The 126,814-nt window shown below is 45.0% G+C and overlaps 3 protein-coding genes and 1 non-coding gene across 5 annotated transcripts; 2 read left to right on the top strand and 2 right to left on the bottom strand.

Annotated features, from left to right (window-relative positions):
• Window positions 1–3,657: 3,657 nt before the first annotated feature.
• NDUFA13 (NADH:ubiquinone oxidoreductase subunit A13) lies at window positions 3,658–12,576 on the top strand. Its single transcript, XM_060785160.2, has 5 exons — window positions 3,658–3,940; window positions 5,692–5,770; window positions 6,858–6,929; window positions 10,233–10,302; window positions 12,383–12,576. Exons 1-5 carry the CDS (start codon window positions 3,673–3,675, stop codon window positions 12,500–12,502), a joined length of 609 nt encoding a protein of 202 aa, XP_060641143.2. The 5' UTR covers window positions 3,658–3,672; the 3' UTR covers window positions 12,503–12,576.
• Window positions 12,577–19,594: 7,018 nt separating this feature from the next.
• Window positions 19,595–19,701, bottom strand: LOC132782208 (U6 spliceosomal RNA). Its single transcript, XR_009632045.2, has one exon. It is a non-coding gene; the product is annotated as a U6 spliceosomal RNA (small nuclear RNA).
• A 3,019-nt stretch (window positions 19,702–22,720) lies between these two features.
• On the top strand, window positions 22,721–47,110 carry LOC132781155 (membralin). Of its 2 annotated transcripts, none has more exons than XM_060785158.2 (11): window positions 22,721–25,307; window positions 25,934–26,209; window positions 26,848–27,019; window positions 30,904–31,014; window positions 32,813–32,935; window positions 35,092–35,192; window positions 35,377–35,434; window positions 35,568–35,651; window positions 37,249–37,381; window positions 37,513–37,612; window positions 43,474–47,110. In XM_060785158.2, exons 1-11 carry the CDS (start codon window positions 25,089–25,091, stop codon window positions 44,107–44,109), a joined length of 2,013 nt encoding a protein of 670 aa, XP_060641141.2. In that variant the 5' UTR covers window positions 22,721–25,088; the 3' UTR covers window positions 44,110–47,110. The 2 variants fall into 2 exon arrangements, with proteins under 2 accessions (XP_060641141.2, XP_060641142.2); XM_060785159.2 differs by having other exon boundaries at window positions 22,722–25,307; window positions 26,848–26,965.
• Window positions 47,111–47,993: 883 nt separating this feature from the next.
• GRIN3B (glutamate ionotropic receptor NMDA type subunit 3B) lies at window positions 47,994–95,859 on the bottom strand. Its single transcript, XM_060785157.2, has 10 exons — window positions 95,111–95,859; window positions 63,708–64,306; window positions 60,122–60,410; window positions 57,309–58,070; window positions 55,180–55,325; window positions 54,863–54,978; window positions 51,714–51,865; window positions 51,144–51,308; window positions 50,924–50,991; window positions 47,994–50,582 (listed from the first exon to the last, which is right to left on the bottom strand). The coding sequence occupies exons 1-10, from the start codon at window positions 95,639–95,641 to the stop codon at window positions 50,183–50,185; spliced, it is 3,228 nt and encodes a 1,075-aa protein (XP_060641140.2). The 5' UTR covers window positions 95,642–95,859; the 3' UTR covers window positions 47,994–50,182.
• Between the last annotated feature and the right edge of the window lie 30,955 nt (window positions 95,860–126,814).

The following is a 126,814-nucleotide window of genomic DNA, read 5'->3' on the forward strand; positions in this document are numbered from 1 at the left end:
TAGATATATATATATTAGATCAGGGGTCCTCAAACTTTTTAAACAGTGGGCCAGGTCAAAGCCCCTCAAACTGTTGGAGGGCCGGATTATAATTTGAAAAAAAAAGAATGAATTTCTATGCACACTGCACATATCTTATTTGTAGTACAAAAGATACTTAAAAACAATACAATAATTAAAATGAAGAACAATTTAAACAAATATGAACTTATTAGTATTTCAATGGGAAGTGTGGGCCTGCGTTCGGCTGATAAGATGGGATTGTTGTTGTGTGCTTTCAAGTCATTTCAGGCCTAGGTTGACCCTGAGTGAGGGCCAGGTAAATGACCTTGGAGGGCCGTATCCAGCCCCCAGGCCTTAGTTTGAGGACCCCTGTATTAGATAGATAGAGACACTTGAAGTAGCCCAAAAAAGAAGGAAAGCAAAAGGAAACAGTGATAGGGGGAGATATGCCCAATTAAATGCACAATTCCAGAGGCTAGCCAGAAGAGATAAGGAACGATTATTAAACAAGCAATGCATGGAAGTGGAAGAAGACAACATAATAGGAAGGACAAGAGACCTCTCCAGAAAATTAGAAACATCGGAGGTAAATTTCAGGCAAAAAATGGCATGATAAAAAACAAAGATGGCAGAAGCTGAAGAGATCAAGAGGTGGCAAGACTATACAGAAGATCTGTATAGGAAGGATAATAATATCAAGGATAGTTTTGACGGTGTGGTGAGTGAATTAGAACCAGATATCCTGAGGAGTGAAGTTGAATGGGCCTTAAGAAGCATTGCTAACAACAAGGCAGCAGGAGACGACGAGATCCCAGCTGAACTGTTTAAAATCCTGAAAGATGATGTGATGCATGCCATATGCCAGCAAATATGGAAAACATGAGAATGGCCATCAGACTGGAAAAAAATCAACTTATATCCCCATACCAAAAAAGGGAAATGCTAAAGAATGCTCATACTTTCGTACGGTGGCCCTTATTTCTCATGCCAGTAAGGAAATGCTCAAGATTCTGCAAGAAAGACTCCAGCAATACATGGAGCGAGAGTTGCCAGATGTTCAAGCTGGGTTTAGAAAAGTCAGAGGAACGAGAGACCAAATTGCCAATATCCGCTGGATAATGGAGGAAGGCAGGGAGTTTCAGAAAAACATCTATTTCTGTTTCATTGACTATTCTAAAGCCTTTGACTGTGTGGATCTTAATAAATAGTGGCAAGTTCTTGGTGGTCTGGGCATACCAAGCCACCTTGTCTCTCTCCTGAGGAATCTGTACAAGGACCAAGTCGCAACAGTAAGAACAGACCAGGGAACAACCGACTGGTTCAAGATTGGGAAAGGCGTGCGTCAGGACTGTCTACTCTCACCCAACATATTCAATTTGTATGCTGAACACATCATGCGATGTGTGGGGCTTGACGAATGCAAGGCTGGGGTAAAAATTGCTGGAAGAAACATTAACAACCTTAGATATGCAGATGATACCACTTTGATGGCTGAAAGCAAAGAGGAGCTGAGGAGCCTTCTAACCAAGGTGAAGGAGAAAGTGCAAAAGCTGGGTTGCAGTTAAACATTAAAAAAACCAAGATTTTGGCAACCGCACTGACTGATAACTGGCAAATAGAGGGAGAAAACGTGGAGGCCATGACAGACTTTGTATGTCTAGGTGCAAAGATTACTGCAGATGCAGACTGCAGCCAAGCAATGAGAAGACACTTCTTGGGAGGAGAGCAAGGGCCAATCTCGATAAAATAGTGAAGAGTAGAGACATCACACTGGCAACAAAGATCCGCATAGTTAAAACAATGGTATTCCCCGTAGTCACCTACAGATGTGAGAGCTGGACCATAAAGAAGGCTGAGCGAAGGAAGATAGATGCTTTTGAACTGTGGTGTTGGAGGAAATTTCTGAGAGTGCCTTGGACTGCGAGAAGATCCAACCAGTCCATCCTCCAGGAAATAAAGCCTGGAGGATATTAGAGGCCAAGATGAAGCAGGGTTAGTCAAAATGCATAGGCCAATAAGCCATTCAATTGAATGGCTTATTGGCCTATGCATTTTGACTAACCCTGTACTTTGGCCACATCATGAGAAGAAGGGAAAGCTTAGAGAAGACAATGATGCTGGGGAAAATGGAAAGAAAAAGGAAGAGGGGCCGACCAAGGGCAAGATGGATGGATGGCATCCTTGAAGTGACTGGCTTGACCTTGAAGGAGCTGGGGGTGGTGACGGCCGACAGGGAGCTCTGGCGTGGGCTGGTCCAGGACGTCGCAAAGAGTCAGAAGCAACTGAATGAATAAACAACAAAAGATAGATAGATGTAACTTTCTTTCTTTTATATTCTGTTGGAAGAGAGACCCTTTCCTTTTTGTAAGCAACCCGACTGCATCTTTTATAATATCTATATATACACACATATACCTACATATATATATAACTTTAATATATTATAACTAATACATATTCATCATTATATTATTATAAATACATATTATAAATTAGATATATATTAATATAACTATTCATATATAAAATAGATTATACATATATTTTACTATATTATCAAGCATGTTTATAATATATTACAAATATTGATTATAAATTATATGTATTAATACAAATAACAGAAAATAATTATATATTGTAAGATATATATATATATATATATATATATATAATATTGTAAATAATAGATATAAATTATACATTAAATATAAAATATAATTTTAATATACATAATGCATATTTATATATATTATAAATGGATATAAATATATATGTAATATAAATCTATTATATATTAATGTATTATAAACATTTTTATATAAAATAAATATAAATTATATAGAGAGAGACATATTTTATTTTAATATATGATAAATAAAACATTTATAACACCTTTGGGGAGGTGACAAATGCAAGATACTCCACTTTGGCAGAAAAAATGAAATGCAAAGATACAGAATGGGGGACGCCTGGCTCGAGAGCAGTACATGTGAAAAAGATCTTGGAGTCCTCGTGGACAACAAGTTAAACATGAGCCAACAATGTGATGTGGCGGCAAAAAAAGCCAATGGGATTTTGGCCTGCATCAATAGGAGCATAGTGTCTAGATCTAAGGAAGTAATGCTACCCCTCTATTCTGCTTTGGTTAGACCACACCTGGAATATTGTGTCCAATTCTGGGCACCACAATTCAAGAGAGATATTGACAAGCTGGAATGTGTCCAGAGGAAGGCGACTAAAATGATCAAGGGTCTGGAGAACAAGCCCTATGAGGAGCGGCTTAGGGAACTGGGCATGTTTAGCCTGAAGAAGAGAAGGCTGAGAGGAGATATGATAGCCATGTATAAATATGTGAGAGGAAGCCACAGGGAGGAAGGAGCAAGCTTGTTTTCTGCTTCCTTGGAGACTAGGACGCGGAACAATGGCTTCAAACTACAAGAGAGGAGATTCCATCTGAACATGAGGAAGAACTTCCTGACTGTGAGAGCCGTTCAGCAGTGGAACTCTCTGCCCCGGAGTGTGGTGGAGGCTCCTTCTTTGGAAGCTTTTAAACAGAGGCTGGATGGCCATCTGTCAGGGGTGATTTGAATGCAATATTCCTGCTTCTTGGCAGGGGGTTGGACTGGATGGCCCATGAGGTCTCTTCCAACTCTAGGATTCTATGATTCTATGAGGGTGGACAAACGAGTGCGCCTCCAATCTGGCATTTACGGTAGCCAGATTGTGGCTCCAGTCGGGGGCGGGGCTTTGAGGGAGGCCCGGCAGCAGGCCGTGTGCGCTGACGTCAGAGGGAAGAGGTGGCGCTTGCGCAGTGGGAGCCTACGGCCGGTGTCCAAGATGGCGACGGGAGGAGGGAAGGTGAAGCAGGACATGCCTCCTCCGGGAGGATACGGGCCCATCGACTACAAGCGGAACCTGCCCCGGAGGGGGCTCTCTGGTGAGAGGGAAGGGAAGGCGGGGACCCTTGGGCTTTGTCGTACAGCCCTAGAAGGCTTTCGTGGCCCTTTCTGTATGGCCTGGCTGTTGTTGTAGAGGATGCCTCCAAGCAACAGAGGCCAGGCTATTTCTATGCAGATGCCCTCACTGATTGATTGACTTTGCAGCTTCATGGCTACTCAGTGCTATTCAGGCTTGCTAATTGCAACATTCACACTTGCTTCAAACAGACAAGGTTTTTTTTTCATTCCACAGGGATATAGACACTTCACTTGCCTCACATCCCAACAGACCTCTGAAAATAGCATTAGCCAGAGATGCAGGCGAAACAAGAGTTGGAAGAGACCTCATGGGCCATCCCTCCAGTCCAACCCCATTTTGCCAAGAAGCAGGAAAATCTCATTCAAAGCACCCCCGACAGATGGCCATCCAGCCTTTGTTTTAAATCCTCCTAAAGAAGGAGCCTCTACCACACTCCCGGGCAGAGAGAGAGTTCCACTGCCGAACACTCTCACAGTGAGGAAGTTCTTCCTCATGTTCAGGTGGAATCTCCTTTGTTTCCTGTGTTGTTCATTCGTTCAGTCTCCGACTCTTCGTGACTTCATGGACCAGCCCACACCAGAGCTCCCTGTCGGCCGTCACCACCCCCAGCTCCTTCAAGGTCAGTCCAGTCACTTCAGGGATGCCATCCATCCATCTTGCCCTTGGTCGGCCCCTCTTCCTTTTGCCTTCCACTTTCCCCAGCATAATTGTCTTCTCTAGGCTTTGCTGTCTCCTCATGATGTGGCCAAAGTACTTCAACTTTGTCTCTAGTATCCTTCCCTCCAATGAGCAGCCGGGCTTTGTTTCCTGGAGGATGGACTGGTTGGATCTTCTCGCAGTCCAAGGCACTCTCAGCACTTTCCTCCAACACCACAGCTCAAAAGCATCTATCTTCCTTCGCTCAGCCTTCCCTAAGGTCCAGCTCTCACATCCGTAGGTGACTACAGGGAATACCATGGCTTTGACTATGCGGATCTTTGTTGCCAGTCTGATGTCTCTGCTCTTGTTTCCTGTAGTGTGAAGCTAGTGTTCCATTGTGTCCTAGTCTCCAGGGCAGCAGAAAACAAGCCTGCTCCCTCCTCCCTATGACTTCCCCTCACATCTTTATCCATGGCCCTTATCATGTCTCCTCTTAGCCTTCTTTTCTGCAGGCTAAACATGCCCAGCTCTTTAAGTCGCTCTTCATAGGGTTCTCCAGACCCTTGATCCTTTCAGTCGTCCTTCTCTGGAGACATTCCAGCTTAGAGTCAACATCTCCCTTCAATTGCGTTGCCCAGAATTGGACACAGTGTGATTTCAGGTATCGTGGTCTGACCAAGGCACAATAGAGGAGTAGCATGACTTCCCTGGATCTAGGCACTTGACTCGTGTTGATACAGCCAAAATCCCATTGGTGTGTCCTTTCAAGAGAAGACTAATCCACAGCAACACAGTTGGAGCTAAGAACCCCTACACATTTAGACCCAGATCAGAAGAGGGAATTTACATGGTTGGGGGATTGTATTTCCCATCATCCTTCATTTGCTGTGAGGAATAAGGGCTGCTGGGATTTGTAGTCCCGGGTCGAGCTGCACCATGGCTTTCTGGCCTGAAGAGGGAATCCCATGTCTGGGTGGCATTTCCCGTCATTTGTCATGAGCTTTAAGGAGGAAATGGCATCCAAATAAATGTCCTGCAGAAGATTTGAACCCGGCTCTTCTTCCTTTCCAGGCTACAGCCTCTTTGCCATAGGCATTGGGACCCTCCTGTTTGGATACTACAACCTCATGAAGTGGAACCGGGAGCGGAGGTGAGGTTTCTGTATGGCGAATGAAACTGCCTTTCTGTCTAATAATAATAATAATAATAATAATAATAATAATAGCAACAACAAGCCAGTAAAGCTGGTCCCAGTGGTGTTCGGCACACTGTGTGCACTGCCTAAAGACCTTGGCCTGCATTTAAAAACAATCGGCATTGACAAGATTACCATCTTGTCTGGATTTAGTGTCAAGCTATTCACCATCATCCAGTTCGTTACAGATGACAGGCACCAGTTCAAGACCAGAATAGGATCCTTGGTTTTTGGTGGAAAGGAGTAATAGAGTTGGGTGTCATCTGCATACACATATCACCAGACTCCAAAACTCCAGATGATCTCTCCCAGCCGTTTCATGTAAATGTTCAACAGCATGGGGGGCAGAATAGATCCCTGAGGGACCCCACAGGCCACCAACCAGAGAGTTGAACAGGAGTCCCCCAGCACCACCTTTTGGTTTCGGTCCTCTAGGAAAGAACGGAGTTACTATCAAACAGTGCCTTCCAATCCCATCCCAGCAGATGACCAAGAAGGATACCACGGTTGATGGTATCAAAAGCTGCTGAGAGGTCCAGGAGAACTAGTAGGGACACAATCCCCCTGTCTAGCTCACTTCATAGTTCATCCACCAAGGTGACCAATGCCGTCTCAGTTCCAAAACCAGGTCTGAAACCAGATTGAAATGGAGCCAGATAATCTGTTTCTTCCAAAAAATCTTTGGAGCTGAGAGGCCACCACCCTCTCCAGAACCTTACCCAAAAAGGGAAGAGTTGAAACTGGCCAGTAAGTGTTGGATTGAGTGGGGTCCAGTGCCGGTAATAACAACATTAAAACCAAGATAAAAACCCAGAGCTTCCATTACCATTTGTTTGGCTTAATTCAATGCTTTCTCGAACAGGAACGTCTTTGCAGCCTTAATGCGATGGAGCCCTGGGAGTTGTAGTCTTTGGCTTTACTATCATTGAGTCCGTCTGTTGGAGCTATGGCATTGAAAGTGGTGCCAATCTGCATTAATTCCCCAATGTAGACACATCTTGAGGCTTCTCTTTGTTTGCTAACTCTGCCTTCTCTTCCTCAGGCGCCTGACTATTGAGGATTTGGAAACTCGGGTGGCTCTTATGCCTCTCTTGATGGCTGAAGACGACCGAAGGTACATACATCATTGTATTATCATCATCATAGGTGTAATGTCCTTAATTCCTGTGGCACTTTTGGCTTCATAGAGTCTTCCTTTTTATTTTTAAAATATTTTTAATGATAAATCAAACCATACAATTCACAAGGTGGACACAAAGTAGCAGGAAAGGTATAACAAATGCATATACAATGACCCTCCCCCCCCCCCCCCCCCAACTAAGGCTGAAATATCCACTAACTTGAACACCAAGGTCAAGTTATTGCATGAATTATAATTGAGTTTTTACTGGGACCAATAGTTAAGTAATATTACAGTTATTTATTTATTTATTTATTTATTTGCAGTATTTGTATACTGCCCTTCTCAACCCCGAAGGGGACTCAGGGCGGTATTACAGAGACCTCCATGAGTTTCGTCATCCGTTCTTCCACTGTGGATGTTGTCTGTTGTCTCGAGTATTTTGCAAACAGTATCCTAGTTGCTGATACCACATAATGAAAGATTATCTCATGTTTCTTTTGGGATTCATTTGTGGATGAGACCTAATAAGAACATTTCTGGCTCATAAATTATCAATGTTTAGTGTGTTTCCCAATATTTTTGTCCAATATTTTTTAGTTTGTGGGCATTGCCATCATATATGATAGAAGGAGCCAACTGCTTTATTACATTGCCAACAAGTATTTTTTTTCCTCTTATCTCTCTTTTCTGTTTATATTTCTACCTACCTTTCTGTCTATGTTTCTGTCTATCTTTCTATCTACCTTTCTATCCTTATATATCTATCTAACTTTTTATTTATATTTCTGTCTATCTATATTTCAATCTATCTTTCTATCTATTTAGATTTCTATCTTTCTGTCTATCTGTCCATCTATCTATCATTTTATATTTATATCTTTTTGTCTAGCTATATTTCTGTCTATTTCAATCTAACTTTCTATCTGTCTATTTATATTTCTATCTAGTTATCTTTCTAGCTGTCTATTTTTCTATCTATCTGTATTTCTATCTATTTATATTTCTATCTTTCTATCTATCTTTCTATTTATATTTCTGTCTATCTTTCTATCTATCTATCTTTCTAACTGTCTTTCTATTTATATTTCTATCTATCTTTCTATCTACCTTTCTATTTATATTTCTGTCTATCTTTCTATCTATCTTTCTATCTACCTTTCTATCTTTATATATCTGTCAATTTACTGTCTATTGGGAGTTCATAGGGCACCTGCTTAGGACCCCACCAGCAAAATTTGGGCCCCAGAGTTGTGGAGCCCAATGGGGTGGATCCCCAAATAGCAACCCCCATGGACCGGGTCCTGCTGAGTGCTTTGGTGCAGCTGCCTTCTGGTTCCTGGGATGTTACTAAGAGCCATGGGCAGGATACAACTTTGAAATCCCCAACAGAGGTCACCTTCAGGCACACAGAGGGATCCATAGAGGGATCCTCTGCTTTTGGCAACTGGATAATCTACCTGTTTCCTGTGGGAGCCATCTTTGTGGTCCTGGCCAGCCTCAGCCTTCTCTGCTTCTCCTCCAAAGTCTGCAAGTGGACTCAATCCTGCACGTGTGATGCAAATCTGGATGACCTGGAGGAAGATGGTTTCGGCATCCCTTGGAATATCTCCGTCATCGACCGGCCGGAGACCTACAGCCCCTGCGTGAGCGCTCCACAGCCGGTGCCTCACATCCAGAGGCCCAAACAGGCCAGGAAAGCCCCTGCCTACTTGCCATATGCACCCAAGGAGTTGGGGATTCGGACTCATCGCTCTTCCCAGACCAGTGCAGATGGAGTGAGCCAGGGCTCCCCTTCAAAGATGGATGGGTCTGGCTGTGACTCCTCTTTGGAGGGCATCTTTAAGATTGAAGACTTGGACTGAACCCTTGGAGTATTGGGCCCGACTCACAGTTGGAGGGTGCCTTTGTCTTTGCAGAAATAAATTACGTATCAATGGTATTTTAACTCCAATGTATTGACCAGACTGGTTCTTTTTAGTCTTTTCTTTCTCCAAGTTGCTCTAACTCTTATCATTGCAGCTTTTGGCTTTCACATCTGTATTTCTCAACCTTTTACCAGGAGCGGATGATGGGTTCCACGTCAGGAGGTGTTGGATCCATTCCAGGTTTAAAACCAGGCCTTTTGTTACAATTTTCAGCACCTTGGATAGTGTCAAAAATGAGCCAAAAACCTGGAATGGATCCACTGGCAATCACTGCTTTTCCAGAGTTTTTGAATATCAATTCCCAGTATCCCTGGACATCAGCCATGCTGACTGGGGATTCTGGGAGATGATGTCCAAATATATATATATATTTATATCTTTTTATTTATATTTCTATCTATTTAGATTTCTATCTGTCTATCCATCTATCATTCTATATTTCTATCTTTTTTCTACCTATAATTCTATCTATTTCAATCTATCTATCTTTCTGTTTATGTTTCTATCTTTCTATCTATCATTCTATCTAGCTATCTTTCTTTCTAGCTATCGATTTTTCTATCTATTTTCTAACTATTTATCTATCTTACTTTCTATCTAGCTATCTTTCTTTCTAGCTACCTATTTTTCTAGCTTTCTATCTAGCTTTCTATCTAGCTTTCTTTCTTTCTAGCTATCTATTTTTCTATCTATCTTTCTATCTGTATTTCTATCTCTCTATCTATCTATCTATCTATCATCTATTTATTTAGTGGACTTTGCCACCACATATGATAAAAGGAGCTAACCGGTATTTTTTCTCTTAGGTTGGATTTTTGCTAGTTGTTCTGTGGTTAAATACCAATAGTACATTATCATCATCATCATCATCATCATTTAATTACTTATTAATCGCTCTCCATCCGAGAATGCTCTAGGCGATTTACAGCTAAATTGTAAAAGATAAAATACATACATACAAAAATTAACAGGGATCGAATGCTCTAGTAAAAAGCCAGGTCTTAAGTGCTTGAGTAAAAGGCCCTAAGTCATGCATGGCTTTAAGAGAACTTCTACATTATCTTGTAGAAGTTCTCTTGGAGGCAATAGTTGTGGGTGAATTGTATCCCTCTTTCCCACAGGTGTTCCCACGTACTCATTTCAATATTGTGTCTGATATTTTGTGCCATTTGATCATGTGGTCTTTAACTTGATCTTTCTCTGTATAGTTTTAGTAGCACTTTAGAGAGTCCAGCAATCAACTTATCACGTCATTATAGATGTAGATCTAATTCTGTATCTACTTCTTGTACACCCATTTTTAATCATCTTTTCAAATACATCAGAGATGGCAAGATGATCACCGTCTTCCTTTCATCTCTCATGACAGGACTCTTCGCCTCCTGCGGCAGAATCTCGACGAAGAAGCCAAGATCATGAAGGACGTTCCCGGTTGGCAGGTTCGTGGCCCACTTTGGGGTTCAGTGGGCACGCAGGGATCTCTTACAGCACATCTACACTATCAAATTAACACAGTTTGGTCCTATTTTAATTACTGCAGTTCAATGCAACGGAATCCTGGGGGTTTGGGAAGTTGTGGCTCCCTCTGGCTGAAAAAACCGAGAGAACTCATCATTTTTTTTTATTAAATTCATTTTTGAAATTAAATGTTTTTATTTATATCCTGCTTTATCTCTCCATACGGAGACTCAAAGTGGATCACAATAAAAAAACATTACAGCTTAACATATACCAATATACAATAATGAAACAGTATGTCATAATATTTATTTATTTATTTACAGTATTTATATTCTGCCCCTCTCACCCCGCAGGGGACTCAGGGCGGATTACAATGTACACATATATGGCAAACATTCAATGCCAAAGACACACAACAGATATAGATAGACAGTCAGAGGCTATTTAACTTTTCTGGCTGCCAGGGGAGCTGTCGCTTTCATTGTCTATCTGCAACACTGATGAAGTACTTCCGCATTCCCAGCATGCTTTGCTGGAGTCTTTTTTATGGCCTCATAAATTAGTTAAATTAGCCTCCCCACACATAGGTGGTACCTAATTTTCCTACTTGACAGATGCAACTGTCTTTCGGGTTGCAAAGTTCGACAACAAACTACACAATTGGTCGGAAGCTCACTCCGACCTAGGCTGGCTTCAAACTCATGACCTTTTGGTAAGAAGTGATCTTAATGCAGCTGACATTCAGCTAGCTGCCCCACAGTCCCGGTGCTTGTTATATATTATATTGTTATATATTAGTATTATTATATTACAATATTATTACTATATAAAATTACTATACTGTATTGTATGATATTGTATTACATTATATTATCAATATATGTATATACAATATATTATATTATTGTACTATACCACTATATTGCATTATTATTAGTAATATTACATGTAATATATAATACACAATTATTATATTCTTATATATTATTATATTGTACTATATTATTGTACCACAATATATATAATATACTACCATATGCTACCATCCTCAAAGGTTGTGAGGTCTGTTGGAAACTGGGCAAGTGAGGTTTATATATCTGTGGAATGATGTCCAGGGTGGGAGAAATAACTCTTGTCTGCTTGAGGCAAGTGTGAATGTTGCAATTAGAAAGCTTGAATGAGTAGCCATGAAGTTTGCAGTCAATAAGTGGGGGTCTCTGCATAGACATAGTGAAGCAAGTCTGTTAGAGGCAAGTGTGAATGTTGCAATTGGCCACCTTGATTAGCATTTAATAGCCTTGCAGCTTCAAAGCCTGGCTGCTTTCTGCCTGGGGAATCCTTTGTTAAAATGAGGACAGTAAATGGCTACAAGGCCAATCAGTGCTAATCAAGGTGGCCAATTGCAACATTCACACGTGCCTCAAGCAGACAAGAGTTCTTTCTCCCACCCTGGACATTCCACAGATATATAAACCTCACTTGTCTAGTTTTCAACAGACCTCACAACCTCTGAGGATGCCTGCCATAGACGTGAGAGAAACGTCAGGAGAGAATGCTTCTGGAACATGACCAGACAGTCTGAAAAGCTCACAACAACCCAGTAGTATTATAATTAATATATTCATTAGGAAGTTTGAATTGGCTTGATAGTAACATTGAAATATGGGGTCCAAATAATGCAATAATATAATAATCCAGTGGACTCTCGACCCATTGACATCCATGGGGATTGGTACATGCCAGATCAAAGCAGGAAAATAATTATAGTAATCTATCTATATACATAATAAAAGTGAAAATGTGTATGTGTGTATGTGGCAGAGGTGTCCACTTACACAGACAGCCTCCTGCCTCCACAAACAGCTATAGAACCAGAAACATAAGTTTTTCAAATTTTGTTTGTTATTCTCTTCTTTAACCTCTGTTTGAGTTATCCTCTTTTCAAATGTCATATGTTCCTTTCTTCCATTATACTTTTCCCTTAGATCACTTGACCATTTGTGCAATTGTATGCATTTATACCACTCTAAATCTCTGCCAAAATCCCTCTTTTTCCAGGTAGGTGAGTCTCGCTACCATACCACACGCTGGGTGCCCCCCGTTTCCGATGAGCTCTTCTACCTCCACCCTATGAGCGAGCAGGACAACGCCAAGTTTGGGTGCCAGTTTTACGTTTGAAGGGGGCAGAACGACACCCCATTTTGCGATCAATATATGTGCATACATTTCCAAATAAAACAACTTCCAGGTTCTCTACTGTTTTCTGGGCATTTCATTCTAAGATGCACGCTAACATCAGTACCGTCAACCAGAAACAAAACCTTACATATATATCTTAAGTCAAAGTATGTAAGAATGTTTATTTGTTTGCATGTATGTTTGAACCACACTTGGCTTGATGCGGTGGGACCACACTTGGCACACAGATCCCCCCACTCTCTCTCTATATATATATTTATTAATATTTTTATTATTTTATCATGGTTCAATATATTTATTATACATTGTTTATTTTACAGCAGATACATATCATTCAATTCAACCTACCATACTTTAACTTTTGGCATCTAGTGTTATTTTTCTGCTTATACATATTATCTATCCTTCACCGCTGTGCTTCCCCCCCCCCCCAAAGCCACATATCATCTGTCCAAAATTTCAATTCTTCTTTGCATGTGTTTCTTCCTCCACAGACATCCCGGTGTTTCTGACTCTCTTCATTGGTGTGGAATTTGCATGACCCCGCCCACTGCCTCTCCCTTAACCCTTTCCTATTCTATGGCACACAGCAAAGAGAGGAATTGATCAGCAATGGAACATGCTGAAGCGGTTTGGGGAGAATTCACCATGATTTGCAGGAGTTGTAGGTCCTGGGATGTATAGTTCACCTGCAATCTAAGAGCACCGAACTCCACCAACAATGGACATGGAATATCACTTGGCACACAGAATCCCCATGACCTACAAAACATACTGGAGATCTTGGGAGGGATTTATAGGAGCTGCAATTCACAACAACTCCAAAGCACACTATGAACCCAAACAATGTTGGATCTGGACCAAACTTGGCATGTATACCCAATATGCCCAAATTTGAATACTGGTGGGTTTGGAGGGGAATTGGCTTGGACATTTTGGAGTTGTAGGTACTGGGATTTATACTTCACCTGCAATCAATGAGATAGAATTGGACCAAACTTGGCACACACAGCCACCATGACCAGCAAAAATACTGGGAATCTTTGAGGAAAATTGATCTTGATTTTGGGGAGTTACAGTTTACCTACATCCAGAGAGCACTGTGAACCCAAATACCGATGGATCTGGACCAAACTTGGCATACATTCCTGGTATGCCGAAATTTGACTTCTGGAGGGGTTTGGGGGGAACGGACCTTCCTTTCTGGGGGTTGTAGTTCACTCACAAACAGAGAAACGGTGACCTCCACCAATGATGGACCTGGACCAAACTTGGCACACAGAACTCTCATGACTAACTCAACCTGCTAGAGGTCTTTGGGGAAAATTTATCTTGATTTGGGGGAGTTGTAATTCACATACATCCAGAGAGCACTATCAACCCAAACATCGATGGATCTGGACCACACTTGGCACACATACATGATATGCCCAAATTTGATTACTGGAAGGGTTTGGAGGGAACTGATCTTCCTTTCTGAGAAACAGTGACCAAACTTCATATTTGTTGTGAACCGCTGTGAGTCGCCTTCGGGCTGAGAACAGCGGTATATAAGTAAGGTAAATAAATAAACTTGGCACACAGAATCCCCATTACTAACTCAACCTACTAGAGGCATTTGAGGGGACTAACTCACCATAGTGGGAGTTATAGTTTACCCTGAAGCCAGAGAGCACATTGAACCCCACTGATGATCCATCCAGAGCAAACTTGCCCAACAGAACAAACTTTAAGTACTGATGGAGTTTCAGGGGGTTAACTTGGCATAATGGGAGTTGTAGTTCACCCACAACCTTTCACATTTTGTACAATTAAAAATTTGACTTTTTCAAATAACCTGGGCAACGCCAGGTCCCCAAGCTAGTAATATGCCAGCACACACACACATACATACATATATACTACATACATACACACACAGAAAGATATATATATACACACATACCTAGACAGACACACACACTTTGCAATTCTAAGATGCACCCCACTTTTAGAGATGTTTATATGGGGGAATGAAAAAATGTGGTTACTTTAATTCAGAAAATAATTCAGAAAATACCCACACAAAACCACAATCAGATTTTCCTAACATAGAAGACTAACACAACTAAAGCAGTGGCCTTAACCTAAAACATGTCTAATAAACAAACGTGAAACACAGCTACTGCTTTTGTCCCTTAGAAGGTCTATGACTCCCAAGGAGAGCTTTGGGAGCCACTCAGAGGTCTGGGAGTTCTTCATGGAAAGACTGGTAGTGCTTCCAGGGGAATGTATTGATGCGTCTGTTCCTGGCTTTCAAAGTGGGCTGGATCCGCGGAAGCTCAGGGAAACAAATTGGCTTCTCCCTAGCAAGAACATGGGGGGAAAAGAGAGCAATCTAAGGACATATTCACAATATACCTCTTTTTCTGGAGAGTTGTAGTTTCGGTTTGTCGAACGACAGCTCCCAGGGTTCCATAGCCTTGAGCCATAGCAGTGAAAGTAATACTGAACTGCATTAACACTACAGTGTAGACCAGGGGTCCTCAAACTTTTAAACAGAGGGACATGTCACAGTCCCTCAAACTGTTGGAGGGCCGGATTATAATTTGAAAAAAACATGAATGAATTCCTATGCACACTGCACATATCTTATTTGTAGTGCAAATACACTTAAAACAATACAATAATTAAAAATGAAGAACAATTTTAACCAATATAAACGTATTAGCATTTCTATGGGAAGTGTGGGCCTGCTTTTGGCTGATGAGATAGGAATGTTGATGTTGTTGTTGTTGTGTGCTTTCAGGTAAATGACCTTGGAGGGCCGTACCCGGCCCCCAGGCCTTAGTTTGAGACCCCTGGTGTAGACACACGACCACTGTCTCCTTACCTTTCGTCCAGCAAAAGTTCATCCCGCAACAGATTCAGTGTTTGTGTGATGAGAAGGTGGCTGTCGCTGGTTGTTGTCTCCTCCAGTCTCCGAAGGAGAAGATGTGTGGGAAGTTCGAAATCCGGAGATGGGGCCGTAGTCTGCAGATTAGACAGAAAAAATGAAGTATTGCTGTCTTTTGGGTATGCCAACTCACCATTTTGGCTCTGCTTTGCAACCGAGCCTGCAGTATTCAGAGGAAGCTTGCCTTTCCCTGAGAGAGTGGGACTTTGCTCACTCCCAAAAATTTGAGAAGTTTCTCACCCGTTCGGTTGAGATTTCTGTCTCCAGCTTTGTCACAATCTTGGGGAGGAACGATGGAGGACTGAGCTTTGGTTCAAGCATCACCGCGGATGGCATGGTGGTTTTCCGAAGCTCTGTGGACTCTCTCTTCTTTGGTTGGCTTTCCTTCAGGGCCTTGATATTGCTGAAAGGTTTCAAGGGGTTCTCTACTCTGGAAGGCGGTGGAATTTCCAGATGGAGGGCTTCTTCCTTGGATCCAAACATTGTGTTATGAAGACATTCTCCGCCTTTGGGGCCAAGCATTGTGCCATTGAGTCGTTCCCCACTGTTGGATCCAAGCATTGTGCCATCAAGATGTTTTCTGTCATTGCCAAGATGTTGTCCACCATTGGATCCAAGCAGTGTGCCGTCAAGATGTTCTCCACCATTGGATCCAAGCATTGTGCTGTCAAGACATCTGCCATTGGATCCAAGCACTGTGCCATTGAGATGTTCTCCACCATTGGTTTCAAACACTGACCCATCAAAACGTTCACCACAGGATCTAAGCATTTTGCCGTCAAGTCGTTCTCCGCCGTTGGACCCAAGCATTGTGCCGTTGAGTTGCTCTTCACCGTTGGATCGAAGCATTGTGCCATCGAGACATTCTCCGCTGCTGGATCCAATCACTGTGCCATCGAAACATCTGCCATTGGATCCAAGCATTGTGCCATTGAGTTGTTCTCCACTGTTGAATCCAAGCATTGTGCCACTGAAACGTCTGCCATTGGATTCAAGCATTGTGCCATCGAGATATTCTCCGCCATTGGATCCAAGCATTGTGCCATTGAGACATTGTCTGCCATTGTCAAGACGTTCTCCACAATTGGATCCAAGCATGGTGCCATCAATATCTCTGCTGTTGGATCCAAACATTGTGCCATCGAGACATTCCCCACCATCGGCGAGGTCATCATCCATCTCCGCCTCTTCCTCCTGCCCCAGAGACGAGGCCTCCATGACCTTCTCCAAGATGGGTCTCAGGTCAACCAGGATGGTTTTCACCACTGGCTTTTCTGGAGCTGAGGAGCGATTCTCCAGAGGGTTATCAGGAAAAGCGGGTGCCCACGTTTCTTCCAAATCATCCTCCCGAATCCCATCAACCTCCAAACGGGATGCTTCTGCCGCCATCATTGTGGCGCCTCTCCTTACACGGGGTCGTTGTTGTTTTCCTGCCGACGGATCGAAGGAAAGAGCAACGCGATGGAAGCGAGGATACATATCGGTATTCAATATGGGAAACACGAAGTTACTAAGCAATGAGTACTCTGATGCATAAACTGCAGGCACAGAAGCTTGTTTGGATTGGCAAGGCGGGGCCAAATAACACATGAGGGAGAGCCAAGTTTACTTTCTTGCCAATGAGACATATTTGGTCAGACATGGATGTACGGCCCAATAAATAAATCTATACACACAATAAAAGTTAAAATATGTATGTGTGGCTGGAGTGTCCACTTACACAGACAAGCTCCCACTTCCACAAACAGCTCTAGCTCCCACTACTCAAGAGACACTAAAGGCCCTCCCTTCAATGGCATTGCAAGTTATAGTGAGCGCCATGAACATGTCCAAGAGCCCTGCCAATGTCCTCCACAACACCATACTGCCCACCAACCAAGTTAAGGCTTTCATATGAGGACTATTTCATCCTAGATTTCATGTGTTCCCTCCACCACAAACATCCCAGTGTTCATTTCTCTCTCTCCATTGGTGTGGAATTTGCATGACCCCACCCACTGCCTCCCCCATCACTCTTTGGGAGGAGGATGGATCATGGATGATGGGACTTGCAGTATCTTCACTCACTTTCTGAAACCACTTTGACACCCACCAATGATGGACCTGGACCAAAATTGGCACACATACCCCCCTATGACCCACCTTACATCCTGGTGAGAGTTGCGGGAGGATGGACCAAGGATGATAGGTTTTGTAGTACCTTCACGCACTTCCTGAGACTACTGCGATGCCCACCAATGACGGACCTGGACCTAACTTGGGACACAGACCCCCCATGACCTACTTTACATGAGCTGGGGGAGGATGGACCAAGGACAGAGGCGGCCCTAGGTAATTTTCAACGGTAAGCAAACAGTATTTTGCCCCCCCCCCAAACCAATTATTGATATATATTTTCTGTTCGTCGTGGGAGTTCTGTGTGCCATATTTGGTTCAATTCCATCATTGGTGGAGTTCAGAATGCTCTTTGATTGTAGGTGAACTATACATCCCAGTATTGGAACCTCCAATACCAAGTCCTAGAAGCACTTTATAGAACTAAGATCACTGCACACCGCACTTACTTTATAATCCTACATACCTCCTCCCACATCAGCACTTTTAATCTTGTACCCATTTTCTGGCCTGGTCCAGTTTTATATTGTCTTGATGTTTTGATGTATTGTTATTGCTGTTGTTTATTTCTGCTTAACTGTTTTAATTTGCGCTAGGTATTGTACTGTTGTATTGTGTTTTGAGGCCTTGGCCTATGTAAGCCGCATCGAGTCCTGCGGGAGATGCTAGCGGGGTACAAATAAAGTAATAATAATAATAATAATAATAATAATAATAATAATAACTACACTTGCCGCACTTGCTCCCTTGCCTGGCCCGCTTTGGGTCCGGAGGCGTGCCTGAAGACCCCGGCGTGTGCACCAAAAGTCACCTCTTCTCCTGACTTTCTCCTCAGCCATTGGGACCAAGAGAGAGAGAGAGAGGTGGAGAAGCCCACCTTTTCTGAAGGTAGGCGCAAAAACAAAGGAGGGAGCGGAGGTGGGAGATACCTCCAGCCGGAGGGGCTCTCTCTCTCTCTCTCTCTCTCTCTCTCTCTCTTGGTCCCAATGGCTGAAGAGAAAGTCAGGAGAAGAGGCGACTTTTGGTGTGCACGCTGGGGTCTTCAGACACGCCTCTGGACCCGAAGCGGGCCAGGCGTGGCGGCTCTGCCCCTTGGACCACCTGTGGATTGGGGAGAGGAGAGGAGGCGGGTGGAGCGCCGGGGGATCGGGAAAGGGAGCCGGTCATGGGGAAGGGATCGAACACGGAGAACGATTGAGTGCCGGCTCTGCTCGCACACCCGGTGGCCGGGTGGAGCAGGAACGAGAGGGGATAGGCGAGGCTCAAGGGCCCGGCCCCTTGGGAAGAGGATCACCTGGCAGCGAAGCAAGAAAGCCGAGGCTCCCCCCGGACTGCTAGGGCTGTTGTGAGCTGAGGGGGCGCTCCTCAAGTGGTGGTCGAGGGGCATTTACAGAGGAGCCTCTGCGCCCCTGGCAAAAAAAAAAAAGTGTTCTGCGACCGCTTACTTCGCATAATGGACGAGCCGCCCCTGACTAAGGATGATGGGATTTTCAGTACCTTCACTTGCTTTCACAGACGACTGCGACCCCTACAAGTGACGGATCTGGACCAAACATGGCACACAGACCCCAAATGACCAACAGAACATAATGGAGGGGTGGGTGTGATGACGACAGACCCACTCACATGGGAGTTGTGGTTCACTGTGCATCCAGAGCGCATTCTGAAACCCACCAATGATGGACCTGGACCAAACTTGGCACACAGATCCCCCTCCCAGTGACCAACATACTGGAGGGGTTTGGGGAACTGACCCACCCACATGAGAGTTATAGTTCACCCTGTATCCACAGCACATTCCCAATAAATAGAATAATAGATTATTAATAAGAAATACCATTAAATCATATAATATAATATATAAATAGAATAATATATAAATAATAATGATAATACATTAATAATAATGATAATAATTATTAAAAATAGGGTGAATACAAGGGCAATTTTGCAGATTTACGTGTATAATAACAATAATGGCCTGTGCAGCATTCATTCAACCCATAAATGTACAAAAGTGAAAAAATATGGAACGCTTCACGAATTTGCGTGTCATCCTTGCGCAGGGGCCATGCTAATCTTCTCTGTATCGTTCCAATTTTAGTATATGTGCTGCCGAAGCAAGCACAAATACTACTTTTCACACATCCATATATAAACGCTTATCCTGCAGAAACATTTAGGTGATAGTGACCATATCTAGGCATTTATTCTTTGATTAGACGTAGATTTCTCACACTTTGGAGCAATCCATATATGCTTCCTCTATTTAAAAATGACGTTTTAGAATAAAATAGTATGCAAAATTAACCAGGAAAGTTCATAAGACTACCGGGGTTGGGGGGGGGGGAAATAGTGCATCATGGGAAGCCTGCTTTTGGAAGTAAGGGCCTTTCGTGGATGTCAAAGAGGTAAGACAAAAGTGTCCTATCATTACTTCCGGTTCCCAATCGCAGCCCCCAAGCATTCTTTTTAAAGATTCCAAAACCATTCCTGAGGATGCTTGCCATAGATGTAGGCGAAACGTCAGGAGACAATGCCTCTAGAACATGGCCATATAGCCTGAAAAAACCAACAACCCAGAGATTCCAGCCATCAAAGCTTTCCACAATACATAAATAGTATTATTATAATTTTAAAATATACAAGCCGTTCCCTGCCACACGTTGCTGTGGCCCACCTGGGGGTTCTGTGTGGGAGGTTTGGCCCACTTCTATCGTTGGTGGGGTTCAGAATACTCTGTGATTTTAGGTGAACTATAAATCCCAGCAACTACAACTCCCAAATGTCAAGATTCTATTTTTCCCAAACTCGACCAGTGTTCACATTTGGGCATATGGAGTATTCATATAGAGTTTGGTCCAGGTCCATCATTGTATGAGTCCACAGTGCCCTCTGGATGTAGGTGAACTACAACTCCCAAACCAAAGGACACTGCCCACCAAACCCTTCCAGTATTTTCTGTTGGTCATGGGAGTTCTGTGTACCACGTTTGGTTCAATTCCATCATTGGTGAAGTTCAGAATGCTCTTTATTTATTTATTTATTTACTTTATTTCTATACCGCTTTTCTCAGCCCTCAGGCAACTCAAAGCGGTGAACAACATCGATACAAAACATCACAAGACAAGTATAGGGCAGTTAAAAACAATTGTAACATAAATCATTAACATCAGAATAACAATAATTAGTGCCTCAACAGTAAAATCAGAATCCAGTCTCATCATCCATTATTCCGTATTCCTATGTTCAATTACACTGTTTAATCAAATGCTTGTTCGAACAGCCAGGTCTTCACTTTCCTCCGGAACGCCAGCAGGGAGGGAGCCGATCTGATATCTGCAGGCAGGGCGTTCCACAGCCGAGGGGCCACCACTGAGAAGGCCCTGTCTCTCGTCCCCGCCAAGCGTGCCTGTGATGCAGGTGGGACAGAGAGCAGGGCCTCCCCAGATGATCTTAGTGTTCTAGCCAGTTCATAGGAGGAGATCCGTTCTGAGAGGTAAGTAGGGTCAGAACCGTTTGATTATAGGTGAACTATAAATCCCAGCAACTACAACTCCCAAATGACAAAAACCAATTTTTTGAATGAAGGACATACATTGGGTTGTTAGGTTTATTTTATTTATTTATTTATTTAGAAGTTTTATATACCGGTCTTCTCACCTCTGAGGAGGAACTCAGGCCAGTTCACAACATGTGTTCATATACAGTAATATACAAAACAGCACAATGCATCATCATCATACATTAAAATATAAGTACAATAAAAACATTGTTATCATCACATTACACAAGCCAAGTTGTCAATACAGTCACAATTCATCACCATCCTTCCATGTGGACAAGGGTTATTGACTCAATCCTCAAAAACCATATTCCAAAGCCAGGTTTTTATTAGTTTTCTAAAGGTCAGGAGGGAGGGCGCAGATCTAATCTCTGGTGGAAGGGAATTCCAAAGCCGAGGAGCCACCACCGAGAAGGCCCGGTCCCTCGTTCCCACCAAACGCGATTGCGAAGGTGGTGGGACTGAGAGCAGGGCCCCTCCAGACGATCTTAACAACCTAGATGGTTCATAGGGGAGAATCCGTTCGGACAGGTAAATTGGGCCAGAGTCGTTTAGGGCATTATAGATTACTGCAACGCGCTCTACGTGGGGTTGCCCTTGAAGACTGCTCGGAAGCTTCAGATGGTCCAGCGCTCGGCAGCCAGGTTGCTAACGGGAGCGGCACTCAGGGAGCATACCACTCCTCTGTTGAGCCAGCTCCACTGGCTGCCAATCTGCTACCGGGCACAATTCAAGGTGCTGGCGTTAGCCTATAAAGCCCTAAACGGTTCCGGCCCCACCTACCTCTCCAAACGCATCTCCACCTATGAACCGACTAGGACATTAAGATCGTCTGGGGAGGCCCTGCTCTCGGTCCCGCCTGCGTCACAGGCGCGTTTGGTGGGGACGAGGGACAGGGCCTTCTCGGTGGTGGCCCCTCGGCTATGGAATGCCTTACCTGTAGACATCAGACAGGCCCCTTCGCTGCTGGCGTTCCGGAGGAAGGATAAAACTTGGCTTTATGAACAAGCGTTTGGTTAAACAGTGCAACTGAACTCAGGAAGACGGTAAAATCGAACATAGGAATGGCACAAGGATTATGAGAACGGATCTGATTTCATTGAGACGTTATGATATGATTTGATAATAATTGTTGTTGATTTTGTCTGCTGTATATGATGTGTTTTAATTGCTTATGACTTTGTTGTGATAACTTGTATCGTGTAAACCGCATTGAGTCGCCTGATTGAGCTGAAAAATGCGGTATAGAAATAAAGGAAATAAAATAAATAGGTCAAAACCAGCACTTTGAATTGTGCTCGGAAGCTAATCGGCAGCCAGTGGAGCTGGCGTAACAGAGGGGTCGTATGTTAGGTGTCTTGTGTCCAAATTTGGCGGCAATTCGTCCAGTGGTTTTTGAGTTCTGTTAATCCCACAAACATTACATTTTTATTTATATAGATTTTCAAAGTGTCGATTGAGGACCGGAAGTAACACTCTGCTGCCAACCTCGACCGCAGCCCCTTTGGCCACAGGCCTTGCTGGAGTTCCCTTCTCCTCCCAGAAGCCCGTTCGCGTGTCTCCGCCCTTTATTTCACGTAGGCCCCGCCCGCCCTCTGCTGACGTCACCGCCGCGGCTCTTAGGAGGAGGCCGGAGCCGAACAAAATGGCGGCCGCTTTGCCGGACGCGAAGGGGGATTGAGAGGCCACTGGGCAGAAGACGGGGTGGCTCGGGGGGCGCCCCCAAAACGCAGACAGACCCCCCGGAGGTGGGAGGCGGAGGAGAGGAGGCCTCGGGGGCCTTTTGCGAACCCCGTCCTTTCCCTTCGCCCCTTTTTTCAAACCCTGACTCTGTGGGCCTCTTTTCCCATTGACTACTTTAGCTCAGGCTCCAGGCCTCCCAGGGATGCTAGGTCGCGTTTGGGGGGCTCTTTACCCATTGACTACTTTAGGGAAGGCTTCAGGCCTTCCTTTGACATGCTACGCCTTCGCTTCTTCTTTTCCTTTTGTGTGTGTTTTTCTCTGCCTAATATCCTTTACAAACCAAGGCCTTTGAGGGGGGAAAGGCCCATTTTCCACTAGGCCCCATCGATTCCTTTTGGAAAAGGGAAAGAAAGCGGTCTATTCCCCCCCCCCCCAAATCTCTTGACTTCCCTTTTAGGCCCCCCAGCTTCATTCCTCAGCTTCTTGTTTATTTCCAGGGTTGGGCCTCACCTTACTGCCTCCTTGCTGTAAAAGTGAGAAGGAAAAAGCCTTCCCCTTCACTCAGACGCCTCTGTTGTCATTTTTTTCTCCATTTAAGGGAAGGCTTTGAGGTCCTTGCTTCCATTGAGGCCTTTAAAGCCCTTTCTTTGCACGTCTTTTTCTTTTCTAGCAGTTCACACCGCTTTCTTCTGACTTTATTCCTTTCTCAGTCTGTATTCTCTTCAGATAATTCTATCTTCCCACTTTATTCCTTTCCAAATCCACATTCTCCTCTTTGGATATTCTGAGATCGCTGTTCCTTTCTTCTCACTTTATTCCTTTCTCAATCTATATTCTTCTCTTCGGGTAATTCTGAGGTTGTAGTTCTTTTCTTCCCACTTTATTCCTTTCCAAATCTATATTCTCTTTGGATATTCTGAGATAGCTGTTCCTTTCTCAAGCTATATTCTCCTCTTATTCTGAAGTTGCTGTTCTTTTCTTTTCACTGTATGTATTCTTTTCTCAATCTATAGCCTCCTCTTCAGTCTCTAAATCTATATTCTCTTCTTCAGATAATTCTGAGGTTGCCATTCTTTTCTTCCCATCTTGTTTATGCTATTTAAATCTATATTTAAATAGATATTCTGAGTTATCTGTTCCTTTCCTCGCACTTTATTCCTTTCTCTGTCTACATTTTCCTCTTCAGATAATTCTGAGGTTGCCATTCTTTTCTTCCCACTTTGTATAGTCCTTTCTCAATCTATATTCTCTAAGGTTGTCTTTTCTTTTCACTTGATTTAAAATAACTATTGCTTTCCTCTCACTTTATTTATTCCTTTCTCAATCTATTTTCTTCTCTTCTGAAGTTGCTGTTATTTTATTTTCACTTTATGTATTCCTTTCTCAATTTATATTCTTTTTGATATTCTGAGATAGCTATTCCTTTTCACTTTATTCTATTTAAATCTATATTTAAATAGATATTCTGAGGTAGCTATTTCTTTCTTCCCACTTTATTTATTCCCTACTCTTTGGATATTCTGAAATAGCTATTACTTTTCTCTCACTTTATCCTTTTTGAAATCTCTGTTCCCCTTCTTCGGCTTCTTTGAGCTATTCCTTCACTTTTATTTATTCTTTTTCAAATCTGATTCCTTATTTTGCTTTCAATTCACACACCATTTGAATGTCTTCTGAATATCTAATTTCCCCCCTCAAAAAAACAAAACAAAAGGGCAATTTTCTGTTTCTTCTCACATTGGATTCCCTTTCATTCAGTTTGACATCCTGGGAGTAATTTCATCTAAAAAACAGGTGCTTCCAAATATTCCCACACTCTTTCTTTCCTTCTAGCGAGTCATATTTCCATCTCATCCTTTTCTGTTTTGCGTTTTAGGACATCCCAGGCCCTAAAAGTTTCGTTTAATCCATATTTATGATGCTCAACATCTAAACGACTTAAATTACTGCATTCTTTTGGGCTTCCATCCTAATGTTATCAAGGCAATTCCCCCAACTTTCTATTTTAATGAAACGTTGCTTTGTCTATTACTCAGTTTCTAGGACATTCATTCCTAGCTAGTATTTTTATTTTTGAGGGGTTTCCTGAGAGCAATACCCTGTACTCTCCGTTGAGAAGCAATTCCCTGTACTCTTGTTTTTTAAAGTTTCTTTATTGAGTGCCTTTCTGATTGCTCTGTGCTTGCGGACTGGCATTTGCACAGGCCAAAACTGGATATTTAAAGCTTGGAAATACTCGGAAGCAAGTCTGCAGGAAGCCATCAAGGATGTCGGACAATCAGGCCAACAATCCCCATCATCCCACCAACAATAATGTCGGAGGACCCCCAGGGAACAACCGAGGGGTCCGCAACCTCAACCAGAACCCACTTATCAATGTTCGGGACCGCCTTTTCCATGCACTCTTCTTCAAGATGGCCGTGACCTATGCCCGCCTTTTCCCACCATCCTTTCGACGCGTATTTGAGTTCTTTGTTCTCCTCAAGGTAAGGCAGATAGGGAGGGACATAACAGAATATTACAGTGAGTTGTTGCAAGTTTTCTGGGCTGTCCCCGAACTTTCTGATCCAGAAGCATTATCTCCTGGTGTTTCGCCCATATCAATGGCAGGCATCCTCAGAGGTTGTGAGGTCTGTGAGAAACTAGGCAAGTGGGGTTTATATATCTGTGGAATGTCTAGGGTGGAAAAAAGAACTCTCGTCTGTTGGAGGCAAGTGGGAATGTTGCAGTTGGCCACATTAATTAACATTGAATGACCTTGCATGTCTGCTTCCTGCCTGTGGGGATCGTTTGTTAAGAGTTGTTAGGTGGCCTAGATTGTTTCCTGTCTGGAATTCTGTTTTTAGAGTGATTCCGGCCATGAAAGCCTTCGACAACACATTAAATCATATCTATGCCTGGATGGCCCATCGGGGTTGGATTGGATGGCCCTTTGGGGTCTCTTCCAACTCTGTCATTCTGTGCAACAGGGCTGCTTGGGTTGTCAACATCCTCCAAGCTGCCCAGAATCATTGAATTGGAAGAGACCACATGGGCCATCTAGTCCAACCCCCTGCCATGCTGATGGCCATCTAGCTTCTGTTTAAAAGCCTCCTTGGTCTGTGTCCTGCAGGCTCTGTTTGTGCTCTTCATCCTGGCCTACATTCACATCGCCTTCTCCCGCTCCCCCATAAACTGCCTGGAACACGTTCGGGACAAGTGGCCCCGGGACGGCATCCTGAGGGTTGAGATCCAGCGCAACTCCAGCCGCGCTCCCATCTTCCTCCAGTTTTGTGAGGACGACCGGTTCCCTGGAATGGCAGTGGAGCCAGCGACGGCAATGGAGGAAGAAGAGGAGGAGGAGGAAGAAGAGATGACCGTGGAGATGTTCCAGAACAGCTCCATCAAGGTATTGGGATGCCCTTTCCCCCTGTTCCTTCTGGTGGACCTTTTCACGTGGGTGTTACCACTTGACTTTCTATTATTGTGTGTTGAGTGTCCCCTACCCTAAAGGAGCTCTATCCTATCTGATCTTGTAGGAGAAGCAAGGCCACCTATAGTTAGTCCTCGAATGGGAAACCCGCAACAAATCCCAGGCGATATTTCAGAGGAAAGAACTGGCTCATGCAAATTTGCTGGGCTCACCTTGGACTAAAAACTTTTCACGTTTGCGCAGGAATTCACCATTTAAAAATTATTCCCTCCCCATGTTCTCGTTCCACACGAGCAAACAGGAGCGAAGTCCAGATTAGTGTGAGAAATCCCCTCCAGATTTAACTCACTCTATTTGCTTCTTAATTTCACTTAATTCTCTCCATACGCCTTCCCATTCTATCCCTTCCGACGAGGGGATTAAAGCACTGGAGCAATCAAACTAGCCTAATAATGGCTATCCTTGGTAATAGGACCCCAAAGAAGCACTGTTTGGAAGAAGCTGCTGGCTGGGGAAGGCTTGGTTTGTGTCAAGAGAGGGTTGAGCTGGATGGCCCTTGGGGTCTCTTTTGACTTTGGGGTTTCTATAATGCGTTTCTCCTTTCCTGTTTCCAGTTTGAGCTGGACATTGAACCGAAGGTCTACCTCAAGCCCTCGCGGCTGAACGGCGCCAAAGTGCTGGCCCCCAACGAAAGCCAGGAGTTCTCTTTCACTGACGAGACGGCTTCTAAAGGTATGGAGCCCCTCAGCGAGACTGTGTCCGAGTTTGAGATGCTAGCCAAAGCAGGTAAAGGCACTTATATGGCTCCCCTTCCTCTCCCCCACCCCCTTTCGGGCTCATTTGCATCTTTCCCTTATCTTCTCATCTTTTCCATCCCTTTAGAATTCCCATTCCACCTCTCTCCATCTCTTCGTTATCTCCCAGTGAAATCTCAACCATGCTCATGAACGAGACTCTACCTCAACGTTTCTCAATCTGGGGGTCAGGACCCCTGCGGGGGTCGCAAAGGGATTTTAGAGAAGCTGCCAAAGACCATCAAAAAACATTATTTCTGATGGTCTTTGACAGAGAAGGTCATCAGAAAAGAGAAGGTTGAAGATCTCTCTGCCTGTCCTTCCCTTCCTTTTTGGAAACAGATGGTGAATCCTCCCACAAAATCCCTCTCTGCTATGTTTGTCCGGCGTCTCGGCTGCCTCTAAGTCAAGAGGGCTGTGTCTGAGACTCCAAGCAGGCAGGGGAGAGCAGGTGTACTCGGTGCATGGCAGCGTGGTGTGCATGTGTGGGTGAGGGAGAATGTGTGAGGCTGGAGGGAGGTTTGCGTTAGTTAGACCCTTCAAGGCATGGGCATTCTGTATGGGAAGTTTGGCCCAATTCTATTATTGATGGGGTTCAGAATGCTCTTTGATTGTAGGTGAACTATAAATCCCAGCAACTACAACTCCCAAATGTCAAGGTCTATTTTCCCCAACCTCCACCAGTGTTCATATTTGGGCATATTGAGTATTCGTGCTAAGTTTGATCCAGATCCATCATTGTTTGAATCCACAGTGTTCTCTGGATGTAGGTGAACTACAACTCCTAAGCTCAAAGTCAATACCCACCAAACCCTTCCAGTATTTTCTGTTGGTCATGGGAGTTCTGTGTGCCAAGTTTGGTTCAGTTCCATTGTTGGTTGAGTTCAGAATGCTCTTTGATTGTAGGTGAACTATAAATCCCAGCAACGACAACTCCCAAATTAGCAATGAAAATAATTTTATGGTTGGTATCACCACAACATGAACTGTTGCGGCATTAGGAAGGTTGAGAAACAATGTTCTTCCTAAAACAGACACTTCTTGGGATGCTGTAGAATTAATGCAGTTTGACACTGCGTGAACTGCGATGGGTCACTGCTATGGAGTCCTGGGATTGTAGTTTGCCAGAGCACTGGACCTCTTGGGTAAAGAAGGCAAAACACCTTGCAAAACTACAATCTTTCATAGCATGCAATCCAAAGCCATCAAATGGCAATAAGAACAACAACAACAACAACAACAACAACAACACTTTATATTCCCCCCCCCCCCTTCTCATTTAATGCCTTGTTACAAATGGAAGTACAGTAAATCAAAAATAGACAGACAAAGGCTGCCCCTTTCATTTCCGGCTTCTGGAAGCGGTGCTCATTTCTGGCTCTGGGGAAGGTGCTTTTCTTTGTTTCCAAGCCAAGGAGCTTGTATTGTCATAGGCACTTTCTGGTCATGTGGCAGGCAAGATTGCTTGGAGTGTATCTTTGCCTTTTCCCAGTGAAGCAGTACCTTTGATCTACTCACATTTGCATGTATTCAAACTGCTAGGTTGGCAGGAGCTGGGGCTGACAGTGGGAGCTCACCCTGTCTCACAGATTTGAACTGCCAAACTTCAGATGAACAGTTCAGCAGCACTAGGGTTTAACCCATTGTGCCACCGCGGTCCCTAATTCGATCATTTAGATCAGGCCTCTTCCAACCTTTGACCCTCCAGGTGTTTGGAACTGCAATTCCCAAAACCCCTTGCCAGCTTATCCAATGGAAAGGAATTCTGGGAGCTGAAGACCAAAACACCTGAAGGGGCACAGGTTGGAAGAGTTCTGGTTTAGATGAAAAGATTTAGAATCGGGGGTTCTGCAAAGAATTGGGGACCGGTCGTCATCTCTATGCCTCTTTGAGGAATTTATCACACTGTCTTTTAATGAATTTCTTGTAATTTGTCAAATAATTACTGTGACACAACCATTTTATTTTGAACAAACAAAGGAAGAACTCGCTCTTGAAATAAGGACTTCTGCTGTTTATATGGAAGTTCTATTTTAAGAACAAATGTGTCATTTGTTCATGATTTGAGCAGTGTGCTCTGACTCTAGAGCAGTGGTTCCCAAGTTTTTTTTTGGTCAGGGACTACTTTGATTTTTTTTTCTTGTTAGCAGGGTCCACAAGTTTCAACAGTAATAGTAGTACTTATTTATATCCCGCCACCATCTCCCAATAAGAGACACGGGGTGGCCTACACAACTGCACATATCGTGTCATAACACATAAGTACACCAATATCCATAATAATCATTACAATTACAAAGTCAATGAACATAATTAATACAAAACATTGGGGTTTTTTTTTACACCAAAACTCAAGAGAATCAGATTCAATAAAAGGTTGGGAACCACTGCTCCAAACCCACTAAACCCTAGATGGGGGGAACAGGGTTGGAGAGGGTCCTCCTAATCCTCAAGTGGCAGGAGGAGGCTGGCTAAGGAAAGACAAAAGAAAGCAAAAGAAAAGAAGAGAAAAAGGAAGGAGGAAGGAAGGACAGGAGAAAAGAAGGCAAAGGAAGGGAAGAGAAGAGAAAAGGTAAGAGAAGGAGGGCAAGGGAAAAGGAGGCAAAGGAAAGGGTGGGAAGAGAAGAGAAAAAGGAAGGAAAGAAGGAAGGGTGAGAGAAAAGGCAAAGAGAAGGAAGGGAAGAGAAGATTAAAGAAAGGAAAGAAAGAAGGGCAAGAGAAAAGGCAACAGGAAGGAACTAGAGAAAAGGGAAGGATTGGCAAGAGAAAAGGAAGGAAAGAAGGAAGAGCAAGAGAAAAGGCAAAGTGAAGGAAGGGAAGAGAAAAGGAAGAAAGGGCAAGAGAAAAGGAAGGGAAGAAGGACAAGTAAAAGAAAAGGAAGGGAAGAAGGACAAGTAAAAGAAAAGGCAAGGGGAAGGAAGAGAAAAGAAAGGAAAGAAGGGAAGAGAAAAAGGAAGGGAAGAAAGAAAAGGGAAGGAAGGGCAAGAGAAGGGAAGAAGGAAGGAAGGAAGGAAGGAAAGCAAGAGAAAAGGGAAAGAAGAGAAACGGGAAGGAAGGAAAGGCAAGAGAAACGGCAAAGGGAAGAGAAGAGAAAAGAAATGAAAGAAGGGCAAGAGAAAGAAGTCAAAGGAACTGCTGATGAGCAGGGAAAGGAAGAGAAGAGAAGGAAAGAAGGCAGGCAAGGGAGGAGAAGAGAAAGAAAAAGCAAAGGAAGAGAGGAGAAAGAGGGAAGGAGACCCCAATGCACTCCAGGCAGCAGAACATGCCACTCTTACCATTTCAGATAAAAGGCCCCTATCTGACCAGGGTACTGTGGGAAATGGGGCTTGGTTAGGGTATCTATGGGGGGAGGAGCGGGAGTAGTCCAGGCTACTTTCATAAAAAGAATGCAGTGGGGAAGAGGTTGTTGTTGGCATTGTTGGCATCGTCATTATTGTTCTTGCCATCGTTATTGTTGTCTCTTATCCTTTTATCCAAAAGTGGGGACTCAAGGCAGCTTCTAAGTTAAAACTATGACAATATATAAATGTATTGTCATCTTTCTCTGTTGTGTGACACAAAGGAGCCAATTGTCTTTTCATCTTTCTATTCATATTTCAACGCATTTGCTTGGTTTTTATTGCGTTTGCCGCCTTGAATTCCTATAGCGGGAGAAAGGCGGGATACAAATGGATTAGTAGGTTGTATATTATACTGCCTGTTTTAACATATTGTTCATTATACTGTCTATTTGGTACATAACGTAACCAAGAAAAAGGCCCTCGTTTGCGATCTCTTTGCCGACTTGAAACACTGAGCTTGGATGGATGCGAACGAAAGCTGGCCCATGGTGCAGCCCTCCTTTTAACACTGCTTTGCTTCCCTTTCGTTTCCCAGTCTGGCCCCAAGAGGAGTACATTGTGGAGTATTCCTTCGAATACGGCTTCTTGCGCTTGTCCCAAAGCACCCGCCAGCGCCTCAGCATTCCCGTCATGGTGGTGACGTTAGGTGAGTGTCCTTTTTGGGCTTCTCAGACAATTGTGAGATGTAGCTGCTCTGAACAGCTCCTTGAGCCAGGAAGACATACTTCGTGTTTGAAGAGCTCTGTTCCCCATTGAGATTGTAATATTTGGATATTGGACTCTGGAGAGCAAAGTTCGAATCTCCACTTAGCTGTTGAAACTCCCCGAGTGACTTTGAGCAAGTCTCGCTCTCAGGGGAAGGCCATGGCAAAACAGTAAAAAGTTTCTTGGGCAGATTCTAAACAAATCTTACCAAGAAACTCTACAGTAACCTTTCATATGTCTATTTTCCTGGCCATAGAAAGAGCACATTTATTATTATTATTTCCTGGCCATAAAAAGAACAGATGATGATGATGATGATGATGATGATGATGATGATGATGATTTAATAATAATAAATAAAAGAGCACATTATTATTTCCTGATCATAAAAAGAGCATATTATGATGATGGATGGAAATGAAATTGATATGACACTCCACCTTGGCTGGCTTTTAATGGTTATTATTTAATACTAGCTTGGGTACCCCGTGTTGCCTGGGTTATTAGAAGAAGTCATTTTTTTATTTTACAAAATGCATAAGGTTGTGGATGAACTACAACTCACATCATGCCAGTTTAACCCCCTGAAACTCCATCAATACTTAATGTTTGTCATGTTGGGCAAGTTTACTCTAGATGCTGCATTGGTGGAGTTCAGTATGCTCTCCAGCTGCAGGATGAAATTACAACTTCCACCATGGTGGGTCAGTTTCATCAAATCCCTCCAGTACGTTCAGTTGGCCATGGGGGTTCTGTGTCCCAAGTTAGGTCCAGGTCCATCATCGGTGAGGTTCGGAGTGCTCTTTGGTTGCAGGTGAACTATAAATCCCAGTACCTACAACTAGCAAATATCAAGGCCAATTCCACCCCAAACCCACCAGTATTCAAATTTTGGCATATTGGGTATCCGTGCCAAATTTGGTGCAGATCCATCCATGTTTGTGTTCACAGTGCTCTCTGGATGTAAGTGAACTATAGTTCCTATAAATCAAGGTGAATTTTCACCAAAGCCCTCCTGTATCTTTTGTTGTTCATAGGGCTTCTGTATGCCAAGTTTGATCCAATTCCCTTTTTGGTGAGGTTCAGAGTGCTCTTTGATTGCAGGCGAACTATAAATCCCAGTACCTACAAATCCTATAACTCAAGGTGAATTCCTCCCAAACCTCTCCAGTATTTTTTTTTTGTTGGTCATGTGCCATATGTGCCATATGTGGCCCAGGTTCATTGTGAAAGGGGATCACAGTGCTCTGTCTTGATGCAGAGTGAACTACAACTTCCATCATGTTGAGTCAGTTCCCCAAACCCCCTCCAGTATGTTCAGTTGCTGATCAATTCCTCTCTGTTTGCTGTGTGCCATAGGAAAGGGTTAAGGTAGAGGCAGTCTTCACACCAATGGAGAGAGAAGGAAACACAGGGCTGTCTGCGGTGGAGGAAAAAAAAGAAAATCTATGAATTGTCCACGTATGAAAGCCCTCACTTGGGTGGTGGGCAGGGTGGTGTTTGTGAGGGACGTTGGCAGGGCTCTTGGACATGTTCATGGTGCTTGCTCTAACCTGCAATGTCACTGGAGGGAGGGCCATTGGTGTCCCCTGAGTCGTGGGAGCTATGTCTGTTTGTGGAGGCAGAAGCTTGTCTATGTAAGTGGGCACCCCAGCCACATACACATATACATATTTTCACTTTTGTTATGTGTATATATTAAGATTATTATTATTATTATTATTATTCTCTGTCTCCAGATCCTACCCGAGACCAGTGCTTTGGCGACCGGTTCAGCCGGCTTTTGCTGGATGAATTCCTAGGCTACGATGACATCCTCATGTCCAGTGTCAAGGCTTTAGCTGAAAATGAAGAGAATAAAGGTAACTGGAAAGAGGGGCTACTCTACCTTTTTAAGGGGTTTTCCCTGCAATGATCTGCAGTCATTTGGGCGGGGGGATGCTGGGAGTTTCCATCTGGAGAAAATGTGAGAGACAATACGAGAGGAAAATATCTGAAAGGGCGCCATCTTGTTTTCTGAGAGGCTAGACTAGAATCTGGAAAGAAATGGCAAAGGATTCCATTGAAATATTAAAACTCTCCTCCTTTGCTTTTGTGATTGCAGTTTCAACTGTGTTTTAATATGTAACATGGCAATGAGGTTCCATTAAAAATAAACTTTGTTTTTATCTATGCTTTTATGATTGCAGTTATTACTATGTTGAAATATGTGGATTTATAGCTATATTTAACTATACGAGCTGAAAGGAGAGGCGTGTGATAAATAAAGTTATTATTCTTTGGAGATATTAATACAGCAATTGAGCAGATTGGTATGTATTATTTATCATGTCAGAAGTGAATTGAGGATACAGTTATAATGTATTTAAAACCACAAACAAAGTTAAAAATGTGGCATTATACTAAATGTCCTTTGACCAGAAGCTGGCCACTTGGAGTGCCTCTGGTGTGGCTGTGGGAAGGTCCTCCATTGTACATATGGCAGGACTCAGACTGCATGGCAGTATGTAGTCTGTGATTTGGCTCCGCACTTGCATGTGATAGACTCCACTTTGTAACCCCATCTCTTAAGGTTGACTCTGCATCTCATGGTGCCAGAGCACAGCCTGTTCAGCACCCTCGAGGTTGTCCACTCTTCTGTGTGTCCAGGAGGGAGTCTCTCATCCGGTGTCAGCCACTAATTGAGGTTCTGGGTTGTAACCTGCCACTTTTGAACTCTCGCTTTCTGAGGTGTTCCTGCAAGTATCTCTGTAGACCTTTGGCAGCTATTTCTTGATTTAAGACGTTGGCTTGCTGGCTGAAACCTGAACAGGGGATGGGCCGGAGATGTGCATGCCTTGTTCCTTTCATTACAGGCTGCTACTTCCCGATGGATGTCAGGTGGTGCAATACCGGCTAAACAGTATAATTTCTCCAGCGGTGTTGGGCATAGACATCCTGTGATAGTGCGGCATGTCTCATTAAGAGCCACACCCACTGTTTTAACATGGTGAGATGTATTCCACACTGGGCATGCATATTCAGCAGTAGAGAAGCAAAGCGCAAGGGCAGATGTCTTCACTGTTTCTGGTTGTGATCTCCAGGTTGTGCCAGTCAGCTTTTGTATGATATTATTTCTAGTACCCACTTTTTGCTTGATATTCAAGCAGTGCTTCTTGTGAATCAGAGCACGGTCCAGAGTGACTCCCTGGTATTTTGGTGAGTTGCAATGCTCCAGTGGGATTCCTTCCCAGATAATCCTCAGAGCTCGAGATGCTTGTCTGTTCTTAAGGTGAAAAGCACACGTCTACGTTTTAGATGGATGAGGAATCAGCTGGTTTTTCCTGTAATAGGCCGTAAGAGCATGGATGGAGCAAGCATGCTCCCCTCAGGCAGGCCATTCTTCTGTCTTCACCATCTGTTTCTCTGACTCTAGAACCCAACAAAAAAGCTTCTGTTTTGTAGCAGATTTGCTGTGAAGAGGGTGAGGTAGTAGTCCTTTGTGATATTACACATTTTTTCTCAGGAGAAGGCAATGATTTGCAGTATCAAAGGCTGCTGACAGGTCTATGAAGACAGCTCCAGTCATCTGCTGCTTTTCAAAACCATCTTCTATGTGTTGAGTCAGGCTCAGCACTTGTGATTTCCAGCTTTTCCCTTTCCTGAAACCAGCTTGCTGTGGGATCATAAATGGGTCTATTTTTTCCATAATTCTGTGCAGGATAAATCTCTCCAGAACTTTGTTGTGTGTGTGATGAAAAACAAGGCCTTTAATATCCTCCAGGGTTTGGTTTTAGGAATCCTTTTGGATACCCAAATCCATGAACACTGAAGTCCTATTAGTTATAATAGTGTAAGGAAATGGCATCTGTTGTACCAAGAGGCAAATTCAAGCTTTACTTTTGGGTGTTTTGGGGGGATATTTTAAAGCATGGACAATTGAATCCATAGGTGCAAAATGAATGGCTTTCCAGCCAACTCATGAGACAAATTGCAGAGGTCCTTTTTGAACAACTTCTCCTTTCTCACTGGCATCCAGGGTTCCTTCGCAATGTGGTGTCTGGGGAGCACTACCGCTTCATCAGCATGTGGATGGCCAGGACTTCCTACTTGGCTGCTTTCGTCATCATGGTGATTTTTGTGAGTATTTGGTTTCATTGTTGAGAGTCGACTTGATGACTTTTGCAGGCGTTGGTTCCCAAGACTGCTTTTGAGAGTTGATAAAAGTGATCCAGACAGAAATCTTATGGAGAGAAGAAACAGGGTTATTATTATTATAAGACATTAATAATAATAATAAGTTTTGCTGCCCTTCTCTTTCCAGACCCTCTCAGTCTCCATGCTGTTGCGATACTCGCATCACCAAATCTTCGTTTTTATCGGTAAGCCTCTTGCTATTTCTGCCTGTCTGCTAGTCAGCTGATGGGTTTCGGAGTTCTTTCACCAGGTCGTGGGCTTCCCCTTTGGCTCGTAGTCCCCAGCCAGATATTTCTGACTCCTTTTCTTCTTCCACAGTGGACCTGCTGCAAATGCTGGAAATGAACATGACCATTGCTTTCCCAGCAGCCCCTTTGCTGACGGTCATTTTGGCCCTCGTAGGTAAGATGGCGACCTTTGAACCCTCGTCTGCTCTGGTTGACAGGAAGAAGATACCTGCTATCTTTAATCTGTATTTGTTTCGATAGGGAGAGCTTCCTGATCTTTACACAGTTGTCATTTGGTTAGCAAAACCCCTGGGCATGACGCTTTCCTTTGCCAAGACTTTTTCAACGTCTCCCCCCCCCCCCCCAACTATTTTCATACTCTGTCTAGCTGGAGGCTTTTTAGCAGCATCCACATTACAGGATGGGAAATGAAGACTGAACAAACATAGGGTTTCAGGAATATGTCAACTGGAAAAAGACCAGATTGTGTTTTATGAAATTATGTTGTAGCTGTATGTGTTGGCTTTTAATGGGTGAGGTAAATAGCTACCCACAGAATCCTTACTGAGCATGTGCAAAGAGCAAAACAAAGGGGAAAATCCCTTTGGCATATTAAAAGCATTATTATTATTATTATTATTATTATTATTATTATTATTATTATTCATCTCCAGAATCCCTTACTGAATATTTGTGAAAAGTAAAACAAAGGAAGAAAGCTATTGGCATATTAAAATGTATAATAATAACAATTATTATTATTATTATTATTATTATTATTGTTATTATTGTTATCTGCCTCTTCTCAAGGAGGAGCACAACATAGTTACAACACTTCATCATCAAACATTTATGTAAAACACATGCTGTATATGCTTGAGTTTTTTAGCCTTTTTTTAGTCTGGAAAAGCCCCCCTCAGCTTATACTTGAGTCAACGTTCTTTATCATTTTACTCTGTTGTTGTTATCATTACATTTATTATTGTACTCTATTATTATTACGTTTATTATTTTACTCTATTCTCATTATTACATTTATTTTACTCTTACAGTTATTACATTTCCATTATTTTACTCTATTATTATTTTTCTTACATTTATTATTTTATTTATTATTGGAAGGATATGTAAGCACATTTACATTGAAGAAGGTTAGAACAATGGTTCAATCAGAGTTGGACAGTCTTATCTTAAATTACAGTTCTTTATAAATATTCAAAAACATTTAACCCACTGATGCCTCAATTAATGTAATTGTATTGGTATCTCTTTTTATTGTGAAATTTCCCAGTAGCTGCTGCATTTCCCACCCTCGGCTTACAGTTGAATCAATAAGTTTTCCCAGTTTTTTGTGGGAAAATTAGTGTGCCTTGGCTTATATTCGGGTCGGCTTCAACTCGAGTATATACAGTATATGAAATACGTACAGAGCAAAGTTTAAAATGCCATAAACACAGGCCATGGGCTTAAAATTCCTAGTTAAAAATGGACTGTGAGAGTTTGGCAGCTGAAACGGAAATGGTGTACGAAAAATGGAAAATGGTGAAAGGAATAAATATATGTATCAGCTATTTTGGGAGAGGGACAGCAGCTTGACGGCAGAGAAACATATTGAGAACTCTGCAAATCCCAGGATTCCCCAGTTAAATGGAGTCATGGTGCTATTCTTGCTTCCTGCGGTCCGAAGTAATGCCATTTCAGCATCATTGGGAATGCTTTCTTGGATTGGAGAAGTTGGAAAAGTTGATGTTTCTTTCCTCCTCTTCTGCCAGGCATGGAAGCCATAATGTCAGAGTTCTTCAATGACACCACCACGGCCTTCTACATCATCTTAATTGTGTGGCTGGCCGACCAGTACGATGCCATTTGCTGCCACACCAACACCAGCAAGAGACACTGGCTGAGGTATGGATGTAGGGGGCCTGTCTGTTTTGAATAGAGAGAGAGACCACTCTTTGAATCAGGAGGGGAAATACTCTAATTTAGGCACCAATGCCATTGTTTCTCACAAGCCCTCCTCTTCTCCTCCCCTCCAGGTTTTTCTACCTCTACCATTTTGCCTTCTATGCTTACCATTACCGCTTCAATGGGCAATACAGCAGTCTTGCGCTGGTCACCTCCTGGCTTTTCATACAGGTAAGGCACCTTTTTCTACCTTCAGGGTGTGCCAACCTTCACTCTGTTGGATCAGACACCATCTCAACATTCAAGATCAACCTTTCCTATCTTCCTTGGGGTTGGGTTGGATGCTGGGAGCTGTCGTCTCGTATGTCTGAAGGGCGTTGAGAGACTTTCCTAGCCTAAAAGGGATGTGTTGTTGAGCTTGGCCTCATGTAAGCCGCTCCGAGTCCCTTGGGGAGATGGTGGCAGGGTATAAATAAAGATGATGATGATTATTATTATTAAAGGCTCAACGTCAGCTTTAAAGGAGAAGGAATTGTGTAATGCAATTCTTAAACTATATCCCCAGTGCCTGGATGCCATTCTTTCTTGCTTTTTGTCGCCTCCAAACCACTCTTTGGCTCTTGTAGACAGAGCAGCCATGGCTTCCTTGGTAGAGTTTATCCATTTTTCTTTTTTGTTTCCCCTGCTGCCTTCAGCATTACAGTCTGGTTGTTTTCTCATTATAATCTTAGCTTTCTGCTTTCTGTTTTGCCCCAGAACAGGGCCTCTCAGAGCACTTCTGTTGCATCTTGCTTCATAGAATCATAGAGTTGGAAGAGACCAATTGGATGGTGGGCCATCCAATCCAACCCCATTGTGCCAAGAAACAGGAAAATCACATTCAAAGCACCCCCAACAGATGGCCATCCAGCCTCTGTTTCAAATACTCCAAAGAAGGAGCCTCCACCACAGTTGAGGCAGAGAGAGAGTTCCACTGCTGAGCAGCTCCATCTCATTGTTCGGAAGTTCTTCCTCATGTTCATGTAGCATCTCCTTTCTTTCTTGTAGTGTGAAGCCATTGTTCCATTGCGTCCTAGTCTCCAAGGCAGTAGAAAACAAGCTTGCTCCCTCCTCCTTATGACTTCCCCATGACTCTTGATACCTGGCTCTCATCATATCTCCTCTCAGCCTTCTCTTTTGCAGGCTAAACATGTCCAGATTTTTGAAGCCACTCCTCATAGGGATTGTTCTCCAGACCCTTGATCCTTTGAGCTGCTCTCCTCTGGACACATTCTGGCTTGTCAACATCTTCCTTCAATTGTGGTGCCCAGAATTGGACACAGTGTGATTCCAGGTAAAGGCTGAATATAGGGGTAGCATGACTTCCCTGGATCTGGACACTAGACTCCTATTGATGCAGGCCAAAATCTCATTGACTTTTTGAGCTGCCGCATCACACTGCTTATGTTCACCTTCCTGTCCTAGAGTACTCCAAGATCTTTTTCACACGCCCTACTATTGAGCCAGGCATCATTCCCCAGTCTGTCTCTGTGCATTTCCTTTTTTCTGCCTCAGTGGAGTATCTTGCATTTTCCCCTGTTGAACTTCATTGTGTAAGTTTTGGCCAATCGTTTCTCTAATCTGTGAAGATCGTTTTGAATTCTGCTCCTGACGTCTGGAGTTTTGGCTCTCCCAGTTTGGTCCCATCTGCAAACTTGATGATCTTACCTTCTATTATTCTTGTTGTTGTTATTACTATTATTATTTACTACATTTATATCTGATCCCTCTCAGCCCAAAGGGGATGCGGAGTGGATCACAGAATACATACACGGCAAACATTCAATGCCATTAAACACACAGGACAGACAACAGATAGAGGCATTTTCCTCCAACTTTGGTGTCCTGGAGGTTGTGCTCAATTCCGGCCACAGGGGGGGGGGGTGCTGTTGCTCCATCCTCTATTACAGTGGTTCTCAAACTTCCTAATGCCGTGACCCCTTAATACAGTTCCTCGTGTTGTGGTGACACCCAAACATAAAAGTATTTTAGTTGCTACTTCATAACTGTAATTTTGCTACTGTTATGAATCGTCATGTAAATATCTGATAGGCAAAATGTATTTTCATTCACTAAACCCAATTTGGCGCAAATACCCAAATTTGAATACTGGTGGGGTTAGGGGGGGATTGATTTTATCATTTGGGAGCTGTAGTTGCTGGGATTTATAGTTCACCTACAATCAAAGAGCATTCTGAACTCCACCAATAATGGAATTGAACCAAACTTGGTTCACAGAAATCCCATGACCAGCAGAAAATACGAAGGTTCTGGTGGGCATTGACCTAGAGTTTGAGAGTTGTAGTTCACCTACCTCTAGAAAGCACTATGAACTCAAGCAATGATGGATCTGGACCAATATGCCCAAATGTGAACACGGGTGGAGTTTGTGAAAAATAGACCTTGACATTTGGGAGTTGTAGTTACTGGGATTTATAGTTCACCTACAATCAAAGAGCATTCTGAACCCCATCAACGATAGAATTGGGCCAGATTTCCCACACAGAACCCCCATGACCATGTTTTCCGATGGCCCTCTGACACTTCGTGACCCACCCCCCAGGGGTCCAGACCCCCAGGTTGAGAAACACTGCTCTATGACAAAGAGCCTTGATCACAGACTTCCTCCTTCTTTTGATCATCAGCATTTTCCTGGTATTACCTTTATGGTGCTGTAAAATATCTCCCCACTTAAGGGTGCCTAATTTCTCCACTCGCAGCTCACAGCTGTTTTCAAACTCCTTAAGTGGACAGTGAGCTGGGCTGAAGGTCGGGTGCTTACCCCGACCTAGGCTTCTAACCCTTCATTTAAGTCATGAATAAAGAGGTTGAACAGAACCGGGGCCAGGACAGAACCCTGCTTATGGCACTCCTCACTTCTTTCCAGGATGAAGAGGAAACATTGGGGAGAATCACCCTCTGGGTTCATTCGCTTAACCAATTACATTCAGATCTGCCTATTTCTCATTGGACTACTTTCCTTGCCAGAAAGTCATGGGGGACCTTGTCAAAGGAAGGCCTTCTTGAAATCCAGATATGCTCCATTCACGGTGTGCCCTGCATCTACCCAGCTTGTAACTATCTAAAAAAGTGGTCCGATGAGCCTGGCATGACTTGTTTTTGATCAATCCATTTGGACTATTAGCGATGACCACATTCCTTTCTAAGTGTTTGCAGACCACTTCCTTAACGATCTTTTCCAGAATCTTGCCTGGTGTCAACATGAAGCTGACCAGACATTGGTAATGATTTGGGATTGTCCTTTTTTCCCTTCTTGAAGATAGATAGGGGACCACATTTGTCCTCCTCCAATCTGCTGGGACTTGTCTCGTTCTCCAAGAACTCTCAAAGATGGTTCCGAGATTACTTCTGCTTTTTCCTTCAATATTCTTGGATGCAGTTGATACAGCCCTGTGGACTTGAATCCGTTTAGATCGGCCAGGTATTCCTGGACAACTTGTTTCCCTCTTTGGGGTTGGATTTCCCCCCATCCTTCATCCATTCCATGTTGCTGAGGTTGAGGACGACTTTCTTTTTGTGAGAAGACTGAAGCAAAGAAGGCATTGAGTAGTTCTGCCTTTTCCCGATCTCATGTCAGCATTTCCTCATCTTCTCCTCCAGAAGCCCTATTGCCTCCTTATTCTTCCTTTTTCTTCCGATGTAAACAAAGGAGCCCTTTTGAGCGTTTTAATGTCCCTGGCAAGCCTGGGCCCATTTTGCGCTTTAGCCTTGCGAACCTTTCCCTACAGGAGTTGGCCTCATCTATGTTCCATGCCCAGTCTTCCCTCTTTATAAAGAGAGGAACTTGGATGCCTCTCATTCTTTTCTCCGCTGGCAGAGCGGAGAACGTCCTTTGGGGTCCATTCTTGCTAATCTCACCATGACCTTTGTGCGAGGTCTTGCAGTGGAGCATAGGGAGACTACCTTAACTGTATGGTACTACACTCAGGCAATAAAAACGACATGCCTGGCTTAAAAGCAGTCCATATGGAATGAATCTAGGAGTCTTAATAAGCGAAGTCAAATGCAAGTCAGGAATGTAATGCAGCAACTAAAACAGCCAATGCGATTCCAGGCTGCATCAAGAGGAGTCTAGTGTGCTGATCGATTGAAGTCTTCGTCCCATTCTCTTCTGCTTTGGTCAGACCTCACCTCGAATAACCCTGTGTCGAGTTCGGGACCACACAATTTAAGAAGGATATTGACAAGTTAGAACGTGTCCAGAGAAGGTCCATCAAAATGAAGAATGGCTTAGGAAGCGAGGAATATTTAGCTTGGAGAAGAAAAGGCTGAAAGAAGGGAACATGAGAGCCATCTATCTATACACATAATAAAAGTGAAAATATAGATGTGTGTGTGTGGTTGGGGTGTCCACTTACACAGACAAGCTCCTGCCTCCACAAACAGCTATAGCTCTTACTACTCAGGAGACACCAAAAGTCCTCCCTCCAATGACATTGCAGGTTATAGTGAGCACTCTGAACATGTCCAAGAGCCCTGCCAATGTCCTCCACAAACACCATAGTGCTCACCGCCCAAGTGAAGGCTTTCATGCGGGGACCATTTCATCTAGACTTTATGCTTTTCCTCCACCACAGATGTCCCAGTGTTTCTGATTCTCTCCATTGGTGTGGAATTTGCATGCTCCCACCCACTGGCTCTCCCTTCACCCTTTCCTTTTTTTATGCCACACAGCAAACAGATGAATTGATCAGCAGGTGAACATACTGGAGAGGTTTGGGAAGAATTCATCTTGATTAAAAGAGTTGTAGGGACTGGGATGTATAGTTCACCTGCAATCCAAGAGCACTCTGAACCTCACCAACGATGGACCTGAAACTCACTTGTCACACAGAACCCTCATGACCAACAAAAATTACTGGAGGTCTTTGGAGGGATTTAGAGGAGTTGTAGTTCACCTACATCCAGAGCACACTATGAACCCAAATAATGATAGTTCCGGACCAAACTTGGCATGCATACCCGATATGTCCACATTTGAGTACTGGTGGGTTTTGAGGGCAATTGGCCTGGACATTTTGGAGTTGTAGGTACTGGGATGTATAGTTCACCTGCAATCAGTGAGCACTCCGAACTCCACATAAATGGAATTGGATCAAACTTGGCAAACAGAGCCCCCATGACCAGCCAAAAATACTGGACGTCTTTTTGGGAGAAATTCACCTAGATTTGGGAGAGATGTAGTTCACCTACATCCAGTGTTCACTATGAACCCAGACAATGAGGAATATGGACCAAACTTGGCATGCATACTTGATATGCCCAAATTTGATTACTGGAGGGGTTTGGGAGGAACTGACCTTCTTTTCTGGGAGTTGTAGTTCACCTACAACCAGAGAAATGGTGACCTCCACTGATGATGGACCTGGACCAAACGTGGCACACAGAACCTCCATGACTCACTCAACCTACTGGAGGAGTTTGAGGGGACTGACTCACTATAGTGGGAGTTGTAGTTTACCCTACAGTCAGAGAACACACTGAACCCCACCAATGATGCATCCAGAGCAAACGTCCCCAATGTAACAAACTTTTAAGTACTGATGGAGTTTCGGGGGGTTAACCTGGCATGATGTGAGTTGTAGTTCATCCACTACTTTATGCATTTTGTACATTAAAAAAATGACTTTTTCAAATATCCTAGGCAACGCCAGGGACCCAAGCTAGTGTTTACATATTTGAGAGGAGGCCACATTGAGGAGGAGACAGGCTTGTTTACTGCCAAGCGGACTAAGAGGAGGCAAGAACTTCAGAACTGTTTGGCAGTGGAATAAGTGTGATGGAGTCTTCTTCTCGGCAGATTTTTAGGCTGGATGTCAGGAGGGTTAGGACAAGAGCAGACTGGCTGTCAGATAGCCCTTGGTTCATGATCTCAATTTGGGACTATTGTTTGAACCATTTTGGCAGCTGTAGCCCAATATGAAGCATCTTTTTTTCACCTCTCTTCCATGTCATTTGCAGGAGCTCACTTCCCAGCACTTGTGGCCCTAATCCCATCTCTCTCTCTCTCTGCTCTTTGTGTTTCCTGGCAGCATTCTATGATCTACTTCTTCCACCATTACGAGCTTCCAGCCATCCTACAGCAAATCCGGATCCAGGAGATGCTGCTCCAGAATCAGCAAGTAGGGGCTCAGACCACCCTTCAGGACAACCTCAATAATAACACGACAGTTGCTTCCAATGACTTGGCTGGGGCCCGGCCCCATTTAGACCCTGCCGGTACTGTTGGAGAAGCCTCCGGGGAGGGCCACGCAGCAGCTGCGGTGGCTTCTTTAGGCAGCGACATGAACTGGGTGGCAGAAACGGCGGCCGTCATCACCGAAGCCTCCTTCCTCTCCAACCTGAGCGGGTCCTTCCTAGACCCGGGGATCGAACCGGATGTGGCGGCTGGTGGTGGCTTACCGGATATGGCCGTTGCCGCCAGTGTGATGACCCGCTTCCTCATCGGCAGTGACACCTTGGCAGAGGTGGCCTTTGAGGTCCCATCAAGTGGGGAGGTTTCCCCGGCGGACACGGCGCCACCGACGCCATCTTTATCCCCTCCCCAGTCGTTGAGGGATTCTGTGTTTAGAAGAGCCTCAGAGGACGGACTTGTTGACGGGGAAGCCGAACTCGTCTCCCCCGAAAATACTTCTTCCAACCCCGAATCCAAGTTCTCTTCTCTGTAACCGACCCGGAAGACGTTCTCGTCACCCGTTCCTTGCTTTTCCGGGAGAAGAAAGGCCAAGGGACAGCCGGAGTTGTATTGAGGGAAATGTGAACAACAAACGAAAGCAGTAGTTGAACATTGATTCCCGTGTCCGAACGAATACCTTCCCATCCACTAAACATGGCTTCTCCAATGTAGTGGCACTTCTTGTTGATTTTTCCTGAATTTCAGCCTATGCTTTTCAGGCTCGAATGAGAGGAGGAAGTTTTCATTTGGTTCGGCTCTGAGAAGCGCTGGGAGACCCAGAACGGAGTGAGGATTATCGCACGCTTCTCTGTGGCGAAAGGGGGAATGGGTGGTGGGACGGTGCCAATCTGGCACTCCCTTTAATGAAAACTTTTCCTTCTCGAAGTAGGGGAAAAAAATCACTCAAAGGGGGTGGGAAAAGAGTGCCCAAGCCTTGTTGTTCGGACCGTGCATCCGCTTCACAATAAAACGGCCTCTTTTGGAGCATAGGTTTTCCTTTCGAAGCCAAGGAGGGGTCGTTTGGTAAAGCAGAGCTTGGGCCATCCTTTCATTCTTCCAATGGATCTTTTCCTAAATGCTAAGTCCTGGAGAGGCATGGGATAAGAGACTTGGGGTTTACTATTTTCTCTCTATGATTGAGGTTTTAAAAGGTGAGCTGGGTAAAGGATAACTATACATTGGGGCGAAAGAGTCCTCAGCTAAGCAAAGAAAGTCATAGTATGGCTTGCAAGCTTGATATTGCTTTGGTTCATCTTCCCATCCCTCTTGTGGTTCTCTACAAACAAAACCGGATTCTCTCATATGCTCCATGCAGGTTAGGATATATGATTCCCTCCTCCCCAGTCAATCCCAGTGCCTTTTTCTAAATGTGGGGTGAATGAGGGCTTTCTAAATATGTTCTATGGATTGGTGGAGCCACATATAAAAAGTGATGGAAGAAAATGCCCTCCAGTAGCCAATTTTTGTCCCCTTCCCAGATTGCGGTTTCTCTTACATTCTATGGGGAGGGGAAAGCACAGCAATGGTAAGGCAAACGTGAAGGGGATCTAGGAATCTTTGGAGGCCACAATCTGAAAATGGCTCACAGTGTGATGTGGCAGCTCAAAAGGCCAATGAGATTCTAGGTGGAATCCGTAGGAGTATAGTGTCTACATTAGGCTTAGGCAAACTTTCTAACTTGGGGGTTGCATGTTAGCACTCCCTGCTAGGAGAACTGGCTGCCCAGTGATGGAAGGAAGGCTTCTTGGCAGGGGGTTGGACTGGATGGCCCATGAAGTCTCTTCCAACTCTATGATTCTATGACACGGAGGAAGAGAAGGGTGGAAGGAGAAAGAGGGAGTGAGGGAAGGAAGGAAGGATAAAAGGGAGGAAGGGAAGGATAATGAAAAGAGATGGAAGGAAGGGAAGAAGAAAGGAAAGGAAGGATGGAAGAAGGGAGGGAGGTAAGGAGGAAAAAGGGAAGGAAGGAAAGTAAAGGGAGGGAAAGATGAAAGAAGGAAGGAAGGACAAAGGTGGAAGGAAATGGGAAGAGAAGGAAGGAAAGACGAAAGGGAAGGAAGAGAGGAGAAAGGAAGAGAAGGAGGGACGAAAGGATGGAAGAGAAGGAGATGGAGAGAAGGTAGCAGGAAAGGAAGAAGGATAGGATGGTGAAAGAGGAGGGCCTGAGAAAAGAGCCCAAGGGGCCGCATCCGGCCCCTGGGCCTGGGTTTTCCCATACCTAGTCTACATCATAGTCCCAATCTATTCTGCTTTGATCAAACCTCATCTGGAATAATATCCACTTCAAGAGGGACATGGACAAGCTGGAAAGTGTCCAGAAAAGGCCGAACAAATGGGTCAGAGGTCAGGGAACTATGGATCCCTCTAGAGGAGAGTGGCTTAGGCAACTTGCTAAGGAGAAGAGAAAGGGACGTGAGATCCATGTTGAAATATTTGAAAGAACACCCTGTTGAGGACTAGCTTGTTTTCTAGTATAGAAGCTATAATACAGAGCATGGATTCAAGTGGCAGGAAAATGGATCCCACCTAAATATTGGAAAGAATAATCCTGTTCAACAATGGAATTTGTTTTGCTGGTTTTTCCTTGAGGTTTTTGAGGCAGAGACCGGATGGCCATCTGTTTGGAGGGCTTAGATTGTGTTGTCATGGCGGAATGCAATTGAGCTAGATAGCCTTTGGGTTCCCTTCTGACTGCAATTCTAAGATTGAAGTCTCCAAACCTTCCTCCAATTTACACACAACTTTGTGGAGGACGGGAGCCCCCAGTGGCGCAGTGGGTTAAAGCACTGAGCTGCTGAGTTTGTTGATCAAAAGGTCGCAGGTTTGATTCCGGGGAGCGGCGTGAGCTTCCGCTGTCAGCCCTAGCATCTGCCAACCTAGCAGTTCGAAAACATGCAAATGTGAGTAGATCAATAGGTACCGCTCCGGCAGGAAGGTCACGGCGCTCCATGCAGTCATGCCGGCCACATGACCTTGGAGGTGTCTACGGACAACGCTGGCTCTTTGGCTTAGAAATGGAGATGAGCACCACACCCCAGAGTCAGACATGATTGGACTTAATGTCAGGGGACTACCTTTACCTTTACCTTACCTTGTGGAAGACGCCAGTGGGGCATTGACGTTCTTTTGACACGGTGCATCCGTCCCCAGTCTGCTGTGTTCAAAACTAACACTTAAAACAATAATTTTGACCAGACTGTACTTAATTCAGGGTAGTTTATAGATATGTAATGCACGGGGAAAAAATAGTGGGATTTTTTTTAGACAACATTGTATTGGCAGAACCATCAGCCACCATCTGCCTGTGACTTTGTTGACAGGGTTTGTTTGAATGTAAGCTGGACTTTCAGACTTGAAACTGGGACACGAACAAAACCAAATCACAAGGAGAAGAGTAGATTTCCGCTCAGTTTAATGTACAAAATGTATGTATGTATATATATTTTATATATACATATATATAATATATATATGTAATAAATACTATATCTTAACAGCGTTACTCTGCACCTTTTCCTGTCCTCACAGTCAGAATGTAATCTGTGTTGTTATTTTTGAAGGAGGGGAAGAGCTGACACTCTTAAGAGAGAAAAGGGGGGAAACCCTGGTACAATGGAGATGTTCTCTTTCATAAAAAGGATCTCTTTATTGCCTCAGTTTCCCCCAAACACATAATGATGCAATTCTAGGATGGTCTGGTTTTGCCTCGGTGTCGTTTTCCTTCTGCTTTGGCGCGATACCCTGGGCGTGATCCTTGTAGGATCTAGTTCAGGAATAAGGGGGATACGGCCCTTTGGTGTTGCTAGACTGCAACTCCCATCTTGCTGGGCTTTTGATTAGGGCTTTTGGGAGTTGCAGTGCAGCTGCATCTTTCTCTGGTTTTAGGAGCGTTGGCTGTGCAGACAATGCGCTAAACCCCTTTTGAACATATTATTTGTTCAGGTGATGTTTTCATGACTGTGGGCAGAACTTTGCCACTTCAACCCTACTCTTGAGGAAGACTTATAAACAGGATTGAACTCTGGGCTTTTGTACCCTGAAATCCGTAGCACCCTTCCCTCCCACCCTTTCACCGGACTCTCCTTTCCATCCTTCCTTCCTTCCATCCATCCATCACCTCACTTCCTTCTATGCTCTCCCTCCCCCCTCCCTTTCATCCAACTTCCCTTCCTCCCTTTCTTCCTTCCTCCCTTCCTCTGACTCTCCTTCCACCCATCACCTTCCTTCCTCCTTTCCATCCATTCATCCATCCATCTGACCCTTCCCTCCCTCCCTCCCTCCCTCCCTCCCTCTCTTCCCTTCCCTCCCTCTCTTCCCTTCCCTCCCTCTCTTCCCTTCCCTCCCTCCTTCCCTCCCTCCATCCATCCATCCATTGGACTCTCCTTCCTTCCTTCCTTCCTTCCTTCCTTCCTTCCTTCCTTCCTTCCTTCCTTTCTTTCACCGGACACTCCTTCTTTCCATCCATCTATCCATCCATCACCTCCCTCCCTCCCTCTCACTTGCTTCCTTCCTTCCTTCCTTCCATCCATCCATCACCTCCTTTCCTTCTATCCTCTCTCTCCTTCCTTCCTTCCTTCCTTCCTTTCTTCCTTCCACTGATTCTCTTTCTTTCCTTCCTTCCATCCATCCATCCATCACTTCCCTTTCTTCTGTTCTCTTCCATCCATCCATCCTTCCTTCCTTCTTTGCTCCTTTTTCTATCTTCTGCCCCATATTTCATCTACTCCAAAGCCCCTGATCCACGATCAGATGTCTCCTCATTTCAGGAGGGGAGATAATAAATAATAATAGAAATAATAATAATAAGTGATCGTTCCAAATGGAACGAGACAAAGGAGAGAAAGTAAAGACTGCTGAATTGCTCTCTCTCTCTTCACAATCGTAAAGCTCTACCCTGCTTAGTTCTGTTTTGAAATAAACATACACAAGTCTTTTGAAACAAGACCACATTAAACTCTCATACGTGTACAACCATTGTGGATTCCACAGAATGATTTGCCGTAGCATCAAACCCGTTTGCCTTAATATTCATCTGTATAAAAAAATAGACTTGTATCTATTGGAAAGATGGCGGGAATGGGAAATGATGAATAGGATTGGAAACCAGTTGTGCTGATGATGTATTTAAGGAACTGAACTATCCGCATCTTAATGCAGGCCAAAATGGAGCCCTCCAAAGGACTGAATGCATCTAAATTCAGAACTTTGGAGAGTTCATTTAAAGCTCGCATTAAAACCCGGGCTGTATTGATGGTTTGCAGGAGGCAGCTCCCCTCCGTCCCCAGACAATCCGTCGTCATTGAACTTTTGTATGCCATAGGTGGCATACGCATCTGCCTTATATAGTGAATCAGGCCACTAGTTAGACACTTCTGGTATGTGTTGCCCAGCCCTGGATATCCAGGACTCTTTGTAGCTGGAGATGCAGGGACTCGCACCCAGGATCTTCTGCATGCAAAGCAAGCATTCAGCTACTAAGCTCTGGCAAACGTCGGGGGAAAGAAAGAGCTCAAATCTCAGGACAAGTGTAAGGAAGGCAAACCAAACCTGTGGGCTTCTGCAACAGATTCCCTGTCTCAATAGCGTTTTTGCGCTGGAAACCAACAGCTCCCTATCATAATTGCAATGGCGCTGTTGTGCTAAAAAGCAGCTCGCCTTAATCACAGCACCGTTGCACTGGAACGCAGCAACCAGTTTTCATAATTACAATAGAACTATTGCACTGGAACGCAGCAACTCTTCATAATCGCAAATGCACTATTGCACTTGACTGCAGCAGCTCCCCTTTGTAATCACATTGGTACTGTTGTGCTGGAATGCAGCAACACTGTCATAATCACAACAGTGCTGTTACACAGGAACGCAGCAGCTCCTCTATGTCATCACGCTAGCGCTGGAACGCAGGAGTGCCCAAGTTCCCAGCTTGAGGGATGTTTTGTTCATTTTGGACTGAATGTTTTAGCACTGTTGTGCTGGAAAATAGCAGCTCCACTTCATAATCGCAATAGCGTTACCGTGCTGGAACGCAGCGTCTCCCACTTCATAATCACAATAGCGTTATTGTGCTGGAACGCAGCAGCTCCCTTTTGAAATTGCAAGAGTGTTAGCTCGCTAGAACCCACCAGCTCCAGTTCATAATCCCAATTGCGTTATTGCTCTGGAACGCAGCAGCTCTCCTTTGTAATCGCAATAGTGTTACCACGGTAGAACGCAACAGCTCAGTTTCATAATCACAATTGCAGTATTGCGCTGGAATGCAGCAGCTCCCCTAGAATGCAACTGCTCCTATTCATAATCACTATTGCGTTATTGTGCTGGAATGCAGCAACTCTCCTTTGTTATCGCAATAGTGTTACTGCGCTAGAATGCAACAGCTCCTATTCAAAATCACAATTGTGTTACTGTGCAGGAACGTAGCAGTTCTTCATAATCGTCAATGGCACTATTGCACCAGTCTCCAGGCTCAAGAGATGTTTCGCTTGTTAGTTTTGGATGGAGCGTTTTATCAAATGAACCACTCAACGGGGGAACTCCCCGGTCCGCCATTGTGGGGCCGCTCGGCTCCATCACCTGTCCTCGTTGCTCTCTTTGATCAGTGCTTTCAGGGCTGGGGGGAGCCGGGGAGCCTTGGGGGGCGGACCCAGGGCCACCATCAGCTCACTCTTGCGCACCAGGGCCGCCCGCAGCTGCTCGCGCATGTCCTCGATTTTCCCCTCCAGCTCCTTGAGTTCCTTCTCTTTGGCTTCCTTGTCCTCCTGCTGCGGGTCCTGGCCATTCATGCAGTGCCAGACGGGTGCCTCCCGCTCGTCGTCCTCTTCCTCCTCTGAGGGACCGTCCGGCGCGTTCTCGATGTTGAAATGCACCCGCTTGTCCTCCTTTTTCACAGCCGTGCGGCGGAGGTTGTTCCAGCCCGGCTGGTTCGGCGGAGGCGGTTCGGGCTCCTCTTGACTCTTCTGAATGTTGCACCTTTGCAGGATAAAAGAAATAGAATTTGATAGAATTGTAGTGTTGGAAGAGACCACAAGGGCCATCCAGGCCAACCCCATTCTGCTATTGAGAAGGACATAATCCATGCCTTCTTGAAGGATGGCCACCCAGAAACCTCCAGAGAAGGGAAGTTTAGACACCTCAGAGAAGGGAGATCCCATTCTCTATCGAAGAACTCTTACATATAGTATGTTCTTCCTAACGTTTAGGTCAATTCTCTTTTCTTGTAATTTCAATCCATTGCTCTAATGCTCTATTTGCACCACATTTGGTCCTCCTGAGGTTCTAAACAACTATTGCACAATTTGGGAGAGTTTTACCTTTTTTCCAGATTCAGCTTCTTGTTCCTCTGTTCCTCCAAACCCATGTTCAGAGCCCGGTGGATTTTCTGATGTAAACAAAACAAACAGGAGAAAAAAGATTATTCCATAGTCATGAAGAGTCATAGGACTTGGGGCTCAAGGTTTACTTTAGGGGATTCTTTTATTTTGGGGACATTTTCAAGCTATGGATAGTGCAATCCATGGACCATGTTCTTACCTGGCTAGTATGGAGCCAGTAGTTGAACTTCTTCTTGCGCTTGATGCGCGGAAGGATGAGTCGGTAGAAGATGTGCTCCCCGAGGGAGGTGAGGAGAGATCCGCAAAGGCCGATGCAAAGCAGCACAAAGAGGCCGGAGAAGTGGTATATTCCCATCTGCAGGGTCTGAGAAGAGACCAGAAAATGGCATTAATGGGGGCGGGGGGTGTCGACATTATTAGGAAACTACACAATTGTCTATGACAAGTTAGAATCACGTTGGAAAGGGGCACTAAATCTACCCATATGTATGTATGTTTGTCCCGTAAAGGCTTTTCCATGGCTTGATGGATCTAGACCATGCTTGGGACACAAAAACCTGTCATGATCCAACTTAAAATACTGTCTGGATTCCAGTTTTTAAAATCCATCTCTTAGGGCTAGGCCCCCCAAAATGAATAGATCGATATGTATGGATGCAGTGCTCTGGCACTATATAAAGAAAAGGCCAAAGTGAATAGATAACTATACAAATGCTGGACAGCAAAGATGTTCCCCACTGTGGTCTTGGACATCTAGATGTTTCCATACCTCGGTGACAGCGAAAACCCGCTTGCCGCAGGGCACCATCTTGTACCATTTGTCGTGGAGGAGGTCCATGAAGCCAGCTGACTTATATCGGCTGATGAATTCAGAGATGTTGGAGGTGAGGGGTGAGTTCTGGGGCAGGCCAATCCCGTATCCTAGGAGAGATTCAACATAGAGCAATGGTTCTCAACCTTCCCAACACTGCGACCCATTAATACAGTTCCTCGTGTTGTGGTGACCCCCAACAATCAAATTATTTTTGTTGCTACTTCACAACTGTAATTTTGCTACTGTTACGAATCATAGTGTAAATATTTGATAGGCAGAATGTATTTTCATTCACTAAACCCAATTTGCCACAAATACCCAAATTTGAACTGGTGGAGTTAGGGGGGATTGATTTTGTCATTTGGGAGTTGTAGTTGCTGGGATTTATAGTTCACCTACAATCAAGGAGCATTCTGAACTCCACCAACAATGGACTTGAACCAAACTTGGCACACAGAACTCCCATGACCAACAGAAAATACTGAAAGGGTTTGGTGTGCACTGACCTTGAGTTTTGGAGTTGTAGTTCGCCTACATTGAGAGTACTGTGGACTCAAACAATGATGGATCTGGACCAAACTTAGCACAGATACTCAATATGCCCAAATGTGAACACGGGTGGATTTTGAGGAAAATAGACCCTGACACTTGCGAGTTATTGTTACTGGGATTTGTAGTTCATCTACGATCAAAGACCATTCTGAACCGCACGAACGATAGAATTGGGCCAAACTTCCCACACAGAATCCCCATGACCAACAGAAAATACTGTGTTTCCTGATGGTCTTTGGTGACCCCTCTGACACCCCCCTCGCGACCCCCCCCCACCCAAGTGTCCCAACCCCCAGGTTGAGAAACGCTGCCATAGAGGATTGTAGAAGGAACCATATGGAGCGAATAACTTAACACTGGAGAACCTAGAGAATGCCTAGAGACAGTAGATGCTGTCCCGTGTTGGTCACACTACTTCCCTTTGGTTCTGATCTGTCAGACTTGTCAACCATCTACCCCTGTGTATCATTACCCTTGCTTGTTTGGAAACCCAGTGGTAATACACCAGTGACAATGGCGACACTGCACGACGGTAGGGCCGGCCCTAATTCCGACTTTGCTGCATCTCTCCTCTTCCTCCTTGTCCTCTTCCTCTTGACATTTCTAATTACTTCTCCCTGTCCCTCGTCTCCTCCGGCGCTTTGTGATCTCCCGCCTTCTCATTAGCTCCGCCGCAAAACGGGGAGCTGAGCGGAATAGCAATGACTCCCTCGCCCACGCACCCTCCCCCTTGGCTGTCTCTCTCTCTGATGGGGTTTTGAGATTGAAAAGGAAAAGGGGAGAAGGCGTCAAGGTGATGTGGATACGGGAGGGAATAACCCAGGCGAAGCGAAGAAGTAAAAAACTGTGTGTCCTCTAATGTTTCGTCAGTGATAATCAGGACACTTGTGGGAAAAACTGGTCAAGGTGGCTAAAGTTATTGCCGAGGAAGGAGGGAGGCGATAAGAAAGGATGCAGCGCTTTGCTTTTGCCTGAGCCGATGGGAGGAAGGAATTACATGAAAGGGAAGGGAGAGAGGGAAAGAAGAAAGAAAGAGGAATGGGAGGAGAGTAGAAGGAGAGAGGGAGAAAGGGAATCAAGAATGAATAAGAGTGGAGGGAGGGAGAAAGGGAAGAAAGAAGGAAGGAATAGAAGAGAGTGGAGGGAGGGAGAAAGGGAAGAAGGAAGGAATAGGAAGAGCGGAGAGAGAGTGAAAGGGAAGAAAGGGAATAAGAAAGTGGAGTGAGGTAGAAAGGGAAGAAAAGGAAGGCATAGGAAGAGAGCCGAGAGAGGGAGAAAGGGAAGAAAGGAAGGAATAGGAAGAGAGTGGAGAGGGAGGTAGAAAGGAAGAAAGAAGGAAAGACTAGAGGGAGAGTGGAGCGAGGGAAAAAGGGAAGAAGAAAGGAATAGGAAGAGAGCGGAGAGAGGGAGAAAGGGAAGACAGAAGGAAGGAATAGGAAGAGAGCGGGGAGAGGGAGAAAGGAAGGAATAAGACAGTAGTGGGAGAGAGAAAGGACGAAAGAAGGAAGGAAAAGGAAGAGAGTGGAGAGAGAGAAAGGAAGGAATAAGAAGGGAGTAGTGGGAGGGAGAAAGGGAAGAAAGAAGCAAGGAAAAGGAAGAGAGCAGTGAGGGAGGAAGGAATAAGAAGAGAGTGGAGGGAAGGAGGGAGAAAGGAAGAAAGAAGGAAGGAATAAGAAAGTGGAGGGAACCTAAGATCTTCCTCGGAACCTAAGATCTTCCGGGGAGGCCCTGCTCTCGACCCCGCCTTTATCACAAGTGAGATTGGCGGGGACGAAGAGCAGGGCCTTCTCGGTGGTGGCCCCCCACCTGTGGAACTCACTCCCCGGGGAGATTAGATCGGCAACGTCCCTCCTTTCATTTAGGAAAAAGCTGAAAACCTGGATATGGGACCAGGCATTTGGACATCAAGGCAGCTAAAGAAAGACCTGATGACGAGTGGAATCTGATGAGACGGAATGGATTTACGAAACTTCGAATGCTGAGCTCAGGATTAGCCTACTACTGTGTTACTGTATTTTGTGTAGTGATGTTTTAAAATTTTTAATAGATAATTGTTTAATTTGCTTATATATGTATGTATATGTGACAAGGCATCGAATTGTGCCTTCCTTTGTAAGCCGCCCTGAGTCCCCCCCCGGGGGTGAGAAGGGCGGGGTAAAAGTGACGGAAATAAATAAATAAATAAATAAATAAAGGAAAGAAAAAAGCAAGGAAAAGGAAGAGGAGGAAAGAAGATGAGGAAGAAGGAAGGGGTAATTGGGAAGAGTGGAAGGGAGAGAGGGAGGGGAATAAGACAAGAGGAAGGGAAAGAAGAACAGAAAGAAGGAATGAAGGAATTGGAAAAGAGGTAGTGAGAGCTGAAAGAAAAAATAAAGGAAGAAGGAATAGGAAGAGAGGAAGGAATGAATGGGAAGGGAGAGATAGAATTGCAAGGAGAAATAGGAAGGAAGGAAGGAAGGAAGGAAGGAAGGAAGGAAGGAAGAGGGAGGAAAGAAGATAGGGAATGACACTAAAATAGTAAGAAAAAAGAAACGGAAGACTTTCCCCCTTACCTTCAATGGCGAAAGGTTTCCCCACCGTGATCAGCTTGCAGTCCGAATCAATGGAGACCTCATAATCCAGCAAGGATTTGTCCATGATGAAGGCGTTCAATTTGGGCGGGTTGGTCCTAAAAGGAGAAGGAAAATTAAGACCTTGCAATGTTCAAGATGTAGGCACAGGATCGTAGCGTTGGAAGAGGCCCCCAAAGGCCATCCAGTCCCACCCCAATGCAGGACCTCCAGCCAAATAGATAGATGTCCAAAGAAAGAGACCCTACTGCATCTCTTAGTGAGGAGGGAAACCCGGATTGTCCCAAACGGTCGCTTACTTGAGCATGGTAATCCCTGCAGGGGTGGTAGGGACGCTGAGCCGCCTCATATATTCGTGCAAATCAGGGAAACTCTTCTTTATATATTCCTCTGCACTGCTCTCCCAGACGGTGCCAAAACGGAAGCCCTGTGAAGGATGGTGGAGCTGCGAAAAAAGCCATTGTGCATGTCACCAAAATACATTATATCTTCTATACACATAATAAGAGTGAAAATATGTATATGTGTATGTGCCTGGGGTGCCCTGCTTCCAAACACATCTATAGATCCCACAATTCAGGAGACACCAATGACCCTCCCTCCAATGACACTGCAGGTTATAGTGAGCACCATGAACATGTCCAAGAGCCCTGCCAATGTCCTCCACCAACACCATACCACCCACCACCCAAGTGAAGGCTTTCATAAGGAGACAATTCCATCCTAGATTTTATGTGTTTCCTCCACCACAGACATCCCAGTGCTTCTGACTGTTGGTGTGGAATTTGCATGACCCTGCCCACTGCGTCTCCCATAACCCTTTCCTGTGGCGCACAGCAAACAGAGGAATTCATCAGCAACGGAACATACTAGAGAGGTTTAAGGAGAATTCATCATGATGTATAGGAGTTGCAGGTACCGGGATGTATAGTTCACTTGCAATCAATGAGCACTCTGAACCCCACCAAAAAGGGAATTGGACAGAACTTGGCCCACACAACCCCCATGGCCATCAAAAAATACTGGAGGTCTTTGGGAAAAATTCACCTTGATTCGGGGGAGTTGTAGTTCACCTACATCCATAGCCGCCTCATATATGAATACAAAGTCAAAGTACGTGTGTGTGTATGTATGTATGTATGTTCCACAAAGGCGTCTCCATAGCATGATGGATCTGGACCAAACTTGACATCCTTATCCTTCATTACCTAACGTAACATAATGGCAGGGTTTCCACTACAAAATCAATTTTGTGTGGGGACAAGCACCCCCATAGTGAAAATATATGTATGTCATGCTCAGATGCAACCAGCAGAGGGCATTATGTGTGTAGAAATAATTAGTGGATTTTTGGGTCGTGTCAGGAGTGTCGCTTCTGGTGTGAGAGAATTGGCCGTCTGCAAGGATGTTGCCCAGGTGACGCCTGGATGATTTGATGTTTTTATCATCCTTGTGGGAGGCTTCTCTCATGTCCCCACATGAGGAGCTGGAGCTGATAGAGGGAGCTCATCCTCCTCTCCCCGGATTCGAACCTTCAACCTGTCGGTCTTCAGTCCTATCGGCACAGGGGTTTAACCCACTGCGCCACCGGGGGCTCCTTCATTCTTAGTGGATGTAGAAAAGGAAAGTGGAAAACTATGAGGGAAGCGAAAGGAAGGGGGGAATTGATCAAAAGAGAGGAACAAAAAAGGAAGAGAAATGAAGGGCGGAACTAAAGAAAAATAAGAGTAAAGAGGAGGTATATAAAGAAAAGCAAGGAAGGAAGAAGAAAAGAGTGACAAGATATATGAGGGAAAGGGAGAAAGGAAGGAAAGGAAGAAATAAGAGGGCATTGGTATATGAAGGAAAGGAAGGAAGAAGGAAAGGAAGGAAGGAAAAAGATGGACAAGATGTATGAGAAAAAGGAAGAAAAGTAGGAAGGAGGGAAGAAAATAGGGACAAAATATGTGTGGGGAAGGGAGGGAGGGAAGAAAGAAGAGAGCATTGGTGTATGAAGAAAAGCAAGGAAAGAAGAAGAAGATACAGGAGGGAAAGGATGAAAGAAAGGAAAGGAGGGGAAGGTGTAAGGAAAGGCAAGGGAAGAAGGAAAGGAAGGAAGGAAGAAAAGAGACAAGATATAGGAGGGAAAGGGTGAAAGGAAGGGAAGGAAAGAAAAGGGAGAAGGTGTGAGGAAAGGCAAGGGAAGAAGGAAAGGAAGAAAAGAGGGACAAGATATAGGAAGAAAGGGTGAAGGTGAGCGGAAAGGCAAGAAGGAAAGCAAGGGAGGAAAGAAAGAAGAAGGGCAAGGTGTGAGGAAAGGCAAGGGAAGAAAAGGGAGGGAGACGGTATATAAAGGAAAGAGGAAAGAAAGAATGAACCGGAAGGAAAAAGAAGATATATGTGCTAGCAATAATCCAACCCATCAGCAGGTTGCTTTCGCCAGGCCCACCTTGGGGTCATGGATCCCGGAGAGCTCTTCAAAGGTCTTCTCGCCCACCATGACGGCAGCCAGGTTGGCTGTGTAGCTGGAGAGGACCAAGAGGCAGAAGATGGCCCAGAGGTTCATGAGGAAGCGCCCGGTCCAGCACTTGGGGGTCTTGCTGGAGACGGTGCGCCCGAAAAGGATGGCGTAGCAGAGGTTGAGGGCGGAGGAGTAGGAGAAGATCTTCATGCGGTTGCGCCCGTGCGGGGTCATGCCGTAGGGGCTCTTCCACTCGTACAGGGTGAGGAAGAGGGCCGTCATGTGGAGGGCCACAAAGATGCCCACCCACATGGTCCAGTGCAGGGGCCACATGAAGGCCCCGATGGGTGAGGCCGTGTCCCGGATGCGCACCAGGATGCCCAGGCTGGTGGAGAAGAAGGGGCTGGTGAAGTCGATGACTTGGCTGCGGGCTGAGTTGATGCTGAAGGAGGTGACCGCCATGTGAGCCGTGCCACTTAGCAGGTCGCCCACCAGCCCCGTCCAGCGGCCGTTCTTCCAGGCCCCGTACTTCCCGTCCCCGACGATGTAGAGGTCGAAGTCGAAGGGCAGGTCCTCAGCCAGCTTCTCCAGGAGGTCGATGCAGTAGCCGTAGCAGCACTTGCGGTACTCGGCCGGCACTGAGCCGTTCTCCGAGTTCAGCTCCTCAAAGAGGGCATCCAGCACCGCCGAGTCATTGGTGTGAGGGTCCAGGCACAGCTGTCCAGCCGGGCAGTTGCCTTCTTCGTCCACCTGGAAAGGAATAGATGCCTTAGAAGTTGGAGAAGCAAACACACAGCGGTAGGGACCCTCAGATTAGAGAGGAAATCCATGCCCAAAGTGTGAGGAATCAGGTGGAGGGGGAAAAGATCAGGTGAAGGAAGGAAGGAAGGAAGGAAGGAAGGAAGGAAGGAAGGAAGGAAGGAAGTTAGTTTGTGTTTTTCCCGCATGGCAGGGAATTTGACTAGATGGCCCATGTGATCTCTTCCACGTGTATGAAAATATAAAATGCTGAAGAAAAGAAGGAAGAACAGTGAAAGATGGAATAAGAAAAAGCTCAAATGGGAAAAAAAGCCAGGAGGATGGAAAGGAGGAAAAGGGGAAAGATCCAACAAAAAGGACACAGGAAAAGAGAAAAGATGGGGCAGAAGGGAGAAAGAGGAGCAAAGAAAGTTGGATGGATGCATGGAAGGATGGGTGGAAGGAAGGAGGGAAGGAAAGGATAGAAGGAAGGGAGGTGATTGATGGAAGTAAGAAAAGAGAAACGGATAGATGGATGGAAGGAAGAAAGGAAGGAAGGAAGGAAGGAAGGAAGGAAGGAAGGCGAATTACACAAAAGGAAGGCATAAAAAGATGAAATCCTTAAGAAAAGGAAGAACAAACTTGAGTGAAGAAAGGGAAAGAAAAAGAGGAAAGAATGAATGACCAGGAAGGATGGAACAAGAAAAAGCTCAGATGGAAAAAAAGGAAGAAAGATGGAAAGGAGGAAGAGAGTAAAGATCAAACGACAAGGAGACAGGAAGGAATAAAAGATGGGGCAGAAGGAAGAAAAAGCAGAAAAGGATGGATGGATGGAAGGAGAGGATAGAAGGAAGGGAGGTGATGGATGGATGGACAGATGGAAGGAAGGAAGGAAGGAAGGAAGGAAGGAAGGAAGGAAGGAAGGAAGGAGAGTCCAGAGGAAGGAAGGAAGGAAGGGAGGGAGGGAGGGAGGGAGGGAGGGAGGGAGGGAGGGAGGGAGGAGAGGATAGAAGGAAGGTGATGGATGGATGAAGGAAGGAAGGAAGGAAGGAAGGAAGGAAGGAAGGAAGGAGAGGAAAGAAGGAAGGGAGGTGATGGATGGATGGAAGGAAGGGAAGGAGAAGATAGAATTTAGGGATGGATGGATGGATGAAGGGAGGGAGGGAGGGAGGGAGAGGGTAGAAGGAAGTGAGGTGATGAATGGATGGATGGATGGATGGATGGATGGATGGATGGAAGGAAGGAAGGAAGGAAGGAAGGAAGGTTTTGACCTATAAAACCCTATACGGCTCCAGCCCAGTGTACCTGTCCGAACGTATCTCTTTCTATGTCCCACCTCGAAGTTTAAGATCTTCGGGGGAGGCCCTGCTCTCGGCCCCGCCTCTATCACAAGTGAGGCTGGTGGGGACGAAGGACAGGGCCTTCTAGGTGGTGGCCCCTCGCCTGTGGAATTCACTCCCTGGGGAAATTAAGTCATCAACATCCCTCCTCTCCTTCAGAAGGAAGTTGAAAACATGGATATGGGACCAGGCCTTTGGGTAATCTGGCAGACTGACAAGATAATGACGACCAGAAATTGGAAAGGACTATGGTAATGCTGAATGGACTTACGGATATCAGAACTCGGTGAACGTTGGCCACTAGTTTGGCTTTTAATTGTTTAATTGTTATTGTTTTAATGGATTGTTTTAAATACTGTGGTTATTGCTGTTATGTAATTTATTTGTTGAATTGTTGGCATCGAATTGTGCCGGTGTAAGCCGCCCTGAGTCCCCCCGCGGGGGTTGAGAAGGGCAGGGTAGAAGTGCCCAAAATAAATAAATAAATAAATAAGGAAGGAGAGGATACAAGGAAGGCAGGTGATTGATGGAAGGAAGGAAAGAAGAGTTCGGTAAAAGGAAGAAAGATAGGAGATGGAAGGAAGGAAAGTGATAGATGGAAAGGAGGAAGTAGAGAAAGTGAGGGGTGGATAGAACAGGAAGGAAGTTGAGATGCCATGCTTCTGTTCAGGCCCAGGATTCTCTCTGTGTCTGAGAAACCCATTCCTGCCAAACCCAACGCACCTCCCGTGTGAAGACGAAGGGGTGCTCCACCAGGGTGACCACCCGGAGCTTCATGCGGGAGAGGCCGGCTGCCTCGGCCTGGCTCTTGCGCTGCAGGTGCTGGGGCCAGGTGCCCTCCTCCACCTCCATCTCGCCGCCCCTCCAGCTGCCCACCGTCACCCAGGTGGGCTGCCCCACCGAGTCCCGCAGCAGGCTCCAGACCTTGTAGTGGCGCTCTGTGTGGATGTGGGACCTGTTGTGGACGCAAACCTTGCCCGTCCGGCCCTGGAAGGAGGTGTTGGCTAGGAAGCTGGAGAACAAGAGGAGAAAAAACGTTGCCTGGAAACACCACTTGGTTGACCATGAACTCTTGGCGTTCTCTGGCACAATAATTCCCAAGCTATGCTTATCTTTCTACACAGAAAACATTCTCAAAGCCATGCTTTTCTATCAATAGAAAGTTTATTAAAATTTCTTCTTTTTGATCAAGAGAGGAAACCTGTTCAAAGTTCTATGTGTTGTCGAAAGCTTTCATGGTTGGAATCACTGGGTTGCTGTGAATTTATAGGACCGTATGGCCATGTTTCAGCATCATTCTCTCCTGATGTTTTGCCTGCATCTGTGGCTGCATCTTCAAAGGTTCCGTTGGGAGTGAGGCAAGTAGAAAATATATATCCCCATGGAATAATGTCCAGGGTGGGAGAAAGAACCCTTGTCTGTTAAAGCAAGTGAAAGTGTTGCAATGAGCAAGCTGGACTAGCATTGAGTAGCCATGAAGCTGCAAAGTCAATCAGTGAGGGCATCTGCTTAGAGGTAGTAAAGCAAGTGGCGTGTATATATCCCTGTGGAATGGTGTCCAGGGTGAGATAAAGAACCCTTGCCTGTTAAAGCAAGTGTTAATAGCATTGAGTAGCCATGAATCTGCAAAGTCAACCAGTGAGGGTATTTGCATAGAGGTAGTAAAGCAAGTGGAGTGTGTATATCTCTGTGGAATAGAGTTCAGAGAGGGAGAAAGAACCCTTGTCTGTTTGAAGCAAGTGCAAATGTTGCAATGAGCAAGCTTGAATAGCAGTGAGTAGCCATGAAGCTGCAAAGTCAATCAGTGACGGTAGCCTGGTCTTTGTTACCTGGAGGCACACTCTGTTTGAGAGGTGTTCACTGGCCCTTGATTGTTTGTTGTCTGGAGTGCTCCTGTTTCTGAGTGGTGTTCTTTATTTACTGTCTTGATTCTGGAAACAGGAGAACTCCAGACAACAAACCATCAAGGGCCAGTGAACCCCTCCCAAACAGCGAATGCCTCCAGGCAACAACAAGCAAGCTACCTCTATGCACATACCCTCACTGATCGACTCTGCAAACTTCATGGCTACTCAATGCTAATCAAGCTTGCCAATTGCAACATTAATAAATAATGATAATAATAATACTTTATTTCTATATTGCCTTATCTCCCGAAAGGGACTCAGGGTGGCAAACATTCACACTGGCTTTACACAGACTCGGGTTCTTTCTTCCACCCTGGACAATATTCCACGGGGATAGATACACTGCACTTGCTTCACTGCCAACAGAACCTCTGAAGATGCCATTAGCCATAGATGCAGATGAAACGTCAGGAGGGATTGCTACCGGAACAGGGCCATACACCCTGAAAAACTCACAGCAACCCACTATTCAAAGATCTTTTTTTTTCTGCCAATGAAAGTGGGGAAAACATTTCCCAAGGTCTGCTTTTCATCCTTTAGGGGAAACATGGCCCACGGTCTATTTTTATTCTGTAAAGGAAGCATCCCCCAAGCTCTGTTTTTCTGCTATGAACATGGCCCAAGGTTACTTTCCTCTCCATAATGGAGACATTTCCAAGGCTATGCTCTTCTGCAAGAGACACGACTCTCAATAAGGGAAATATTTCCCAAGCTCTGCTTTTTTCCAATGGAGCAGGTACCCAGGCCCAGCGGCCGGATGCGGCCCCTTGGGCTCTTTTCTCAGGTCCTTCTCTCTCTCACCATCCTATCCTATCCTTCCTTCATTCCTCTTCCCTTCCCTCCCTCCCTCCCTTCTTTACCTCCTTCTTTCTCCCTCCCTCCCTTCCACCCTTTTGTCCTTCCTTCCTTCCTTCCTTCCTTCCTTCCTTCCTTCCTTCCTTCTTTCCTCTGTCCCTTTCCCTCCCTCCTTTCCCTTCCATCCTTCTCTTCTTCCCTCCCTCCCTTCCCTCTCTCTTTCCTACTTCCTTCCCTCCCTCCCTTCTTTACCTCCCTCTTTCTCCTTCCCTCCCTCCTTCCCTCCTTCCTTCCCTCCCTCTTTCCTTCCTTCTTTCCTCTGTCCCTTCTCTCCTTCCCTCCTTCCCTATTTCCTTCCTTCTTCCCTCTTTCTCCTTCCTTCCTTCTTTCCTTCCTTCCTTCTTTCCTCTGTCCTTTCTCTTCTTCCCTCCCGCCCTTCTCTCTTTCCTCCCTCCCTCCCTAACCTCCCTCCTTCCCTTCTTTACCTCCCTCGTTCTCCCTCCCTCCTTCCTTTCCACCCTTTCATCCTTCCTTCCCTCTTTCCTCCCTCCATCCCTCTCTTTCTCCTTCCTTCCTTAGCTTTTGTCTTTCCCTCTTTCTCAGTTTACTCCTTCCCTCCCTCCATTCCCTTCCACCCTTCCTTCCATCCTTCTCTTCCTCTCTCCCTTTCTTCTCTCTTTCCTTCCTCCTTCCCTCCCTCCCTCTCTTCTCACCCTCTTTCTCCCTCCTTCCTTCCCACGCTTTCGTCCTTCCTTTCCTCTTTCCTCCCTCCTTCCCTCTTTCTTTTCCCCCTTCCTTCCTTCCTTCCTTCCTTCCCTTTTGTCTTTCCTGTCCTCAATCTTTTCTCCCTCCCTGTCTGTCTGTATCTATTCCCTTCCAGCCTTCGTTCCTTCTCTCTCCCCCCCCCCCCCCCTTCCTCTTTTTCCTTCCTCCTTTCCTCCTGGGGGATGTTTAGTTGGGAGAAGAGAAGGTAGAGAGGGAATATGAGAACCATGTTTCAAGATTTCAAATGCTGTCCCATTGAGGAGGGGGGAAAACTGACTTTCTGCTACTCTAGAGACCAGGGCACAAGGGAGCAATGGTTTCAAATGGCAGGGAAAGAAATTCAACCATAAGCATTAGGAAGAACTTCCTGAGAGTAAGAGCAGTCAGTGAGTGGCCTAGGCTTCCTGAGGGTGTGGTGGAGTCTCCTTCTCTGGAGGCTTTTCCGCAGAGACTGTCTATCGGGAATGCTTTGGTTGTGCCTTCTTGCATGGCAGGGGGTTGGACTGGATGGCTCTTGGGGGTCTCTTCCAGCTACAGGATTCTATATTAGGAGTAGGCAATATGGGGTCTAATCTATACATTTTTTCTCTCCTGTCCACCATCTTATCCTGATCAGGACCAACCCTTTTGGGATCCAAATGTTTCCCACCTTTCCTTCACTTTCTGCCTCCAAAAGAGAAGAGGAAGAGGAGGAAAGGGCAGGGAGGGGGCTCGGGGAGAACCCCTTCCCTCCTAACCCGCCCACACCGCTCCGGCCCACCATGAGGCCCCCAAGTTAGAAAGTTTGCCTACGCTTGCTATAAAGGAAACTGAGCCCAAGATGTGCTTGTGGGCTTACTCACTGGGAGAGGTAGCGTCCCGATGACTCAGAGCCTTCGAGGTGCTTGTCGTTGCAGTTCATCATGCTCTGGATGAGGGCCAGATCGGGCCGCAGGGCGACGGCACTGGCGATGGCTCGGGCCACCAGCTCCACGGTGTCCTGGACCAGATGCTCCAGCGGTGGGCGGTCCACCTCTCCGAAGGCCAGCAAACCAAGGGGCAGCCCTTCCGTCTGGAGCTCGGCCACATTCTGGGGCTGCCCCAGCACCCAGTGGAACTCCTGAGTGACCCCCAGGTCCTTGGCTGTCCGGAAGACCATCCGAGAGAGCCGGGTGTCACAGCCGAAAAGCAGGGCCGGTCCCGGGAGCTCGCGGTACTCCTCCAAGTGTCGGCGGAGGTAGCGGGCTGTCTCGGCCTCCTCCTCCCAAAGGCTGAGGTCCACTACTGCTGTCCTCTCCAAGCCAGCGCGGCTGGTCCAGAGGTCCACAAAAGCCGAGGTGTCCCAAGCGTGGCAGAGGATGAGGGTCACCTCATGCCAGTTGTTGGCCCGGAAGATGTTGGCCAGGAGGTCCAAGAGGGTCTCGAAGTCAACATGGCGGTCCATGTGGAGGTGGAAAGGGTTCTGGTGAGGGAAAGAAATGGAAAGGGAAAGGAGGTCAACCATGGATGTCTTATCTAGAGTGACCGTTTGGTGTCGTTTGGAGCAGAAATGGAACAGAGGTCACTCATAACACAAGTTTATGATCTAAAGAGTGAACAGCTAAGGCAGCAATTCTCAACCTGGGGGTCAGGACCCCTGGGAAGGGGTCAGCGGGGGGTTTCACAGAGGTCGCTAAAGATCATCAGAAAACACATATTTCTGATGGTCTTTGGAATTCCTTTGACAGAGAAGAATGTAGATCTTTCCGCCTGTCCTTCTCTTCCTTTTTGGAAACAGACCACAAATCCTCCCACCAAAAGCTCTCCTCTGCTGTGATTGGCCGACCTCTCAGCCAAGGGGAGGGGTGTTTCTGAGACTCCAAGCGGGGGAGGGGAGAGCAGGTGTGCTCGGCGCATGGCAACATGGTGCGCAAGTGCGGTCGAGGGAGAGCGTGTGAGGCTAGAGGGAGGCTCGCACCAGTGAGTCCCTTCAAAGCATAGGGGTTATGTGTGGGAAGTTTGGCCCAATGCTAGCGTTGGTGGGGTTCAGAATGCTCTTTGATTGTAGGTGAACTACAAATCCCACCAACTACAACTCTCAGCTGTCAAGGTCTATTTTCCCCAAACTCCACCCGTGTTCACATTTGGGCATACTGAGTATCCATGACAAGTTTGGTCCAGATCCATCATTGTTTGAGTCCACAGTGCTCTCTGGATGTAGGTGAACTACAACTCCAGAACTCAAGGTCAAGCCCACAAAACCCTTCCAATACTTTCTGTTGGCCATGGGATTTCTGTGTACCAAGATTGGTTCAATTCCATTGTTGGTGGAGTTCAGAATGTTCTTTGATTGTAGGTGAACTATAAATCCCACCAACTACAACTCCCAAATGACAAAATCATTCCCCCGCAACCCCCCAGTATTCAAATTTGGGCGTATGGGATATTTGTGCCAAATATCGTCCAGTGAATGAAAATACATCCTGCATATCAGATATTTACATTACGATTCATAACAGTAGCAAAATTGCAGTTATGAAGTAGCAGAGAAAACAATGTTATGGTTGAGGGTCACCACAACATGAGGAACTGTATTGAGAGGTTGCGGCATTAGGCAGGTTGAGAAACATTGGCTAAGGGCTGGGCAACTAAGATCCCATCTAAACTGACCGACTGATGCAGTTTGGACAGAAATGGAACAGAGGTGTATCATGTATGACTAAGGCCTCATCTAGACTGACCGTTTGATGAAGTTTGGAACAAAACTGAAATAAAGGTCAATCACGACATGAATTGATGATCTAAGGACTAGACTTCGAGATTGACTGTTTGACGCAGTTCGGAGCAGAAACAAGTTGGCCATAGTTTGATCCACGATCTAAATACTGGTCAGCTAAGGCCGCTTTTCGACTGACTCTTGAATGCACTTTGAAGCAGAAACAGAATGGAGGTAAACCACAGTTTGGTTCCCATCATGAGATGGTAATCTGTTGACCGGATCACTTACGAATATCTGTAAAAGCCCTTGATGCACATTAGTGCTCTGCGATTTGTGTTGCCACCATCTGTAACAATAATAATAATAATAATTCTTATTATTATTACTATTATTACTGAAATGATCAGCGAACGAGTGCAAAAAGTCAAGAACTGGACATCACCTGGTAGTGATCAACTACATGGATTTTGGCTAAAATATCTGACTAGCCTACATGGAAAAATGCCCCAACAATTCAATGAGATGCTACAAAAAGGAAGTATCAGCGAATGGTTAAAAACTGGGAGAACATATCTGATACAAAAGGATCCAGCAAAAGGGGCAACACCAGGAAACTACAGGCCGATAACATGTCTGCCCACTATGTTTAAACTATTGACTGGCACCATAGCTGACAGAATTCAAGACTATCTTGAAGAAAATAACATCTTGCCAGATGAACAGAAAGGCAACAAACGGAAAAGCAGGGGTACAAAAACCCAGTTATTAATTGACAAAATGATTCTGGAGAACTGCAAAAGCCGAAATACCAATCTTCACATGACGTGGATTGACTACAAAAGATTTTGACTCACTCCCACACAGTTGGATCATCAAGTGCCTAGACACCATCTAGATTTGTAAAAACGTTGGCACTTTTATTGAAAATATGATGAAGCACTGGAAAACTGAACTGTTTGTCGGAAATGAAAACTATGGAATTGTCAACATCTGAAGAGGAATGTTCCCATTGACCCCACTGCTTTTCATCATTTCCATGATCCTTCTGTCAAAAATCTTACAAAAAACAAACCTCGTCTATCAAATGTATCCAAGATCTCACAAAATTTCACATCTGCTGTACATGGATGACCTGAAGCTGTATGGAAACTGAAACAGAAATCCAGTCTCTGACTAACACTATCTGAATCTTTGGCACGGATATCAACATGGAGTTTGGTTTGGACAAATGTTTGACAGTAGCACTGAAGAATGGAAAAATCATTGAAAGTGAGGGCATAAATATGCCCAATGGCCAAGCGATCAAGTATCACCAGCCAGAGGCCTATAAATATCTGGGCATACTACAGCTGGACAACATCAAACATGAACATGTGAAAACTGTGGTCAGCAAAGGATACATTCAAAGGGTCCGAAAAATTCTCAAAAACAAGCTCAAGGGAGGCAACACCATCAAGGCCATGAACACCTGGGCCATACCTGTCATAAGATATACTGCTGGCATCATAAACTGGACACAGGCAAAACTGGACAATTTGGACAGAAAAACAAGAAAACACATGACCATTCATAATTCATTACATCCTCACAGTGATGTTGACCGGCTCTATCTGCCTAGAAGGTCTGGTAAAAAGGTAAAGGTAGTCCCCTGACATTAAGTCCAGTCATGTCTGACTCTGGGGTGTGGTGCTCATCTCCATTTCTAAACCGGAGAGCCAGCGTTGTCCGTAGACACCTCCAAGGTCATGTGGCCGGCATGACTGCATGGAGCGCCGTTACCTTCCCGCCGGAGCGGTACCTATTGATCTACTCACATTTGCATGTTTTTGAACTGCAAGATTGGCAGAAGCTAGGGCTGACAGCGGAAGCTCACGCCGCTCCCCGGAATCGAACCTGCGACCTTTCGATCAACAAGCTCAGCAGCTCAGTGCTTTAACCCACTGCGCCACTGGGGGCTCCTCAGAAGGTATGGTAGCAGAGGACTTTTACAAGTAAAGCAAGCAGTCGAAGAAGAAAAACGTGCCCTGGCAGAATATGTCAAGGAAAGCCAAGAACCTGCTTTAATTGAAGTCAATAATCGGAAACTTCTCAAAGCACAGCAGACAAAGAGTCAGTACAAGAAAACTGCATTACAAACCAGAGCTGACAGCTGGTAAAACATAGCCTTGCATGGGCAGTTCCTTGAGGAGATTGAAGGAAAAGTTGACAAGGAGAAGACCTGGTTATAGCTCACGAATGGGACTCTGAAGAAGGAGACAGAAGGCCTGATTCTTGCAGCCCAGAAGCAAGCCATCAGAACCAATGCCATTAAGGCCAGGATTGAAAAATCAGCGGATGACCCAAAATGCAGACTGTGCAAGGAAGCCAATGAAACCATGGATCATATCCTCAGCTGCTGCAAGAAAATCGCACAGGTGGACTACAAACAAAGACACAATTCTATGGCCTAGATGATTCACTGGAACTTATGTCACAAGTACCACCTGCCAGCAGTAAAGAACTGGTAGGATCATAAACCCGCAAAGGTCGTGGAAAATGAACATGCAAAAATACTGTGGGACTTTCGAATCCAGACTGACAAAGTTTTGGAACACAATACACCAGACATCACGATTGTGGAAAAGAAAAAAGTCTGGATTATTGATGTCGCCATACCAGGTGACAGTCGCATTGAGGAAAAACAACAGGAAAAACTCAGCCGCTATCAAGACCTCAAAATCGAACTGCAAAGGCTCTGGCATAAACCAGCACAGGTGGTCCCAGTGGTCATTGGCGAACTGGGTTCCATGTCAAAAGATCTCAGTTGGCATTTGGAAACAATAAACATCGACAAAATCATGATCTGTCAACTGCAAAAGGCCACCTTACTTGGATTTGTGCGCATCATTCCAAAATACATCTCACAGTCCTAGACGCTTGGGAAGTGTTCGACTTGTGATTTTGTGATACGAAATCCAGCATATAGATCTCGTTTGCTGTGGCATACTGTGCTTTTGTGTCAAGAATAATAATAATAATAATAATAATAATAATAATAATAATAATAATAATGTTTATTTATACCCTGCCACCATCTCCCCAAAGGGGACTCGGGGAGGCTAACATGAGGCCAAGCCCAAAACATACAATCCAGCAAAATAAAATACAAAACAACAGAAAAGTTACATCACAACAAAATACATAAAGTAACAAAATAAATAAACAGTGCAAAATAACAGGATTTCCTATGTGATCATCTACATAAAATGAATGCATTTTAACACCACTTCAACTACAATGGCTCAAAAATGCTTCCGAATCATGTTTTGACAAGGTCTTGAGCTTTCTCTGCCAGGGATGCTCGCTGAACTACAACTCCCAGGGCCCCATAGCTTTAAAGTGGGGTCAAACTGCTTTCCTTTTATGGTGTAGGTGCACCCTTTAGATCAGTGTTTCTCAACCTGGGGGTCGGGACCCCTGAGGGGGTCGCGAAGGGGTGTCAGAGGGGTCGCCAAAGACCATCAGAAAACACAGTATTTTCTGATGGTCATGGGGATTCCATGTGAGAAATTTGAGCCAATTCTATCATTGGTGAAGTTCAGAATGTCCTTTGATTGTAATGAACTATAAATCCCAGCAACTACAACTCCCAAAAGTCAAGGTCTATTATCCCCAGGCTCCACCAGTGTTCACATTTGCGCATATTGAGTATTTATGCCAAGTTTGGTCCAGATCCACCATTGCGTGAGTCCACAGTGCTCTCTGGATATAGGTGAACTATAATTCCCCAACTCAAAGTCAATACCCACCAAATCCTTCCAGTGTTTTTCCGTTGGTCATGGGAGTTCTGTGTGGCAAATTAGGTTCAAATCCATCACTGGTGGAGTTCAGAATGCTCTTTGATTATAGGTGAACTATAAATCCCAGGAACTACAACTCCCAAATTACAAAATCAATACTCCCCCAACCCCACTAGCATTTACATGTGGGTGCATTGGGTATTTGTGCCCAGTTTGGTCCAGTGAATGAAAACACATCTTGCATATCTGATATTTACATTATGAAATATCATTTAACAGTAGTAAAATGACTGTTATGAAGTAGCAACAAAAACAATGTTATGGTTGGGGGTCACCACAACATGAGGGACTGTATTAAGGGGTCACGGCATTAGGAAGGTTGAGAACCACTGCTTTAGATGTTATGGATCGCAGCCAAAAGCGGAGCAAAAGAGTTGGGTGACCGCTAGATGTCAGCAGAGAATTCCTAGCTAGATTTAAGGCATTTTACGAAGAGGGATGAGATAGAAAGTGGATTTCTGGAAGGGTGATATTGGCTTCTTCTGAGGCTGAGAGAGTGCGACTTGCTCCGTGTCTTGAGCTGAGATTCGAACTCTGGACTCCACAATTCTGCATCCAAAACCTCTAGATTCAGACACAATATCTCTTATGCTTGACCCAAAAACAAACAATTACAATAGGTGCTAAATAGGACTCTCAAGACACGGATTCGAACCCGATTTATTTATTTATTTACTGTATTTATACTCCAGGAGCCTCAAGTGGCACAATGGGTTAAAGCCTTGTGCTGGTAGGACTGAAGACCAAAAGGCTGGAGGTTCGAATCCGGGGAGCAGGGTGAGCTCCCATCTGTCAACTCCAGCTTCCCATGCAGGGACATGAGAGAAGCCTCCCACAGGATGGTAAGACATCTGGGCATGCCCTGGGCAACATCCTTGCAGATGACCAATTCTCTCACACCAGAAGCGACTTGCAGTTTCTCAAGTCGCTCCTGAAAATAAAAAAATTATACCCCGCCTTCAGTCACCCCAAAGGTGACACCGAGTGGCTTACAAGTAGGCAACAATTCAATGCCGCATAAACAGACATACAAATAGAAAAGCATATGCATTAGAATCATAAAGTTAAAAAACATATATACATTAAAACCAACTATTAAAACCATACGATCCAAAATCATAATCCAGGAGCCATTCTGGTTGTAATTGCACTTACTCCGTATCACATTGTACTGAGTTTACTGTCCGAAGGCTTGGTCCCAAAGCTATGTTTTTAATTTCTTTCTAAAAGTCAGGAGGGAGGGCGCTGATCTATTTTCACTGGGGGGGGGGGAGTTTCACAGTCGAAGGGCAACCACTGAGAAGGCCCTGTTTCCCGTCCCCACCAATTGCGTTTGCAAAGGAGGCAGGACTGAGAGCAGGACCACTCCAGAAGATCATAGGTGGGTCATAGAGGGAGATACGTCCAGATAGGTAAGCTGGGCTGGAACTGTTTAGGGCATTATAGGCTACAGCAATGTTTCTCAACCTGGGGGTCTGGACCCTGGGGAGGGGGATCGCGAGGGGGTTTCAGAGGGGTTGCCAAAGACAATCAGAAAACATATTTCTGATGGTCTTCAGCACCCCTTTGGCAGAGAAGGGTGATGATCCATCTGTCCTCCTCTTGCTTTTTGGAGACAGACGGTGAATTTTCCCACCAAAAGCCCTCCTCTGCTATTATTGGCTGGCCTCTCAGCCAAGTGAAGGGCTGTTTCTGAGACACCAAGTGGGGAGGGGAGAGCAGGCATGCTCGGTGCACGGCAGCATGGTGAACATGTGTGGGTGAGGGAGAGCATGCGAGGCTGGAGGGAGGCTCGCACTAGCAAGCCCCTTCAAGGCATGGGGGTTCAGTGTGGGAAGTTTGGCCCAATTCTATTGTTGGTGGGGTTCAGAATGCTCTTTGATTGTAGGTGAACTATAAATCCCAGCCACTACAACTCCCAAATGTCAAGGTCTATTTTCCCCAAACTCCACCAGTGTTCACATTTGGGCACATTGAGTATTCATGCCAAGTTTGGCCCAGATCCATCATTGTTTGAGCCCACAGTGCTCTCTGGATATAGGTGAATTACAGCTCCAAAACTCAACATCAATGCCCACCAAACCCTTCCAGTATTTTCTGTTGGTCATGGGAGTTCTGTGTGCCAAATTTGGGTCAATTGCATCGTTGGTGGAGTTCAGAATGGTCTTTGATTGTAGGTGAACTATAAATCCCAGCAACTACAACTCCCAAATGACAAAGTCTACCCCCCCCCCCAACCCCACCAGTATTCAAATTTGGACATATTGGGTATGTGGTCCAATGAATGAAAATACATTCTGCTTATCAGATATTTACATTACGATTCATAACAGTAGCAAAATTACAGTTATGAAGGAGCAACAAAAATAATTTTATGGTTGGGGGTCACCACAACATGAGGCACAGGTTCACAGCTTGGGGGTTCTCCTGGATTCACCACTGAGCCTGGAATCCCAATTAAAACTTGTGCGCCAGCTGTGCCCGTGCCTTGGGAAGTCAGACTTGGCCACGGTGGTCCACGCTCTCGTTACATCTAGGATAAACTACTGCAACGCACTCTATGTGGGGTTGCCTTTGAAGCCTGCTCAGAAGCTTCAAATAGTCCAACGAGAGGCAGCCAGGTTAATAACTGGGGCGGCATACAGGGAGCACATAACTCCCATGTTACGCCAGCTCCACTGGCTGCCAGTTTGCTACCAGGCACAATTCAAAGTGCTGGCTTTGGCCTATAAAGCCCTAAACAGCCCCGGCCCAAATTACCAGTCCGAACCTATGAACCATCACGGAGATTAAGATCCTCCAGTGAGGCCCTGCTTTCCATCCTGCCCCATTGTCACAGGCACGATTGGTGGGGACGAGAGACAGGGCCTTCTCGGTGATTGCTCCCCGGCTATGGAACTCCCTTCCTGGTGAGATCAGGTCAGCCCCCTCCATCCTGTCCTTTAGAGGGATGGTAAAAACTTGGCTGTGGGACCAAGCTTTCAGGATAGGAGAATAAAACGGCAATAGGAAAGATGACCAGGCCAATTAGATTTGATGCGGATGACTAGGACGATTTTAAATGGTGTATGTTAATATTTTGATAAATGTTTTTTAATGTTTATGTATTGTATGTGAATTTGTGTCCCAGCACTGAATGTTTGCCGTGTATATGCTGTGCTCCGCCCTGAGTCCCCTTCAGGGTGAGAAGGGCGGAATATAAATTTTTTAATAAATAAATAAATAAATAACTGTATTGAGGGGTCACGGCATTAGGAAGTTTGAGAAACACTGGTTTAGGGTTTTATAGGCTAAAGCCAGCACTTTGAATTGTGCTCGGTAGCAGACTGGTAGCCAGTGGAGCTGACGCATCAGGGGAACTGTACGCTACTCCGGTGATCTATCTGGCAGTCACCTGTTGGACCATTTCAAGCTTCTGAACAGTCTTCAAAGGCAGCCCCACATAGAGTGCGTTGTAGTAGTCTATTCGAGATGTAACAAAAGCGTGGACCACTGTGGCCAAGTCTGACTTCCCAAGGTATGGGCGCAGCTGGCACACAAGTTTTAATTGTGTGGATTCTCCCCTGGCCACTGCCAAGACCTGGGGTTCCAGGCTCAGCAATGAATCTTGGAAAACTCTGAAGCTGCGAATCTGTGTCTTCAGGGGGAGTGTAACCCCAGGCTGTAACCCTAAGACCTGTTTGGCCTTGTGACTGACTTGTCTGGATTCAGTTTCAATTTGTTTGCCCTCATCCAGACCGTCACAGCCGCCAAGCACCGGTTCAGGACCTGGACAGCCTCCTTAGCAGTAGTTGGAAAAGAGTAGTAGAGTTGGATGTCATCTGCATACCGATGGCATCAAATTCCAAAACTCGGGACGATCTCTCCCAGCAGCTTCATGTAGATCAGGGGTCCTCAAACTATGGCCCGGGGGCCGCATACGGCCCTCCAAGGTCATTTACCCGGCCCTCGGTCAGGGTCAACCTAAATCTGAAATGACTTGAAAGCACACAACAACAATCCTATCTCATCAGCCAAAAGCACCAGAGCCCCTGGTGGCACAGTGGGTTAAACCCCTGTGCTGGCAGGACTGAAGATCGACAGGTCACAGGTTCGAATCCGGGGAGAACGCGGATGAGCTCCTTCTATTAGCTCCAGCTCTCCATGCGGGGGCATGAGAGAAGCCTCCTACAAGGGTGGTAAAACATCAAAAAACAAACAAAAAAACACAGGGGCGTCCCCTGGGTAACGTCCTTGCAGACCGCCAATTCTCTCACACCAGAAGCGACTTGCAGTTTCTCAAGTCACTCCTGACATGACCAAAAGAAGAAAAAAAAAAGCCAAAAGCAGGCCCACACTTCCCATTGAAATACTAATAAGTTCATATTTGTTAAAACTGTTCTTCATTTTAATTATTGTATTGTGTTTTTTTTTGCACTACAAATAAGGTATGTGCAGTGTGCATAGGAATTCATTCATTTTTTTTTTCAAATTATAATTTGGCCCTCCAACATTTTGAGGGACTGTGACCTAGCCCTCTGTTTATGAGGGTTGAATGAAAAGTAATGCCTCCACCTTCGTATCTCCTCAACAGATGGCAGTACTGGTATGCGGCAGGTACTGGCTTGTTCAGTAGACCAGTGGTTCTCAACTTTCCTAATGCCGCGACCCCTTAATACAGTTCTTTATGTTGTGGTGACCCCTAACCATAAAATTATTTTCATTGCTACTTCAGAATTGTCATTTTGCTACAGTTATGAATTGTGATATAAATATCTGATATGCAGGATGTATTTTCATGAACTGGACCAAATTTGGCACAAATACCCAATACACCCAAATTTGAATACTGGTGGGGTTGGGAGGGATTGATTTTGTCATTTGGGAGTTGTAGTCGCTGGGATTTATAGTTCACTTACAATCAAAGAGCATTCTGAACTCCACCAGTGTTGGAACTAAACCAAAGTTGGCACACAGAACTCCCATGACCAACAAAAAGTACTGGAAGGGTTTGGTAGGCATTGACGTTGAGTTTTGGAGTTGTAGTTCGCCTACATCCAGAGAGCACTGTGGACTCAAACAAAGATGGAGCTCGACCAAACTTAGCACAAATACACAATAGGCTCCAATGTGCACACTGGTGGAATTTGAGGAAAATAGACCTTCACATTTGGGAGTTGTAGTTGCTGGGATTTATAGTTCACTTACAACCAAGGGCATTCTGAACCCCACCAATGATAGAATTTGGCCAAACTTCCCACACAGAACCCAGAACCCCCATGACCAACAGAAAATAATGTGTTTTCTGGTGGTCTTTGGCGACTCCTCTGACACCCCCTCGCGACCCACCCAGGGGTCCCGACCCCCCAGGTTGAGAAACGCTGCAGTAGACTCTCCTCTACAGTTCCATTTTGGCAGGAAGCCTTAGCATGGAACGGTTGTGTTGCTAAAATGTGAAGTATGGAACCCTGCACAGACGGTCGGTCAATGTGACTTAAGCAACATGCAGTCATTGAATTCTTGACAGCAGAAGGTGCCACCCCAAAGGAAATTCATCAGGGAATACAAGCTGTTTATGGCGATTGTATTGATGTGAACGAAGATCTGTGGGGACATCATTATGCTTCTGATGAAGAGGCTGAAAGAACTGTGAGACGTTGGTTGCGGAAACAGTGTTGACTTCTTCTGTGACGGCTTCAGAAAACTTGTTCATCGTTGACAGAAATGTATCCAATTGTCTGGTGATTATGTGGAAAAGCGAATAGTGGTAGTTGAAGAGCACATTCTAAGGATTATTTCTGCATTTAGTTTATTAAAATATTCCCTGAGTGAGGGCCGGGTAAATGCCCTCAGAGGGCTGTATCCGGCCCTCGGGCCTTAGTTTGAGGACCCCTGGTCTAAAGTATTGAAGGTCGTTGAGAGGTCCAAGAGAGCCAACAAGGACACACTCCCCCTGTCCTAGGTAGATCATCCTCCTCCCTAGCGGCTGGGCAAGTCACACTCTCTCCGCCTCAGAGAAATTCAAAGGCAGCCCAATCGCATAAGTTGGAAAAGTCAAAAGATGGTGGAGTTTTCCAGTTTTGAGATGCAGCGGGTGCATCGTTGGGTCCGTCTCCTCACCTGCTGGAACAGACCGAAAACCAAAACCTGGTCCATTGCCAACCTGTTATATGAGTTTGTCCTGAGACGGGAAGCAGAAATACAACACAATAAAAGGCCTGTCTCCGAGTCCAGCCATCATTTACGGCAGAAAGGCGCTCCACAACTGCCCCGCCAGCACTTCCGAAGTTGGCCAAAATCTCCAACAAAGTGATAAGAGATTTGTAGCCTGGCTCTAAAACGCAAACTCCCTTCCTTCTTTACCCTTGAAAACGGAAAGATTCCCCCCTTTGAGGCCAAAGATAGAGTCTATGCTTGAGTGAAATGGATGGGGCTCTCTGAGCGTAAGCAAAGTGCCTTGGAGACACTGTTGATGTTGTATAAGAATTAACTGTTCTGTGATGGAGTGAAATGGATGGGGCTCTCTGAGCATAAGCAAAGTGCTGTGGAGACACTCTGTTGATGTTGTATAAGAATTATCTGTTCTGTGATTGAGTGAAATGGAGGGGTCTCTCTGAGCATAAGCAGAGTGCCATGGAGACACTCTGTTGATGTTGTATAACAATTAACTGTTCTGTGATTGAGTGAAATGGATGGGGCTCTCTGAGCATAAACAGAGTGCCTTGGAGACACTCTGTTGATGTTGTAAAAGAATTAACTGTTCTGTGATTGAGTGGAATGGATGGAGCTCTCTGAGCATAAGCAGAGTGCCTTGGAGACACTCTGTTGATGTTGTATAAGAATTATCTGTTCTGTGATTGAGTGAAATGGATGGGTCTCTCTGAGCATAAGCAGAGTGCCATGGAGACACTCTGTTGATGTTGTATAAGAATGAACTGTTCTGTGATTGAGTGAAATGGATGGAGCTCTCTGAGCATAAACAGAGTGCTTTGGAGACACTCTGTTGATGTTGTAAAAGAATTAACTGTTCTGTGATTGAGTGAAATCGATGGACTTCTCTGAGCATAAACAGAGTTGTTTGAGACGCTCTATGGGATTCTATGCTTGAGTGAAATGGATGGAGACCTCTGAGCATAAGCAGAATGCCTTTGAGACGGTCTATAAATGCTGTATAAGAAACTACTATTCTATGATTGAGTGAAATGGATGGACTTCTCTGAGCATAAACAGAGTGCCTAAAGGATGCTGTGATTGACATGGATGGACCTCTCTGAGCATAAATGGAGTGCTTTTTATTCTCTATAGGAATCTGTGATTGAGGGAAATGGAGGGGCCTCTCTGAGCATAAACAGAGTACCTTTGAGATGCTCTATAGATGCTGTATAAGAATCTATTGCTGTATGATCGAGTGAAATGGATGGACGTATCTGAACATAAACAGAGTGCCTTCAGAACGCTGTATAGGAATCTATGATTGACATGGATGGACCTCTGAGGATAAACAGAATGCCTTTGTAAGAGTATATAACTATGTGACTGAGTGAAACAAATGGCCTTCTGTGAACATAAGCAGAATGCCTTGAAGACACTTTATAGGAATCTGTGATTAAGGGACCTCTCTGAGAATAAGCAGAGTTCCTTTGAGACACTCTATAGATGCTGTATAAGAAACAATTCTTGTATGATTGAGTGAAGTGGATGCATGTCTCTGAGCATAAGCAAAGTGCCCTTGAGATGCTCTATAGATGCGGTATAAGAACCCATTGCTGTATGACTGAGTGAAATTGATGGACTTCTCTGAGCACAAGCAGACAGCCTTTTAGACGCTCTATAGGAGTCTATGATTGAGTAAAATGGATGGGGCACTCTGAGCATAAGCAGAGTGATTATACACACTATAGGTGCTGTATAAGAAACAATTGTTCTATGATTGAGTGAAATGGATGGATGTCTCTGAGTATAAGCAGAGTGCCTTCAAGATGCTCTATAGGGGTCTATGATTGAGTGAAATCAATGGGGCTCTCTGAGCATAAGCAGAGTGCCTTCAGAACGCTGTATAGGAATTTATGATTGAGTGAAATGAATAGACTTCTCTGAGCATAAGCAGAGTGCCTTCAGAACGCTGTATAGGAGTTTATGATTGAGTGAAATGGATGGACTTCTTTGAGCATAAGCAGAGTGCCTTCAGAACGCTGTATAGGAGTTTATGATTGAGTGAAATGGATGGACTTCTTTGAGCATAAGCAGAGTGCCTTCAGAACGCTGTATAGGAGTTTATGATTGAGTGAAATGGATGGACTTCTTTGAGCATAAGCAGAGTGCCTTCAGAACGCTGTATAGGAGTTTATGATTGAGTGAAATGGATGGACTTCTCTGAGCATAAGCAGAGTGCCTTCAGAACACTGTATAGGAGTTTATGATTAAGTGAAACAGATGGACTTCTTTGAGCATAAGCAGAGTACCTTCAAGACGCTGTATAGGAGCTTATGATTGAATGAAATGGATGGACTTCTCAGAGCATAAGCAGAGTTCCTTTGAGACACTCTATAGGAATCTATGCTTCTGTGATTCAGTGAAATGGTTGGGTTTCTCTGAGCATAAGCAAAGTTCCTTTGAGATGCTCCGTAGGATTCTATGATTGAGTGAAATGAGCATATGCAGAGTGCCTTAAAGGGAGCGGAAAGATGGAAGAAAACCCCAAATGGTCCTGTTTTCTTTCTTGAGACCTCTTCCCGAGGCTGCTGCTGCCTGCGGAGAGGGAATTGCTCTCTCTTTGATGGCTCTGTGAGCGAAATACAGATGGCCTACAGGTGAAACTGGCAGGATGGATGCGGCAGACGACCGACCTTGTCGGCGGCAGTGGCGGCGGCTTCGATTGCGTTTGTGTGCTTGGAAAACAGTCCTGTAGGCACACATTGGCACACAGGACGCCGGCTCTGTGCAAAACCCTCCCTGAATAATTCCTCTCGATGAATAATGGAAAAAGGTTTCCTCTTTATCCTCTATAAATAATTCCTGGATGTTAAGGCAAGGGAAGCGCAAAGAGCGAGAGAAGCAGGATCTGAGGACAAAGCAAAGCGTAGGGGAAGTTCCTTACGGCGGTGGATTTCATAGTTAAACAAGGGAAACTCAGCGGTTTCTTCCTTCCTCTTAAACGGAGCCTGGTATAGTTTCGGGGTCTCCCATCCAAGTACTAACCAGGTCCGGCCCTGCTTAGCGCCCCAGATCAGACAGCAATCTGGTTCCACTCCAATGAAAGCAGCTCATGCATGGATGGAGGGATCCGGGAGAGGTTGCTTTTGCACGAACGCTCCCCCGAATCCAGCATGCGGCCGCTGTCCAGAAACGCTTCCTCCCAATTTGAGAAAGTGCTTGCTCATTTCTTTCCAAGTTGGGATTGGATAGGAAACGCAGGGGACATTTGGCGGAGAGGGGAGCGCAGAATGAGACAGCAACGGTTTTGATCCCATCCTTTCCCAGATCCTAAGACAAATGTACGGGAGGGCAGCGTTGGACAATGCCATGAAGGTCATATTGGTGAGCTGGTGAATCCACTTCAGGTTCTAATGCATGTTTGGAAGGGTTGTGCAAAGGGATGAAACATTCAGGCTCTCATACTGTCCAAAGGGTTGAATCCTCTAGGCCTAATGCTCTCCAAGGGGTGAACCTTCCAGGCCTAACACTCTCTAAGGCATGAACAGTCCAGTCTACCATTGAGACCTAACACTCTCCAAGGCATGTACCAAATAGACCTAACGTTCTCCAAGGGGTAGAGCCTCCAGGTCCAACAGGTGAAGCCTCCAGGCCTAACGTTCTTCAAAGATTGAATCTGTCTTAACAGCTCCAAGGGGTAAATGTTCCAGGGCTAACATTCTCCAAAGGGTGAATCTTCCAGGCCCAATGCTCTCCAAGGCATGAACTATCCTGATCCAACTTTTTCCAAGAGTTGAACCCTCCAAGCTTAATGCCCTCCAAGGGAAGAACCCTCCAGGTCTGAGCCCTCTAAGCCTGATGTTCTCCAGGGGCGAACCTTCCAGGCCTAACGCTCTCCAAAGCATCAACCATCTAGACCTAATGTTCTCAAAGGGGTAGAGCCTCCAGGTCCAAGGGGTGAACCCTCCAGGACTAATGTTCTCCAAATGTGGAACCCTCCAGGCCTAACGTTCTCCAAGGGATGAATCTTCCAGACCCAATGCTCTCCAAGGCATGAACTACCCTGATCCAACGTTCTCCAAGAGTTGAACCCGTCACGCTTAATGTCCTCCAAGGAGAGAACCTTCCAGGCCTAATGCTCTCCAAAGCATGAACAGTGTGCCACCTAGACCTAACATCCTCCAAGGGGTAGAGCCTCCAGGTCCAAGGGGTGAACCCTCCAGGCCTAATGTTCTCCAAAGGTGGAACCCTCGAGGCTTAACGTTCTACAAGGGCTGAACTTGTCTAAACATCTCCAAGGGGTAAATTCTCTGGGGCTAGCGTTCTCCAAGGGGTGAATCTTCCAGATCCAACGCTCTCCAAGGCATGAATTACCTTTATCTAACATTCTCCAGGAGCTTAATGTCCTCCAAGGGGTGAACCCTCCAGGTCAGAACCTTCTAGGCCTGATGTTCTCCAAGGGACAAACCCTCCAGGCCTAATGTTCTCCTTCCAGGTCCAACACTCTCCACAGCATGAACTATCCTGATCTAACATTTTCCAAGAGTTGAACCCTCCAGGTCCAAAACCTCTAGGCTCAATGTCCTCCAAAGGTGAAACTCTCCAGACCCAAAGTTCTCCAAGGGGTGAACCTTCCAGGCCCAACACTCTCCAAGACACGAACAATCTTGATCTAACGTTCTCCACAAGTTGAACCTTCCAGGTCCCAACCCTCTAGGCTTAATGTTTTCCAAAGGTGGAACTTTCCAGACCTAATGTTTGCCAAGGGGTGAACCTTCCAGGCCCAACACTCTCAAGGCATGAACTGTCCTGATCTAACGTTCTCCAAGAACCCTCCAAGTCTGAACCCTCTAGGCCTGATGTTCTCCAAGAGATGAACAATTCAGACCGAGCATTCTCCAAAGTACAAAGCCTAAGGTTTGTACTTTGTTCTCCAAGGGGTGAATCTTCCAGGTCTGAGGGGCCTAATGTTCTCCAAGAGGCAAACACTCTAGACCTAACATTTTTAAAAAAGTGAACTCTCCAGGTCTAATGTTCTCCAAAGGGGGAACCCTCCAGGTCTAATGCTCTCCAAGAACTGAACATGCCTAACATCTCCAAGGGTGAACCTTCCAGGCCTAACGCTCTCCAGGCCATGAATTATCCTGATCTAACATTCTCCAAGAGTTGTATCTTCCAGGTCCAACCCCTCTAGGCCTGATGTTCTCCAAGAGGCAAACCCACTAGGCCTAATGTTCTCCAAAGGAGGAACCCTCCGGGGGTGAGAAGGGAGGGGTTTAAGTACAGTAAATAAATAAATAAATAATCCCTCTAGGCTTAACGTTCTCCAAGGGATGAATCTCCCAGACCCAACGCTCTTCAAGGCATGAACTATTCTGATCCAACGTTTTTCAAGAGTTGAACCTTCAAGTTGAATGTCCTCCAAGGGATGAACCCTCCAGGTCTGAGCCCTGTAGGCCTGATGTTCTCCAAGGGGCAAACCCACCAGGCCAAAGCATGAACAGTCCAGTGTACCATCTAGACCTAAGGTTCTCAAGGGGGCAGAGCCTCCAGGTCCAAGGGATGAACCCCCCAGGCCTAATGTTCTCCAAAGGTGAAACTCTTCAGGCCTAAGGTTCTCTGAGGGCTGAACCTGTCTTAACATCTCCAAGGGGTAAATATCTGGGGCTAACATTCTCCAAGGGGTGAACCTTCCAGGTCCAACACTTTCCAAGGCATGAACTATCCTGATCTAACGGTCTCCAAGAGTAGAACCCTCCAGGTACAAACCCTCTAGGCTTAATGTTCTCCAAAGGTGGAACCATCCAGGCCTAACGTTCTCTGGAGGTGAGAAGGGAGGGGTATAAGTACAGTAAATAAATAAATAAATAACCAAAACCCTCTAGGCTTAACGTTCTCCAAGTGGTGAATCTTCCAGGTCCAAGGAGCCTGGAGATGAACCCTCTAGGCCTAAGGTTCTCCAAAGGGGGAATCCTTCAGGCCTAACGCTGGCTATGGACTGAAGTCTCCAGATCCTTCTACTCTCCAAGGTAGTGAAACACCAGCTGGGTAAAACAAAATGTGGACATTATCTGTTGCTCTGAATGAGCATGCTTCACAGAAAGATGCCTCTCTCCAAGGGACCACAACTCCCAGAATTCCTAACCTTGTTCCTCTCTAGAGCTCCCTTTTGGGATGACGCTGGTGCCCAGACTCCCCAACCCTGAAGCTCTGCTTTAGGCAATGATATTGCCTGAATCCCCCCAAAACTGTCTTCATCCACAAAGCTCCCTTTTTTTTGCATGAGTACTCTCGCAACTCCAGCAAGCACTCTTTTTGGGATGGCAGCTCCCATCACCCACTGAAATGTTGCTCTACAAAACTCTCTTTTGGGGCGGCCCTTGCTGGAACCCACAGTTTCAGAGGCCTGCACCATGCAACATATACAGGGAGCCATACAACAACCTTCCTGAAGCTTCCTGGAACTGGTGGGGACTGGACTGGCTGTCCTTTAGAGGGCCCCTTCCAAATCCATAATTCCACATGGATCATATCTTATTTTATATCATATCCTACCTATGACTCAGGCAGTAGGTTCCTTTACAGCAGGTGGTAGCTGGAATGGATGGCCTTTGGAAACCACTTCTAAATCCATGATTCCATAATCATCATTTCTCTATGTATCTCACCTCTCTCCTATCTCTGGCTCGGACGGGGCCTTCCTTTACAAGGGCTGGACTAGTTGTCCTTTGGAGGTCCCTTCCAATTGTATTATTCTATGTCATGGCCCACCTGGTGGTGCACTGAGCTGCTTAACTTGCTGACTGAAAGGTTGGAGGTTCAAATCTGGGGAGCGGGGTGAGCTCCCACTGTTTGGCCCAGCTTCTGCCAACCTAGCAGTTCAAAAACATGCAAATGTGAGTAGATCAATAGGTACCATCTTGGTGGGAAGGTAACAGTGCTCCATGCTGGCCACATGACCTATGAGGTGTCTATAGACAACGCCAGCTTTTTGGCTTAGAAATGGAGATGAACACCAACTCCCAGAGTTGGACATGACTGGACTTAATGTCAGAGGAAACCTTTACCTTTACTATATCTATCATATATCTATCAATAGATATATGAATATGATGTGTCTGCCTTCCTTTCTGGCAGACACAGGCTGGACTGGCTGTCCTTTGGAGGCCCCTTCCAAATCCATGGCTCTATATTGATCATCTATCTATCTGTCTCTCCTATCTCTGGCTCGGGCAGTGCCTTTTCTTCCAGGGGCTGGACTAGCTGGGCTTTGGAGGCCTCTTCCAAATCCATACTTCCATATTGATCATATAATAATAATAATAATAATAATAATAATAATAATAATAATAATACAGAGTGTGGATCGTTGATATTGCAATCCCAGGCGACAGCAGGATTATAGAATCATAGAATCATAGAGTTGGAAGAGACCTCATGGGCCATCCAGTCCAACCCCCTGCCAAGAAGCAGGAATATTGCATTCAAAGCACTTCTGACAGATGGCCATCTAGCCTCTGTTTAAAAGCTTCCAAAGAAGGAGCCTCCACCACACTCCAGGGTAGAGAGTTACACTACTGAAGAGCTCTCTCTCACAGTCAGGAAGTTCTTCCTAATGTTCAGATGGAATCTCCTTCCTTTTAGTTTGAAGCTATTGTTCCACGTCCTACTCTCCAGGGAAGCAGAAAGCAAGCTTGCTCCCTCCTCCCTGTGACTTCCTCTCACATATTTATACATGGCTATCATATCTCCTCTCAGCCTTCTCTTCTTCAGGCTAAACATGCCCAGCTCTTTAAGCCGCTCTTCATAGGGCTTGTTCTCCAGACCCTCTTCTCCCCCTTCCCTTTCTCTGAGGCCAAAAGGTCTTCTGGTGGGAAGTCTCTGTTTCTTCTCTTTGTTTCTCTTCCAGAGAAACAACTGGAAAAGCTGACACGATATGAGGATTTAAAGATCGAACTGCAAAGGCTCTGGCACAAACCATTAAAGGTGGTCCCAGTGGTGATCGGCACACTGGGTGCAGTGCCTAAAGGTCTTGGCCTGCACTTAAACACAATCGGCGCTGACAAGATTACTGTCTGCCAGCTGCAAAAGGCCACCCTAATTGGATCTGCACGCATTATTCGCCGATACATCACAGTCCTAGACACTTGGGAAGTGTTTTACGTGTGATCCAATACAACAGCAAGCAGAGTGATCTTGTCTGCTGTGGACTCATCTTGTTGTGTTTCAGATAATAATAATAATAATAATAATAATAATAATAATAAGTCTGGATTATTGATGTTGCCATACCGGGTGACAGTTGCATTGAGGAAAAACAACAGGAAAAATTCAGCCGCTATCAAGACCTCAAAATCGAACTGCAAAGGCTCTGCCATAAACCAGTACAGGTGGTCCCAGTGGTCATTGGAGCACTGGGTGCCGTGCCAAAAGATCTCAGCTGGCATTTGGAAACAACAAACATCGACAAAATCACGATCTGTCAACTGCAAAAGGCCTCCTTACTTAGATGTGCGCGCATCATTCGGAAATACATCACACAGTCCTAGATGCTTGGAAAGTGTTCGACTTGTGATTTTGTGATGTGAAATCCAGCATATAGATCTTGTTTGCTGTGACATACTGTGCTTTTGCGTCAATAATAATAATAATAATAATAATAATAATAATAATGTGCCACCTTGTGGTGGTGGGGGGGCTTAACTGCTCCAAGGATGCCCCCCAATGGGTGCCACCTTGTCGTGGTGGGGGGCTTAACTCCTCCAAGGATGCTGAGAGCTGTGCTGGCGGTAGCGTAACTACCAGCAGGTCCAACCAAGCCAGAGAGGTCTCAGCTGAGGAGTGGAACCAAGAGCACCCATTAGCATTTTGGAGAAGCAAACCAAAACGAAGTCTATACTGGCTCAATTAACGCCCAGGATAAAAAGGACCGTGGTGGATACTGCTGATTCTGGACATCCATCGACAAGTGGGCTACAGAATCGAAATACAAATGAACCATCACAGAAGTGGCAGAAATATACAATGCCAGAAAACCGCACAGTTATGAAATGCTTTTACAAATCAGAACCTCATAAGTGTGGCTACCAAAAAAGGATGCATCAGTTGTGGAAACAAGAGTACCCTGACTCACAGACAACTGGCTGATCAACGAAGATTCATAATCAGAAACAAAGTGTTCAAATTCAGAAAATCTGCTCAATTTCAGAAAATCTGCAAAGCAAATAACCATCAGGTCACAGCATAGAGAGTAGCAGAGACTCCAACAACGCTAGGAACTCTAGAACAGACTGAACCAGAAGAATATGTGGAGCTTTTGCAAGAATTTGAAGAACCGGCATCTGAAGCACTTGTTGAACTACCAGAAACATTGATAGCAAGACAACAAGAGCTCAAGGATGAAATCATGCTGTATCAAATGCAATAAGAAAGCGACTCCCAACTTTAAAAACAGTGCCTAAGAGACAACTAGCACCTCTCATGAAGGATGTGAATACATTACTTTCTACTGTCCAAATAACATCAATTGAACAAACAAACCAGTTTGCCTACAGTACAGCAGTGATAGTAACAGAAGAGCTTGGGCTCCTACAACCAATGCAGCCTCCAAGAAAATTGACTGGAAAACCAAAATGAAAGGTCAGGTTGGAATTGAAAATCAAAAATCTACGATCAGATGCAAGTGACCTGAAAAATATGAAGAAGAAATTGAAGAATGACAAAATCAAGCAATATCTGATAAGAATATTAGATTCTGAACACCAGAAAAATTGAAGAAGCTTTGGAAATCGTGAAAGAACAAATTACAGCACCAGCCAGAAAAATGGAAAGATATGACGCCCGAATCATCCAATACAGACAAAATCAAGTGTTTCAAACAGACCAAAGACAGTTCTACCAGAGTCTGAACCAAACAACAGACACAGTAGTCATAAAGCCCGAGAAAACTGCAACAACTAAGTTTTGGAAAGAACTCTGGGAAAATAATAAGAACTACAACAAAAATGCTGGGTGGATAAAGGAGTTTCAAGAAAATTTTTCACAGAACAAAATGGAACAGATGGAAATAACAACTGAAATGATCAGCAAACGAGTGCAAAAAGTCAAGAACTGAACATCGCCTGGTAGTGACCAACTGCATGGATTTTGGCTAAAACATCTGACTAGCCCACATGGAAAAATGGCCCAACAATTCAATGAGATGCTACAAAAAGGAAGTATCAGTGAATGGTTAACAACTGGGAGAACATATCTGATACAAAAGGATCCAGCAAAAGGCGCAGCACCAGGAAACTACAGGCCGATAACATGTCTGCCCACTATGTTTAAACTATTGACCGGCACCATAGCTGACAGAATTCAAGACTATCTTGAAGAGAATAACATCTTGCCAGATGAACAGAAAGGCAACAAACGGAAAAGCAGGGGTACAAAAGACCAGTTATTAATTGACAAAATGATTCTGGAGAACTGCAAAAGCCAAAAAACCAATCTTCACATGACGTGGATTGACTACAAAAAAAACCTTTGACTCACTCTCACACAGTTGGATCATCAAGTGCCTAGACACCATCGGGATTTGTAAAAACGTTGGCACTTTTATTGAAAATATGATGAAGCACTGGAAAACTGAACTGTTTGTTGGAAATGAAAACTATGGAATTGTCAACATCAGAAGAGGAATGTTCCAGGGAGACTCATTGACCCCAATGCTTTTCATCATTGCCATGATCCTTCTGTCAACAATCTTACAAAAAACAAACCTTGGCTATCAAACATTTCAGAGATCTCACAAAATTTCACATCTGCTGTACATGGATGACCTGAAGCTGTATGGGAAAACTGAAACTGAAATCCAGTCTCTGACTAACACTGTCTGAATCTTTAGCATGGATATCAACATGGAGTTTGGTTTGGACAAATGCTCGACAGTGGCACTGAAGAAGGGAAAAATCATTGAAAGTGAGGGCATAAATATGCCCAATGGCCAAGCGATCAAATGTCACCAGCCAGAGGCCTATAAATATCTGGGCATACTACAGCTGGACAACATCAAACATGAACATGTGAAAACTGTGGTCAGCAAAGGATACATTCAAAGGGTCCGAAAAATTCTCAAAAGCAAGCTCAATGGAGGCAACACCATCAAGGCCATAAACACCTGGGCCATACATGTCATAAGATATACTGCTGGCATCATAAACTGGACAGTTTGGACAGAAAAACAAGAAAACTCATGACCATTCATAATTCATTACATCCTCGCAGTGATGTTGACCAGCTCTATCTGCTTAGAAAGTCTGGTGGCAGAGGACGTTTACAAGTCAAACAAGCAGTTGAAGAAGAAAAACACGCCCTGGCAGAATATGTCAAGGAAAGCCAAGAACCTGCTTTAATTGAAGGCAGTAATCGGAAACTTCTCAAAGCACAGCAGACAAAAAGTCAGTACAAGAAAACTGCACTCCAAACCAGAGCTGACAGCTGGTGCAACAAAGACTTGCATGGGCAGTTCCTTGAGAAGATTGAAGGCAAAGTTGACAAGGAGAAGACCTGGTTATGGCTCACGAATGGGACCCTGAAGAAGGAGACAGAAGGCCTGATTCTTGCAGCCCAGGAGCAAGCCATCCGAACCAATGCCATTAAGACCAGGATTGAAAAATCAGCGGATGACCCAAAATGCAGACTGTGCAAGGAAGCCAATGAAACCATGGACCATCTCCTCAGCTGCTGCAAGAAAATCGCACAGGCGGACTACAAACAAAGACACGACTGTGGCCCAGATGATTCACTGGAACTCATGTCACAAGTACCACCTGCCAGCAGCAAAGAATTGGTGGGATCATAAACCCGCAAAGGTCGTGGAAAATGAACACGCAAAAATACTGTGGGACTTTCGAATCCAGACTGACAAAGTTTTGGAACACAATACACTAGACATCACGATTGTGGAAAAGAAAAAAGTCTGGATTATTGATGTCACCATACCAGGTGACAGTTGCATTGAGGAAAAACAACAGGAAAAGCTCAGCCGTTATCAAGACCTCAAAATCGAACTGCAAAGACTCTAGCATAAACCAGCACAGGTGGTCCCAGTGGTCATTGGCACACTGGGTGCCATGTCAAAAGATCTCAGCTGGCATTTGGAAACAATAAACATTGACAAAATCACAATCTGTCAATTGCAAAAGGCCACCTTACTTGGATCTGCGCGCATCATTCGAAAATACATCACGCAGTCCTAGACGCTTGGGAAGTGTTCAACTTGTGATTTTGTGATACGAAATCCAGCATATAGATCTCGTTTGCTATGACATACTGTGCTTAATAATAATAATAATAATAATAATAATAATAATAATAATGTTATAACCCGCCCTATCTCTCCAAGGGGACTATATCTATATCATATCTCCTATCTCTGGCTCAAGCAGTGCTTTCCTTTCTGGCAGGTGTGTGTGTGTATATGTGGGGGGGGGGGGGGGGGGGGTTGGACTGAATGGTCTTTCCACCATTTATTTCCATCATTTATTTCCTTTTGGGAACTTTAGTTCCCAGGATGCCTTTGTGAGTGGGAGAAGGGGTGGATGTGTGAGCTGGGAGCTCTAGTTCCCTCTAGCCATCCCCACATAAAGTGGAGAAGTTGCTTTTGCCCAGCTGCAGTCTCTCCAAATAGGTTTGGATTTGGAGAGGTGGGTTTATTTATTTATTTATTTATTTATTTAAAACACTTATATTCCGCCCTTCTCACCGCAAAGGGGACTCAGAGTGGAGCACAACATATACATGGCAAACACTCTGCCTGGATACAATACATAAACATTAAAAAACATTTATCTAAATATTAAAATACACCATTTACAATAACACAATTTAAAATGGTCCTAGCCATCCGCATCAAATCCAATTGGCCCTGTCTTCTTTCCCATTATCGCTTCATTGCCCTGTCCCGAAAACTTGGTCCCACAGCCAAGTTTTTACCATCCTTCTAAAGGAGAGGTGAGAGGGGGCTGACCTGATCTCACAAGGAAGGGAGTTCCATAGCCGGGGAGCAATCACCGAGAAGGCCCTGTTCCTCGCCCCCACCAATCGCGCCTGTGACAATGGTGGGACGGAAAGCAGGGCCTCCCCGGCGGATCTTCATCTCCGCGATGGTACATAGAGGGAGATGCGTTTGGATAGGTAATTTGGGCCGGGGCTTTATAGACCAAAGCTAGCACTTTGAATTGTGCACGGTAGCAAACTGGCAGCCAGTGGAGCTGGCGTAACATGGGAGTTGTATGCTCCCTGTATGCCGCCCCAGTTATTAACCTGGCTGCCTCTCGTTGGACTATTTGAAGCTTCCGAGCAGTCTTCAAAGGCAACCCCATGTAGAGTGCGTTGCAGTAGTCTATTTTAGATGTAACGAGAGCGTGGACCACCGTGGCCAAGTCTGACTTCCCAAGGTACAGGCGCAGCTGGCGCACAAGTTTTAATTGTGCAAACGCTCCCCTGGCCACCGCTGCAACCTGGGATTCCAGACTCAGTGATGAATCCAGGAGAACTCCCAAGCTGCAAACCTATGCCTTCAAGGGGATTGTGACCCCCGTCCAGCACAGGTTGCGACCCTATACCCTGTTCGGCCTTGCGACTGACCAGGAGGACCTCTGTCTTGTCTGGATTCAACTTCAATTTGGAGAGGTGCTTTCGGAGAGGTGCTTTGGAGAAGTGGGTTTGGAGAGGTGCTTTTGGAGAGGTACTTTTGGAGAGGGGATTGGAGAAGTGTTTTGGAGAGCTGGGTTTAAAGAGGTGCTTTTGGAGAGGTGGGTTTGGAGAGGTGCTTTGGAGAGATGCTTTTGGAGAGGTGGGTTTGGAGAGGGTGCTTTGGAGAGGTGGGTTTAGAGAAGTGCTTTTGGAAAAGTGGGTTTAGAGAGGTGCTTTGGAGAGGTTCTTTTGGAGAGGTGCTTTGGAGAGGCCAAAACTAAGTCAAGTCAAACCTGCATTCTGGAGTTTAGAAGAGCTGACTTCCGAAAAATGAAGGAAATACTGAGCGGCATTCTGTGGACGCCAATACTAAAAGACAAGGGAGTTCAGGATGGATGGTGGTTTTTCAAGAGTGAAATACTCAAGGTGCAATTGCGAACAGTGCCAACAAAGAGAAAAAATAAGATAAGTGCAAAGAAACCAGAATGCATGTCCATAGAACTTCTAACTGGGCTAAGATTCAAACGAGACATGCACAAGAAGTGGAAAAGGGGAGAAATTATTAAGAAAGAATTCAAATGAATAACCAACTCCTGTAGGGAAAAGGTTCGCAAGGCTGAAGCACAAAATTTGCTCAGGCTTGCCAGGGACGTTAAAAACAATAAAAAGGGCTTCTTAGCTTAAGTCGATAGAAAAACGGAGAACAAGGAGGCAATAGGGCTCTGTGAGGAGAATATGGGGCAATGCTGACAGGGGATCGGGAAAAGGCAGAACTACTTGATGCCTTCTTTGCCTCAGTCTTCTCACAAAAAAAGTCATCCTCAACCTCAGCAACATGGAATGGATGAAGGATGAGGGGAAATCCAACCCCAAAGAGGGAAACAGGTTGTCCAGGAATACCTGGCTGCTCTAAATGAATTGAGGTTCCCAGGGCCAGATCAACTACATCCAAGAGTATTGAAGGAACTAGTGGAAGTCATTTTGGAACCACTCACAATCATCTTTGAGAGTTCTTGAAGAATGGGAGAAGTCCAAGTAGATTGGAGGAGGGCAAAAAGGATGACCCAAACAATTACCAATGTCCGGTCAGCCCCATGTCGATACCAGGCAAGATTCTGGAAAATATCATTATGGAAGTGGTCTGCAAACACTTAGAAAAGAATGCGGTTGTCACTTAGAGACAACATGGATTCATAAAAAAAAATCATGCCAGACTAATCTGATCTCTTTTTTTCAATAGAGTTACAAGCTGGGTAGATGCAGGGCACACTGTGAATGGATCATATCTGGGTTTCAGAAGGCCTTCCTTCGACAAGGTCCCTCATGATTTCCTGGCAAGGAAACTAGTCCAATGTGGTCTAGGCAAAACTACAGTTAGCTTGATCTGTAATTGGTCAAGCGAACAAACCCAGAGGGTGATTCTTCCCAATGCTTCCTTTTCATCTTGGAAAGAAGTGACGAGCGGAGTGCCAAAAGCAGGGTTCCATCCTGGGCCCGGTCCTGTTCAACATCTTGATTAATGACTTAGATAAAGGGTTAGAAGGCAGGATCATCATGTTTGCAGACAACACCAAATTGAGAGATAGCCAATACTCCAGAAGACAGGAGCAGAATTCAAAACGATCTTCACAAATTAGAGAGATGGGCCAAAACTAACACAGTGAAGTTCAACAGGGAAAAATGCAAGATAATCCACTTAGGCAGATAAAATAAAATGCAAAGATACAGTATGGGGGATGATGCCTGGCTCAATAGCAGTATGTGTGAGAAAGATCTTGGAGTCCTCGTAGACAGGAAGGTAGACATGAGCCAACAATGTGATGTGGCAGCTAAAAAAGCCAATTGAATTTTGGCCTGCATCAGTAGGAGCCTAGTGCCTAGATCAAGGAAACTCACTCTCCTCCTCTATTCCGTCTTGGTCAGACCACATCTGAAATCACACTGTGACCATTTCTGCACGCTGCAGTGGAAGGGAGATGTTGATTCTAAGCTGGAATGTGTCCAGAGGAGGGCAACTCAAAGGATCTGGAGAACAAGCCCTGTGAGGAGCGGCTAAAAAAGCTGGGAATGTTTACCCTTCAGAAGAGAAGGCTTTTTTTTGTCGTGTCGGAAACTGCAAGTCGCTTCTGGTGTGAGAGAATTGGCCGTCTGCAAGGACGTTGCCCAGGGGATGCCTGGATGTTTTGATGTTTTACCATCCTTGTGGGAGGCTTCTCTCATGTCCCTGCATGGGAAGCTGGAGCTGACAGAGGGAGCTCATCCACGTTCTCCCTGGATTCGAACCTGCAACCTGTCCGTCTTCAGTCCTGCCAGCACAGGGGTTTAACCCACTGCGCTCAGAGAAGGCTGAGAGGAGACATTATGAGGGCCATGTATAAATATATGAGGGGATGTCATAGGGAGGAGGGATCAGGTTTGTTTTCTGGTGCCCTGGAGACTAGGACACACTGGAACAATGGCTTCAAACTACAAGAAAGGAGATTCCACCTGAACATGAGGAAGAACTTCCTGACTGTGAGAGAGAGCTCTCCAGCAGTGGAACTCTCTCTCTGTCCCAAAGTGTGGTGGAGGCTCCTTCTTTGGAGGCTTTGAAACAGAGGCTGCATGGCCATCTGTTGGGGGCGCTTTGAATGTGATGTGCCTTCTTCTTGGCACGGGGTTGGGCTGTATGGCCCACAAGGACTCTTCAAACTCTAGGATACTATGATTCTAGGTGCTTTGGAGAGGTGGATTTAGAGAGGTGGGTTTAGAGAGGTACTTTTGGAGGTGTCCTTGGGAGAGGTGGGTTTGGAGAGGTTCTCTGGAGAGGTGTTTTGGGAGGGGTGAGTTTGGAGAGGTGCTGCTTTAGAAAGGTGCTTTTGGAGACATGGGTTTGGAGAGGTGGGTTTGGAAAGTTGCTTTGGAAGGGTGCTTTTGGAGAGGTAGATTTGGAGAGGTGCTTTCTAAGAGTGCTTTTGGAGAGGTGGGCTTGGAGAGGTGGGTTTGGAGAGGGGGGTTTGGAGAGGGGGTTTGGAGGGGTGCTTTTGGAGAGGGGGGGTTGGAGAGATGCTTTTGGAGAAGTGCTTTGAAGAGGTGGGTTTAGAGGGGTGCTTTTGGAAAGGTTAGTTTGGAAAGGTGCTTTGGAGGGGTGCTTTTGGAGAGGTGGATGTGGAGAGGTGGATTTGGAGAGGGGCTTTGGAAGGGTGCTTTTGGAGAGGTGCTTTTGGAGAGATGGGTTTCGAAAGATGCTTTTGGAGAGGCGCTTGGGACAGGTGGGTTTAGAGGGGTGCTTTTGGAGAGGTGGGTTTGGAGAGTTGCTTTTGGAGAGGTGGGTTTGGAAGGGTGGGTTTGGAGGTGGGTTTGGAGAGGTGCTTTGGAAGGGTACTTTTGTAGGGGTGGGTTTGGAGAGATGTTTTTCGAGAGCTGGGTTTGGAAGGGTGCTTTTGGAGAGGTGGGTTTTTTGATATGCTTTTGGAGAGATGCTTTTGAGAGGTGGGTTTGGAGAGGTGCTTTGGAGAGGTGGGTTTAGAGAGGTTCTTTTGGAGAGGTGGGTTTGGAGAGGTGCTTTGGAAGGGTGCTTTGGGAGAGGTGGGTTTGGAGAGATGCTTTGGAAGGGTGCTTTTGGGGAGGTGGGTTTGGAGAGGTGCTTTGGAAGGGTGCTTTTAGAGAGATGGGTTTGGAGAGGTCAGTTTGGAGAGGTGCTTTGGAAGAGTGCTTTTGGAGAGCTGGGTTTGGAGAGGTGCTTTGGGAGGTTGCTTTTGGAGAGATGGGTTTGGAGAGATGCTTTGGAAGGGTGATTTTAGGTGGGTTTGGAGAGGTGGGTTTAGAGGGTTGCTTTTGGGGAGGTGGGTTTCGAGAGATGTTTTTGGAGAGGTGGGTTTGGAAGGGTGGGTTTGGAGAGCTGCTTTGGAGGGGTGCTTTTGGAGAGGTGCATTTGGAGAAGTGCTTTGGAAAGGTGCTTTTAGAGAGGTGGCTTCGGAGAGGTGGGTTTGGAGAGGTGGGTTTGGAGAGATACTTTTGGAGAGGTAGGTTTGGAGAGGTGGGTTTAGAGGGGTGCTTTTGGAGAGGTGGGTTTGGAGAGGAGCTTTGGTAGGGTGCTTTTGGAGAAGTTTTTTGGAGATGTGCTTTTGGAGAGATGGGTTTGAAGTGGTAGGTTTCAAAAGATCTTTTTGGATAGGTGCTTTGCACAGGTGGGGTAGAGGGGTGCTTTTGAAGAGGTGGGTTTGGAGAGGTGCTTTGGAAGGGTGGGTTTGGAGAGGTGGGTTTGGAGAGGTGCTTTGGAAGGGTGCTTTTAGAGAGATGGGTTTGGAGAGGTGCTTTGGAAGGGTGCTTTTAGAGAGATGGGTTTGGAGAGGTGCTTTGGAAGGGTGCTTTTAGAGAGGTGGGTTTGGAGAGATGCTTTGGAAGGGTGCTTTTAGAGAGATGGGTTTGGAGTGGTGCTTTGGAAGGGTGCTTTTAGAGAGATGGGTTTGGAGAGGTGCTTTGGAAGGGTGCTTTTAGAGAGATGGGTTTGGAGAGGTGCTTTGGAAGGGTGCTTTTAGAGAGGTGGGTTTGGAGAGATGCTTTGGAAGGGTGCTTTTAGAGAGATGGGTTTGGAGAGGTGCTTTGGAAGGGTGCTTTTAGAGAGATGGGTTTGGAGAGGTGCTTTGGAAGGGTGCTTTTAGAGAGGTGGGTTTGGAGAGATGCTTTGGAAGGGTGCTTTTAGAGAGATGGGTTTGGAGAGGTGCTTTGGAAGGGTGCTTTTAGAGAGATGGGTTTGGAGAGGTGCTTTGGAAGGGTGCTTTTAGAGAGGTGGGTTTGGAGAGATGCTTTGGAAGGGTGCTTTTAGAGAGATGGGTTTGGAGAGGTGCTTTGGAAGGGTGCTTTTAGAGAGATGGGTTTGGAGAGGTGCTTTGGAAGGGTGCTTTTAGAGAGATGGGTTTGGAGAGGTGCTTTGGAAGGGTGCTTTTAGAGAGGTGGGTTTGGAGAGATGCTTTGGAAGGGTGCTTTTAGAGAGATGGGTTTGGAGAGGTGCTTTGGAAGGGTGCTTTTAGAGAGATGGGTTTGGAGAGGTCAGTTTGGAGAGGTGCTTTGGAAGAGTGCTTTTGGAGAGGTGGATTTGGAGAGGTGCTTTGGAAGGGTGCCTTTGGAGAGGTGAGTTTGGAGAGATGCTTTGGAAGGGTGCTTTTGGAGAGATGGATTTGGAGAGATGCTCTGGAAGGGCGCTTTTATGTGGGTTTGGAGAGGTGGGTTTAGAGGGGTGCTTTTGGAGAGGTGGGTTTTGAGAGATGTTTTTGGAGAGGTGAGTTTGGAAGGGTGGGTTTGGAGAGCTGCTTTGGAGGGGTGCTTTTGGAGAGGTGTGTTTGGAGAAGTGCTTTGGAAAGGTGCTTTTAGAGAGGTGGCTTCGGAGAGGTGGGTTTGGAGAGGTGCTTTGCAAGGGTGCTTTTAGAGGTGGGTTTGGAGAGATGCTATGGAAGGGTGCTTTTAGGAGGTGGGTTTGGAGAGGTGGGTTTAGATGGGTGCTTCTGGAGAGGTGGGTTTGGAGAGGTGCTTTGGAAGGGTGCTTTTGGACAGGTGGGTTTGGAGAAGTGAGTTTGGAGAGTTGGGATTGGAGAGGTGCTTTGGAAGAGTCCTTTTGGGGAGGTGGGTTTGGAGAGGTGGGTTTAGAGGGGTGCTTTTTGAGAGGTGGGTTTGGAGAGGTGCTTTGGAAGGGTGCTTTTGGAGAGTTGGGTTTGGAGAGGTGGGTTTAGAGGGGTGCTTTTTGAGAGGTGGGTTTGGAGAGGTGCTTTGGAAGGGTGTTTTTGGAGAGGTGGGTTTGGTGAGATGCTTTTGAAGAGATGCTTTGGAGAGATGAGTTGGGAGAGATGTTTGGGAGAGGGAAGTCAGGTGAAGAAGGTTGACTACTTCTACGAGTGGTTTGGGAAGATTTGTGAGTTTGGTAAGGGGAAGTTGATCTCACCCAGCTGCTGAAGGGCATGGGGGGCTCCTCCTCCTCCTCCTCCTCCTCTTCCTTCTCTTCTTCTTCTTCTTCCTCTTCCTTGAGGAAGGGCTTCCCTGCCAAGCTGAGGAAAGGGATCTCCAAGAAGGCAGCGGCGGCGTCGATCTGGAGCATCTCCCTCCTGGAGGCAGGGAAGGCCAGCACGGCGGCCACCCCCCTGACCACCAGCGCCTGGCACAGCCAGCGAGCCAGGGAGGCCGGGTCCCGATCCCGGGGAGCCCCAGGCACCACCTCCAGGCTCAGGTTGTAGGGCAGAGCCGAGGCGGAGGCGCGCGCGGCGTGCGCCAAAGCATTCCGCACGGAGCCGGGTGGGGGCCCCTTCTTTCCGTGGGGCAGGAGCGCCCCCAGTCGCACGGCGTGGCCCACCCGGGCCAGGATGTGGCAGGGCTGGGGGTGGGCTCCGGCCGGCCCCCCATTCAGCACGGCCAGCACCAAGCAGGAGAGGGCAAAGGCGGCGGCCCCCGGAGCAGCCCGACCTCGCCACAACTCCATAGAGAGGGCGAAGTTTGGCAGCGGAGAGGCACCGGGTGGAAGCAGCCCCCTCCGGCCCCCTCGAGCCCCCTCCTTTCCCGCAAGGAGGGGCGGGGGCCGCCTAGGGGTGCCCTCCCATAGGGCCAAGCTGGGGCCCACACCAAGAGGGCCAGCCCCGGCCACAAGGGCCAGAAGAAGGGAGCTCCTCGCCCCAGCTCTCCGGCGCGATGCCTCTCCTCCTCAAGCTCTCGCCTCTGTTGCTTGGCGGGGAGGGAGGGAGGGGGGGAAGGAGAGAAGGAGGGAGGGAGGCAGGAGCAGTGGCGGATCGGGCCCACTAGGGGCGCCCGGCAAGAGAGGGAGGAAAAGCAAGGGGGGAATCTTCGAAGGACCCTTCTCCCCCAGCAAGGGATCCATAGTCTCCCCAAAGGATCTTCTTCTGCTTTGGGCAGAGCTCACCTGGAATCATATTGCCTCCAAAGGATGCTCTTTTGGGGAGATAGTCCCACTCCATTTAGTCAGAGCTCACTTGGAGGAATGTTGGTGCCCAGTTCAGGAATCCAAGGATTCCTCTTTTGGGGATATAGTCCCACTTTTCCCTAATATATTTTCATGGCCAGAATCACTGGGTTGTTTTGAGTTTTCCAGGCTGTATGGCCATGTTCCAGAAGCATTCTCTCCTGATGTTTCACCCACATCTATGGCAGGCATCCTCAGAGTTTGTGAGGTCTGTTGGAAACTAGGCAAGTGGAATATATCTGTGGAATAATGTCCAGGGTGGGAGGAAGAACTCTTGTCTGTTGGAGGCAGGTACAAATGTTGCAGTTGGCCACCTTGATTAATAATAATAATAATCATAGAATCATAGATTCTATGATTATAATCATCATCATCATCATCATCATAGAATCTATGATTCTATGATTCAATGATGATGATGATGATTATTATTATTAATCAAGGTGGCCAACTGCAACATTTGTACCTGCCTCCAATAATAATAATAATAATAATAATCTTTATTTATATACTGCTCTATCTCCCTGAGCGGGACTCAGGGCAATTTCCAAGTAACATCACCAATTATTATTATTATTATTATTATTATTTTATTTATTTATTTATTTATTTATTTCTGGTACTTCTACCCCACCCTTCTCACCCCCCCCCCCCCGGGGGGGGGGACTCAGGGCGGCTTACAAAAAAGGCAGGATTCGATGCCTACACAAGATATACATACATACAAAACAGCAGTTAAAACAATTAGCAAATTAAAATAATCAGTACATAACACAATCAGTCAACTAATCTCATGTTCAGCATTCAGAGTTCCATAGTTCCATTCCGTTTTGTCAATTCCTGTCCATTGTCAAGTCTTTCTTTAGCTGCCAGAATGTCCGAATGCCTGGTCCCAAGTCCAGGTTTTCAATTTTTTCCTAAAGGAAAGGAGGGATGTCGCTGATCTAATTTCCCCGGGGAGTGAATTCCACAGGTGAGGGGCCACCACTGAGAAGGCCCTGCTCCTCGTCCCCGCCAATCTCACTTGTGATATATTATTATTATTATTAAGACATACAGAGTAAACAACATGACATAAAATTAACAAAACAACATAAGCATAAAATTATCACAATAACACATATGTATTAAAAATAATCCTACCTGTTCAGAGCAATTAAAAGGCCAGGCCGAGGCTAGTGCAAACTCAAAATATGAGGGGACCAGGAATTAAGTACAGTGCTAAAACAGGCTAACAACAATAGCACAGAACAGCCTAGCAGTTTCAAGGTCTCATCTGCTTTGGGCAAATTTCACCTGGAATGTTATTGTGTCCGGCTCAAAGGATCCTCTTTGGGGGAGAGAATCCCACTCTCTTCTGCTTTGGGTAGAACTCCCCTTGAATGATACTGTGTCCGGCTTTGGGGGATATCATCCCGTTCCATTTGGTCAGAGCTCACTTGGAATACTATTGTGCCCAGTTCAGGAATCCAAGGATTGGGATGGCACGATTTTAAGAGTGAATGCAATGTTTTATATGTTTTAATGTGCATTTCATTTTAATTTTTTTAACTTAAGTGTATTGTATTTCAACTTAACTGTTTGTTGTCCAAAGGCATTGAATAGTTGCCATGTGTAAAGACCCCCAACCATAACATTGTTTTCGTTGCTACTTCATAACTGTAATTTTGCTCCTGTTATGAATTGTAATGTAAATATCTGATATGCAGGATGTATTTTCATTCACTGGACCAAATTTGGCGCAAATACCCAATACACCCACATCTGAATACTGGTGGGGTTGTGGGTGATTAATTTTGTCATTTGGGAGTCATAGTTGCTGGGATTTATAGTTAAACTACAATCAAAGAGCATTCTGAACTCCACCAATGATGGAATTGAACCAAACTAGGTAGATCAGGTCTCGGCGGTGGCCGGGAGAGCTTTTGCACAATTAAAACTTGTGCGCCAGCTGCGCCCGTTCCTTGGGAAGTCTGATCTGGCCACAGTGGTCCACGCTCTTGTTACATCCCGAATAGATTACTGCAATGCACTCTACGTGGGGTTGCCTTTGAAGACTGTTCGGAAACTTCAACTAGTCCAACGGGTGGCAGCCAGATTAATCACCGGAGCATCATACAGGGAGCACACCACTCCTCTGCTATGTCAGCTCCACTGGCTGCCGATCCAGTTCCGAGCACAATTCAAAGTGTTGGTTTTGACCTTTAAAACCCTATACGGCACCGGCCCAGTGTACTTGTCCGAACATATCTCCTTCTATGTCCCACCACGGAGTTTAAGATCTTCTGGGGAGGCCCTGCTCTTGGCCCCACCTTTATCACAAGTGAGACTGGTGGGGACGAGGGACAGAGCCTTCTCAGTGGTGGCCCCTCACCTGTGGAATTCACTCCCCGGGGAAATCAGGTCATCAACATCCCTCCTCTCCTTCAGAAGAAAGCTGAAGACATGGATACGGGACCAGGCATTTGGGTAATCTGGCAGATTAACAAGGTAATGATGACTAGAGTTGGAAAGGACTATGGCAATGCTAAATGGATTGACGGATTTTAGAACTCGATGAATGCGGGCTATAGAGCGGTTTTAGTTGATATTGTATTGTATTGTACTGTATTAATTGTTTGTTTTTAATCTATTGTGTTATTGCTATTGCATTTTATTGTAACTGTTGGCACCCTCAGGGCTGAGAAGGGCGGGGTAGAAACGACCGAAATAAATAAATGATAAACTTATTTATTTACAATATTTATAGCCCGACTTTCTCAGCCGTATGGCGACTCAAGGCGGGTTACAGATTGGCACTGTTCGATGTCAGGCATTCATAAAAGTGCCATTAAAAACAATAAACATTACAATATAAAACATAAATAAAAACTGTTAAAGCATATAATGATTGGTGTCATCTTGTTAAAAACATTATCCAGTAACATCATCTGGCCATTCCATCATTCATAGTTCCGTGTTTATTCCGCTGCATTCTCAAAAACTTGCTCAAAGAGCCAGGTCTTTACTTTTTTTCAGAAAGTCAGGAGGGAGGGGGCCGATCTAATATCCCTGGGGAGGGAGTTCCATAGCCGGGGGGCCACCATTAAGAAGGCCCTGTCCTTCATCTCTGCTAATCACACTTGTGAGGCAGGCGGGATTGAGAGCAGGGCCTCCCCAGATGTTCTTAATCTCCTAGATGGAGATACGTTCAGACAGGTAAGCTAGGCTGGAAAGGTTTAGGGCACACAGAACTCTCACGACCAACAGAAAGTATTGGACGGGTTTGGTGGGCATTGACCTTGAGTTTTGGAGTTGTAGTTCCCCAACATCCAGACAGCACTGTGGACACAAACAATGACAGATCTGGACCAAACTTGGCTTGAATACTCAATCTGCCCAAATGTGAACACTGGTGGAACTTGGGGAAAATAGACCTTGACATTTGGGAGTTGTAGTTGCTGGGATTTATAGTTCACCTACAATTAAAGAGAATTCTGAACCCCACCAACGATATGTTAGGCTGGAGAGAGGCTTGGGCCAGCAAGTCCCTTCAAGGTATGGGGGTACTGTGGGCCAAACTTGCCTCACAGAACCCCCATACCTTGAAGGGACTTGCTGGCACAAGCCTCCCTCCAGCCTCACATGCTCTCTCTTGCCTGCGCATGCGCACCACACTGCCATGTGCCGAGTGCGCCTGCTCTCCCCTCTCCCCTTGGAGTCTCAGAAACAACTCTCCCCTTGGGTGAGAGGCCGGCCAATCACAGTGGAGGAGGGCTTTTGGTGGGAGGATTCACCCTCTGTTTCCAAAAAGGAAAAGGACGAGAGGCGGAGGGATCTTCAGCCTTCCCTACCAAAGCGGTTCCTAAGAACATCAGAAATACATGTTTTTTGGTGGTCTTTGTCAACTTGTGTGAAACCCCTTCGCAACCTTCCGAGGGGTCCCGACCCCCAGGTTGATAAACGTTGAAATAGAGTAAATCAATCAATCAATTTGGGGAATCTAATCCCACTCTCTTCTGCTTTGGTCAGAGCTCACCTGGAATATTACTGGTGCCCAGTTCAGGAATCCAAGAATCCTTTTTTGGGGATATCATCCCACTCCATTCTGTTTTGATCAAAACTCACTTGGAATGGTATTGTGTTCTGGCTCAATGGATCCTCTTTGAGGGATGTAACCCTGCTCTATTTGGAGTGAATAATAGTTCAGGAATCCAAGGATCTGCTTTTGGGGATATAATCCCACTCCGTTCTGCTTTGGTTCACACCTCACCTGGAATAACCCTGAATCCAGTTCTGGGAAAAGCCGTTCGAGAAGGAGATGGACAAGGTGGAAGGTGGAACGGGCATTAATGACTTGGATGAAGGTTTCGAGGGCCTGCTTATCAAGTCTGCAGATGAGACCAAATCAGGAGAGAGAGCGAATACTCCAGAGGACAGGGTCAGGATTCAAAATGACCTTCGCAGATTACGGAGCTGTTTGGTCAAAACTAACAAAATGAATTTCAGCAAGGAGAAATGTAAGATACGACATTTAGGTGGAAAAAAAATGAAATGCAAAGATACAGGGTGGATTATTTATTTATTTCATATCAAAAACATTGCACAAATAAGTATAAAACTGATAAAAATAGAAGGAGCAAAAGTGGCTAATTTTTTTTTACCAGAAACGGGCAACAGTGACCTCATTGTCAGCATTTCTCAACCTGGGGGTCAGCACCTCTGGGGGGTCGCGAGAGGGTGTCAGAGGGGGTCACAAAAGACCATCAGAAAACACAGTATTTTCTGTTGGTCTGCAATGGTTCTCAACCTGGGGTCCCCAGATGTTTTTGGCCTACAACTCCCAGCAATCTTAGCCAGTTTACCAGCTGTTAGGATTTCTGGGAGTTGAAGGCTAAAACATCTGGGGACCCACAGGTTGAGAACCACTGGTCTTGGGGGTTCTGTGTAGGAAGTTTGGCCCAATTCTATTGTTGGTAAAGTTCAGAATGCTCTTCGATCAGGGGCGGCTCAACCCATTACGCAAAGTAAGCATTTGCAGTATAGTTGATTTTGCCCAGGGGCTCTTTTGAGGCACTCTTGGGGGGAAAATAGACCTTGACATATGCGAGTTGTAGTTACTGGGATGTATAGTTCACCTACAATCAAAGAGCATTCTGAACTCCACCAATGAGGGAATTGAACCAAATATGGCACACAGAACTCCCACGATGAACAGAAAATATATATCAGTGATTGATTGGGGGGCGGGGGGGGGGAGTGCCAAAATACTGTTTGCTTACCGTTGAAAATTACCTAGGGCCGCCTCTGTCTTTGATTGTAGGTGAACTATAAATCCCAGCAACTACAACTCCCAAATGTCAAGGTCTATTTCCCCCAAATTCCACCAGTGTTCACATTTGGGCACATTGAGTATTCATGCCAAGTTTGGTCCAGATCCATCATTGTTTGAATCCACAGCGCTTTCTGGATGTAGGTGAACTACAACTCCAAAAGTTAAGATCAATGCCCACAAAACCCTTCCAGTATTTTCTGTTGGCCATGGGAGTTCTGTGTACCAAGTTTGGTTCAATTCCATCATTGGTGTGGAGTTCAGAATGGTCTTTGATTGTAGGTGAACTACAAATCCCAGCAACAACAACTCCCAAATGATAAAATCAATCCCAATCCCACCAGTATTCAGATTTGGGTGTATCGGGTATTTGTGCCAAATTTGGTCCAGTGAATGAAAATATATCCTGCACATCAGATATTTACATTACGATTCATAACAGGAGCAAAATTACAGTTTTGAGGTGGCAATGAAAATAATTTTATGGTTGGGGGTTATCACAACGTGAGGAACTATAGCAAAGGGTCACCTTCCTGGTAGGAAGGGGTTGGACTGGATGGCCCTTGGGGGTCTCTTCCAAGTGTGGGATTCTACGAGAGGCCAAGCCTTTTAAAGCTGATAGCTGTAAAGTTGGGACTCAAACCCAGAACCTGTTTGCCCCCTTTTGAAACAACAATAACCCCCTCCTTTGCCTTTTTAACAACTTATTGATGCCCGTTTGCCCGCTCTGCCATGACAAATGGTCTACATTCTCCCAGCCCGTTCTCTGAGCGCTTCTCTTTGATTCGGAGATCAATTCCCTTCAGGTAGTAATTGGGTTTTCGCTGCGTCCTTGTAGCAGAAGTCCTTCAAGGTATCCAGGGCAGTCGAAACATTAAGGAACACCATATTTCTCTCACTTCTTCGTCTTGGCCTTCCCAAACTTTAGTCCAAAACCACTTTTGGGATTTAGGAGGCATTTTAAATCCCTGCCACGATGACATTTGCTCCTTCTTTTACAGGAGAGAGAGATTTTCTATTAACTCAGTTGGAATTCTTGTTTTTAGTTTTGCAACCTGCTTTGAGTTTTATTTCAGAGAGGAAAGAATGTATAATATTCTATTATAGCAGTAACATTCAGATTGGACTCACGGAACATCTATTATTATTATTATTATTATTATTATTATTATTCTATATTATTTTTGGGTTGCTGTAAGTTTTTCGGGCTGTATGGCCATGTTCCAGAAGCATTCTCTCCTGACGTTTCGCCTGCATCTATGGCAAGCATCCTCACAAATTTTAGGAGAGAATGCTTCTGGAACGTGGCCATACAGCCCAAAAAACTTACAGCAACTCGGTGATTCCAGCCATGAAAGCCTTTGACAACATATATTATTTTTGTTGTTATTATTATTACTATTTTTCTTTATTATTATTATTATTATTATTATTATAACTATTCTATATTGCTGTAATTATTTCTATTATATATTATTGTTATTATTATTATTACTATTATTCTATATTATTATTACTAATATTAATAATAATAAAGAACAATAACATAGAATAGTAGTAATAGAAATCTATAAACATAAAGGTAAAGATTTACCCTTGATATTAAGTCTAGTTGGTGATGCTTATCTTAATTTCTAAGCCAAAGGGCCGGCGTTGTCCATAGATTCCTGCAAGGTCATGTGGCCAGCATGACTGCCTGGAGCGCCGTTACCTTCCCTCAGAAGTGGAGCCTATTAATCTACTCATATTTGCATGTTTTTGAACTGCTAAGTTGGTAGAAGCTGAGGCTAACAGCAGGAACTCACCCTGCTCCCCGGATTTGAGCCACCAAACTTTCAGTCAGCAAATTCAGCAGTTCAGCGCTTTAACCTGCTGTGCCAGTAGGGGGCCCTAATATTAATCTATACATATAATAAAAGTGAAAATCTTTATGCGTGTATATGGCTAGGGTGTCCACTTACCACAGACATCCCAGTGTTTCTGACTCTCTCCATTGGTGCGGAATTTGCATGACCCCTCCCACTGTCGCTCCGATAACCTTTTCCTATTCTTTTCTATGGCTCACAGCAAACAGAGGAATTGATCAGCAACTGAACATACTAGAGAGAATTCACCATGATTTATAGAAGTTGTAGATGTATAGTTCACCTGCAATCTAAGAGCAGTCTGAACTCCACCAACGATGGACCTAACTTGGCACATAGAATCCCCATGACCAACAAAGCATAATGGAGGTATTTGGGGGGGATTTATAGCAGTTGTAGCTCACATCCAGAGTGCCCAATGAACCCAAACAATGATGGATCTGGACCAAACTTAGCATGCATAGCCAATATCCCTACGTTTGAATACTGGTGGGTTTTGAGGGGAATTGACCTGGACATTTTGGAATTGTAGGTTCTGGGACCTGCAACCAATGAGCACTCTGAACTCCACCAATGATGGAACTGAATCAAATCTGGCACACAGAACTCCCACAGCCAACAGAAAGTACTGGAAGGGTTTTGTGGGCATTGACCTTGAGTTTTGGAGTTGTAGCTCACCTACATCCAGAGATCACTGTGGACTCAAACAATGATGGATCTGGACCAAACTTGGCACAATATTCAACATGCCCAAACGTGAAGTTTGGGGGAAATAGACCTTGGCATTTGGGAGTTGTGGTAGCTGGGATTTATAGTTCACCTACAATCAAAGAGCATTCTGAACCCCACCAACGATAGAATTGGACCAAACTTCCCACAGAGACCCCCCATGCCTTGAAGGGACTTACTGGCACAAGCCTCCCTCCAGCCTCACATATAGTTCACTTGCAACCAATGAGCACTCTGAACTCCACCAAAGATGGAATTGGAGCAAACTTGGAACGCAAAGCGCTCATGACCAACAAAAAGAACTGGAGGTTTTTTGGGGGAAATTCACCTTGCTTTGGGGGAATTGTAGTTCACCTACATCTAGAAAAAGCCTGGACCAAACTTGGCACACTTACCTGATATGCCAATATTTGATTACTGGAGGTGTTTGAGAGGAACTGAACCTTCCTTTCTGAGAGTTGTAGTTCACCCACAACCAGAGAAATTGTGACCTCCACCAATGATGGACCTGGGCCAAACTTGTCACAAAGAACCCCCATGACTAACACAACCTACTGGAGAGATTTGAGGGAACTGGCTCACCATATGGGAGTTGTAGTTTACCCTGCAGCCAGAGAGCACACTGAACCTCACCAAGGATACATCTAGAGCAAACGTGCCCAACATAACAAACTTTAAGTACTGATGGAGTTTCTGAGGGTTAACCTGGCATAATGTGAGTTGTAGTTCACCCACAACCTTATGCGTTTTGTACAGTTAAAATTAGACTTTTTCAAATAATCCAGGCAACGCTGGGTACCCAAGCTAGTAATAATGATAATAACAAAAGCTTATGTCAAATGCATTTTGCATCTATGTGTTTGATTTGCGTTGTCAACCTGGTTGATTTTGCCCAGATTCCGGGACTCTTTATCGATCCCTAAATAATAGAGACTTCATGAAAAGGAAGAAAGCAGCAAAGAGCCAGACTTCCATTTAGCCTTTATCTTTCAATGAGAAAGGAAAAAAAAACCTGTAGATGATAAATGAATGTTGGAAGAAAGAGGTTAGACGAAGCAAGCCTGCTCTTGCATTCAGCGCACATTTCGGGAAAGCCCTCACAGATAGGATTCCCTCCTGTTTTTGTTTTTTTTTAATTCTCCACCGAAACACATCGTATTTCATCGCAAACGGGAGAAGCAACAGGATGCACCTCTGTGAGCCGCATTCAACTGGCCCTCTATCCAAGAGTGTTTCTGGCTCTCCCTATCATGTTCCCAGAGATAATCAACAGATACAACAGACACGTCCAAATTCACCTTATTTGCCACCCACATCCCTGTTGATCCAGAACCCGACTGTTGGCACCTTTGGGCCTACTTTGGGCACCTCTGGCCCCATATCTGGGTCTGTCTGGTCCTCTCCCTTTGATCCTTACATATCTCTGTTTAATATCCCCTCTAAATTGAGATTTCTACAATTGACTGATACAAATGCAGGCCCATATCCCATTCTTTTGACACATCCCTGTTGAGCCCAACTCTTGGTACCTCTGGACCTATGTTTGGGCACATCTAGCCTTACTTTTAGCATCTTTGGTCCCACTTTTGGCACCTCTGATCCTATATCTGGGTCTGTTTATGCCTCTCATTTTGATCCATATATAGCCCTGCCTAATATCCCCCTAAAATGGAGATTTCTGCAATCAATGGATACAAACGCATGTCCCATTTCACCTTGTCCCTGTTGATCCACTCTTAGCACCTCTGGCTCGACGTTTGGCATCTTTGGCCCTACTTTTGGCATCTCCGGCCCCATATCTGGGTCTTTTTGTGCCTCTCCCTTTGATCCATACATATGCCTGCTTAATATTCACCCAAAATGGAGATTTTTTTCAGTCAACAGATACAAACACATGTCTGATTTCACCTTTTTTGCCACTTGCATCCCTGTTGATCCAGAACCTGACTCTTGGCACATCTGGCTCTACCTTTGGCATTTCTGGCCCTACTTTTGGCACCTCCGACCCCATATTGGGTCTGCTTGTGTCTCTCCCATATATATCCCTGATTAATATCCTGCCAAAATAGAGATTTCTGCAACCAACAGATACAAACGCATGTCCTGTTTCCACTTATTTGGCACCCACATCCCTGTTGATCCATAACCCAACTCTTGGCATTTCTGACCTTATGTTTGTGCACATCTAGCCTTACTTTTGGAATCTTTGGCCCCACTTTTGGCACCTCTGACCCCATATCTGGGTCTCTTTGTGCCTCTCCCTTTGATCCAGGCATAGCCCTGCTTAATGTCCCTCCAAAATAGAGATTTCTGCAATCTATGGTTACAAACGCATGTCCAATTTCACCTGATTTGCCACCCACATCCCTGTTGATCCAGAACCTGACTCTTGACACCTCTGGCTCCACATTTGGCATATTTGACCATACTTTTGGTATCTGACCCCATATTGGGTCTGTTTGTGCCTCTCCCTTTGATCCATACATAGCCCTACTTAATATCTCTCTAAAGTTGAGATTTCTGCAATCAAGAGATACAAACACATGTCCAATTTCACCTTATTTGTCACCCACACTCCTGTCAATCCAGAACCTGAATCTTGGCACCTCTATATTTGGCATCTTTGACCCCATATTGAGTCTGTTTGTACCTCTCCCTTTGATCCACACATATCCCCGATTAATATCCCCCCAAATTGAGATTTTTTGCAATCAATGAATGCAAATGCATGTCCCATTTCACCTTATCCCTGTCCGTCCAGAACCTACGCTTGACACCTCTGGCCCAATGTTTGGCATCCTTGACCATACCTTTGGCATATCTGACTCCATATCTGGGTGCATTTGTGCCTTTTCTTTTGATCCATACATAGCTCTGATTAGTATACCCCCAAAATAGAGATTTCTGCAATCAACAGATACAAACACATGTCCGATTTCACCCTATTTGCCACCCACATCCCTGTCGATCCAGAACCTGACTCTTGGCACCTCTGGCTCTACATTTGGCATCTTTGGTCCTACGTTTGGCACCTCTGACCCCACGTTGGATCCATTTGTGTCTCTCCCTTTGATCCTGATTTATATCCCCCCAGAATTGAGATTTCTGCAGCCAACGGATACAAACACAGGCCTGCTTGGCACCCGCCACCGCTTGCGCCTGGCACAAGGACGCGGAATTGATGCGCCAAAGCCCTCGCCTGCCTCCCACGCACTGGGAGACGGTGTGCGTGCCCATCGCCCAAAAACACATCCCCGAACCCAGGGATTTAATGCGGCAAAGAAAGGGAAAAAAGAAGGAGAAGGGGGGGGGGGGCACCACCTTCTCACACGTTGCCCTGCTTTCGGGGCCTATCTCTCTTTGCCAACGCCGCAGCAGTGTTAATCCCATTCAAAAGGACTCTATATAATATCTATGAAAACAGGGGAAGGAGTGACTGCCTCTTTAGTAACCAGAGCACCAGCTTTTCCCTTGCGATCCCCCTCCGCCACTTTCTCCGAGTCATGCCTCGCCACCGAACGTGTGACCAGAATGTAAAACGCGGGAACCCAAGGCCCTGCTTGCCTCCTCCTTGCTGTTGCTCTCCTTATTTTTAGAAAGCAGGCTAGGAAAGGAGAGGAGAGGGATCAGGAGGGGGTTTCCCAGAAAGTCGGGAAGGGGAGCCTTCTTTCCTAATGAAAAGCAGGAAATACAAGGCAGGAGACACATTGGAGATCAATCCATCAGTTTTATTTATATCCTCCCTTTTCTCGCCAAAGTGGGACGCCAGGGTTACAATATATCAATCGTTCCATCAGTTATATACATCACCCTCTTTCTATCTCAAGTGGGACTCTCAGCTTACAGGATAAAAAGGGGGATGTCTTTCAATCAATCAATCAATCAATCAATCAATTTTATGGATTTACTAACTTGGGTGCCCAGCGTTGCCCAGATTATTTGAAAAAGTCTAATTTCATCGGTACAAAATGCATAAGGTTGTGGGTGAACTACAACTCACATTATTCCAGGTTAACTCCCAGAAACTCCATCAGTACTTAAAGTGTGTTATGTTGGGCAAGTTTGCTCTAGATGCATCATTGGTGGGGTTCAATGTGCTCTCTGGCTGCAGGGTAAACTACAGCTTCCACTATGGTGAGTCAGTCCCCACAAACCCCTCCAGTAGGTTGAGTTAATCATGGGGCTTCTGTGTGCCAAGTTTGGTCCAGGTCCATCATAAGTGGAGATCACAGTTTTTTGGTTGTGGGTAACCTACAACTCCCAGAAAGGAAGGTCAGCCCCCACCCCCCACCAAACCCCTCCAGTCATCAGATTTTGGTATATCAGGTCTGTGTGCCAAGTGTGGTCCAGATCCATCAGTGGTTGGGTTCACAGTGCTCTCTGGATGTAGGCGACCCACAACTCGCTGAACTCAAGGAAATTTCCCTCAAAGGCCTCCAGTATTTTTAGCTGTTCATGAGGGCTCTGTGTGACAAGTTTGGTCCAATTTCATCTTTGGTGGAGTTCAGAGTGCACATTGATTGCAGGTGAACTATAAATCCCAGTGTCTACAACTCCAAAATGTCCAGGCCAATTCCTCTCCAAACCCACTAGTATTCAAATGTATGCATATCGGATATGCATGTCAAGTTTGGTCCAGATCCATCATTATTTGGGTTCATAGTGCGCTGTGGATGTAGGTGAACTACAACTCCTATAAAGTCCTCCAAAGACCTCCAGGATGTTTTGTTGCTCATGGGGCTTCTGTGTGTCAAGTTAGTTCTAGGTCCATGATTGGTGGAGTTCAGAGTGCTCTTAGATTTCAGGTGAACTGCATATCCCAGGACCTACAACTCCTATCAATCATCGTGAATTCTCCCCAAACTTCTGTAGTATGTTCAGTTGCTGATCAATTCTTCTGTTTGCTGTGTGCCATAGAGAAAAACAGGAAAGGGATAAGGGAGAGGCAGTGAGCGGGGTTCAACCGCTCTGAGTCGCCTCTGGGCTGAGAGGGGTGGTATATAAATATAGTAAATAAATAAATACATACATAAATAAATAAATAAATAAATTCATGCAAATTCCACACCAATGTAGAGAGTAAGAAACACTGGGATGTCTGTGGTGGAGGAAACACATAAAATCTAGAATGAAAGTGTCCCATATGAAAGCCTTCATAAGGGTTGTTGGCAGAATGGTGTTGGTGGAGGACATTGGCAGGGATCTTGTACATGTTCATGGCGCTCACAATAACCTGCAGTGTCATTGGAAGGGGGGCCCTTGATATATCCGGAGGGGTGGGAGCTGTACATAGCTGTTTCTGGAGGCAGGAGCTTGTCTTTTATTATTCACTTTTATTATGTGTATAGCTTCAACTCCTTTCTGTCCAAAGTGGGACTCAAAAGGGAGATGCTTTCCAATCAATCGATCGATCAATCTTATTTACCGGTATATCCAAACTGGTATTCAAGGCCTCCAGGATCAAAAGAGGGATGCTTTCCAATCAATCAGTCTATCAGATTTATTGATACAACTTCTTTCTTTCCAAAGTGGGACATGAGGCTTTATAGGATCAAAAGAGGGATGCTTTCCAATCAATCAATCAATCAATCAATCAATCAGTGTTATTAATCCAACTTATTTCTCTCCAAAATGGGACACGAGGCTTTACAGGATTAAAAGAGGAATTCTTTCCAATCAATCAATCAATCAATCAATTAATTTAATTAATCCAACTCCTTTCTCTCCAAAGTGGCTTATGTGGTCAAAAGAGGGATGCTTTCCAATCAATCAATCAATCAATCAATCAATCAATGTTATTGATCCAACTTATTTCTCTCCAAAATGGGACACAAGACTTTACAGGATCAAAAGAGGAATGCTTTCCAATCAATCAATCAATTTAATTAATCCAACTCTTTTCTCTCCAAAGTGGCTTATGTGGTCAAAAGAGGGATGCTTTCCAATCAATCAATCAATTTTAATGATCCAATTTCTTTCTCTCCACAGTGGGACTTGAGGCTTATGTGATTAAAAGAGGGATGCTTTCCAATCAATCAGTCAATCAATTTTATTGATCCTTTCTTTCCAAAGTGGGACTCTAGGCTTACAGGATAGAAAGAGGGATGCTTTTAAATCAGTTGTATCAAAAGGAAACAAGGCTTGTGTGATGAAAAGGGGAATGTTTTTCGATCAATTGATCAATTGGTTTTATTGATACGGCTCCTTTCTCTCCAAAGTGGGACTCAAGGCTTAACAGGATAGTAAGGGGAATCCTTTCCAGTTAATTGATGGATTGATCAATTTTATTGATAACACCCTTTATCTCCAAACTGGGACTCAATCATTTTTTTTAAATGATGTGAACTTTCCTCTGAAACAGAGCTTGGGATTGGTTGGTGGTGTCTCATCCAAGGCCAAACCAGGGCTGGCTCTGCTTAGCTTCCAAAATCAGACAGGATCCAATGCCTTTAGGCTCTATGGCTGTATCTGAAACAGAGCAACTTAAAGCACCCATGAATAGTGAGATCTGGGCCATGGATAGCAAAAACCTGAAGTGCAGATACTAAGTCCTGATAAGCAGATATCGGTACTAGCTGTAGGCCACCCTGTAGGTCCCTGGGCTCAAAGCCAACCTTAAAAACTCTGGCATAGACACTGAGAACTGGGAAGCCCTGGCCCTTGAGCGCTCCAGCTGGAGCTCAGCTGTGACCAGCAGTGCTGCAGAATTTGAAGAGGCACGAATGGAGGGTGAAAGAGAGAAACGTGCCAAGAGGAAGGCGCGTCAAGCCAACCCCATCTGAGACCGCCTTCCACCTGGAAACCAATGCCCTCACTGCGGGAGAAGATGCAGATCAAGAATAGGGCTCCACAGTCACCTACGAACCCACCACCAGGACACCAAACTTGGAGGACCATCATCCTCGGACTATGAGGGATCACCTAAGTAAGTAAGTAAGTAAGTAAGGTCCTAGTGAGGCGAAGAAACTAGATTCCAATATTTCCAAATAAATCTCACCAAGTTGAAGAAGAAGCCACCAAGGTATTTTATTCAATCAGCTGAAAGTGATGCCAGCTTGCGGTACTCGGCCAAAGTAAGCTGAGATACCAGAACATTGCAAAACAGACATTTTTATACAGTGCAGTCCTTTAAAATCCCCGCTCCTGCCCAGCTGGACCCGGCTTCACTGTGATTGGCTAGGAGCCGCTGATGTCACAGAACAGCTGAGGGAGGATTCCCTATAGAGGCGGGACTGCGGTACCCGCTGGCCAATAGGACAACGTTGCCCACTCCTAATGCAAATATATTCATATTAATATTCATACCTTGCCCACGTTTGCCCTTCATGACACCTTTCTTCAAGCTTGGATGTTGCCTCTTCACTCGGGAATTAAGCCTTTCCTGCATTGGAACCCGACCAAAGTCAACTTCCCTGTGATGTTTGGTTTTCCGCACAACTTTTTTGTTTGTTCTATCCAGAGGAGGCCCCAAAGCAGATGTTTGTCGTGTGCCTTCAGTGCGATCCTTTGACTGAATAGCGACCCCATAAGTTTTTGGTTCATGGATTTCTTTGAAGGCCAGGATTCAAAACCTGCTCTTTGGGGCCAACTTCATTTCGTTGGGATGCGTCTGTCTTCCAATGGGCTTCGGTGCCACAAACCGAACAGATGGCTTTCCCCTTCACTGCCTTTCAATTACAGGTTCGTTTGCGGATTTAATAAAGCGCTCTCCTGGGGTTTGGGCAGATGGGTTAATCCTGCCATTTATCGTCTAGAATGAAGGAGAACATACTTTAGTTGCAGTATATATATACTCGGCTATGTATATATATGCACATAGCCAGATTGCAGTATATATATATATATATCCGAGAATATATCGATATCTATGCACATAATAAAAGTGAACACATGTACGTATATGTGTGGCTGGGGTGTCCACTTACACCGATAAGCTCCTGCCGCCGCAAACAGCTATAGATCCCACTGCTCAGGAGACATCAATAGCTCTCCCTCCAATGACATTGCAGGTTATAGTGAGCGCCGTAAACATGTAACCCAAGCCCTGCCAGTGTCCTCCACAAACACCAAAATGCACACCACCCAGATGAAGGTTTTCTTGCAGGGACAACTTCATTCTAGATTTCATGTGTTTCCTCCACCACAGACATCCCAGTGTTTCTGATTCTCCCAATTTGTGTGGGATTTGCATGAACCTGCTCACTGCCTCTCCTTTAACCCTTTCCTATTCTGTTCTATGGCACACAGCAAACAGAGGAATTGATCAGCAACTGAACATACTACAGTGGTTTGGGAAGAATTCACGATGATTTATAGGAGTTGTAGGTCCTGGGATGTATAGTTCATCTGCAATCTAAGAACACTCTGAACTCCACCAACAATTCACATGGAACTAACTTGGCACACAGAACCCCCATGACCAGCCAGAAATACTGGAGGTCTTTGGAGGGACTGAGAGGAGTTGTAGTTCACCTACATCCAGAGCGCACTATGAACTCAAACAATGATGGATCTGGACCAAACTTGGCATGCATATCCGATATGCCCACATTTGAATACTGGTGGGTTTTGAGGGAAATTGGCCGGGACATTTTGGAGCTGTAGGTACTGGGATTTATAGTTCACCTGCAGTCAAGGAGAGATCTGAAGTCCTCCAAAGATGGAATTGGACCAAACTTGGCACACAGAGTCCCCATGACCAGCAAAATATAATAGAAGTCTTTGGGGGGAAATTTACCTTGATTTGGGGGAGTTGTAGTTCACCTACATCCAGAGAGCACTGTGAACCCAAACACCAATGGATCTGGACAAAACTAGACACACATACCTGATATGCTGAAATTTGATAACTGAAGGGGTTTTTGGCTTTGGTTCCAATGGCTTGTTCTTGGACTGCAAGACTCAGGCCCTCCGTCTCCTTTTTCAGAGTTCCATTTGTGAACCACATACATATTTTTTCCTTGTCCATTTTGCTCTCAACGTTTCCCAGGAACTGTCCATGGAGAGCTTTCTTTGGCCAGTTTTCTCTATTTTTACAGTATTCTTTGTCTTTTGTACTTTAAGCAGTTTCCTACGATTCACTTCCCTCAATGTTGGTTCTTGAATGCCTTTCACATAATATGCCATGTGCATGTTTCTCTTCTTCTGCTGTTTCTTTCACTTGCAGAAGCCCTTGAAGTCGAACATGACCCCCCCCCCCCCCCATAAAAGATAGTATCTTATAGTTTTGCTAAGGACAAGGACACCAGACTGGATAATAAGGGTTAAGCCTTGGTCAGTTTGCCAAGCCACTAACAACAACAAGGACCCTTCCCATATTAGAGAGTGTGTACATTTAATCAAGGTTTTATGCCCTAGGTTTCATATATAGCAGAAGGTAGCACATTTATTACTGAGAAACCACCTCCCTTTACACTTATGTGCTCTCTTGAACTTCTATGGGACTCTGGGGAGAGGGATAACATATTTTCTTTATCATGATTTCTATACTTTCATATTTTCTCCCTGTGTATCTGACCTTTTCCTGACCCTCTTGGTCCCATTCCCCTTTTGAATATATATATATAAAAATGCATGAGGAAGTCGACCTTACCCTGGAAGGGAAGAGATTAGCAATTGCAGAGACCCTTATCAAAGAACATTCCTTGCATAGACTGTAACAAAGAATCATGCCCCTGGCCTCGGAGGATTTGGCCACCAGGGAAATGATTGCTTGGCTAATCTTGATTATAGTAGGACAAGGGGAAGCCTTCGGAAAGCTTCCCCCCCGACCTGTCACCCATTCAACTCTCTCACTGAAGGCATCCACTTAAGTTTCCCCCATTGTTCCTCTGTTTTGGTGTAAAAGGAAAACCCAGATTATGTTGGATTATGTTGATTTTACTCAATCACCAGACAATAGTAAAGCTTAGCTCGTAGGCCATTTTAGGACTCGCCAAGCCCCTGGACATTTCCTGATACCATAATCCACTCAAGAATGCATTGTATTCCCTTGTCCCGCCTCCCTCCCTCCTGATTCACTGGAGCGCCTAGGCGGCAGAAACCTCCTGATTGGCTCTGGTGCACCGCAGAAGCCCTGTGATTGGCCCAGACGCTCGGGGGCAGCCGAGCCTCCTCCCAGCTGTTAGCACGCCAGCCAATCACCCTTAAGCCGGGTGAGGGGTGAAGAGCGGGAGATTTGAACCACACAACTTTGTATTTCTATAAAAATAGCATTTATTTGTGTACATATTGTGCTTAGCTTGGTGAAAGATTGCTGCTTTGCATCCTTGTCAGCTGAATCGCAATAAAATCATCTCGGTGGCGCTTTCTTCAACTTTGGTGAGATTCTTTTTGGGAACCTAGGGAAATTGTTTTAAGTTGGGCTTCTTGTTGCTCACCATTGTAGCGATCCCTCTTTGGTGGGTCCACAGGGTCTCTCCTACAGGGTCAGACCCTTCTAAAATCCTCCATGATTTCACCCTGATTGTTGTTGTTGTTGTTGTTGTTGTTGTTGTTCTTCTTCTTCTTCTTCTTCTTCTTCTTCTTCCTCCTCCCCTTCTTCTTCTTCTTCTTCTTCTTCTTCTTCTTCTTCTTCTTCTTCTTCTTCTATATATCCTGCTTTATTTCTCGAGAGAGAGACTCAAAGCAGCTTAAAAATAAAAGCATTAGCATACAATGTAAAATATACAAATAGGCAAACGTTTAAACAGAATTAAATAGAAACAGTATTAAAAAGATCCGGACAATCGTTTTGACAAAGCCGAATCCCCATTAAGTGAAATCAAATCACAGTGTGCGGCCCGGGAGATAACGGAGCGCCTTCATTTATCTAGCCAACGAGACTCCAGAGATTAGCCTGTCGCATCGTCATAAAATATGACTCCGTTTCTCCTTGTTTCAACCCAAAAGTGTAAAAAAAATGGACAAAGTAACCCACTTAATCACTCACAACTTAACATGGGGAAGGCAAGGGTTGCATTGTTCCCCATAATTCACAATAGAGGTGGTGGATAATCATGAAATCATTCTTAATAGGTCATATGAGTCCATCGAAGGGAATCCCAAAGGCCATCTAGACCAACCTCATGGGGATTCGTAGTTTCCAGGCCTTGGGTGATCATTATCTGGACGCATCCAATCCTCCTCATCTTGCTCTTGTCCAGAAATGGACAAAAGGTTATTCCAAAGCAGTGGGTTATACCACTGAGCTGCTAAACTTGTTGATCGAAAGGTCGCAGGTTCTAATCTGGGAAACGGAGTAAGCTTCCGCTGTCAGCCCCAGCTTCTGCCAACCTAGCAGTTCAAAAACATGCAAATGTGAGTAGATCAATAGGCACCACTCCGACAAGAAGGTAACAGCGCTCCATGCTGGCCACATGACCTTTGAGGTGTCTACGGACAACGCTGGCTCTTCGGCTTAGAAATGGAAATGAGCACCACATCCCAAAGTCGGACACGACTGGACTTAATGTCAGGGGAAAACCTAACCTTAACCTCCAAAGCAGAACAGAGCGGGACAATAACTTCCCTCCTCATACTGTTATCTATCTATCTATCATCTGTCTATCTATCTATCTATCTATCTATCTATCTATCTATCTACTCATATCTATCTGAAGGGTTCAACCCCTTTGAGAAGTTCAAAAATCAATCTATTTATCTCCCTATCTATCTAGTAAATCTATCAGTCTAATCACCCATCCCTCCATGGATTGTCATCTAGCTGTCTAGCTATCCATCAACCCATCCACCTATCCATCCATATACTATTATCTATCTATCTATCTATCTATCTATCTATCTGAAGGGTTCAACCCCTTTGAGAAGATCAAAAATCAATCTATCAATCTATTTATCTACCTATCTATCTAGTAAATTTATCCATCTATCCATCCATCTCTCCATGCACTGTCATCTATCTACTATCTATCTATCTATCTATCTATCTATCTATCTATCTATACACCCATCCACCATCCATCCATATACTGTTATCAATCTATCTATCCATCCACATACTGTCATCTATCTATCTATCTATCTATCTGAAGGGTTCAACCCCTTTGAGAAGTTCAAAAATCAATGTATCCATCTATTTATCTACCTATCTATCTAGTAAATTTATCCATCCATACCTCCATGCACTGCTATCTATCTATCTATCTATCTGTCTGTCTATCTGTCTGTCTGTCTGTCTGTCTGTCTATCTATCCATCCACCCATCAATCCACCCATCCACACATCAATCAATCAATCAATCAATCAATCCATATACTGTTATCTATCTATCTATCCATCCATCTATATATTGCTATCTATCTATCTATCTATCTATCTATCTATCTACCCATCCATGTATTATCTGTCTGTCTATCTATCTATCTATCTATCTATCTATCTATCCATCCATCCATCCATCCATCCATCCACCCATTCTATCTATAATCTATCTATCTGTCTGTCTATCTGTCTATCCATCTATCTATCTATCCATCCACATAATGTCATCTGTCCATCCATATACTGCCATCTATCTCTCTATCTCTCTGAAGGGCTTACTCCCCATTTGAGAAGTCTCAGTATCTATCTATCTATCTATCTATCTATCTATCTATCTATCTATCTATCTCCCTATCTACCTACCTACCTAGTAAATCAATCCATCCATCTATCCATCCATATACTGTCATCTATCTATCTATCTATCTATCTGTCTGTCTGTCTGTCTATCTATCTATCTATCTATCTATCTATCTATCTATCTATCCATCCATCCATACACTATCATCTCTCTCTCTCTCTATCAACCTGAAGGGTTCAGCCCATTGAGGTGTCCCTTAAAACCTGCATTAAGATGTAGAGGGTTCAACTCCTTGGAGAGATTTTCCTGGGTTTTCAATATGCTATTATCTCCAATATTTGATCACAGATTGGAGATAAAAGCAGAATAGGCGGGATGCTTGACCTCATATTTTGGAACCCAAGAGCCTCTGACTTTGGTGGAGAGGAATTGTCTTATCACCATAGGTCTAAGGGAAATGCCACTCTGTCCATGCTCAGAGAGCTCACTTCTCCCTGCACTCCTGGGCAGAGATCTGGTGCAGCCTCTCAAAATAGTTCCCCGAGTCCAATCGATAGGTCTTTTTTTAAATAAAAAGAGGCCAGAGCTGTTATTTCGGTCCCGGAGGGGATATACGAACGTTTATTTTCTTTTTCCCCTTTGTTTTCCCAAGCCTTTGTTTTTATGGGACTTAAATAGATAACTCTTTGCGAAAGGTTTTCATCGATCCCTGGAGAGGTGGAAATTAACTCCGTTTTGGATCCTTGTGTTGCCTTTACCGAAAAGGACAGAAAAAGATGGGATTTCTTGCCTGTTTCAAAGCCGAAACGGGCCGAAAGGTGGAAGGAAAATACGAGGCGAAAGGGAGAGGGAACAAAAATCAATTACAATAACAGCCGCTGCAAAAATGAATAAAAATGGCCAAGGAAAAGATATATTGATTGGCCCGCAGGCAAATGTAATGAGTTCGAAGGAGCTAATGAATGCCAGGTTTTGCATTTGGTTCATGGAATATCTATCTATCTATACACATAATAAAAGTGAAAATATGTGAGGCTGTGTGTGGTTGGGGTGCCCACTTACACAGGCAAGCTCCTGCCTCCATAAACAGCTATAGCTCCCACTACTCAGGAGACACCAAACATTGCAGGTTATAGTGAGCACCATAAACATGCCCAAGAGCCCTGCCAATGTCCTCCACCAACACCACACTGGCCACCATCCAAGTGAAGGCTTTCATACAGGGACAATTCCATCCTAAATTTTATGTGTTTCCTCCACCACAGACATCCCAGTGTATCCTTCTCTCTCCATTGGTGTGGAATTTGCATGAACCCTGCCCACTGCCTCTCCCTTATCCTTTTTCTACTCTTTGCTATGGCATATAGCAAACAGAGGAATTGATCAGCAACTGAACATACTGGAGGGACTTGGGGAGAATTCACGCTTTATAGGAGTTGTAGGTCCTGGGATGTATAGTTCAGTTGCAATCTAAGAACTGCACTCTGAACTACACCAATGATGGACCTGGAACTAACTTGGCACACAGAACCCCCATGACCAACAAAACGTGCTGGAGGTCTTTGGAAGGTTTTATAGGAGTTGTAGTTCACTTACATCCAGAGCATACTATGAACCCAAACAAAGATTTAGACCAAACTTGGCATACACACCCGATATGCCCACATTTGAATACTGGTGGGTTTTGAGGTGAACTGGCCTGGACATTTTGAAGTTGTAGGTACTGGGATGTATAGTTCACCTGCAATCAATGAGCACTCTGAACTCCACCAAAGAAGGAATTGGACCACACTTGGCACATAGAGCCCCCATGACCAGAAAAAAAAAAATACAGGAGGTCTTTGGAGGAAAATTCGCCTTGATTTGGGGGGGGTTGTAGTTCACCTACATCCAGAGAGCACTATAAACCCAAACACCAATTGATCTGGACCAAATGTGGCACACAAACCTGATATGCTAAAATTTTATTACTGGAGGGTTTTTTTTGTGGGGGGGGGGGGGAGCTGATCTTCCTTTCTGGGAGTTGTAGTTCACCCACAACCAGGGAAACTGTGACCTCCACCAATGATGGAACTGGACCCAACTTGGCACACAGAATCCCCATGATTAACTCAACCTATGGGAGGGGTTTGAGGGAATTGACTCACCATAGTGGAAGTTGTAGTTTACCCTACAGCCAGAGAGCACATTGAACCCCACCGAAGATGCATCCAGAGCAAACTTGCCCAACATAACAAACTTTAAGTACTGATGGAGTATCAAGGGGTTAACCTGGCATGATGGGAGTTGTAGTTCACCACAATCTTATGCATTTTGTCCAATTAAAAATAGTATTTTTCAAATAACCCGGGCAATGCCAGGGACCCAAGCTAGTATGTGTATATGTGTGTGTGAGAGAGAGAGAGCATGTGTGACGGAACTGGGAGTTGTTTCCCATATCACCATGAAGTTGGGAAACTTTTCCCTATTTTAATCTTGGTTTGTTTTTATTATGATTGCCAAACTCGTTTTATTACGGTATTTTATTCTTCCGTCTTGGGCTCAGCGGCACACACTGTCCTTGTTTTCCTCCTTCGTTCTTATTTGTAAAGGCATTAAATCTTCCAGATAGATGAGGAAAGGCTGGTGCAGGAGGGGAGAGAAACTAATACAGGCCTCTCTTGGTTTTGTACAAAACTTGGCCTTAAGGCGCCGTGGAGTCAAAGTGAAAGATGGAGGAGCAAAATTATTCCTCCTGAGATGGAGAACTGGAGTTTTTTTGGGGGATATTTGTCTCGCTTTCTTCCTGCGGTTGCCATAATTTAGTCGCCTAAATCATTTGGTTAATAGCTAGCTAGCTAGATAGAGTAGGCAGGCAGGAAGATAATAGGATAGATACGAGATAGAATCGCTTAGTAGATAAGTAGATATAAGACATAGAATGAGAGTGGGTAGATAGATAGATAGATAGATAGATAGATAGATAGGGCAGATAAGTAAATAAGCAGATACAGAGATACATAGATTGTATAGATAGGTATGTAGATAGATAAGATAGATACATAAGATAGCTAGATACTAGACTAGATGCATGGATAGTTAGAATAAGTAGGTAGATAAAGTAGATAGGTAAGTAGGTAGATGTATGATAGGATGGATGGATAGATATGATATCGAGCTAGAATTTAGAAGCTCCCGCCCAGGAGAGACCCACCAACGAGAGTCCAGTACTCTGGCAAGCAAAGGAAAGAGCCAATAGAATTTTCCCCAGATTTTTCCCAAAAAATCTCACCAAAGTTGAAAAAAAGCCACCGAGTTGTATTTATTTCATCCAGCTGGTACGGATGTCAAACCGCGATAGTTCGTCAGGAGAGACATACGTTCAATACATTGTAGTACATTTTTATAGAAAAACAGGGCTGTCAAAGTTCAAATTTCCCGCCTCCTGCCCCTCAGCCGGCATTCTCCTTATTGGCTGTTGTCATCAGCTGGAGAGGAGGTGCAGCCGGCTTAGCCGTGCCTCAGCCAATCAGAGAGCCAGCGCCGCTTCAAGCTCTGGACCAATGGAAGTGGAGGAGGCGGTCCTTGGGACGAACAATGAAAGGAATGTCCAGAAGATTGAATTAGAATGGCTCAATGTGTCCAAATGGCCGGCGATTAATCAAAAGAAAAGATTCCTCAAGCTGGCTGGGTATTCTTGAAAGGTAGAGATATGCAGATATGGCTGGCACGATCGCCAAGCCCTGGTATTTCCTTGTCTCAGATATTGGATCATCTTGTTATCTCATGGATTTTCTCGGTCCAAGGGGAAATGACAATAGGGAGGAAAGCTGGGACATCCTGGCCTCCCTTGAAGGCAGGATGACTCTTTGTTGGTAGATGACCAGTTCACCAGGGGGCTCTTTCTCAATGGTCCTGCTCCGAAACTCAAGGAGAGCCTGATTATTGTCATGCAATTAGTTTTTGTTACATACATTTTGCTTCATTATCCCTTGAACCTTAAGGGATAATGAAGCAAAAGGAATTTCATATACACCATCCCACCCACCAGAGTCCAAAGGAGAGAGAGATAATAATAATAATAATAATAATAATAATAATAATAATAATAAACCTTTATATATACCCCGCTAACATCTCCCGAAGGACTCGGTGTGGCTTACAAGAGGCCGAGGCCCAACACATCAATAAAACAACAACATAACAAATACAACAATAAATAAACTCATAAACTCATAAAACAAAACAATAAACATTAAAAGACTAGCAGTAAACATTAGACAATAACACCACGACACATTTAAAACTAAGGCCGGGCCAAATGTTAAAAAATTTAAAAATGCTGGACATGACAGGTGAAATGGATAGGTTTTTGGAGATAGGTGTGGTGTGCAGACAATCTTAAATCTCTAGTAAAGTGCATTTGGGACATGATGCTCAGAGTTTCCTATTCTGGGAAGGCACACTGGAACAACAACGTCTTCAAGCTCTTCCTAAAGACTGCCAACGTTGGGGCTTGTCTGATGTCCTTGGGGAGAGAGTTCCAGAGTCGGGGGGCCACCACGGAGAAGGCCCTGTCCCTCGTCCCCACCAATTGCGCTTGCAACGCAGGTGGGATCGTGAGCAAGCCCTCTCCAGATGAACCCACACAAGTGGGTTCGTATACGGAGATACGGTCACGCAGGTAAGTGCGTCCCAAACCGTTTAGGGCTTTGTAGGTAAGCACATAATCATGAAAGTTCATAATCATGAAGAGAGTTCATAATCATGAAGAGAGTTCATAATCATGAAATCATATCATCCTGCAATCATTAAGGGGAGTTCATGGAGTTTGGGACAAAGTTGTCAAAAGTTCTTAAAAGTTGAAGGAAGTTGATAAAAGTTGTAAAGTCCAAGGGAGGCAAGTTGGAAAAAGTGTCCCAGAGTCCACGGAGATCAAGATCCACTGAGAGAACTACAGATCCCTCTGCTCCAAGGACCAAGGCGGCCCGCCGACATCTTGGGGATCCTATGGGTTGACCACGACAGCTTCCCAAAATCAGCAGGCTCCTTGGACATCCACAAAATGGTGGCAACGAGACAACATCTTTGGAAAAACAGCTGGGCTCCAGGTTGGAGTTTCAGAGATAAAAAAGGTTATTCTTGGGGCAGAGGAGGCAGCGGAGCAAAACCGAGATAGCCATTAGTCTTAGAATTCTCCCAGGAGAAGAATGACACCATTTTTGAAGCGATCCGTTGACTCATGGATACGGGGACCCGGTGGGTTTCGGTATCCACAGTTCAAAGGAGCACAGCTTCGGCCTTTCCGAGATACGAAAATTGCATCCCAGTAGGGCCGTCAGCCATCTGCAGATCCAGATATATGGGAGAAAAGGTAGATAGATAGATATATGAGAGAGAGAAGGTAGATAGAGAGGTAGATATATGAGAGAGAAGGTGGGTAGATAGGTAGATATAAGAGAGAGAGAAGATAGGTAGATAGATATATGAGAGAGAAAGTAGGTAGATAGATATATGAGAGAGAGAAGGTAAGTAGATAGATATATGAGAGAGAGAAGGTAGGTAGAGAGGTAAATATATGAGAGAGAGAAGGTAGGTAGAGAGGTAGATATATGAGAGAGAGGAGGTAGGTAGATAGGTAGATAATTGAGAGAGAGAACGTAGATAGGTAGATATATGAAAGAGAGAAGGTAGGTAGTGGTAGATATATGAGAGAGAGAAGGTAGAGAGGTAGATATATGAGAGAGAGAAGGTAGGTAGAGAGGTAGATATATGAGAGAGAGGAGGTAGGTAGGTAGGTAGATATATGGGAGAGAGAAGGTAGGTAAAGAGGTAGATATATGAGAGAGAGAAGGTATGTAGATAGATATATGAGAGAGAGAAGGTAGGTAGATAGGTAGATAATTGAGAGAGAGAAGGTAGGTAGAGGTAGATATATGAGAGAGAGAAGGTAGAGAGGTAGATATATGAGAGAGAAGAGGTAGGTAGGTAGATATATGGGAGAGAGAAGGTAGGTAGAGAGGTAGATATATGAGAGAGAGAACTTAGGTATGTAGAGAGGTAGATATATGAGAGAGAGAAGGTAAGTAGATAGATATATGAGAGAGAGAATGTAGGTAGATAGATATATGAGAGAGAGAAGGTAGGTAGATAGATATATGAGAGAGAGAAGGTAGGTAGAGAGGTAGATATATGATCACTAGAATGAATGGATGGATGGACAGACAAAATTGGTAGGTAGACAAGGTAGATAGATAGATACATGATTGATTGATTGATTGATTGATAGATAGATTGGATGGATGGACGGACGGACAGATAGATAGAACCTGTGGGACAATAGATAGACAGATAGATAGATAGATAGGTTCGATAGATATGGTAGATGATAGGATGAATAGATAGATAGACAGATCTTTGCACTATTTTTGAATGAGTGAAAGAGTAGAGAAAATGGGAAATAGAAGTCTGTCGTCTGCAAGAAAATTTGGATTTTGGAAATCCTTCCTTAGAGAAGCCAGGTTGTGTCTTCTTCCAAATATCTTTTGCAGACAGGGTTTTACAAGCTGAATAAGGTACGTCTTTCAATACTGGGGATGCTGGGAAACATACCCCAAATAGGGCCAGGTTTCTCTTCTCTTTGAAGAGCAATGGCGCCAATCCCGTTGACTGTTTCTCCTCTGGGCCGATTCCTCTCTTCCTCTCCTCTTTTTCTCCTTCTCTGAAGAACCCAATTCACATTGCTCATCCTGAAGAATGGAGCGCGGCCTTCTCAGATTTAATGAGATGGCAACACAGAGAGAAGAAAGGTCCGAGGGGGCAGCCAGGAGGCGGCATTGGCTCTGCCAAACCTGTCCGTATTTCTTTCTCCTCGCTGACTCTGGGGTCAGCAACTTTTGTGAAGCCACGGAGATGGGTTTGGGATAATGCAGTGTTGTTTTCTGCCGACGGACAGCATTCCTGACACTCGCGATCTATCAGCAAAGGCCGGCGAAGCATATAATGGCGAAGGCAACAGCCAAAGTGCAGAAACGAGTGGCTTCCAAGTCGGCGGGTTGGTGAATCTGCTCCAGGTCTTTCAAGAAACTCTCTGAGATTGAATAGTCTTCGCTACAAAGTCCTGAAACCACCAGACTCTGGGCCAGTGTTTCTCGACCTTCCTAATGCCACAACCCCTTAACACAGTTCCTCATATTGTGGTGACCCCCAACCATAAAAACGTTGCTACTTCATAACTGTAACTTTGCTACTGTTATGAATCATAATAGAAATATGTGATATGCAGGATGTATTTTCAATCACTGGACCAAATTCGGCACAAATACCCGATATGCCCAAATTTGAATACTGGTGGGGTTGGGATTGAGTTTGTCATTTGGGAGTTGTAGTTGCTGGGATTTATAGTTCACCTACAATCAAAGAGCATTCTGAACTCAACCAACGATGGAATTGAGTCAAACTTGGCACACAGGACTCCCATGACCAACAGAAAACACTAGAAGGGTTTGGTGGGCATTGACCTTGAGTTTTGGAGTTGTAGTTCAGCTACATCCAGAGAGGGCTGTAGACTCAAACAATGATGGATCTGGACCAAACTTGGCACGAATAATCAATATGCCCAAATGTGAACACTGGCAGAGTTTGGGGAAAATAGACCTTGACATTTGGGAGTTGTAGTTGCTGGGATTTATAGTTCACCTATAATCAAAGAGCATTCTAAACTTCACCAACAATAGAATTGGACCAAACTTCCCACACAGAACCCCCATGACCAACAGAAAATGCTGTGTTTTCTCTCTGACACCCCCTCACAACCTTCCCAGTGGTCCTGACCCACAGGTTGAGAAACACTGCTCTAGGCTAACAGGATCAAAAGAGGGATGCTTTCCAATTGATCAATATTTTTGCTACGACTTCTTTTTTTCCAAAGTGGGACATGAGGCTACAGGATCAAAAGAGTGCCGCCAGAGCGCAGTCTGTTCAGCACCTTCCAAGTCACCCAGTCTTCTGTGTACCCAGGAGGTAGTCTCTCATCCGGTATCAATCACTGATTGAAATTCCAGGTTTTAGTCTGCCACTTTTGGACTCTTGCTTGCTGAGGTGTTCCTCTGAGTATCTTTGTAGATCTTACGAAGCTGTTTCTTGATTTCTGATGTTGGTGTGCTTGCTGATATCCGAACAGGATATTTTGGTGTGCTGCAATGCTTCAGTGGGATTCCTTCCCAGGTCATCCTCAGAGCTCAAGATGCTTGTCTGTTCTTAAGGTGAAAAGCACATGTCTGCATTTTAGATGGATTAGGAATCAGCTGGTTTTCCCTATAATAGGCAGCAAGAGCACCTAAAGCTTTGCAGACCTTCTTTTCTGCCATTTCAAAGCTCCCTGCTTGAGCGGTGATGGCATGATCGTCAGCATAGATAAAATTCCCTGTCCCTTCTGGCACTGGCTGGTCATTTATGTAAATGTTAAACATGGATGGAGCAAGCACACTCCCCTGAGGCAGGCCGTTCTTCTGTTTTCGCCATCTGCTTCTCTGGCCCTGGAACTCAACAAAAAAGCTCCTGTTTTGTAATAGATTTCCTATTAAGCAGGTGAGGTGGTAGTCCTTTGTCATATTATACATTTTCACCAGCCAATCCTTCCCCAATGCCAGAAATGCAGCTTAATGGTGTAACATTAGAAAATGTTGACAATTTCCGCTACCTTGGCAGCCACCTCTCCACTAAAGTCAATATTGACACTGAAATACAACACTGCCTGAGCTCTGCGAGTGCAGCATTTTCCCAAATGAAGCAGAGAGCGTTTGAGGACCAGGACATCCATAGGGAGACCAAAGTGCTTGTTTATAAAGCTATTGTCCTCCCAACCCTGCTATACACCTGCGAGACGTGGACTATCTACAGACGTCACATGCAACTCCTGGAACGATTCCATCATTGTTGCCTCTGAAAAATCCTGCAAATCTCTTGTTAAGACAAGCAGACAAATGTCAGCATGCTGGAAGAAGCAAAGACCATCAGCATTGAAGTGATGGTCCTCTGCCATCAACTCCGCTGGACTGGACACGTTGTCCGGATGCCCGACCACCGTCTTCCAAAGCAGTTGCTCTACTCCGAACTCAAGAACGAAAAACGGAATGTTGGTGGGCAGGAAAAGAGATTTAAAAATGGGCTCAAAGCCAACCTTAAAAACTCTGGCATAGACACCGAGAACTGAGAAGCCCTGGCCCTTGAGTGCTCCAGCTGGAGGTCAGCTGTGACCAGCAGTGGTGTAGAATTTGAAGAGGCACAAATGGAGGGCAAAAGGGAGAAACGTGCCAAGAGGAAGGTGCGTTAAGCCAACCCGGACCGGGACAGCCTTCCGTCTGGAAACCGATGCCCTCACTGTGGGGGAAGATGCAGATCAAGAATAGGGCTCCACAGTCACCTACGGACCCACCGCCAGTACATCTACTCGGACAACGAGGGATCGCCTAAGTAAAGTAAGTAAAGTATACATTTTTCTCAGGAGAAGGCGATGTTTAACAATAAGTATATGTTGCTGACAGGTCTATGAAGACAGCTCCTGTGATCTGTTGCCTTTCAAGACAATCTTCTATGTGCTGAGTCAGGTTCAGCACTAGTGATGTGCAAAGAGGAATGCTTTCCAGTCAATTGATGAATGTCATTGATGCGACTTCTTTCTTTTCAAAGTGAGACTCAAGGCCTACAGGATCAAAAGAGGGATTCTTTCTGCCCCAATGTAATAGTTTTTGGATCTCTCCAATGTCCTGCAACCACTAGACTTCTAATAATAATAATAATAATAATAATAATAATAATAATAATAATAGTAAAAACTTTATTTTTATACCGCTCTCTCTCCCCGAGGGGGACTCAGGGCGGTTTCCAAGTAACATCACCGAAAAATACAAAGTAAACAGCATAACATAAAATTAACAAAACAACATAAGCATAAAATTATCACAATAACACATGTATATTCAAAATAATCCTGCCTATTCAGAGCAATTAAAAAGCCGGGACAAGGCTAGTGCAAACTCAAAATATGAGGGGGCCGGGAATTAAGTACAGTGCTATAACAGGCTAACGGCAAGAGCATGCACGGGTCTGTGGCTGCTCATTTCCAGGGCCTATTCGAGTAATAGGTAAGAAGTGCAAGGCCATAATCAACAATATTTGGGGCTGGGCTAGAACTGGTCATTCTCAAAGGCTTGTTGACACCACCAAGTCTT

Source organism: Anolis sagrei, chromosome X (genome assembly GCF_037176765.1).
Source record: "Anolis sagrei isolate rAnoSag1 chromosome X, rAnoSag1.mat, whole genome shotgun sequence".
NCBI classification, from domain to species: Eukaryota; Metazoa; Chordata; class Lepidosauria; order Squamata; family Dactyloidae; genus Anolis; species Anolis sagrei.

Excerpts from the sequence above, each read along its gene's own strand:
- LOC132781155 (XM_060785158.2), top strand. The coding sequence starts at position 25,089 with ATGTCGGACAATCAGGCCAACAATCCCCATCATCCCACCAACAATAAT. Across the intron at positions 25,308-25,933 it reads AGTTCTTTGTTCTCCTCAAG|GCTCTGTTTGTGCTCTTCAT; the intron begins GTAAGGCAGATA and ends TGTGTCCTGCAG. Across the intron at positions 35,435-35,567 it reads CCAAATCTTCGTTTTTATCG|TGGACCTGCTGCAAATGCTG; the intron begins GTAAGCCTCTTG and ends CTTCTTCCACAG.
- GRIN3B (XM_060785157.2), bottom strand. The coding sequence starts at position 95,641 with ATGGAGTTGTGGCGAGGTCGGGCTGCTCCGGGGGCCGCCGCCTTTGCC. Across the intron at positions 51,309-51,713 it reads GGGTTTTCGCTGTCACCGAG|ACCCTGCAGATGGGAATATA; the intron begins GTATGGAAACAT and ends GTCTCTTCTCAG. Across the intron at positions 50,992-51,143 it reads ACTGGCTCCATACTAGCCAG|AAAATCCACCGGGCTCTGAA; the intron begins GTAAGAACATGG and ends TGTTTACATCAG.
- NDUFA13 (XM_060785160.2), top strand. The coding sequence starts at position 3,673 with ATGAGGGTGGACAAACGAGTGCGCCTCCAATCTGGCATTTACGGTAGC. Across the intron at positions 6,930-10,232 it reads ATGGCTGAAGACGACCGAAG|GACTCTTCGCCTCCTGCGGC; the intron begins GTACATACATCA and ends CTCTCATGACAG. Across the intron at positions 10,303-12,382 it reads AGGACGTTCCCGGTTGGCAG|GTAGGTGAGTCTCGCTACCA; the intron begins GTTCGTGGCCCA and ends CTCTTTTTCCAG.